The sequence below is a fragment of the Alosa sapidissima genome, chromosome 5 (assembly GCF_018492685.1).
Source record: "Alosa sapidissima isolate fAloSap1 chromosome 5, fAloSap1.pri, whole genome shotgun sequence".
In the NCBI taxonomy this organism is placed as follows: domain Eukaryota; kingdom Metazoa; phylum Chordata; class Actinopteri; order Clupeiformes; family Clupeidae; genus Alosa; species Alosa sapidissima.
The window spans coordinates 38188328-38332506 of NC_055961.1; the positions used below are offsets into that span (position 1 = coordinate 38188328).

The 144179-nt window shown below is 40.1% G+C and overlaps 3 protein-coding genes and 3 long non-coding RNA genes across 10 annotated transcripts; 2 read left to right on the forward strand and 4 right to left on the reverse strand.

Annotated features, from left to right (window-relative positions):
* Positions 1-419: 419 nt before the first annotated feature.
* On the reverse strand, positions 420-964 carry LOC121708646. The gene is made up of 3 exons (XR_006031722.1): positions 900-964; positions 720-788; positions 420-618 (listed from the first exon to the last, which is right to left on the reverse strand). It is a non-coding gene; the product is annotated as an uncharacterized LOC121708646 (long non-coding RNA).
* A 30283-nt stretch (positions 965-31247) lies between these two features.
* Positions 31248-81238, forward strand: igsf5a (immunoglobulin superfamily, member 5a). 2 transcript variants are annotated; one of them, XM_042091366.1, is made up of 11 exons: positions 31248-31507; positions 32267-32295; positions 33689-33750; positions 34376-34684; positions 57939-58265; positions 59727-60017; positions 60190-60315; positions 78607-78702; positions 78809-78843; positions 80659-80742; positions 80866-81238. In XM_042091366.1, the coding sequence occupies exons 4-11, from the start codon at positions 34516-34518 to the stop codon at positions 80956-80958; spliced, it is 1221 nt and encodes a 406-aa protein (XP_041947300.1). In that variant the 5' UTR covers positions 31248-31507; positions 32267-32295; positions 33689-33750; positions 34376-34515; the 3' UTR covers positions 80959-81238. The 2 variants fall into 2 exon arrangements, with proteins under 2 accessions (XP_041947300.1, XP_041947303.1); XM_042091369.1 differs by lacking the exons at positions 31248-31507; positions 32267-32295; positions 33689-33750 and adding an exon at positions 52594-52712 and having other exon boundaries at positions 34608-34684.
* On the reverse strand, positions 31303-35230 carry LOC121708642. Of its 3 annotated transcripts, none has more exons than XR_006031714.1 (11): positions 35055-35230; positions 34729-34773; positions 34535-34645; positions 34401-34438; positions 33647-33837; positions 33229-33388; positions 32988-33081; positions 32432-32892; positions 32171-32270; positions 31689-31748; positions 31303-31390 (listed from the first exon to the last, which is right to left on the reverse strand). It is a non-coding gene; the product is annotated as an uncharacterized LOC121708642 (long non-coding RNA). The 3 variants fall into 3 exon arrangements; XR_006031715.1 differs by lacking the exon at positions 35055-35230 and adding an exon at positions 34864-35014 and having other exon boundaries at positions 32159-32270; XR_006031713.1 differs by having other exon boundaries at positions 31304-31390; positions 32159-32270; positions 35055-35229.
* LOC121708613 lies at positions 67548-72228 on the reverse strand. The gene is made up of 4 exons (XM_042091409.1): positions 71999-72228; positions 71435-71880; positions 71241-71294; positions 67548-68197 (listed from the first exon to the last, which is right to left on the reverse strand). The coding sequence occupies exons 2-4, from the start codon at positions 71838-71840 to the stop codon at positions 67785-67787; spliced, it is 873 nt and encodes a 290-aa protein (XP_041947343.1). The 5' UTR covers positions 71841-71880; positions 71999-72228; the 3' UTR covers positions 67548-67784.
* Positions 81239-87891: 6653 nt separating the features above from the next.
* On the forward strand, positions 87892-89049 carry LOC121708656. Its single transcript, XR_006031732.1, has 3 exons — positions 87892-87994; positions 88093-88380; positions 88473-89049. It is a non-coding gene; the product is annotated as an uncharacterized LOC121708656 (long non-coding RNA).
* Positions 89050-94597: 5548 nt separating this feature from the next.
* On the reverse strand, positions 94598-113178 carry LOC121708581 (ectonucleoside triphosphate diphosphohydrolase 5-like). Of its 2 annotated transcripts, XM_042091340.1 has the most exons (14): positions 112615-113178; positions 112124-112203; positions 111788-111931; positions 111219-111294; positions 110681-110716; positions 110160-110248; positions 108709-108788; positions 108554-108615; positions 107691-107792; positions 97694-97837; positions 96866-96922; positions 96028-96143; positions 95867-95878; positions 94598-95187 (listed from the first exon to the last, which is right to left on the reverse strand). In XM_042091340.1, the coding sequence occupies exons 1-14, from the start codon at positions 112973-112975 to the stop codon at positions 95146-95148; spliced, it is 1401 nt and encodes a 466-aa protein (XP_041947274.1). In that variant the 5' UTR covers positions 112976-113178; the 3' UTR covers positions 94598-95145. The 2 variants fall into 2 exon arrangements, with proteins under 2 accessions (XP_041947274.1, XP_041947273.1); XM_042091339.1 differs by having other exon boundaries at positions 94598-95878.
* Between the last annotated feature and the right edge of the window lie 31001 nt (positions 113179-144179).

Here is a 144179-nt window from a genome sequence, read left to right on the forward strand (position 1 = left end):
GAGGAACCTTCAAGAAAAGGTTCTTCAAAGAACCTTTCCTCAAGGTTACTTGAGGAACCTTTTGAGGTTCTGGAGAACCTTTATGGATTTATTTATTTACTTAGGTTATTTATTTATTTATTTAAAACCTTTATTATTTATTTATTTACTTAGGCTACTTACTTGCTAATTTGTATAATGCTATCATAAATAGGCCATAATGACATTGTTTCAAGAATTTATTACACAGCAAGTTACAGAAAATACAACAACACAAAAAGTAAAGAAAGGAATAGAAAAAACATATACATACATTAATAGATAGATACATTCATACATAAAATACATGACACTGTTCAATATTTACACATGTTTACATTACATATTTTACAGGAGAATGTTGGACATTCTAATTACAGCTAATGAAAGCTTTTGATTTGATTTGATCCCTGCCTTGCACTGCAGAAATGACAGGTATTCCATATTGAAAATTAAATAAACTGCTAGCAATGCTCCAATGCCCATCGACACATCTTCTGGTGTTACGACGTCTTGTCCGTCCATGCATAGTGTAATGGTGCTGTCTTCCTCGAAGGGGTTGCCTCTCATGCATAGGGTAGGTGTGGGTGTCTTGGATATCTGAAAAGTGCAGAATAACAGTATTTAGAATGGTGATTGGTGATATTCAAGCCCATTGGCAGGGGAAGTTTCTAACAGTGTCAAATGATTGGTACTCTTACCTTATCCACAACGTATGAGCTTGTCAGGATTGTCCCCAAACAGATATGGCCGCTCTGCTGCACAGAGCCCTGAATTTGAACAATACACTGGATAAGTCTTATAGCAGTAATAACAGACTTGTAATTCCATACAGTTTTATAGCAGTAATGACATGAAGTGTAAATCAAACTTCTTAATACCTTTGTATTTGTAGGTTGTCTCCTCACAGGCCTGGTACTTAGGTCAATGTTATGCAGGTGCTGAAAAATATTTTGCAGTGAACTAAATGCCAAATGTTAACTCACAGTTCAAATGTGGTGTAAAGCTGGGTATCTGGTAAGGATTTCCTGTGTGGAGTGGCGTTGAATAAATGCCACTCTGTCACTGATTGTTCTCCTCATTCTGTTTTCAATCGTATTTAGATCAGGGTTTACTTTTCAACACTCCTTCATTTTTGTCTTATTGCTCTGTAAATGTTACATGCAATTTAAAGTAAAGGTCAATTTGGTTAAAGAAATGTAATAAGTAGTAATATGCTTAGAGCTGCAGCACAAATGTCATGATACTGGATACCTTTGAAATTAAACATAGAGATGGAGTAGCCTAACGTTATATTTTTAATGACTGGTTGTTGTTTTGCGTGAATGCAAATGAAGAACACTAAGTAAAGCTGTACCTCATGCTATACACTTAACATACATAGAAATTTAATCAAATAGGACCTGTTTGATCTGTGTGCAGCAGTATGAACGTCAGGACTTCCTCCACCTTAACGTTAGCAGCTAGCTTTCATTTCAGGAGAGTTGGAAACAGGGGAAGTTGAAAAGTCTGTGCTGAAAGAGTAAAATAGACAGAATATTTGGCTAACATTCAGTTTAAGCATAGCATACAAGCCAAGGCATAATGCATGTTGTATGCTATAGCCTAGGTTATGGTTAAAACGTCTCGTTTCCATTTAATATGTAGGATATGTATCTTTTTAAGGTATTGTTTCTGACAACCGTCAACAAAAAAAAAAAACTTGAGAGGGGACTTCCGGTGACGACATGCTTTAAGCAGCAACCTAAAAGTTGAGCTCCGTCCAACCAAATACTAAATAACCTAACAAACTTCTTAAAACTCGGCATTTCATCACAAATTGACAATGGCAACATTTTCAAGAAATAGACCTGCGACTAAACAAGATGCTTCGAAAGAGAAGAATGATAATTTGAAATTAAATCAAAATGCAGGTAACGATAGTGCTAGCCCAGTATCCAAAATACTAGCCGAGCTAGAAAAGCTAAGGTCAGAAAACCGGGAAGGACATAATCAGACTAAATTATGCCTTACGAAACTGGAAACATCAATGGAAGAACTGAAAGGTGAAATGACAAAGCTAGAGAAAAGAACCAAGGAGGCGGAAGATCGTATAAGTGCTGCCGAAGAGAAGGTACGAGAGAGCTATACCAGAGAATATCTAATAAGGGGAGAACTGCCACTCTCGGAAAACTTCCGGTTTCTGAACTGGTTGCAGTTCCTTCTGTGGTTCCACATGAGGGCGCTCGTCCACGAGTGCAGAATGCATGGAGGTCTATGGAGCTGTACCCCTCAAAATCCACTTTTCTCGGGATATAATTTTTTTTTAAGTAATTTGTATTCGAAAGGGGAGGCAAAGAAAATACACTTGGTGGAGTATTATATGTTTTAAAGTCAATAACGTGTCAATGACGTCACTCATTAGCACAATGCTAGTGTGTTATGGGCAACAACGACCCAAACTGTAAGAAATCAAAAGGACATAAGTTCATTCAACTTTTGACCTATAACCCATGTTGAAGTTATATAAACTACAATCAAATCTGAGATTTGTCAACGACAATTAGGTGAAAGAGACAAATTTAGCCGTCTAGCTCCATTGACTGTCATTCATTCTGCACTCATGGCGATCGCCCCCAGTGGAAATCTGGTGGAACTGCTACCAAAATTCGGTACAATGGGACTTAAAGTGGAAATGAAGCAGTCAAATAAAACAGGTGTCTATAGCACTAGTTAAATATTTAAATATACCATAAATACAAATAAAGTCAGAAATATGACCCGTTATTCAGAATAAAGCACAAACAAGTTGCATTAATTTCAGCTGTGCGCCGCCATCTTTGTTTTCAGAAAATGATGACATCACAAGAATGGTTGGTACAACATTCTATGCTGTTTACACAGTGGCTGTCGTAGCCTCACAGAAAACCATCGGTGGTGCTTAATGTGGGGGTTGTGTCCCTATGTTCACCGACATGGCACACATGGAGAGTGTTTGCTGCTAGGAAATGAACCTGGGACATCTCATCCAAAATAACAGATATAACACGTCCAATCCTACGTGCCAAATGCTATCATTAAAGCGAGACGTTGGAGGTCGCAATGCGGTCGCTGAGGGACATCCGAGCTGAAACACTGGAACGCCCAAAAAACAGCAGTTAACCAACTAACACACTCTTGATAGGTTGTGCGGAGGGGGTAGGCTAGGGGACTACACGTACTGATCACCTGAGACTACACTAATTTTTACACCCATACTCAGTTGTTCTGCAATGCATTATCATGGTAGAAGCTGCGATACAGTACTAGCATAGCATAACATAACAAGCACATACTGTAACTAGCATAGCATGAACCCTAAAATCTATGGTTGCTACAAGCGGCACATCCGTGCATTTATTTACTTAAAGTGAACAGCTTGTTATTTTATGTCAGCTTACATAAACAAATAAAAACTCAGACGCCTAGCCTACAGTCCATAAACAACATCTACCCACAAAACCATGCCTGTCACAATCACAGACCTAGGCTACTAGAGTAGCCTACACAAGTCAGACGTAGGCTAGCGTACCCACAACAGGTTCTCACCAGGTTCGCAAGTCTCTGCAAATAGTTTCCACAACTACTTGAGCGAAACAAATGCAATCATCGATACTACTCAATCACAAAAAGAAACATCTTACTCACACATGAGAAGTTCGCTCCCCCGAGTTTATTCACCAATTCATCAACGATGCAAATTTTCAGGTCGCGGTAATCAAGTTGTGCGAGAACATCCAAACACATTATTGCAACTGAATTAAGTAATGTCTCTGATAGGCCTACAGGCTACATTACAGCGGCCCTTGTTCTTGTACAAACACAAAAACAAACATCAACATAATTTGCGTAGGCATATTGAAATAAAGTGAACGTCCGCTAATGGATAAAACATCCACGAACAAACGCTAACCATTCTGATGACGTAGCGCCTGCATTTTTAAAACATGGCCGCGCCCTAGTGCCGAAAGTCGTTATTGACATGTCATTTTCCAGTGAAACTACTTGAATATCGGGTTTAATGAAAATCCATGTATCTTCAAAAATGAAAAAGCAACCAAAAAATGGTCACAGTTCTCACTGCTTCATTTCCACTTTAATACGGAGTGGCCAGGCTCTCCGTAGACGGGCTCTGGCTATACGTTATCTGTTACACCGAGAGATGAACCTAACAGCTAGATGTGAAGATTTGCAGAACAGAACAAGACGTAACAATCTGAGAATCTATCGGGTGCCCAAGGGTAGCGAGGGGAAAAATGTGAAGACATTTGTCAAGGAGCTGATTCAGTCTGTTCTTAAATCAATGCCTGACGTGAATGCAAATAGAGAGAGCACACCGCTCTATAGCTTCCAAACCGAAAAACCCCAATGCTACACCTAGGTCGTTAGTAGTCCGATTTGTGGATTACTCAGTCAAAGACAAGATCCTTCGACAAGCATGGAGTCAAAAACTAATATACAAAGACGAGCAAATATACTTCGACCACGACTACTCTCCGGAATTGCAAAGGAAGAGAACACAAGTGTGAGAGGTCATCAAACAACTAAAGGAGAAGACCGTGGTAAAGTTGGTTTTATATTGGACGTTGGATATTCGACACATTCGAAAAATCTATTTAGCACTGACTATGAGGGTCGAGTTTGTGTCAAACCAACTTTAATGTGTTTGAACAAGGCCTGCCTATATTACACAAAGCTTCTTTTGTCCAAAAACCCATGTTTTGATTTAATTTTTTATGCTGATAAAAGATTTCAATCTATTATGCGGCTTCACCTTTTGACTTACCCATACTAAAACACATCTCCTGAACTCGGCTTACTGCCCTTTCTAGTACACAAAGCTCCTTTTTCCCTAAAACCTACTCTTTGATTTTATACAATTTTTAATGTTAAATGTTTGAAATCTATTATGCGGCTTGCCCTTTTGACCTACCCATGTCAAAACTCATCTGGTGAACTCGGATTACTGCTTTATATAGTACACAAAGCTTCTTTTTCCCAAAAACCCATTCTTTGATTTTTATAAATATTTTTAATGTAAAAAAAAAACGCTTTAAATGCTTTAAATCTATTATGCGGCTTGACCTTTTCACCTACCCATGTACAAAACACATCTGTTGCACTCAGCTAACTGCCCTTAATAGTGCACAAAGCTTATTTTTTCAAAAACTCATTCTTTGATTTTATATAAATTTTTTACTATTCAAAAATGCTATAAATCTATTATGCGACTTCCACTTTCGACCTACCCATGTTAAAATGCATCTGTTACACTCAGCTAACTGCCCTTCATAGTACACAAAGCTTCTTTTTTTCAAAAACTCCCTCTTTGATTTTATATAATTTTTTACTGTAAAAAATGCTATAAATGTATTATGTGCCTTCGCCTTTTGACCCACCCATGTCAAAACACATCTGCTGCACTCAGGTAACTGCCCTTCATAGTGCACAAAGCATCTTTTTTCCAAAAACTCACTCTTTGATTTTACATTAATTTTGTACTATTAAAAATGCTATAAATGTATTATGCTACTTCCCCTTTTGACCTACTCATGTCAAAAAACACCTGCTTCACTCAGCTAAATGCCCTACATAATACACAAAGCTTATTTTTTTCAAAAACGTACTCTTTGATTTTATATTAATTTTTTATTATTCAAAAATGTTATAAATCTATTATATGACTTCCCCTTTCGACCTACCCATGTCAAAACACATCTGTTGCACTCAGCTAACTGCCCTTCATAGTACACAAAGCTTATTTTTTCCAAAAACTCACTCTTTGATTTTATATGAATATTTTACTATTCAAAAATGCTATAAATCTATTATGCTGCTTGACCTTTTGACCTACCCATGTCAAAACACATCTATTGCACTCAGGTAACTGCCCTACATATTACACAAAGCTTTTTTTTTTTTTTTTTTAAACTCATTCTTTGATTTTATATTAATTGTTTACTATTCAAAAATGCTATAAATCTACTATGCGGCTTGACCTTTTGACCTACCCATGTCAAAACACATCTGTTGTACTCAGCTAATTTCCCTTCATAGTACACAAAGCTTCTTTCTTCCAAAAACTCACTCTTTGATTTTATATTAATATTTTACTATTCAAAAATGCTATAAATCTATTATGCGGCTTGACCTTTTGACCTACCCATGTCAAAACACATCTATTGCACTCAGGTAACTGCCCTACATATTACACAAAGCTTATTTTTTAAAAAACTCATTCTTTGATTTTATATTAATATTTTACTATTCAAAAATGCTGATATAAAATCAAAGAGGGAGTTTTTGGAAAAAATAAGCTTTGTGCACTGTGTAGGGCAGTTACCTGAGTGCAATAGATGTGTTTTGACAAAAGACACCATTAACCTCTCTGCAAAAGATAGCATTTCCTCAGAAATACCTGGGGAAAGCAGCAAATACATGGCAACGGAAAACAACATAAAGTTGTCATATATGTCACTTGGAACACAGTCCTTCAAAACAATTGGGCCCCAATAAAGCATAAATGAACGGAACTCAGTGGCTTTCCACCGATCCAGTTCAGCTAGTGCCCTTGGTTTTCTATTAAATTCACAGGGCATGTGGGAGCGCAGCTTGAGGAGTTTCTCAGAAATTGTCCCTACAGTGTGTGACGGAAGCCTCGTTGTCTTCTTCCCCTTTAACCACATATTCAAAAGTTTTCGAGTTACCCCGAGACAGCTGAGATGCATGTAGTCTATTGGAAACATCGACACCATATTAACCACCTCAGATAAAGGACTGGTTCCAATGTCGTCTGTCCTTAGCCTCACTTTGGTTTCTGGATATGTAATTTTGTTTCGCCATACTCCCTCTTGAAAACACTTGTCATATCCTGCATATCCATTATGGGACTTAATCTGTTTAACGAAGGCTCTGGCTGGAGCATCACAAATAAAAGAGGAAACCAGAACTTCAAACTGCTTGTCAAGATAGATAATGCCATTACTTAGAACATTCTTAAGATCTCCAACAAATTGTTCAAGGTACTGAGAAAGACTCTTTGGCTTGCCTTCACCACAAAAGATACCAACAAGAAAAGGGGACTTAGTGTAGTCACATTTCAGACACCCAAGTATGGGCCAGAACTGAAGCTTTGAACTTTTGAATAAAGGTAGACCATCCACATTGAATTGTAAAACAAGAGTAGTCAGAGTTGCTGGTAAACTCAAACATTGCAACCGTGAAAGTACTCCCTGTACTATCCCAAAATGATAGTATTCTCCGCCTTCTATTTTAGTGGTAGGCCCACTTGCTTGTGTTCCAAGTAATGTTCTTGCATCTTTGGGAAGGGTGGGGTGAAACACCCTTAAGATGGAGAGCAAAGAGGACAGTGCAACAAGAGACACAGAATAGGATGTGGCCCAATATTTTAAGGTTGTTTTTAAGAAGTCTTCATTAGGCTCATCATCATCACTGCCAGGGCAGGTCACTTTCAGGTTCAATTTCGTCAGCCACTGGTTCACAATCTAAATCTGAATCTATCTGCGCAGTGCACAAGTCGATATGTTCCTGCAGATCACTGTTGACTAGTGGTCTGTTTAGTGAGAAGTCAGAAGTTGTTGGGAAACCATCTAACTGGCACTCAGAAGAGATTGTGATAGGATTTGTGGTTTCAAAACTGGAATTAGCAGCTGATAAATTATATTCAAAGAGAATATCCTGCTCTGTGTCCCTCACTAATTTTTTGACTTTGCGTCTTTTAGCTTTACAAGATGCCCTATAAGAAGACATTATGCAGATGCTGTCACCAGAGTACAAACCTTTGTATTTAATTGGTAGCAATAAATGTGACTCTGCTTGTCTTGGATCCTGAAAAGGAGAAGAGAGAAAATCAATGTGCTGCAAACAACTGTTGCATTAAAGCTGTTTCTGCTAAGTAGGTTAAGTAAAAATGTGAGGCACCGATGAAGCACAAAGCCTTCTAGAAGTATGTGCGGCCATATTGTCATACAGATTTGAATCAAGCAGGCAATACCTATACTTCCAGTACTTATAAGCTCCATTCACTTCGGATATTATTATTGGCCTATTTTTGTCACTCTGGGGAAGACGAGTTGAGTTTGAGGTCTGTGGGAGTGCCTGTTACTCAGCAGCTGATAGCTGTTGTTTACAGCCAATCAAATTTGCTATGTTGAAACTTTGAAGCCTTGTCATGACCCGGAAGAATTTAATTTCCTATCGACCTGCAATCATTTTAGTTTACTGATTATTGTTGGAAAAGACAATAATTTTGCAGTAGCATTAGCCGCTTCTATTTCCGTTTATATATTCATTATAGTATAGGCCTACTATTTGGTATATTTCGTATATTTCGTAAGTTAAATAACCCAAACATCGATTTGACCCGGAAGTACTTGTGGGGCACACCGGTGCGGAACAGAGCATAGCCACAGAGCCCGTCTACGGAGAGCCTTGCCACTCCGTATTAAGTCCCATTGTACCGAATTTTGGATGCAGTTCCACCAGAGTTCCACTGGGGGCGATCGCCATGAGTGCAGAATGAATGGGAGTCAATGGAGCTAGACGGCTAAAATTGTCTCTTTCACCTGATTGTCGTTGACAAATCTCAGATTTGATTGTAGTTGATTGTATAACTTCAACATGGGTTATAGGTCAAAAGTTGAATGAACGAGTACTTATGTCCTTTTGACTTCTTACAGGTTGGGTCGTTGTTGCACATAACACACTAGCATTGTGCTAATGAATGACGTCATTGACACATTTGAAAGGATTTTAAGAACAATTAAGTGACTTTAAAAAATATAATACTCAACCAAGTGTATTTTCTTTGCCTCCCCTTTCGAATACAATACTCAAATTACTTGAAAAAAATTGATATCCCGAATAAAGTGGATTTTGAGGGGTACAGCTCCATAGACCTCCATGCATTCTGCACTCGTGGACGAGCGCCCTCATGTGGAACCACAGAAGGAACTGCAACCAGTTCAGAAACCGGAAGTTTTCCGAGAGTGGCAGTTCTCCCCTTATTAGACATTCTCTGATGGCCACCAGAGTAGATCAACAATTGCTGTCCGCGCATGCGCGACTCATGTTTATAGTTTCCATTCAACTGTCATTTGGTAAACCAGCCTACTTATAAACTAAACTAAACTGTTGGTCATTAAGAAAACATAATGATTGTGTTGTTGTAGCTTTGTGTAACCCAGACATCAGCAACGTTCATTTTATACGACCAATCACTCTCGTGGCTGCCCGCACTTTCCCTGTCGTCACGGCTGCAACTTTCGCACCCGTCTGAGCCTCCATGGACCATGTCAACTATGAATGAAAATTAGCTCATTATCATTAGCTGTATAGTATTAATATTAGATATATAGATAGATGGATAGATATCTAATATTAATAATACTAATACTACGGCTAATGATAATCATCACCATAATAAGATACTAGTATATAAATTGTATGATTATGATAGGCCTACTACTAATAAAATTGATAACATTATTATTAATGATAGTAACTAGTGTATATTATCATTATCATTGTTATTATTATTATTATTGGCCTATTTTTGTCACTCTGGGGAAGACGAGTTGAGTTTGAGGTCTGTGGGAGTGCCTGTTACTCAGCAGCTGATAGCTGTTGTTTACAGCCAATCAAATTTGCTATGTTGAAACTTGTAGCCTTGTCATGACCCGGAAGAATTTAATCGACCTGCAATCATTTTAGTTTACTGATTATTGTTGGAAAAGACAATAATTTTGCAGTAGCATTAGCCGCTTCTATTTCCGTTTATATATTCATTCTAGTATAGGCCTACTATTTGGTATATTTCGTAAGTTAAATAACCCAAACATCAATTTGACCCGGAAGTACTTGTGGGGCACACCGGTGCGGAACAGAGCATAGCCACCAGAGTAGATCAACAATTGTTGTCCGCACATGCACATGTTTATGGTTTCCATTCAACTGTCATTTTGTAAATCAGCCTACTTATAAACTAAACTATTGGTCATTAAGAAAACATAATGATTGTGTTGTTGTAGCTTTGTGTAACCCAGACATCAGCAACGTTCATTTTATACGACCAATCACTCTTGTGGCTGCCCGCACTTTCCCTGTCGTCACAGCTGCAACTTTCGCACTCGTTTGTGCTTTTTAGCGGCGTGTTCATCAGGTCCCGGGACACCCGTCTGAGCCTCCATGGACATTGTCAACAATGAATGAAAATTAGCTTATTATCAATGAGTGTTATCAATTTGAGCGAGTATGCTACACATACATTTTTTTCTAAAGATACAGGACTGCTGCAGACAATGAGCTGCCAACCACCATAATGTAATAGCAACCCAAAATAATGAACTTGCTGTCCTTATATATATATTCTTGGTCCAAGTGACAATAGGCTACTCAAGTGAATAAAGCAATTAGCCTAATAAATAAAATATTTGTCTCAGTACATATATCTCGTAAATTGGTGAGCCATATAATATCCCACCATCAAGATTATTACAGTGCATGAAAATGCACTGTACTGTTCTTCCTAGGCAACTTCTTATTATTATTATTCCGCTTACCACTTTTTCCGTACACTATTTCTCTTGAACAGTTTAACTTAGAAACTTCATTCAAACTTTGTTACGTAGGTCTTCAAACAGATCGGATTGGTATGACTTTTCAACTTTGAAACTTTTATACTTTTTAAACTATTAAAGAAAAACTTTTTAAAAATCCCCATAGACTTAACATTGCCAATTGTGACATCATAATACGGCCGTTAAGCAATTAGAATCCTATGGCAGGTGTTCAGGCCACCTGCAGCCTCAGGCTTTAAGCATACAATCTGGGTCAATTAAGACTACACATCCTATTCAACTGTTTCCTCTGCCCAAAACTGTTTCAAAATAAAAGTCCTCACTACAATAATCCACTGTTAAACAATGTAACCCATTAAACTACTGAACTTTTTACATTCAACTTTTAAACGGTCTACTTTTAAACTATCATTAAACTATCTATCTATTAAACTAGCTGTCTATCAACAACTTTTAAACTATCTACATTCAACTTTTAAACTTTTAAACTATATACATTCACTAGCTGTCTATCAACAACTTTTAACTTGTCATCAACTATGTCAACACTTTTCATCAACTATGACTCCTACCCACTGTAGCTAGTTAGCAAAGTTAGCATGTTAGCATTGCTAACATTGTTAACATTTTTAACAAAACTGCTAAAAATGATTAGCTAGGTTAGCTAAGTCACATGGTTAGCATAGTTAGCATGCTAGCATGTTAGTTAGCATAGTTAGCATAACTGCTAAAAATGATTAGCTAAGTAACATGGTTAACATAGTTAGCATGCTAATTAACATAGTTAGCATAACTACTAAAATGATAAGCTTGGTTAGCTAAGTCACATGGTTAACATAGTTAGTATGTTAGCATTGCTAGCATAGTTAGCATGTTTAGCAAAACTGCTAGAAAATGTTAGTTAAGTTAGCTAAGTAGCATGTTAGCATTGCTAGCACTGCTATAAAACATTAGCTAAGTAGCATGGTTAGCAGAATTAAAAATCTTAGCATAACTGCTAGTAAACATTAGAGCCATTCCAACTTTCAGTTATCACCATTAAACTATTTGAATATCAACATTCATTAAACTGCTAGAAAACGTTAGCTAAGTAACATGGTTAGCAGGTTAGCATTGCTAGCACTGCTATAAAACATTAGCTAAGTAGCATGGTTAGCATAGTTAAAAATCTTAGCATAACTGCTAGCAAACATTAGAGCCATTCCAACTTTCAGTTATCGTCAAATATCTACCTATACACAGCCATTAAACTATTTGAATATCAACATTCATTCAACTTCCAGTCTGTCAACAACTTAAAATATTTACCTTCAACTTTTAAACGGTCTACTTTTAAACTATCATTAAACTATCTATTAAACTAGCTGTCTATCAACAACTTTTAAACTATCTACTGTCTATCAACAACTTTTAAACTATCTACATTCAGCTTTTAAACAGTCTACTTTTAAACTATCAACTTTTATTAAGCTATGCAACCACCATGTCTATCCTAGCATCACCGTAGTAACCATCTCTGTATTATCTGTTTTAACTATACATGATATTTTACATCACAACTTTAGCATTTTCATGCACTGGTAATTCCTTGGAATTGCATTTCTAGTTATATTTCAAGATTCCATCTCAAGATTCCATCTATCCCACCTAAATATGAAAAGTTATTTCTACTGATATGCTTCCTGGTGCCATAAAAACACAAATGGTTTCCCGTTGATATAAAGGCTGACATAAGAGACATAGGCTATGCAAGATGGGTACAAATCCCAGACTGTTCTGAAAAATAAACAAAAACAAGATATAGGATGTATTGATACAATGACAAATTCAAGGTCTCAAAGGGTTAATGCTTCTTTCCAAAAAACTCACCTGAAGTCATTATTTAAGGGGTTATTTAAAAAAAAAAAAAGAAAATTCTGGGGGAGCATGCCCCCAGACCACTCTAACTAAGCTGAGTCAACAACCTTTTGAAGTGGTAAGGGGTATTAATAGTAGGCTAGTATTTGACAATACCCCCTTTAGGAAGCACCAAGGCTTAATAACTTCCTTTCACCTTCATTACTGTATTTGGGTGAAGTATAATTCAGATGTTTGCGTTTTTGTAGTGCAATATTGTATGTTTATGAAGCACATTTGAAAAAATGTATTGACTGTTAGTTACCACATACAGTGGGTCCCATTTAGAAGTGGCCACTTCATTCGCGCTTTCCGTGATTCATGAAGCTGCGTGGAATGTATTACAACTTATCGCCACAAGGTGGCAGTTTAAGTCCACTGTAGCATTTATAAACAGGGCAGCGGATTGCATTCAAAGGCGTTGCAGTGGCAGTGAGATAACGTTACTGTAAGCAGAACGAAACTTAAGATCACCTTGTTGAAGTCATACAGTAGACTAGGCTAAATCAGGGCCTACTTTTATTTTTATCAAGCTGGGGCCAGAGATGATGGCCTTTGGCGAACAGGTTAGGCCTACTCAAAATGAGTAAAACCAAATTTACCATGCGAGCCACCAATTATAGCTTGACGAGCCGCCCAATGAGTAACACTGGTCTATATTCATACATATCTAGTATACTATTTGGTATATTTCGTACAATTAAATAACCCAAACATCGATTTGACCCGGAAGTACTTGTGGGATACACTGGAACAAAGCCACCATGGTAGATCAACAATTGTCCGCGCATGAGCGACTCATGTTTATGGTAGACTCAAATCGGACAGCGACATTAACGATGCATTAACTTGACATAGCGGGTTTTTTTTATTGCAAAATGGTATAAAACACAGTTAATTAAATGTGTACAGTAAAGTAACAATGCATGAACATAAACAAACATTGCAAACGAATTGCGTGGTCATCGTAGCGAAGTAGTCGAGGAAACTCTCCCGTGATTCGCCAGCGACGGCAGTGGGCGAGGCAAGTGGCGTCATAGCGTCACAGGCTGCAGCCAGATCTCATTTCACTGCCGTGCTTGCTTGGAATGGATGTGCTCATCGAACAGCAGTTAGCAGCTAACGCTAGGTACAATTTGAACGGTTGCTGTTGTTTATGGACGCATACATTTTACAAGTTTTCTGTGAACTTTGAAACGTTACGGATCTGATCCCCTCCTCGCTAGTGACACACTCTGCTCGCACTTTTGCAACAATATCGTTGATTTGTTGTCACTACAGCAACTGTTTAAATTGTAGCTAGCGTTACCTGCTAGCTAACTAGCTCTAGCACTATTCACATAAATCAATCATGAATGAATAAATCATTCCCTTATTGAGTCATGGTCATTCCCTTATTGAGTGATAACGTTTCCATTTAACGACAAAGTGCCAAAACAAACAACATGTTTATTTTATTATTTTTTTTTAAAAACATAAGTCAGTTAAAACTTACCACAAGCAGGAGTGGGTATAGAGTGTCCCAGTGACGCCACTTCCATTTGCCTCCATGGGACCTATCTTTCAAAAAAATTTGAACGCCAGTCTATGGCGAAAAATACATTATTTTCTGGTCCCGGTTGACTTGTGCCTTGAATCACCCATATGATGTTTGTCAATTTTAAAGAAAATTTTTCATGTAAAGACATTTGCAGTTTGTTTCGTAACTATTGAATTACAACATTGTGAAAGATCGTAATTCCAACGACTACAAACCCATCAGTCGCGCTAGTGACGTTAGCTCATTCACAGCCACACTAGATTGTAAGCATACGAGCAACAGGTCTTAATTGGGCTTTCCCTGCCGATGAAAATACCATGAGTCAGAGGATTAAACACACCAGGTAAGTTGTATTCGTCCATAGACTGTACACTGATAAGTGACATAGCAGGCAGCAAGATGCAACCGTTAACTAGCATAACAGCTAATCTTATCGTTAATTACGTTGGTGACGTACATCGTTCGAGACGAGAGATGTAGTCCACTGAGCGGATTTGCACAAAACCAACATAACTTTTGAAGTCTATCAAACAACAGTACTTTCTTGACGTGAAAAATTATCTTTTAAATTCACACACATCATATGTGAAATTCGTGGCACAATTCAAACTGGACCAAAAAATAATTGTTATCTCTCCATTAACTCCCGTTCATATTTTTTTGAAAGATAGGTCCCTTGTAGCGGAAGTAAAACGGAAGTCACTGGGACACTCTATGAGAAATGGCGCCAGCTAACTGCAGGTCTAACGGTAGCAGCTAGAAACTGATATGGACCGTTCCAAACAAATATATTTTTTGTTTCTTACTTGTTTTTTATTTGTTCTCTTACAGGTTACACACATAACCTAAGATACATGTTAAAAAAAAACATCACAATCAATCGTCCAAGCATTGTGTTTAATTAAAAATATAATAATTACAAATATATAAACCCCCTCATCTTAATGGTCTCACCTAGCAGTAACCGCCACTCCTCGTGCGTCCCGCCTAATCTGTTTAACTTTGACAACACTGATTAAACATTGATCTAATGTTTGCAATTCAACCATTAAATTCAACCATAATTCAACGTTGATTCAATGACATTTTTTCAACTTTCAATTCTTCAGTGGTTGATTCACCAACACATTTTCAACCATAAATCAACCATTTCAACCAAAATTCCATGTTGAAATAACATCTTCTGCTATCTGGGCACGGTAAGGAGAAGAACATTAAAGCCAAGTGCCTCTATACAGCGCAACTGAAATTGACCATGGAAACAGGGGAACAGACCTACCCTATGCTCACAGAGGCTCTTCCAGTCTTGGCGGAGTATGACATCCAAAAGTAGACGAAAGAGCTAAGATGGAGGGCGAGATGTCCCGCTACAGGTGGAATGTTGTGGGTGAGAGACGTGGGGAAGATGCAGCGGGAGTGTTGCCTTCTGCGGATCTTGCGGCCCTCTTTGACTAAGAGTGAGGTCAACGCCGAGACTTTTCTTTGAATATTTCTTCCTTCTTTTCTTTAATGGACGGAACTCAGCTGAACTGTGAGTGAATACGCACGAGAACAGATGAGCAGCAACCACTCCACGAACTGGACGACAGCAGCCAAGACACTTTGTGTTAATCCCACGGAGGAACTGTCACCATCCTCTGCCCAGGCTACATCGGGATATGGTTTGCATAGTTTAGAGGCCAATGTTCTTTTCTTTCTCTGTAGGCATACAGCAAACCATTTGGGTATGTGGAAGTGTATTGTTCTTATAGTTAGACGTTTTATTTTATGTTTGATTTGTTACTGTCACCTTGAGATTATTAGTCTAGTTACTGGTGGAGCAGGTAGTTTAAATGTTAAGAATGAGTGATATATGTAGGCTTAAGGATAGGCTCCAAACATGTACATATAACTGGTATGAATAGTCTTAACTGCATTAGCTATAATGTTAAGGGCTTAGGCAATCCAATCAAGAGGAAAAAAATATTTAGCCAACTTAAAAAATTACATTGTTCTATAGCAATGATCCAAGAAACCCATCTGTCAGAAAAAGAGCATCTAAAGCTTAAAAGAGAATGGGTAGATCAGGTGTTCAGCTCCTCTTTTGAAAGGGGGGGAAAACGGGGCGTGGTCATTGTCTTTAATAAATCTGTATACTTCAATCAAATAGACAGAACATCAGCAATCTAAGAAACAAGAAGTATTGCATGCATTGAAAGAGAAAAGGAAAACATTGGATGACCTACTAACTTACAAAACAGAGGGGGCTTTAAGATTTGTAAATAGAAAATATTATGAAATGGGAAACAAAGCAAGTCGCCTGTTGTCTTTCCAATTGCGGAAAGCGCAAAATAGCAGGACAGTTCACAAAATAAAAAGTCCAGACAGTGACGAAATCTTAACACAACCTACTGATGTTACAGAGGCTTTTGCCACATACTATAGAAAGTTATATGAAGAGCAGCTGGACCCACACAAAAAAGACAAGATTGAGTCTTTTTTTAGATCCATCAAACTGGCAAAACTAACATCAGAAGAGGCTGACATGCTGTCATTGCCAATTACAGAAAAAGAAATCAGAGACAATATCTTAAAACTTAAAAATAACAAATCCCCAGGAACAGATGGTTTCCCAGCAGAATACTACAAAACATTTATAGATTATCTGACCCCAATCTTGTGTAAGGTCTATAACCATGCATTAAATAAGGGAGATCCGCCTGGATCCTGGTCAGAAGCGATAATTAGTGTTATCCACAAAGAAAACAAGGACCCAATCCAGTGTACCTCCTATCGTCCAATCAGCCTCCTGTGTGTTGATCTTAAAATTCTTACTTCAATTATAGCGAAAAGAGTACAAAAATTCATACACAAACTGGTAAAACCGGATCAGACAGGTTTTTATTAATAATCGACAAGGAGTAGACAACGTCAGGAGGGCTTTAAACCTGCAATGTATTGCAGCCAAAAGGAATACCCCTTCAATGCTTCTCAGCTTAGATGCTGAGAAGGCATTTGATAGGGTTGACTGGTCTTTCCTCTATCAGACTCTCAGATATATGGGTTTCAATGACACATTTATTAATTGGATATAGGCATATTTTATAAAAAACCCTAAATCTGCTCCAACTTCTTCCCACTGGGACGTGGCACCCGCCAGGGAGACTCTTTGTCCTTCTTTATTTGCCTTAAGCATAGAACCATTGGCTGAATTAATAAGGACAAACCCCCTCATACTGGGTATTCCTGATGAGGAATTCAACACAAACTAGCTCTATTTGCTGATGACATATTGTTATTCTTAGGGCGTCCCATGGTTTCTATCCCTGCACTTCTAAATATCTTAAATAAATACAGTGCAGTGTCAGGATATAAGATAAATACTAACAAATCGGAAGCAATGATGATAACGCCCCCTGTTGCACGTCACAATTTAATTTACTATAGCCAGAGACTTTCTAATGTGGAGACAGCACTAAAAAAATACTCCATAGAAATGCATGGGGCTAGTTTGTCACGCCAATATGGCCGTTGTCTACGCATATCCCACCCCTTCCTCGGCAAAACGTCGACATGTGAATACATTGAGCCAATCATGTGGTGTGATGTGAATACATTGAGCCAATTATATGGTGTGTTGTGAAGACATCGTGCCAATCATGTGTTGTGATCTCGCCGCTGGAGCAAGATTGGTGTTGTGAAGCCTTGCGCATGCGCATTTCTGCCGAAATGGATGCCCGACGAGTGCCCAAAAAGCGTTGTCAAATGGCCGCCGAGTGGAGGGACTTGCCTAAAAGGACTTTGCTATAGCTGATCCTGCCTCCTGGCTCCCCAAAATGCCGCATCATGTGAACAGATCAGCAGGCCGGCAAATTTTCACCTCGCTTTCAGACACAAAAAGACGGCAAAAAGACGTCTCCTCTTCCCGCAAATTTAGCGAGATCTCTGTGTGAAAAGGCCTAATATGATTGACAGAAAATGAGAGTGAGTAGGAATTAGTATGAATAAGAACGAATGAGTAGGCTATTAAACATTTATTTCTCAGAAAGTCATTGAGGACTTGATTGATGCCAAGATTACAATCACAATGAAATAGTTCACAATAGTTGAAGTGAAATGTACAAATATACTAAAACACAATAAACAATAGAAATTAAATTCCAAGGAATTACCAATGCATTAAAATGCAAAAATTGTGATAAGTTTTGAGTTTACTGGAGGGATCACTGGTTTGATGGATGGATGGATGGAGAGAAAGTTGGATGGAAGGTGCCTTGTATCAATATTACTAGGAAAATAAAGTGATTGCTATGCTGGTAGCAAGGGTTATCATGTAAGTTGCTATGATGGTTGCTAGGTTGACATTATACTGGTTTCTAACATTGGTTGGTTGCTATGGCAGTTGCTAGGTTGACATTATGGTAGCTGCAATGGTGTTGATTAGGTGATCATGGTTGTTGCTATGCTAAATAAAGTGTTTGCTGTAGAGCTGAACAGTCCCGCCCACTGCCGATTCCGGAAGTAAGAATTTAATACAATGCCTCCATTGACATCTGGGGCCAAATTCACAAAGCCTTTTATCTTACCAGGAGTACTCCTAAATCGCACTAAAAGATTTTAGCTAGGAGTTTTCTCTTAAAAGTTATTCACAAAGCCTTTCAGACCTACTCTTAGTAAGGGAAAATGACAACTCCTAAACTAAGAGTGAGTCTTCGTTGCTATAGATGATGTCATTACTCATTCACGAGCTTGACTGAAGTGATCACCTTGATTGGCTGATGATTGTAAAGCGGGAATGATTCCAAACACCTCCCTTACGATGATGAGTGACAGGTGACAGGTCTGAGAATGTTTGTGCTACACAATGATGTATAGATCACAGATGATGAATAACTGAATAAAAAGGCCTAGCCTAAATGAATCAAGTGTAAGGCAAAACAAACAGCCTAGTAGCCTAATGAAACATACGGATTGATGCAGTATCTTTGTAACATTATTAAATTAATCTGTCACCATAGCATATGCCTATGCCTAGGGCTACGTTTGCAAAGAGGAGAACATTTTAATTTAATTCACAATGAAACGTTACATTTAATTTACATGTTGACAATGAGTAGACTAGTTTTGGTTGTTGTTGGTGACGTTATTGCTATAATTGTTTCCTCGCGATTTGAAGCTCCTGTAGCCGCATAGGATTTCAAAACGTTGCGACGTGAAATGACACAAAAAGCGGTTTGTGAATAAGTCTTAGTAAGTTAGGAGTCCTCTCGACTTCTTTTAAGCTGTCCCAGACTTAGGTGCTACTTTTAGGTCTAAAATGCTTCGTGAATTACTTTTAGTGAAAAAAATTAGGAGTCCTAAAGTTAGGAGTGACACGGCCATTATTTTTAGTAGTTGCTCCTAAATTCGCCAGTTAGGAGCTACTTTTAGCCTTAAAATTCTTTGTGAATACGGCCTAGAGTATAAGCCATAAAATCGTAACCGTCCATGGTAGACTTAAAACCAGTTATGACATGACTAAGCAATTGTATATGCTCATATATACGCTAAAAGTTCATGAGGCATCAACCTTGTTTTGAGAAAAAAAATGTTTTATTCGCAATTTAACAGAAAAGTACTACACTACCCAAAATCCTAACTTGTAAAAGCTGGTAAAAGCAGAGCCTTTGATTGGTAGAGATCACCTTTGACAAGAAAATGTTTATGCCACTGTTCCCGCAATTGTCGGTTTTGCACCTATAAGTCAAGTCAAGTCAGGTTTTATTGATATAGCCCATTTCATACACAGAATGGTAGCCCAATGTGCTTCACATAATCATAACAATCACATATTAAATAAAATAGATTAAAATATTCTATAGTCTATTCTATTTTAAAATGTCATGTCAATCTATTAAAATAGTTAAAATAATTTGAATAAAATGAAAGCAAGGGACTTCACAGGGAACATAGTATACAGAAATGAAAAAAGCAAAATAAATAATTACAAGACAAATAAATAAAAACAAAACACAGCACATATAAAAACATGAAAGCTAACAGACGACAGGTACAAGGGTGGGTTAGTGGAAGGCATCGTAAACAAGTTTGGTTTTTAGTCTGGATTTAAAAATGGAGATGGTGGGAGAGGTCTTGATGTCTATAGGAAGACTGTTCCAGAGACGGACCGCATAGCAGCTAAATGCTGCCTCTCCCTGCTTGGTGCGGGAGCTGGGTTGTACCAGTTGGAGTTTTTCCGCTGATCTGAGTGATCTTGAGGGGCTAACATCTCTGCTATATAGAGAGGTCCTTGGCCATTTGGTGATTTTAAAAGCAAGTAAAAGCACTTTAAAATCAATTCTGTAGGTCACTGGTAGCCAGTGTAGAGCTTTTAAAATTGGTTCTGGTCAATAGCCTTGCTGCTGTATTTTGGATCATTTGAAGAGGTTTTATTGTTTTTTTTATGGAGACCAGTGAACCCGAGGTTCTTTAAATAATGACCCCGAGGTTCTTTACGGTTTCCGCTACCTCAAAACCTTTCATTCCCAATAGTGTGGCAGTCTTTAGTCTCTGATCCTTTTTCCCAAAGATAATTACTTCAGTTTTGTCTGTGTTTAGTTTGAGAAAGTTTTTAGACATCCAGTCTTGAACTTCATTGAGGCAATGGTAAAGGGATTCAAGGGGAGCAAACTCATTGGGAGCATTTACAGATTAAACAAAAGAGGGCCAAGGATTGAACCCTGAGGGACACCACATGTTAGGGCGTAGGAGCTGATGCATGATGACCAATAGACACATAAAAACTATTTTGCTCTAAATAGCACCTTAACCAGCAGATGGCCGAGCCAGAGAGACCCACAGAGCATTCAAGTCTTTCTGTATGCTGTGGTCAACAGTGTCGAACTGAGGTCCAACTGCATAAGAACAGTGTTTTTTCCAGCATCATTATTTAGCCGAATATCATTGACTACCTTTACCAGGGCTGTTTCAGTGCTATGGTATTCTATAAAGCCTGACTGGTAGAGATCAAGACAAGAAGCTGAAGTCAGGAAGGCAGACACTTGATTAAAAACAATTTTTTCAATTGTTTTGCCGATGAAAGGTAGATTTGATATGGGTCTGTAGTTGTTGAGGACAGACCCATCCAGGTTGTTCTTTTTAAGTAAAGGCTTTACAACGGCCATTTTAAGGGACTTGGAAAAAGTGCCAGTCAGTAGAGAAGAATTAATTATTAAAAGCACATCAGTTGCTATCAGATGAAGCACAGATTTGAAAAAGCTAGTGGGCAAAATGTCCAGCTCAGATGTAGAGGAACTTAGACTTTGTACAGTCTTTTCAAGAGTGTCAAAGTTAACAGGGCTGAAATTTGACAGAGTGCTGAGCTCATCTCAGAATAGTTGGTGGTTCAAAGTGAGAGATGCTATGCGACGTAGATGAGATATAATGTCTTATGTTCTCTACTTTGCTTTTAAAGAAAGAGGCAAATTCATTGCACTTGTCGACTGAGAGTAGCTCAGGTGCCAGATGAGGGGAGGGATTTGTTAGCTTCTCAATAGTGGAGAATAGCGCACAAGTGTTATTTGGTTTACTATTAATAAGATTGTATTTTAGCTATTCCTCCCCCACGTCTATTTTCAGGGTTGACACTTATAAAGTAGTCAATTGGGGTAGTGTTATAATTTACTGAGCAGGTTTCAGTTAAAAGTAAGAAATCAAGTTTATTTGTAGAGATAAGATCGTTGATTAAAAAATACTTTTTTACGAGTGACCTGATGTTTAGCAGAGCAAGTTTTACTATAAGAGAAATGTTTTTTCCACTGGGACAGGTGGTTTCTTAAAACAGGAAGTATATGGATTAGCTCTGCGAGCCAGGGACTATTTAGGTCTATTCCACTTTGCTGCTGTAGAACCAATTTGCACAGTGATAGGAGCCTGTAAGGACGTGGTAGGAGTATGCAGGTATGCAGGGGTCATGCATAGGTCTGTGCAGGGGGACAGTTCAGCAGGACCCTTATAATTGCTATGCTGGGTGGAGCAGGTGCAGACTGGAGGAGGGTCAGGCTGAGGATTATGTCAGTCAATACCAAAGGCTATATAGTTCACTAGGTTGGAGGTGAGCAGCTTGGTTCCTTCCCTGTTCAGGTGAAATTTGTTGGCATTAAAAAGGTCATGCCGAGTCCAAAAGGAGTCAAAGTTAGGAATAAAATTAAAACCAGCAGCCAGACAGAAGTGGCATAACCATTGGTGCAGTCCATAGAGACGACTAAAATATTCAGAGCCCATGGAAGGAGAGGGGAGGGTACCAGATAGAATACAGCGCTTTCCCAAGGATTCAATTTGAAAACATAGTTCCTCAATGTCTGAAGTGGCTGATTGCCTGTCCATTATCTCATTAGTCCCGGTATGTATAATGACTAATTTGACAGATGTATGTGAGTGAAGAAGTTTAGGCAAAAGCTTGTTGAAATCACCAATCTTACCATTAAACAGACAGTAGGTGATACAAGCTGGAAGTTTAACTCCCTTGATGGAAGAGTCACCAAGCAGGAGGGCTTGTGGCAGTGAGGTGTCATTATACATGTAGGGAGAGAGATTCTGGTGAATTATGTGTGTGGCAGAGGACTGAGGCTCCCTGGAGCCAGGGGGCGTTGCTGGCTGAGGGCCAGCAGTTGTCGCAGGGTCAGATAATCTAGAAAAGGACCCCAGGTGTATGACGTCATCACTCGTTGTGGAGGAGCCTGGTCTACAGTAGCATCTGTTGCAGGTGGAAACGCCGGTGGAGCACGGCCGATGTCGCCACTACCTTCCGAGGTAGAGAGGCAGCGACGGCGCTTTTCACATCTTTCTGCAGACAGGGGAGAGGTGGACCGCTTTTTTGACTTGTGGATGGAAGTTTTGCCCGGCTTCGCAGGGTTAGCAGGCGCCCAGCATTTGGCTGCACGGCCGGGGCTGTGGATGTGATGGTTACGGCAGGCTGTTTTCCGTTACACGGGGAGTTCGTTGTCCAGGTGTTCAGTGGGTCGGTCAAGGTAATAATAATAATAATAATAATAAAGCTTTATTTGTATAGCACCTTTCATACACAGAATGCAGCTCAAAGTGCTTTACATTTGAAGCATGTAACACAATAGTAGTCAGTCAGTCATTATCAATCACTTTTCTTTGCTGTTTATGATATGCTCAGCAACATATCAAAAATATAGAAAATGACGTCATAAGACTGGCAGCCTTAACCCTCTTACCCCCCACAAGCACGCCATATGGCAACTGTGGCAAGGAAAAACTCCCATATTCCAGGAAGAAACCTTGAGCAGAACCTGACTTAATAGGGGGAGTCCATCTGCTTCTGGCTGGCTGCGCCCTCCAATAGTAGCAGATGTAGAATAATCTGAAAATGTAGTCTACAGGATAAGATGAGTTAACTAAAAGCTTTCCTGTACAGGTATGTTTTCAGATCTTTTTTAAAAATATTTACTGAACTCGCCTGCTTGATGTACAGAGGCAGGGTGTTCCATAGTTTGGGGGCATAATGGATAAACGCAGCTTCTCCACTTTGTTTGTGGAGCACTTTGGGTACGATTAAAAGATTAGAATTGGATGATCTAAGTTTCCTTTGTGGTTGATAAGATATTAAAAGCTCAGAGATATATGAAGGTGCTATGCCATTCAGAGCTTTGTAAGTAATTAACATAACCTTAAAATCAATTCTATAGGAAATAGGGAGCCAGTGCAGTTCAGCCAACACAGGGGTGATGTGTTCTCTCTTCTTAGTCTTAGTTAAAAGTCTAGCCGCAGAGTTCTGTATGAGTGCCAATTTCTTTAGATGTTTTTTGGGAAGACCAGTGAAAAGTGCATTGCAGTAGTCTAACCTGCTAGTGATAAAGGCGTGAATTAGTTTTTCTGCATCTTGTTGAGTTAAAAAGGGCCGCACTTTGGCAATGTTTCTCAAGTGGAAATAGGCTGTCTGAGTAACTTTACTGATATGGGGCTTAAAACTTAACTCTGCATCTAAGATGACACCGAGGCTTGTTACTTTTGGTTTGACCTGGTGTGCCAAGTTCCCCAGATTACTAAGAATAATATCTCGCTTTAGTTTTGGTCCAACCAGAAGTACCTCTGTTTTGTCATCATTTAGTTTCAAAAAGTTTTTGCTCATCCACTGATTAATGGAGGTTAGGCATGCAGTGAGGGAGCAAAGGCCATCTGGGTTAGTTGGCTCAACAGAAAGATACAATTGGGTATCATCTGCGTAGCTGTGGAAGTTTACATTATGTTGACTTATGACGTTTCCCAATGGAAGCATATATAGAGAAAATAGCAGGGGACCAAGGCAGCTCCCCTGGGCCACACCAAAAGGCAAGTCATGTTTTTCAGATACATGATCTCCTAGACTGATATAAAAATCTCTGCCAGTAATGTAGGTTTGAAACCAGTTTAGAGCATTATCAGAGAGACCCACCCACTTCGCAAGGCGGTGAATTAGGATGCTATGATCAATGGTGTCAAATGCCGCACTCAAATCCAGAAGAATAAGGATTGAGACTTTGTTTGAGTCGGTAGCTAGTCTGAGATCATTGACTATTTTTACTAGAGCCGTTTCTGTGCTGTGATTTGATCTAAAACCTGATTGGAATTTTTCAAGGATACTGTTTTCGTTGAGGAAGGTATTTAACTGATTACAAACAACTTTTTCAAGTACTTTGCTCAAAAACGATAGATTTGATATAGGCCTGTAGTTGCTCAGATTGGTATGGTCAAGATTTGACTTTTTAAGTAAAGGTTTCACAACAGCGGTTTTAAAAGCAGTTGGAAATATACCTGTTTCTAATGAGGTATTTATTACCTTGAGAAAAAAGGGAGCTAAGCCATCATATACTTTTTTGAGGAATGTAGTAGGGATTGGATCTAAAACACATGTTGAGGAGCCGGTTTGAGTTATAATTTTACCAAGCTCAGATTGAGTAATAGTGCTAAAGGACCTTAATTTTGGGGGGCTGTTTTTGGGTGTACTATCAAACATATTACTTGTGTTACCAATAGCCTCCCTTATAGAAATGACTTTGTTTTTGAAGAAGTCTGCAAATTCTTCGCATCTTAGAGAGGATGCCTGACTGAGTGTATCAAAAGGTGTTTGATGCAATAGCCTATCAATGGTAGAGAACAACACCCTAGAGTTTCCACTGTTTTCAGCAATTACCTTAGAGAAGTGGTTCCTCCTCTCATTCCGAATAGCTCTATTATAATTTGCAATTTTTTCTTTTAGAATGGCACGGTGAACCTGTAACTTAGTTTTTCTCCATGTTCTCTCAGCTTTCCTACATGATCTTTTTAGATCATGGATATTTTCGTTCATCCAAGGTGTCAGTTTGCTACAGGGCCTTTTTTTAGTCTTTAAGGGTGCCACTCTGTCAAGCAGAGCGCCTAATTCACGATTGAGAGCCTCTACCATTTGATCAATGGGATGATGTAAAATATCTAAATTTATGGAGTCTATAAGAGCTATGAACTGCTGTTCTGCTCTAATGTCCAAGAGTCGCGATTTGATTGCAATTTCGGGATGAATTTTTGGAGTATGTAGTACAATATTAAAAGATACACAATGATGATCAGACATATTTATATCATTTACTGATAAGTCTGTGACTTCTATCCCTCTGGAAATGACTAGATCGAGGGTGTTGCCAAGGTTGTGGGTGGGTCCTGTAACATGCTGCTTTAGCTCTAAACTGTCCAACACATTAAGGAACTTACTGGCTTTAGCATCAGTTGTCTTATTGACATGAATATTGAAGTCGCCATTTACAATTATCCGATCATAGCTAGTGATGATGAGCGACATAAGTTCAGAAAACTGGTCGAGAAAGCCAGTCCATAGTTTAGGAGGGCGGTATAAGGTTAATAGAAGTACAGCTGGGTCAGCCTTCAGAGTGAGGGCAATATACTCAAAGGAAGCGAATTCGCCAAAGTTGACTCGTGTGCAACTATATTTGTTTGAGAGAATGGAGGCAATTCCACCACCTCGTTTGCCTTGTCTAATTGAGTGGAAGAAATTATAATTAAAAGTCTCAACAAGAACAGCTTCGCTGTCTGAAGTCAGCCAGGTTTCAACAAGAAACAGAAAATCCAATTTTTTTTCACTAATAAAATCATTGATTGCAAAGGTTTTGGTAGTAAGTGCAGTAAGTGCAATGGCAAGCTAATGGCGGAGACCTTGGCGGCATCATCCATGACGCCGGGTTTAGAAGCTGGAGGTAGTTAATCCACCCGCGAGTAAAGACTGTCGCCGGAGAACATCATCCAGGAGGGCCTCTATGGAGCGGAGTTCAGACCTCAGGTTGGCTGCCTCGGCGTTCGCGGAGGAGGCACCAGGTATGCAATCCTTGGTTGTCATAGTCCAGGGTAAGCACTTAAAAGTTATTCAGGCCCTCAAGATCTCCAAATCTCACTTAGAATATTGCAAACTTTGGCCGACAATCCACTTGACTTGACTTTATTTTGATATAGTGGCCATGTGTTGAGTGAAGACTGAGCATGTGAGAGAGGCCTATTCCACCGAGGGTAATAGTTGTGGAGATGGAATGTAAATAAATTCACATTGATTTTCTCGCGAACCATCTATCACAGCAACTAGTATCTAATACCATCGGAAAGCTCAGATTGTGATCTGTCAGGTGGCATGTGATATCAGTGAGATTAGGACTTTGTGAGCAATCCAACAGAGAAGAATGGGTGTGCATTTTGCATTTTTCACCCCTCGCAGATAATTTCTCAGGGAGGGCAGGGTTTATCTCAGGGGAGGCACTGCCTCCCCCTAGACACACCCCTGATTATAATATAATATTTAATGTTCATTATTGGAATGATGCTTTTCCATATCCTTTTATTTTTAAAGCATGCCTACCTACAGGCATGCAATTGGGCTATGGGTTTTCTACGGGAATAGCATGTTGTGGTTGTGGTGATCACAGAAAAAATACCTATTTTATTCTTATTCTTTCTATTTTATACACTATTTTATTTCTTAAGTAAATTACTATATATCAAGAGCCTTTCATTAGGAATCTAGATAGTTAGGCCTATTCAAATACATACTGCATACATAACTTGATTAGAACCTTGTTATGGGCGAACATAGATGTTAAATTTTTTATTAAAAATGACTATCGGCCGATATACCGGTTATCAGTTTTTGAATAACTCAAATATCGAAATCGGTAGGTTATTAGCCTTTAAAATCCCATATTGGTCAGGCTCTATAAAAGATGGAGACAAATTGACATACACACACCAAATGCACACACACGCGCACGTGCAAGCACACTGGCACACACACACACACACACACATTCAAGCATACACAAAAATTGCAAGAGTAGGGGGTGGAGTAGAAGATGGAGACAAATTGACAAGCATGACAAGCGGGAGAGGATGAACAGGACTGAGCGGCGGTCATATTTTGTAGCAATGAGGAGGTCATTGTAAACCTTAACTAAGGCTGATTCAGTACTGTGGTGAGCTCTAAAGCCAGCCTGGTATAATTCCTGGATTTTCTTCATATGTAAGAAGGCACCAATTTGTTTGGACACTATTTTTTCGAGTATTTGACATGAAAGGTAGATTAGATATGCCTGTAGTTAGCCAGGCTGTTAGGGCCCAGGCTAGGTTTTTTGAGGGATGGCTTAATAACAGACATCTTAAAAGATTGCGGTACATGCCCTAGCATTGAATTATTTATAATCTGGAGCAAGGCATTATCCTGGAAGGGGAGAGCAGTCTTAAGAGTAGGAATAGTAGTCTAGTAGTCTAGTAGACTAGTTACAGATTTTGATGAGGAAATTGTGGAGGTGAGTTCTAATATGTCGATAGGTGTAAATTAATTAAATGTTGTTCCAGGTCTCATCTGTGATTCTGTTCTTATTCTGCATTAGTTTTGCAGCCGCGACTGTAGTAGACAGCTGAATTAGGTACTGCATAATGTAGTGTCATTTTAAAAGTAATTAGATGGTGGTCAGTTAAGGTGGAGTGTTGTGGTCAGATTGTTAACTGCTCTATGCTTATGCTACTGTATATGACAAGACTAGAATAATAGTATGGTTATCTAGGTGTGTGGGTATTAGGTATATCGTATTGGGGCGTAGCACTGCTACTTGGGTGCATACATATCACGCAACACATGAGTACCTTGTCTCACTAACCACAGCACAGAAAATCTCTGCGCCCAAGTAGCAGTGCTTTGCCTGTGCTTCGCCCCAATATAAGTAAATTCCAAGTCAATACCTGCTTAGGAAATCACCTCGTCTTAATCTGCATTGCCATTTGTACTCGTTGTGAATATGCAGGCCACAAGAAGTAATTAGGGATTTTTCTTTTGGTTGACTCACTTTTACTCACAACATGCTATCTGACAACGAGAGTATCTCATAAATTACCCCACTAATAATGCCCGGAATAGTACCAAACTTCTACAGTAGTACAAAAAGGGTCTGTACTGATAATACGAAGCATTGGAAAGTTTGTAAGTAGCCTACACCAGCAGTTTATTTAAATAACTCTTGCCTAATGGCTTCTACTCAGCAGCAGAAGCGGTAGCATCTGTTGCCATCAGGCAAGAGGTACACACTTGATTTTTTTTTAATTAGTCGTTTAGATTTGTCGATTAATCGAAAAATTAGTCGAAAAGATTAGTCGTTAGGAAATTAGTCGTTAGTGGCAGCACTAAGAAAAACCATATTGTTTAAATTCAAAACAATAATAAACGTGGCAACTGACTTTCAATGCATGCTGGGAAGCATATAGGCCAAAGGATAAAAAATGTATCCTTAATATAACCATCAGGGAACGTTCCCAAATGGTTCCCTGACAGTTGCACAAAATTATACCTTTAGGGAATGTTCTGGGGATGTTCCTTAATGGATAAAAAATGTGTCCTTAATATAACCATCAGGGAACGTTCCCAAAAGGTTCCCTGACACAAAAACAACTGTAAGGGGACGTTCTGAGAACGTTCTCTGAAGGCTGCACAACACAATACCTTCAGAGGACATTCCCAGAATACCTTTAGAGGACATTCCCAGTTTGTGTGACCTTCAGGGAACTTTTAGGGAATGTTCCCGGAATGTTGCGTGTTTGATGGGGTGTTTGTGTGTGTATGTGTGCATGCATGTATTTGAGAATGTGTGTGTGTGTGTGTGTGTGTGTGTGTACAGTATGTTAATGTAAATTTGTAAAGTTAGCTAATGTTACATTTAAAACCACATTGCGCAATCACACACATTACAGCAAGCAACCCACTCCTCTTGACATACGCTGTAGGACAAAGTAAATCTTGTATAGCCCAATGCCCAAATATTGGCTTTGACCGATGGCATGGCACAGCATTTTAGCAACAGGCATGAGCCAGCACAACCAAAATTACATTTGGTTTGCTATTGGCACAACAATAAAGTAATACAGCAAAACATACTGCATATCTTTATGTGGTAAGTCCATCCAGTAATGAATAGGTAATGTTTGTATGCTAGACATGATAGCTTGAAACTAGTTAACATTCTTTGGCCAGAATTGCTAGTGTCATCAAACAGACTTTTCCGAAGTCGTAACAACAACTTGGCTAACAGAGCCATTGCGATTATGTGAAAGCCTATTAGAAACTCTGGGCATTTGAAAAACACATAAGGATGTTTCTGATATTAAAAATGCATGCATTTGACAACTAAATGCACTGGAAGAAAGTAATATCGTAGCAGGGTCACCACAGTGCTAGTAGCCTAATGCATTTTCTCGTTGTCTTCTCATGTATTGCCTTTGCATTGCTCTGTTCACTGATGTGGTGCATTCACATGTATATTGATATAAAATTATTCATTCTTCACACATCATGTTTTGGTAGTGGAGATATCCGTCAATATCGGGGGGCGAGTTGCTGGCAGGCTACCAATTAGACATTCCAATCAGTAATTTTTTCTGCCTTTGGGTTAAAATTCTAGCCTGGCCTTGTTCTCAATTGGAATTGAGAGTGGGTCTGGACAAGGTTCATATGACTTATGACTTCCAGGACGGGCGTAACTAGCAGTGAATTTAAACTTAAATTGGTGCTTGAAACTCTTACCAAATCGTTTCAGAAGTGCAGCAATCTTGTAAACGAAGGTTTTAGATGCAGTTGTCTACTGAATTCCAAAGACATATACATCCATGCCGGATTAGCGATTGTATTTGCATGTCCGTGTTTTAGTGACATTGGAATTGGCTTCAATGGCTTCTTGGCCAGACGGGCCTGCAGAGGGATCCTATGGATCGTAAGGATCGTATGGGTATTCCTAGGCTATTCAAGTTCTATTTTTGCAACGGAACTGCCACAGCTTTGCTCTCTCACAGCATGGGCATACACTGGATGGCTTATGTTACATTATGCATTTTTCTCACCAAGTATGGGGGAAAAACAGTTTTTTAATATTGTAATGGTGTATAAAAAGATTATATTTTCATTGACATTGGACTACTCTCACTCCGACACCCCCAATAACTTTGTAGCAGAAAATACAAGTATATTAGGGGATATCTGGATCTTAAAATTTGTGCAGTAGCCTATGTAACTTCTCCGTATCGCATTCTCCTCAAAAGTTTCATTTGCCAACCACTATTATTTTGATTGAAATAACGTAGCCTGAATAAAGATTGGCGGAACCAGTCGTTTAGAATGCAATGCTGCCCCAGGTCCGAACACCCCACATAACAATTTTTGGTTCGCTAAAGGTTCCGGGAACGTTCGCTGCAGGTTCGCGGAAGGTTCTCTCCGAAGGTTCGCTCACGGTAGCGCAGGAAAGTTTTCTGAATGTTCGCCGAACCTTCCCTAAAAGTTCCGCGAACGTTCAGCGAACCGTCAGTGCAGGTTTGCAGTTCCTTCAGCGAACCTTCCGAGAACCTTTAGCGAACCAAATATTGGGCACTACTAGGCTACTATGTATAAAATGTGGATACAGTGTGATGGAAGATGTTTTATTTTGATATAATTTGCATTTAGCCTAGGTATTCTCTATTGGGTTGTAATCAAAATTAAGTTTTAAATAAAGTTAACACGTTTCCTGAAAAATTTGTTCCATATGCCCTTTTTTTAAATTTGAGCCCCTGCCCCTTCAAAGGTCTCTGCACGCCCCTGCCACCTTATAAGACAGGCTATGTTCACAACACTATATTTATAATGGTCAATGCGCAGACGGCATGTTAAACATGAAATGTTTTATTAAGTATTCGCTGGAATTGCAGACGAGAATGACGCACAATTTATTCAGGCGACACTTGGTTTCAATTCGAGAGAATCCGGGAGTCCTTCTGCCTTTGGATGATGGGTCTTTCAATGCAGCTCCTGCGAACGAGAGAAGACATGACAATAAATCTACGTGTTCTTTTCAAATGCACATCTGGGTTACCTGTTTTCCTTGGATCAAAAAGCACACTGGATTACTGGACGAGAGATTGGCAGGTATGTTAATTGTCCAATGCTTTTGAAAACATGTCCCGCACCAAAAGGCTATATCGTTATGCAGGCATGTTGTTTTAACCACGTGTGTGTGAAACATAGCATTTTCCAAGGCATGGTTTTGGCCTAGTATTTGATTCCATGTTTACAATGTAACGTTATGTGTGCAGTAGCCTAGCAGTACCTGAGCTGATATGGTCTCTAGAATCCAGTGACACGTCTGGCCTCCACTCCATGTGTTGGTCTAAAAGACACAAAAAAGCCAGTTGTCAAACAATTCGTGATATGCATAGACACAGGTAGTATAACTAACTCTTTCAGAAAATGTAATTTAACAGCGAATGGCAATAGCCCATATTATATTTTGAGCCTGTAAAACCAGCATGATCTGAAACTGACTACATGCTATGACTAGTTACGGGGCAGCCGTGGCCTACTGGTTAGCACTTCGGACTTGTAACCGGAGGATTGCCGGCTCGAATCCCGACCAGTAAGCACGGCTGAAGTGCCCTTGAGCAAGGCACCTAACCCCTCACTGCTGTTTCACTAATTCACGGATTGGGATAAATGCAGAGACCAAATTTCCCTCACAGGATCAAAAGAGTATATATACTATACTATAGTAAATGCATAATGCTCAAGACATAGTCGTACCGTTTTCTTTACCAAAGCAGGCCTCTGTTGTGTGGTCACAAGTGGGTTTAGACATGGGCCATGGGTGACAGCTGACCAAAGTGCTAATTTTCATGTCCTTTCCAATAGCATCCTTGGGAGGACAGCGAAAATCAAATGTGAGTATTGAATCACAAGTGCACACTGAAAAGACACACGTTTTTGTATTTGTTTAAAAGGACACAATTTTTATAGACTGATATTGATTCATTTTCCTTTGCAAGATTTGTTTAAAAGCAGTAATAGTGCGTACACAACTTACATTAGAGGTTGAAAGTGCACATCGCAGGGATCCATGTAAAGGTCTTGAACACTGAAACAAATAAATGATAGTTTTAATTTTCCACACAGGAAATGGCAGATATTTATAAGTACGTTCTCAATTAATTTGACCCATCATGAGTTGTCAATACTTATCAGCATTTCCCTGGAGCTTCATTCATATTTGCAGAGTTGTTTTCTCCAATTCACCTTACCACTTGTCCACCTATCTGTACCACTGATCTGCAGTTATTGCTCTATAGATATACATATATAGCACTAGGCCACTACTATTAGTAGAACACAGACATTACTTGAATTTGTACACAGATATCACTGGAATTTGTACTAATTATCATACACCTTATCCACTATATCAAGTAAATGACATGACATGAGATCCATAAAACAGATTTTATTTTACATTACGTTTCCTTTCCTCTTTCCTCTTCCATCTTAAACAAAGAAAAACATTGCAAGATTGTTAGTAATGTTTGATTAAAATAATTTTAAGAGGGCTGTTATGGTGCAATCATTATGACTCATTTACCACTTTAATTTCCTGTGTGGTGCCAACTTAAGCGCCTGGCCAATGGCATCTTCTGCTTCGTCCGCCTTTATTTTAAATAATTTCTGGCATGCTCCTAAAACACATAGTAAAGATTTAGTTGTCAAACAGATCCGTGTTTTAACACCATCGTACATATGGTGTGACACCGAAAATCCAAACAATACCCAACTTTACTTGTAATAAGTAAATAAAGTATTTATTGCAATAAGCAACAGCTTACCAATCATTGCTTCGCATAGCCTTAGCTTACTGAAAGGGCGCTTGCCAAGCCTTCCCTTGAAGCTGAAAGTTGACCAGAGGTCATTGTTGCCCACTCGGCGGAGCATTCGCCTAACGGCAGCATTCAGGTTTGCTCCGCCGAGTGAGCGCAGGTACATAGTCTGAAAGACACGGAGAGATCATTGTTAGCTGCCACTGCCCTGTTATACATCATCAGCTCAGTTGTGGGCACAATGATGAAGATGACTATATTGCGCTATGCGTCATCAAAATGCATACCTTTTGAGAAATGTATACCTTTTATACAATATACCTTTTATATTTTCCAGCCCCTATAGCCCTGTGTGTGTGTGTGTGTGTGTGTGTGTGTGTGTCTGTGTGTGTGTGTGTGTGTGCGCGCATGAAATGGAATTGGTCACCATTCTTTGTTTTTTTGCCCTGTCTTCTATCTCCTTTTCCAGTCTCTCCAGGTCCTCCAGGGTCTCGCAGGGATGGTCGAGGACGTTGTCTGTGTCGTTCACAGGTGGCATGTTTTGCTTGGTCAAATTTAAAATTTGTTGTTGCTGTTCAATTATTATATCTAATTTCATCAGCACTTTCCTCTGAAAATCTAAAAGATAAAAAAGGAATGTATCACAATTTTGTAAAGAAATAAAGAACTGGATATTTTATGTAGATACTATCTTATTAAAGACTTTGCAATTAAAGTAACACTCCACTTTTTTGGGGAAATTGGCTAGGAGGTATTCCAGACATTTTAATAACTCTAGGGCACACTGCAAATTCTTTGATGTTACAAATGTTGAGACATTAATACATTATATGATGTATTAGTAAAGGATAATGTATATTATTATTGGGAAAATAAGTACTTCAGGGCAAAGCAAGATGAAAATAATGACCGGTAGAACTTGAAATCCCATTCAAGTCAATGGAGCGTTCTATTTGCATTGTGAAGAGCTGTATAATAAGTAATACTAATAATACACTGTTTTGTGACACCAATACAATAGTTAGGACAGGAAGGTGATAAAAGGAACAGTGATAGAACAGTTTGTATAATTGCCTGTTGTAAAACAGAAATATTAGTGATTTTCAATGTTACTGAATTTTGGAATATTTGTTTGTTTGTTTGTTTGTATTTACAGGATTATTTCACAACGCTGTGCTTACCATTTGAAGGACCCGCCAGTGGAGATATAGACCAGTAACTGGAATTTCAAGAAATGAATGATTGTGAAATGCAGTTTTAACACTTAAACACTTAATATTTTTATTTGTAATTTCGATGTGTGTATTTCACTTACCCTGCACAAGTGTATTTGTCAGTGACGCTAGACTCCCTGGAGACCCTGGAGACTCCAGGCTTCCCGGCCCACATTGTTTTCCCCCGGAAAACATGTCTTCAGATAGCTTGTCTAGTGATCCAAAAGAAAAAGGAGACGCCATCAGTGAAGGTATGAGTACAGCAGAACATTTAAGGGTTTTGTTTACGCTTTACCGGGAGTCTCCGAGTCATCACTCTCGTTTGTGTTTCCGTTGTTGTCTATCAAGTAGAATGTTTTTTTTTTAGTTAATAGAAGTCGTTAATAGCTGAATATAGACCTAGAACCTTGAAACCTAGAATTGTACTTACATTCTGGAGGAAGTGGGAGGGCTTTTTTGGGGGGGAGGGGGATTTCATCTGCAAAGTTAAGAAAAATTAGCTTGTTAACACCAACAACAGCAGATCTGATAAAGTGGGTCTTCAAGGGTGATTTTGAGGTGGTTAGGTTGGAGCGGTCACGGTTTGAGAGGGAAGTGGCAGCAATGAAGACTTGTACTTACATTCTGGAGGAGGTGGGAGGGCTGGGCATCGATTTCCTCAATGACAACAACCTCTCGCTTACCTGATTTACTTGACCAGCAGACATGCGTGTCCTCTGCGGCCCCTTTATCCATACTTGTAGGAGTTTTTTCATGACTCCTAAGCACACTTGGTGCATGTAATCAATGGGAAACTGCTCAACCATGTCTACTGGGAGCCTCATCAGTGGTGTTGGCGGAATGTCCTCGTTGCGTTGGCGGTCCTCCATCCGGCGGCGGAACTTGTCATCTGTTCTTAGGCTGAGATCATACACTTCTGGGAATGTCATCCTTCCTTCCCATACACCTCTCTGATCACACTTGTCACAGCCATGATAACCTGTGTATTGTTTGATGCGTTTGACAAAAGCTCGAGCAGGTGCATCACAGACAATACAGCGAATTTTCACTCTGATGGCTCCATTTATGAGACCATCTCTCAGTAGGTCCTGAAGATCATCTACCATTTCCTCCAGGAACTGAAGTGAGTTTGGTTTAGAGGAGCCTAGTGTTAGGACCACAGGAAACACCGTTTGTGGTTGTAGGTGAATACAGCAAAGGACAGGCCACATTGTTGTCTTGCTGCTCTTGAAAAGTGGTAAGCCATCCACATTCAAAGAGATTTCTATTTCTCCTACCACTTCAATAACTTCTCTGGGGTAACCTCCAAGTCAGAATCATTATTGTCTTGTTCCTGCTCCATTGTTTTGTTCCTCCTCTTCAATCTCTTCACTTTGCTGTTGGTTGACAGTCATCAGAGTCCTTTGAGCAAGCTTCCATCGACGAGTATACTGCTGTCTTTGCAACCTGTCCATTCTTGAATGGTCCAAGCAAGCAAGGAAGAGCTAATACTAACCTGACACTTTACTTACCTGACACTTGATACTTACCATGCAAAATTATTCTCCTGTATATAACCCAAAAAAACAGCCTTAGATTACTATTTTGTTTTCACAAAAAGAAATAGAGAGAAACAAAACCATATTGACAAAAAGTGTTGGGACATTTATAAGTACACTTATTCAAAGTTTACCGTCTTGTTCAACAGCAATGCACATCCAAATTCTAAAATTGTGTGCTGGACGGAAATGGGCAATACAGAGAAGTGAAGAAATTCTGCTACACCAATAGCTCAAATATAATTTAATGTAATGAGTAAGAGTGGGGTTAATAGATTTACCTGTGGATGTTGTTCGGCTCTGGCCCAATCCGAAATAATTAAATAATTGGATAGAACCCAATTGTTATGGAAATGTTTGTCCATCTTTTTCTCATGGAATAGGTCGTAGTATACAATGAGAACCAGTGGTGGACATTACTTGAGTACATTTACTCAATTACTGTACATAAGTCACTTTTTCATGGAACTGTACTTTACTTGAGTATTTCAATGTGTATGTTCTATTAAGTGAGCTAGGCTTTAACTAATGGTCTTGCCTAAGCTAGGTTATTGCTATATCCACTATTTGCTGTACCTTGTTGACCCCTTTTCACAACATTGATGTTACCATAACTAGCCATATGACGGTATTGAGCAAATGATGATAGACAATGACAGATAGATATATAATGATATACGATGACAGACAATCTGACACTATCAAACACAAAAGGGAACGTCTTGCTTTGGTCCGAAAGTGTAAAGCATTCAACAAAGCAAAAAGTGGTTACTAAGAATCTAAGATAAGATATGAAAAAATGAATGCCTATGTCTGTGCTGAATAATTTCAACAATAGTAAATGCAACTGTGTTAGTCGTAATACATTTTAGATACTAGTACATTTGAATGCAAGTACTTTTGTACTTCCACTCAAGTAGAAATGTAAAAGGAGGTCTTCTACTTTTACTGGAGTAACATTAAACCATGGCATGTGTATTTCTACTTTCACTCAAGCACAGAATTTGTGTACTTTGTCCACCACTGATGACAACCTAGTTTAAGAGCTTGACATTCCCCCACGAAACAGTCTAAATGGTGTGCATCCGGATGTTGATGTTCATGATTTCCTGTTTATCTGCGTTACCAGAGCCCGTCGTTACATTGTGTGGTGTGCTAGAGAGACACGTTAAAACTGTACTGATTGTGATCACTGCCACTGGAGCTCTCACAGTAGGTATAAATGCACATAGGGCTGGGCGATATGGACCAAAACTGATATCCCAATATTTTGGGGCTGATTGGCGATATACGATATTGATATTTGAAACAGAAAGAGCGAAGTGCTTCATATATTCACTCAACACAGCCGGTTTTAATTATATTCATTTCAGACTGCTCTAACAGAGCTGTGCAAAAAGGTGTAAACAATAACATATACCAATAGGCATACAGTTGCTCTTAGGGCTGTGCAAATAACAATATTCGGTCGACCCTGATTGGCAACACAGGCCTACAGCTTTACAATAAAGGTAACACAAAACATAGGCTACCGTTAAAAGCCAATATAATAAACCAATTGGCATACAGATAGACCTGTGCAAATAAGAAAAAAGTAGGCTACACAGCACATACCTGTTTGTAAATATTTAACTGCACAAGGAGTAGGGCTGGGCGATATGGACCAAAACTGATATCCCAATATATTTTGGAGCTTATTGGCGATATACGATATATATCGATATTTTAAACAGAAAGAGGTAAGTGTTTCGTATTCACTCAACCAGCTTTAATTAGAATGATTTCAGACTGCTCTAACACAGTTGCAAAAAAGTGTAAACAATAACATAGGCCTACACTAAGCATAGGCTACAGTTGCGCTGATAAAGCTGTGCAAATAACAAAAGACCAAAAGTTGACCCTGACTGACAACGCAAGCCTACTGTACATTGTACTGCACAATGCAATATTTTGGGCACAAAAATATTGAAAAACCTGCAGTTTTGTCACACAATGCAGTTTTTTTTACCCGTAAGGTAAAGGGTTTGAAGGTCCTAGATCAGTGGTTTTCAAAGTGGGGGGCCGCGAGGGGGTGCCAGGGGGGCCTCAGCAAGTTGGAAGGAAAAATAAAAGCAACAAATAAATACATTTGAAAATGTTAACATAATACCTATTATTATGAGGGTTGTTATACAATGCCATTATAATAATGTGTCGCATATCTGAACATTATATTTTCCATGACTTGGCATTATAGTAGAGCGATAGCTCTCATATAGCAGAAAGCCCCAAATACAATTTTTACACACTGTATGCTCCATCACGAAGTGTTTGTGGCTAAAATAATTATTAGGATTAGCTTAATGTATTTTTACATTTGCCGTAGTATTCTCGATGGGTTTAATAACACATCACGGGGGTCCTTGGTTAGAACCTAGTGGTATTTGGGGGCCTTGTCGTGGAAAAGTTTGGTAACCCCTGGCCTAGATGACAAGCAAATGTAGCCTATGATGGCCTAGACACGTTGCTATCAACAACAAAAATTGTTTTAAACAATTAGGCTACTTAAACAACGTAACTGAGTCACTCATCAAGAGTGTGATAGACGCTACCGTCGTTTTGTATGCGTTCATTTTTGCATGTTCCGGTTCGTAAGAAAAATCCCTATGCACGATTGAATGGGGTTTCATCCCATTAAAAATAATAATAAATAAAAATAATCATAAAAAATGATGCCCCTAACTGCTCGCGAGTCCCCGCGTGCATATCCTCTTAATAAAATCAGCGTGTATGTTGTCTCCCTGAGGACTTTAGATCTGCTACTGTATATCACTAAACGCAAGCATTAATCAGTGTATTTAAATTAGCTAGGCTATGTACCAAAAATTACATTTTACCGTGAGTCAAAGAGCTGTAAACAGTGTTGTAATTTAAATCTGCGTGTACAAAACCGCTTGGAGCTCCAGTGGAATTTTGAATTCTCGGTCTAGCCGTTGATGTGCCGACGGAATAGGCATTAGCACCAACCTCTGATCAAGGTAAACAAAATCTGACTCAGTGTCCGTCATGTTTGAAAGTTTGTAGTGCTGCGAGAGAGAACGTGCACACACAGGGGTGCAGTTGAGCAGAGCTGCGGCTATCTGAATGGTCTGAACACAGAAGAGCAAGTGGCTTTGATAAAATGGCCCATTATTTGACATAATACCGGTATTACGATATTGTCTCAACTACACATCGTTTTCAAAAATATATCAGTCATAGTCGTAATACCGATATATCGCCCAGCCCTAAATGCACACATATAATCTTGACTTGACTGGTACTTTTATCCCAAAATTCAGTATTGTGTTATACGACTGTGTGGATTTCTTGCCTTCACTGTTTTGGGAGAATGAAGCGTGCATAACGTTAACGTTGTACTTTGGAGTGGGTAAGACTGTCTTTAGTGGCAGGCTAGCACATACCGTTGACTTGCGCTAGCCTAGCACCTGCGAACTCTGCAATTAGAAGTACTGGATGAAACGTGCTGAAAACGGTCTCCACTGATAAATATCACACTTCCTTACTTGGAAATAAGGTCTTATGTCCAAAATCCTGAACCACCCCTTTAACTTTACTTCAAAATAACATTTGAAGAATGAACCGTATATGTTTCGATACTACTACACGTAAGAGGTTTGGAAATACAGGACGGTTGATTATAGGTGACATTCCTATGTTTAAGTTACGATTGCGGTCTTCGCTTCAAACTATTTCATTAACGTTATGGGGGAAATTGTTGGCTTACACGATTCGGTCATTGAAAAAGCGGTGCTACTAGATTGTTTAACTACTTAATATAAGGTGACCAGATTTCTGAGACAAAATCCGGGGACATTTTCAGTTGAGAAGCGTAAAACATAATGTCTTAATCTTTGCAAACTTAATTGCCAAGTGTGCTCTGGAAATTCACAATTTCGTCGCCGTTTAAAAAAACATAGTCCAGTATTTCTTTTGAAATTGAAATGAAGTTGTATGGACTGGACTATGTTTTTTTTTTTTTTTTTTTTAGAAGGCGATGAAATTGTAAATTTCCAGAGCACACTTGGCAATCGACTCCTACGGACTTTCCCCTAAAGCTGGCAGCAAAGATGGCAACATTTCCGGAAAGGTACTGGCTTGATGAAATTCATTCTGGACTCTCTATCCGACCACATAAAGACCTCGGGATACTTCGGTTTGGCTTTAGGGACCCTCTACTCACTACCACGTAAGTGTAATGTTGTTTGGAACTGTAGAAGAGGTATAAAAATAGCGTTTTGTAGCAGCGAAATAATATGCCCTTCTCACTTCCACGCTAACGAGTTGTTCAGATAGTTAATCTGGCTAGTTATCTTGGTTATTGTAATGCATATCATCTTTTTTCAGGACAGTCTGTGCTTTACCCATCTGAGAATGTATGATGTGATAATATTTGTCTTATGTAGCCTAATAGGGCCTATGTGTTGTCAGTCTTATCAAGAAAAAATAACTCACGTCTCATGATTTTTTTTTCTTTATATTTTTGTCTTAATGTCACTAGGAAGCATGCCAGTAGAAATATAGGCTATATTCATATTTGTAGGTGATTGTCTGGAAACTGGCAATATGAGAACCATTATGGTGGGATAGGCCTAATCCAGGGTTGCCAACTTTGGGTGTTTGGCTGGAGTGAGATTTTGTGAGATCATAGTGCGTGTGCGTTACATTTTTCCCTAAACCTAATTTAAAAAATGTCTGTCCCCTGACTCTTTTGTTATGTATAATCCATGATTTAGGCCTATGTAAAAAAAAACTAATAGAATGGAAAAGTTACTTCAAAATGTACAATTAATTTATTGATTGCACTTGGAAACAACCAGTGTTTTTACCCTGTGGCATGGGAGGATTATGAGCCTCTGCGCCCCTGGGCACGACATGAAAAGGGCCGCCCTGCCCATCTGAAAAAGGTAGTAGCTTAGCAATTCTAGGGGGGTCCGGGGGCATGCCCCCCGGTAGATTTTTTTTTTTAAATAACCCCTTAAATGATGACCTCTGGCGAGTTTTGTGGACAGAAATGGACAGATTGAGACTTACAAATATGAATGTGTGTATGAGTGTACGTATGTATCAGGGATGGAAATAAAATATTTTTTTCCACCTACCATTGTGGCTGGTGGATTCCAAAATCTACCAGCCACTCAACTTTTTTACCAGCCACTAGAGATGTATGAACATTTGATGAAAAAACGTGACCAAAATGATCACGGTTATTGGTATTATTGCGATATGATTAAAATGTGCTGACTTTTTATAAACCTACCATCAATGTTGGACAGAACTCATAATTTGCCTGTCCTTCATGCACAGTAGCAACAAAACTAAAGGTCAACAGAACAGCACTAGTGTCATAAAAGTGGTGTGGTCCCTTTAAGACATAATCCACTGAGTTCTGGAGCCATCCAACTTTATCGAACTCTATACTCCTATATCATCTAATTTTAATATTATATCTAGGCTATATTTGGGGGCCAAGCAGCGAAGCTGCGAGGACCTCATTGTGTTTCTACGTTTTCCTATTATTATTATTATATGCAATGGAAGTCAATGGCAGCCCACTAATTGACCGATCCCAAGCCCCTCCTCCCATTGTCAGTCCCATAGTTACTGTTGCTAAGTCGGACAAGTTTGCAGGAAAGTGTGCGAGAACGCGTGTTCAACATGGGTACGCAGCACCATTTAGCAGAGTGTAACAGTGTATGCTAGATTTCTGGGCGTCAAGTAATATTGATATATTCAAAAAACAGAGGCCAGAAAGGCCTTCAGTATTCGGAAGGACACATTCACAATGTCTGCTGTTATCAACGAGGTGGAACACCACAAATTGAGGACAAACCAATCTGGTGTTACGAATCTTAATGGGATGCATGTTAACTGGGGATAAACAATTAGCACGTTATCACAAGCAGGTAGTTTACCTTATTTGCTGCAGATGTGACTGATTCAATAAACAGGTCTGTGCAAACATATGGTGTTGACGTGTCCATAACAAAATCTAACCATATTTCGAGGATTAATTAAAGACGGGTCCAAGTGCTGCAGATCCAAGTTCCCACGCAACTTCGGAGAGTGGCTACTGGCTAGCCTGTTAAGCAGCTCATGTTGGGGAGGTAGAGAGATCGCTTCGCTTCGGTAGGCCGATAGCCTACTTATTATTTTGAATGGCTGCTTTAGAAGGAAGAGTTCAAATAAACATGATACAAATGTAGGCTATTGAAAAGAAACCACTAGATCTACCCGAGTTTACCCATACAACGCACGACATATCTGCAGTTTGCAGACGTGATTTGTCTTGCACAAGACTTCATCAGTGCCCGCTTATGCTATACTTAATTTAAATGTGGGCAATGTAGTAGGCCTAATATTGGCGATTTTGAGACTGCATAGCCTATACAGCAAGGTTTTCAATCGGCACATGATTTGATCTTTAGAAGACTTTGGCTATCTCTCGTTCAGCCATCAATGATGCATCGCAGTAGTCTATTCCGTTTGTTGAAAAAATGGTCATTAGCTTATTTCTGTGAACAGTCTTCTATCCCAAGTTAAACATGGCAAGGTAGCCTATGCCTAAAAGCTGAAAGTATTCTTATTGTGTGTAAGGCGATACGCGATTGAAGGTGTAGCCTATTTGCGCGTACTTCCAATTGTATGAGTGTGAGTTCAGTTCCTGCAGGTATAATTTTTTGCGTAGGCTTATGTTGTCGTTTCAACAGTGGAAACCAGGTTTAGTTATGTTTTTGTATGTAGTTATGAACACAAAAAAGGGAACATTTTCGTACACACTTAGATTTCTTTACTGAAAAGTAGCAGCCTATCCAAAGTTATGCAAAGTTAGGCCTATGTCTGTCAACGTTTCACACGGTCAGGATATCGGATGTCACTTCTACAAGTATCCCAGGCATTGAACCTTTTTGAGCTCTTTAGTTATTTAGTTACTTAGGCTACTCGCAAAAGAAGCATTAGCATTCACATAACCAGCATATTGTAGGCTACAGAATGGACACTATAAAATTCAAAATTGACCGAGGTTGACCGAGGTCCTCCGACGTCCTCATTGTGACATAGTAAAAGGGGGCGGGGCTTGGGATCGGTCAATTGGGGACGGTCCCATGATTCATGTCACCAAGTTTCATGTCGGCAACTCGAACCCTCTAGCGCCACCAACAGGCCAAAGTTGGAAGTGTGTTCACTCACGTAACTTTTGACCCGTAGGTCCGATTTTCAAAAGTCAGGTATCGATTGGAATCCTTGGACCAAGCCGAGTTCAACGCACCCCATGACGTCATTTTCCGCCAGGATGGATTTTCCGCCATTTTGGATTTCATCAAAAACACTTAAAATGTATCAGGGGTCACATACTTTCTCTGATTCCCACCAAATTTTACACAGATCATCTTCAGACCAAGCCTCACAAAAGTTATCACTTTTCGTCTTCAGAAGTATTACCGTTCACCCGTTACAGCCAATCAAAATTTGCGGCAAAGCCGCCAAACAGGAATTGAGCTCATATCTCAGCAACCCTTGCATTTATCAAAGCCAAAATTGGTGCATGGACTCAGGACCCAATCAGGGGGACGCTCAATAAATCTGGTGACCTTTGACCTCTAGGGGGCGCTGTAATTAAGAATCATGCCTTTTGGCCTGTAGCAGCAGTTTTGCTTAGAATTAAAATGCACTAGTGGTGTCTGGTAGTACTGTTGAATGTCCTTAGGCCGACCCAAGCCAATTTGTGATGTCATCGTAATTGATTCGGCCGCCATATTGGATTTAATCAAAAACACATACAAGTTTTCGCAGGTCACAAATTTCAGCGGATCCTCACCAAAATTGGCAGAGACCATCTTCAGACCATGCCTTATCAGTGCATTGCTTTTTGGAACATTTGACAGTAGCATTCGGCTGTAACAGCCAATCGAAACTTGCTGCGAAGCCGGCAAACAGGAAGTGAGCTCATATCTCAGCAACCCTTGCATTTATCAAAGCCAAACTTGGTGCATGGACTCAGGACCCAATCAGGGGGACGCTCAAGAAATTTGGTGACCTTTGACCTCTAGGGGGCTCTGTAATTGGCAAAAATGTATTTTGGCCTGTAGTTGCTGCATTATTCTGCAATGGAGGTCAATGGCAGCCCATAGAACCGTCTGGTTCATCCTGATGATGCACAAATAATTTGGTGACCTTTGACCTCTATGGGGGCATTGAAATCACAGCAAGCATGATCATATCTCAATCGATCTTTTATTTTTGATGTGAAACTGATACAGCGAGTTCCATTCAATTAATTTTAATGCGTGCGTGCAAGGTTGGGGCAGGGTGGGGACGGGCAGGGGCGATTGCGGCGGTGAGTTGGCTGGTTGAGGGGGCGGCGACACTCAGCCCTGGTTCAGCCACACAAAATCAGTTATGTTTTGATGTGAAACTTGACCTTGTAACTCAGCCAATCTTGGGTTGTTTTGCATGGAACTTGCTGTGACTGCTTAATTCTATATGCCTGATGCCACAGCATTGAGTTGCATGGCAAATCTGGCCTGCTGAACTGCCTGCTTGGCCCCCACATTGCTGCTTGCAGCTATATTTAACATTTATTTTCTATTTGGCCTGTTATGAAATCATGCATTGCCCAATTTAAGCAAATTTTTTTTAAGACACTTAAATACATGCATGATTAGCATTTTGTGAAAATAAAAATTATGGCTACATAGACAAACTCTTAGCTATGAGCTGTATATCCTCTGATTTCAATATTTACAGATCGGTATTGAAGCACAGCTCAGTTTTAGGACACTTAAAGCTCAAAGTTGGAGACAATATGAAATTTGCTATTTCAAAACCGGATTAGGCCTACTCTGGAACAGGGGATTGCATTACACCTTTGTGTTCGGTAAACTCTGCTGTTTATTCTGGTTTACAGTTTGTAGTTGAACGAAAAGTGTGTGAGATATTCCACCTATATGAATTGAGATCAGCACCGAGTTGTAGAGTAATATGATTATTTCTTGAAAGTTAATTTTCTCGCGAACCGTTTATCACAACAAATAGCGGCTATAGCACCGTATAAAAGTCGAGAAAAGGTTATTTAATGTGATATCTGTGTGATGACTAGGCTAGCCTACTTTCAACAGAGAAGAATGGGCGGCCACACTTCGCGTCCGTCTGCCTCATACATGTAGGTCTAAATAGCAACGTGTTCTGTGAAGGTGTCACGATTAAAAAAGTAGGCGAATCAACAGAAAACTTCGCTGTAAACGTTACAGGCAGATATTAGACCTAGCCTAATACCTGCTGTTGGTGTAAAGACATATACGTATGTCTTAAACTCTCCTGTTATTTAGAAACAATTCTGTGGTCTATAATCTAGTCATCAACAAAAAATGAACAGATTGCAAAAAAATAAAAATAAGAATGGATTTGGCGTGATATTTCTTGCGTGTGCGTGATAGCGTGAGAGTTGGCAACCCTGTAACTCTGGCTAAAGAACTTACAAAAATGTTTTACTGGCATAAATCGTAATAGGCCTACATTATAATTTTGGCCCAAAGTTGGAGTTGTAGAAATGTGTTGCAATTTCAAAACCGGACTACTCAGGAACCGCTTGTTGTAGGCCTACGCTAGAGTTATTACATAAGTTCATAGTTAATTTTCTCGCAAACCATTTATCACAGCAACTTGACGCTAATATCATTGAAAAGCTTAGATTCCGGTCGTTCACGTGATATTTGCGTATGATATGTATGCTATCTGTGTGACGAGTACTCCGCAATTTTAAGCAGCTTTTTGAGCAGCTGGCATGTTCGTGATGAATTGTTGAACATGCGCGGATATACGGGGTGGCAAAGGGTGGCAACTGCCACCCCTGGCACACAGTCTTGCCACCCCTGTTGCCACCCTATTTATAAATCAGATAATATTTTTTATTATATTTAGTATATTTTATGTTCATACATGTTGGACTGTGAGAAGGTGTGAAACCCGCACCAAACTTCTCTCAAACAGAAATCGCCGATTTAGAATCCCCCGCCCCCTCACAATGGTTTCACCCATCACCATCAGCCCACTGAGCACAGTGACCCCCGCGAAATTTCACCATTAGCAGCAGATTGCACAGTGCATGCAACTATGTGCCAACTGTCTGTAGGCCTACAACGAAGTGGTAAGTTTCACCACCAAGTCCATAATCAGACCCATAGTCAGTCCATAAATCAGTTAACCCGGCAACAACCTCACTGTTAGTCTACGTCATTTACCTCCGCAAGACTTTGTCTAATCGAATTTTTCGATGATGGTCAGGTCAGATAATAAGGGCATGCTCATGCGTAGCTTAAAGTTTAACGTTTAAAGTCTATTTGTGTGTGTCGCTAGTTTATAACCTTTGATTGTAAATACTGCTGTCAATGTCAACCCATTAATACACGTGATAATTCAACACGGGTTCTCAAAATTGTCATGCATCCACTTTCCCAGCATCTATGACTATCCAAATTTGGTCGACATGTCAAATCAAACTAGAATCGGCGTCAAGCTGGTGGCGGTTGCGTTTTTCTTTTTCCTTTCTTTTCATATATGGTGTAAATCAATCTACACAAGTAAAGTAGGCCTACAGTTACATGACTGAAATTCTACTCAATCACAATAAGTAAAAGTAGCCTACTATTTTCAAACAAACCCTACTCAGAGTAGGCTATAGACTAGACGTTTGATGATGTCAAAGCACATCACATATGAAGCTTTGTGCATGAGATGTAATTGTCTAGATTCCAGTTAAATAGGGTGATAGATTTCAATCATTTGCTGGTAGATGAACCAACAAGCTGAGGCCAGCACAGGAGTTTGTGTCCTCAAGAAATTAACATGTTACTTGTTCACTCGTGTTTGAGGTTGTTTCTTAATAGGATATTTATAAAGGTACTTTAATACAGTATACATGTACTTCATTATTCACCACTTTGTGAGTGAGTAGCCTAAATTGTGAATGGCAAAACATAACATTTGGCACTAAAGATCAGGGACTGAGGGGGACCGATTTCCATTTAGGTTCGTTCTGAGCAAAAACATTATTTGATATCATAATATTATAATACCTATATAATATTAGGCCTTAATAGCCTAACTTAAAGGCACAGAAAATGTCTTTGCTTTAAGCCTTGCAATAGCCTAACCTATGTATGGTGCTACCAACTGCAAGACAGGCCTATAAATATTTGCCTAGTGTCTCTGGTATCTTATTTCACAAATTGTTTCAGTAATTTAGACTACATACTTGGAAAAGGCAGTTAGATAGTGTTGGATATTAATATTCTTTTTACACATCAACTAGTAGTTCTAGCCAATTATGCAGGGGAGATACCGATTCATAACATCGGACTAAATTCATCTTATAAGGGGTCTGGGGAACACTGTGTGGGCAGGTGACTTTCCAAGCCTATGGAGTTTTGAATAATATTCAAACAAAGGTTAATCGGAATGATAAATACCGTTATTAACCGGTTATCTAAAATTGAAAATGACGTTTTCACTCCGGAACAATTGGTTTTGCTCCTGTTTTCAGTTACGTCCTTCCAAAAACTGTGTTCGTTTCCGGTTTTCATTTTCATTCTTTGAATCGTTTCTAATCCCTGCTAAAGATATTTGGCCTTTAATTGTAGTGGGGGTTGAAGTAAAAACCTTCCAAAGAATTAAATAATTGAATTAGATACCCAGTACTTAGTTATTGTCCACCAGTGTGTGTGTTTGCATGTTTATTAGTGAGGTGGTAGATAATTACATTCTTGAACATACCTCCAAACCCCCCTAGAATTGCTTTTTGACACTGTATAATTTAAGTACAGACTACACAGACTGTGATTACACAGAGAAAGAAATTCACATATTAAGACCCACATCATCCAAAAAGCCAGCTACATCTCCGATTTGCCTCCCACCTCGTGTAATGTAATGTAGACAAAACATATTCAATGAAATCCGTAGAATGTTAAGTTTTGAATAATGTCCATGGCCCCCCTCCTGGAACCTCATGCCACCCCTTCGCCACCCCAGGAAAAAATCTCTAGATCCGCCCCTGTTGTTGAATAAGTCCCCAGCACAAGTGGTTTCACTTTAAAGATTCTACCGAGCTGCTATTTCACCAATCGAAATAGCCTACTAGAAATATGGGCATTCTAAAATATCTTGGAGGTCTGAGCTGAGCGCTTGCTTTGACTGGCTTGAGCCTGTGCGTGAAGGGTGCGCAACTGTACGTTTGATCACTGTTTTCTTTCTTTCTTTTATTCCAATTTCGGGTCTGTCAGTCACAGTGAAAACCGGGGACTTTTCCGGGGACAGTTCCAGCCGGGGACAGGTCACCGAAATCGGGGACTGTCCCCGGAAACCGGGGACGTCTGGTCACCCTAACTTAATATAATAAGGAAATGGATGGTAAATAATGTTATCTACCGAGCTAACTGTTCAGACATTAGCTAGCTAGCATAGTCTAGCTCCCATAGGATTAGTGGTAACGTTAACTAGCTTAGCTCTCTCTGCTAATGTAACGTAACGTAACGTAACTTACCGGTGGTGGTGACCGTGGTCTCTAGCGGTGATTTGATATTATGATAAATATTTAAAAATAGCAGATCTTCGACAAGGACTTTTTGTGAAAGCAGACAGTCGTCAGCAGAGAAGTCACTTCAGTAAGTGGCAGTTTAGTGAAGTAACGTTATTGTCGCGAGCTTCTAGAATTTAGAATGCTTTTCTAAATCAGAGTGCGGGAAACATAGTGTTCGATCTGTTTTGGTGGGTGCCTCGGCGGGCCTGTTGGCCTACTGCAGCGTTTCTCAAACTGTGGGTTGCGACCCACTACTGGAGACATGCCAGGTGGGGCGCGAGTTTTTTTATTTATTTTTTATCTGTAGCCAGGGCCCAGGTAGCACCCGATGCGCAATGGACGCACTGTGTTATTCACAGGGAAGCGCTCGTGTCAAGGCAGCTTAGTTAGTCCCGACCTACATGAGATTTTGAAAGTTGTTGTGAGAGTGGTGAATTTCATCAAAACCCGGCCCTTAAAAGCGCATCTATTCTCTGCACTTTGCGAAGAGATGGTAGCTGACCAAAAGGCTGTACTGTTTCACAGCTAGGCAAGGTGGCTTTCGCGAGGTAAAGTGCTGTCACACGTGTTTGAGCTCCGAGTCGCCACTTCTTGGAGGAAGAGCGCATGTTTGAATCTGCAAGCACGTTCATGAACATTTCTTGACGAAGCTGGCCTATCTTAGCGATATATTTGATATATCTTAGCGATACATTTGAGTTAAATGTCCAGTTACAAGGCAAAGACAAGCACCTACCTCACCTAGCAAATAAGATTACTGCATTCACCAAAAAAACTTGAGTATGGGACAGGCGCCTCGACCGCGACAGTATTATGCCTTTGAGATTTCTGAGCGAAATCGCTGAAACGTCTGATTGGGAGGCACTCTTGTGATCCCATGTATTAAACAGTAGGCCTACATCACATCCCTGCAAAGTTTATTATGACCGCCGCTAGCGAAGCGGTCATATAGGGATTGTCAAAGTTTTTTTTTTTTTTCCGTCATCTACTTCCTGAATTTTTGGTCAACGATACCCGGGACACCGAACCACCGGGGCACATGAAATTTGGTGGGTATGTAGCAGTTTTTCCTAAATAACTACCTGAACCGTGGCACCGAGGATGAAGAATCTTTTATGGTATGTTGGTCTCAAGGGCCCACATCAACCTGGCCCATAATCACTCATTTGTGATTTGTGATATTATTCTGCTTTAATCGCCCCTATCTTCAGTTAAGATGTTCAGAACTGCACCAAAGTTTATGTGTATGATTGACCTGGCATTCTCTGGGGGTATGCCAAGTTTCGTAGAATTTCATCCATGGGGGGGTCTAAAAAAAATTAGGTTATGTGTACATTTAGTGACTGTACACTCATTGGCCTGTAGATGGCGGTGCACACATATACACATGCACACACACACAGGCACCCACATACTATCGGTATTAGAACGGCCGATACATAATTACAAATTCAGTAGGATTAAAAGAAAGCCAAATTAAATATTCATCATCATCATCATGGCTGCATTTCCAGTATTGGCGATAAGTAGTCGTTTGTCCACTAGATGGCGCATCGTTGCAGTGAGACGTAATTTTGTTGGAAGTTAAAAGTGGGTTGGAAAAACAATGGACGCTTCCTACAGGACTGTAGTTTACCGCAGAGAACGTCTAATAAGGATAGGACGATGTTCACATGAAATGTAATTCCCATTTCTTCTTGAAGCCGAAATAAATCTGAGTATGTTTATCGGACATGCTTGGTTTTTACTGCAGGTCCGTTAATCTTATAATATCAATAAGGACCTAGGTAATGTTACCGTTAGCGTTGGTTGAGTGATGGAGGCCAATTTGATTGATTGCATTTGTAGAAAACTATAAATGCGGTTATACCAAGCAAATTGATAGCAGCACTGTAATTGTATCTTTCGACTGTCATTTGTTGCACGTGCTACAAAAATCATTCTGTACAATGGAAGATTTACCAACGTTACACCGGTCTGATACAGTTTTGCCTATACATGCGTGAGACTGAGACGCCTGTTTATTTTGTTTTAAGTGCGTGCAGGGTGTGAGAGGGGAATCGATGTGCTTTGATTCCAGCTTGGTAGTTGTAGTCTGTGAAATTAAAAAGCATGTGTGTGTGAAGTATCCAAACAATGACACCTTAATTTCATTATGGCTGCTTTAGCAACACACCTTAAGCTACTGTGTAGTGGGTCCCATTTAGAAGTGGCTACTTCATTTGTGCTTTCCTTGACTCATGGAGCTGCGTGAATTTTATTACAACTTTTCGCCACGATATGGCAGTTTAAGTCCTTTAAGTAGAAGAATAAACATTCACAAAAAATCCATCCATCCAAAAATGACCTTTGTTTTTGATAAAAGGCATGGAACTGACAAAGATGTTTTTGTTTATAAATAAATAAATAAATAAATAAATAACATTATGCTGATACCTTTTGCTTTTCCCAAATACAATGTAGCCTACAGGTGTAAGTGACCTTTCATCAATCCAGTTGCAATGGATGAACTGTGATGAACTGCCCTACTTGTGATTGTTTAGAGATTTTAAAGGTTTTATAACAATGCTACATATTCTTTGGCTATTCTACAATCTATTCACCTTTTCAGCACCAGTAGGCTACTTTCTGTGCAGCCGCACACACACACTCAGGCATGCCAAACAAGCATACACAAAAGTTTCAAGAGTGGGGGATGGAGTAAAATATGGAGACAAATTGAAGTGTGATTTATTTTCGCGGAACGGATGTACAGGACTGAGCGGCGGTCATATTTTGTACCGCTATGCGGTACATCTAGTTTCAAAAATATTTCCCAGCCAGCAGTGCTCTCAGTATGACTGGATTATGGATCCATTTAATGCAGCATGTTGGTATTTCATTGAATATATTGTACAATGCTGTAAAATGGCCTGCTTCCTAATATGTTGCTGGAAAACAGAAATATGTGTGTTATGTATTTATTTATTATTATATCTGCAGCACCAGCTGATTTTAACTCTGTTGAAAAGGATATATTTAGACCTTGTCATTATTTCAATAAATTTGACAATTTTAAGCTTGACCTACCACTTTTTAGAGCGATGAGGGACAGGTGGGGCTCGAGAATGCCCCCTTGATCAAAGTGGGGAATGAAAGAAAAAGTTTGAGAACCACTGGCCTACTGTGTGATAGTTAAGGTAATCGGAATTTTATTTAGGCCTACTTAGGTACAAAAGGAATTTAATTTTGGTATGTGTTAACTCTATGTACAGTCAACAAATAGACATGCACTAGTATACACTAGGGCTATCAATCGATTAAACAAATAATCTAATTAAATATATACTCTTGTAGATTTTTATTCACATAATTACTGGGCTGTTGCCTTTTCTATCCAGTAGGTGGCAGTACAGGATAAGAAATAGAGCAGTTCAAGAAAATATTTAACTAAACAGTAGGAAAACAAGACAAAGAAAAAGGATTGTTATTGGAATGGAAATAAATGTAACCACCTTCAACAAACTTTTGAAGACATTTAGTTTCTGTAATTAATAAATTGAAATGAACGTGATATTTTGACAGCATCAGTATACACATAAACAAAGAGTAATATAGATCGGCTACATACTGTAGGCTACAATAGAGACAACAATTAATAATAACAAATAATAATGTAGGCACATATCAACATAATATACAAAAATGCAAACAAGACATAGGATTGGGATGTAAAGTACACATGGATAACAATTAACCGGCAATGAGTTCTTGCTATTATTTTGTATTATTATTATTATGCACATGTGCCAGCTCAACTTAAATGAATACAGTGTTAGTTAACATTAGAAATTAAAATGAAATGTTTGTCAATAAGTCAACAACAGTAAGAATGAGTAGCCTCGGACATAGAAGAGAAAAAATAAAGTGGTGTTTGGCCCATATCTGTGAAACAAATTGAGTGGAAGTGAGTGTGTGTGGGGTGGGGTAACCAGTTAAATGTGTGTATGATCTGTTTTCTTCACAGGTCTTCATGAAGAGGAAGGTCCTGTGGGGTAAGTTCTGTCAAGGACTCCTGGAAGATGCGCGGATGGGATCCCATACCATGTTTACCTAGAATATCAGCCACAGCATTAAAACAATTAGGTAAACCATTTATAGTTAACATTAGTCAGCTTAGATACAGTTGTAATGGAACGCACACACCACAGATCTGGTATCAATATGGTTGTAAAATGCATTGAATGTCTTGTATAGTTTAATTGTGTTTGCGTGTGTGTGTATACTAATTGTGTGTGTGCATATGTATGTATGTGTGTGTGTGTGTGTATATGTATATGTATGTATGTGTGTGTGTGTATTTAATTGAAGTTTTGTTAACCATGTTAAGACAGTTCTAAATAGAACATACAAATAAAGTCGTTTTATAAACCTAACACTTGTGTCAGTGTCTCTTTATTGTAGGAGTGCCATCTAAACTAGGCCAAGATGGTTTTTAGCATTGTGTTGGCATGCGTTTGTGTTGGACTGCCATCTAAACTGGATAAACAGGGGTGTTAGTATGTGTTGGTGTAGGACTGCCATCTAAACTGGACCAACATGGTTGTTAAGTTAAGTTAGACTGTAGGAGATTCCGACGCACACACACTCAGAGCAACAAGCTCACTAGAAGCACACAGAAAAGCAGACATCATCAGCTTGTCTGTATTACATGTATAGCTTTTCTCTTCCCTCCCCACAATCGATTTTGCTTATTCAGAGTCTTCTAATTAAGACATGCCATATTTACCTATGCATCCTCAAGAGAACCTTTAGGGAACGTTCACAGAAGGTTAGCTGAAGGTTAACAAAAATAACCTTAAGAGAACCTTTAGGGAACGTTCCCTAAAGGTTAGGGAACCTTAAGGGAACGTTCCCTAAAGGTTCTTTAAAGGTTCAAAATATTTTACCGGTTATGTGTTTGCTGGGACGTCACTTTGCTACAGCACTACAACACAGACACACAAGCAACAAGCCAAGCAGAAGCGCGAAAAATCAAAGAAAATCTAAGCAGAACACAAGAAAGTTTGTATATAACGCCGTTATATATTTTTTAAAGTTTGTTTACGTTACCTAGCTAATCATTTCATGCTGCGGTGGGGAAATGTAGGCTAAATGTAACGAAGCGTGGTGAGATAAACAAGCATTTTGTCACTTTTGCACAGTATGTCTCATGCCAACTCGTCCAAGCACATCAATTCTATCCAAGGGAAGGATCAAACTCATTCCATCGCTGGAGTGTTTCTGTTAGCCAGCTAGCTGTCAATGTGCCTGAAGCAGAAGCAGATAACGTTAACCAGCCAGCTGCTAGTAGCCTACTACAGCCCCTCCAGTTACGACCGCAACTAGAGTGGATCTGCGCACAGCTTTTGGGTCCACACCAACGATGAAAGCAGAGGTGTAGTCCAGGCAAAGTAAGGTCTGACCCAAAACTAATTGCAACAGAATTTATTTTCACATTTTTATATTTCAATTGGTGATGTAAACAACATAAAAGTCCATTAAAATCCAGTTGGTGGAAATATGTTAAAATGAGAGTTTTTTATGCATTATCCAATACTGACAAAACTGTAATTAGAATGTTGTAGTATAAGCATTCTAAAGAATATCAGACCCCATCTAACTTAACATGGAATTTTAGAATATTGCATTGTTGAGGAACATTCTTTTATTTTCAGAGTAAGTAAATTTCTCAGGTTTATGTCAGACTGGGCCCAGTTCCCCGAAAGCATCTTAAGCCTAAGAGCGTCGTAAAGTCCCTCTTACGAACGTCTTAAGATTTGCCGACTGTTTCCCGAAACCATCGTAGCTTAAGAGCTTCGTGAAAACACTCGTAGATCTACGAGTGCTCCAGAGTACTCGTTACCGGCTAAGAGCGTCTTAACAGTACTTCTCACTGAGGTCACCAACAGGACATACAGAGGAATTACAATTTAGAATACATAATCCAACTTACGTTCCCATTCTTTATTGTGTTTACCTGTGATGAATCAGATTTTAGCGTGCAAAATAGCCTAGGCCTACATTTAATGGTCATAATAATGTGATGAAAAGCGGACAAAAATGCAATCAAGTTATTAAACGAGACGTTGCCAGAATAGTTTGACATTATCTTTGCTAAGTGAATATTTTATTAGGCCTATGAGGTAAAAAGCCGAGAAAGCAACATGTGGTGTAGTCTGTAGCCTACTGCATCAAAATCTAAGGCTACACATTTCCTCTCTTTCTTACTCGACTTCTTTCTTATCTTCAAACGTGTTCTTAAGTGACACCGCGAAAAAATATTGCATGGTGCAACAATCTAATCTTAAAATAATTACAATTATTTATGTCTCTGTGTGGTATATAACCTACTTGGGATACTTACATGCAGATGTCAAAGTGTTTCTATTTTCGTATAGATGTGAATTAATGTGTAGATCCGAAGTTTAAATGGTAGACCTATAGCTGTGACGTGCAGTCACCTGACATCACCGTCAAATCAGAGGATATTTCAGAACTATTAACGTGGACAGCTCCCCTTAAGAGCATCTTAAGAGCAGTGCACGCGCGTTCACGCTACGAGCATGTTCGGGAAACAGTCGGAAAAACCAAACGAACGATCGTAAGATGAATCGTAGAAAACCGTCTTAAGAGCGTGTCTCCGTCGTTATCGGGAAACTGGGCCCTGGTTTGTTGCAAAATTGATGTCTATTTTTACATTTGAATCAATAGAAAAATGGTTGTTGAGTCTTTAAATAGAGCCAGTGTGTTTTTGCATGTAAGTGTTCCACAATGTTAAAGCTGTACAAACACATAGTTATTAAGTATTATTCAGCCTAGGAAAGTGTTTTTGGTCTTTAATCTGATTTAGAGGTCACTGAATCATATATAGTAGGCTATATCACACTAAAGTATCATCAGTAATTGACCTCTTGCCCGGGGGTGACTGATAGATAAAACAGTAATCAGACAGCACCTTATGTTTATGTAAGTGAATGAAGGAAAATTGTAAAGGCAAAGTTGAAGATGGACATGATAATGTCCAAATTTGACAGAAGGGTACATATAACTGCAGCTAGCCTCCAAAGAGGTGACTATTGTTGTGACATCTGGCAAAAAGGTGCATACTATATGAATAAATATAGTTTGAGATTAATAATTAACAATGCATGGGTCATGGTTTTACCAAAGTCATAGAATAGCCAAAACTATACATATTCTAAAAGCATTTGCCCTGTACATGAAATAGCATCGATCAACTTATGTCCCATCTTCCTCCACACCATACTCCTCTATTCTGTATCGGCGAATCAAGTGAACAGCGGATACATTTAGATAGATAGATAGATAGATACTTTATTGATCCTCAAGGGGAAATTCAAGGGTCTCAGTAGCATACTGACATAACACACAACATGCACTTACAGCAGAAATGGTAAACATAAGTATAAGTATAAACATATAACTAAACTCCACTGTACAATAAGACAGTAGAAGATAAGACAGATAAGAAAACTAACAAAACTAAATACTAAATACACTATATAAGTTAAATTAAGAAAGTCCAATGTGCTTGAGGGTGATCAAGCATAAGACGCTTGTAGTGACAGGGCCAGGACTGGTGAGGTGCTAAAAGGAGTGAGTGTCATGGTGAAGGTGCAAACAATAGTCCAACCGTAGTCCTTAGTTATGTGTGCCTGGCAAGGTGCTCAAGAGAGTGAGTGTCATGGTGAAGGTGCAAAAAGTAGTCCAACATTAGTCCAACAGTGCAAGAGTAAGGTCTAGAGACCAGCATAAATAATATAGACAAATAGGAGAGTAAAGTGTAATGTAGACAAGGTAAAATAAAAAACTATTTCAGTGCAAGAACAGGTTGAGGTAATAGGGTTATAGCCATTCATTCATTCAGTATTGTATCAGAAGCCTGACCGCAGCCATTGATCATTGATCATTGATCGTGTGTGCTAATATAGCATGAAAAACAGTGTAGCAGTAAAACAGTAATGAAAACATTAGGCTGTGTAATTTTGGCCTGCATTATTAAGGGAAACAAATTAAACACCATATACTATATATTTTCTAAAAGCATACGTATAACCTCTAGATGTGATATAACACCAATTAGGACATTTCCCATCTTCCTCTATGCCATGCACAATACATTGCCCTCTATTCTGTATAGGCGAATCTAGTGTAAAGCGGATACATTTTGACATACTGTCTAGGGAAAACAGATTAAACACCCTAAACTATATATTTTCTTAAAGCATATCACTTGTAGATGATATATGAGATATTTGTGGTCTGCTGAAATTTTCTTTGATTTTTCACACCTCTGTTTGGCTTGTTGTCTGTGGTCTGTGCCTGTGCTGTGGTGTTGTAGCGTAAGTACTCACTACTATGCTACAATGTCACATCATTCTTCCATAATGCTTTACAAAGTTTAGTTTTTCTTTGTCGGTAGGTCTGTGAAATAGGCCATGAAATAGGTATTGAGTTTTAATATAAATTATCTTAAAAAGGTCTTAAAAAGACTTGAATTTGACTTGAAGTAACCTGTAGGAACCCTGAACACTTAATGGAGAAAAAGAACTGTGAGCCATATTGCAATAACTATGTGCTGTAAACAATTTGGAATTGGACTCAAATATGATACTGTAATACATGAATTATAAACAACATAAAGCCATTGTTAATGTTAATTGCATTGCAGTATTATTATATTATCCATATACATAGATTGCCTATAAAAAGTATTCACCCTTCTTGGATATTTTTCCTTGTATTGCTGAAATAAATGGAGTCTTTGTCAATTTAATTTGCCCTTTTTTACAATAATTGGTTACACTTTACAAGAGTGACATGACACTGTCACGAACAAGTCATAAATGTTTATGACAACGCTTCTTTTATTCGGTTAACATTGACATTCGGTTAACAAGTTAGGGTTAGGATTAGAGATTAAGATTAGGGTTAGGGTTCATGTGTCATGACAGTGTCATGACAGTGTCATGCGTTCATGACTGTCATGTTACTCTTATGTCGATACTGTCAAGTAAAGTGTTACCCAATAATTAAAAAAAATCCCCTCTTTAATGTCAAAGTGAAAGCACATTTCTACAAAGTAATGCTAATTAATTACAAATATATAGGCCTAATGCGAAATAAGTGATTGCATAAATATTCACCCCCTTCAAGTCAGCATTTGAAGATGCAACTTTAGCCGCAATTAAAGTATGGAGCCTGCATGGATAGGTCTCAGTTAGGCTTGCACATATACTGCAATTTTACTCCATTTTTCTTTGCAAAACTCACGCTCTGTTAGCTGACACTGTCTTTTGTCTAATTCAGATTTTTTCCTGCCAACAAAAGTGGTAGCTGAAGTGCAGCTGGAGCCAAGGGATAGTGCTGTACTGCTTGGATCAGAAGCCAGTTTTAACTGTAGCCTAAAGGATCCCTGGTCGGTTATGACATGGCTGTTCAATGGCAGAGTGGCGCTTACAATTTCCAAGGACTATGGTGTTCTTCAAAACACTACACGTTTCACAGCAGCTAATTACACCACAAATGAAGTTTACAAATGGGAATTTACCATCATGAATGTGACAAGGAATGACTCAGGAGTAATCACATGTGATGTTCAAAATATACAGAGAAGAGCACACTTGTCTATTCAAGGTTGGTGTACTGATCTCAATTAACACTCACTTTCATTCACAAGAAATTCTGGTAATTTGTTGCAATTTGTTGAGTCTACTCAAATTAAACTAAAAGTCAACTAAAGATTCTTCATAAATGCAATATTATCTTTAATCAATGTGAACCTAAATTATGTTTTTGTTGCTATATCAATGTGTATTTTTAGTGTGTCTGAACTTGGAGCTTACCTGGATTTACAAAGTATTTGTATTAACATTTCATGAAATTTACCTGGTTGTCTTAAAAATCTTTGTTCTCTCTGAAAAACATTGACATTACCATGACCAAAAACTTACTCAATGGGTCCTATGTTCAGTTCTATGTTCTATCAGATATTCTGACAAAACTGTATTATTTAACATGCATACGTAGAAAACAACATGATATGCCAGATAACATGACATTTTTTTTTAATTTCAGGTATTCCCCTGAAAGGGTCACGTTGGTAAATATTTTTAGACCGCACTATTGCGTTCCCTCGCAATAGTTTGCGTTCCCACGAAATACTTTTGCGTTCCCTCGCAATAACTTTTGAGTTCCCTCACAATACTTTTTGTGTTCTCTCCCCGAAATATTGTGCTTGACGTCATTAACATGTGAATGCGTGGAATGCGTAGAATGCGCTACCATGTTTAACAACAACTGAGCTAACATTTGGAGAAACACTCAGTCACTAGTCAATAGTCAGAGCACGCTCTCCCTGGATGCTGCTGCTCCCTCAGTGAGCCGCGCCACATGCACTGAGTTAGCCTACCCTCTCCCCAGCTCTCCCCCCACTAGATCCCACTCACTCACTGTGCGCTCTGATATGACACTGACCATGAACTAAATTAAGATATTAGGTATTCTACAGTTATAAATTATGAATTCAGGTAACGCGCTGACAGCGCTGCGTGAATGGGGACTGAAATGTACGGAGCCCAAGTTGAAACTGCAAAGCAACAACAACAAAAATTGATCCTGAGGAACACAAAAAGGTATTGCGAGGGAACGCAGAAAGTACTGCGAGGGAACGCAAAGGTATTGCGAGGGAACGCAAAAGTATTGCGAGGGGAACGCAAAAGTTGTTGCGAGGGAACGCAAAAGTATTGCGAGGGAACGCAATAGTGCGGTCTAAAAATATTTACCAACGTGACCCTTCCCGGGCTCCGTACGTGTGTTTGTGTGTGTGTGAGATAGAGAATAAGACTGACAGAACTTTCTAACATTAGGCTAGGCCTCATTTCATAATTTAATGCATGTACTTGTTTGTGTTTCTGGAATTTTTGCATTGTATTTTGCAGTCTTTGCCAAATCTATTATTGTATCTATTATTAACTGACAAATAGGATTTATGTGACAAATGATTAAAGGTTTTCATAGAACATTACTATAGTGGAGTTTCTTTCTTTTATTGGTTTTGTCTTATAAGTCTTACTATATGCTTTCATTTCATTTCAGAAAGTGGGACTGTTAGCATTAAAGGTGGCAACATAACTGTGAGACCTGATGAGCAAGTGTTTTTTGTCTGTGTTGCATCTGGATGGTTCCCTGAACCACAAGTATCTTGGAATATAAATGGCAAAATGGCAGATACTGAAAACTATAACACCACTGTTGAGACTGCAGGAACCCTACTAAACTCCAACAGCACTCTGTCAATTTCAGCAGTTGAAAGTGCTGAAGTTCAGTGTCTGGCCAAAGTGCCTGCTTTGTTCACACCACAAACCACCAGTGTTTTCCTGATAGTTGGTAAGAATACAATTTTGTCTCATAAAATGTTCAACATAATAAACAGCAATTAATAAACAGAACTATGTAAATACAAGCCTTAAAGCACCTTTTAAGTTCTGTATAAATAAAGATTAATATATTATATATCAGTTATATGAAGATTATCTTGTGCATTTTACATCTTTTCCAGATAAGACCAATCTACAACCTGACAGAACGTGGCTGATTGCCATAATTGTGACCTTTAGTTTGGTTGCACTGGTAGTGTTGGTCATCATTGGTATTATCTTATTTTGTAAAAGGAAAAATGCAAATAGTAAGTAAATTATAATGTGTGATATCTGCAATAGCAGTATAGAATCAGTTTGCTTACTACGTCCTAATATCATTGAGTATACAGATAGCCAGGGGCTCTGCTAGGGTTAGTAGGGTTTTGCCAAAAACTCAAGGTAAACAGAAACCTGTTCGTAAACGTTTGCATATGTTTGCGAAATTGAACACACCGCTGTTCTTCACTGGTTTACTGTGATCTTTTGATTAGCTTGAGTTATTAACAACTTCACTTCACTTTCAATTTTTCCACCTGACAATCACCACTCCATTAACACACTTTAGTTTAGCGTTACCCATTTAGCCTGTGAATAATCAGAATCAGAATCAGCTTTTTTGGCCAGGTTTGTGTAAACAAACAAAGAATTTGACTTCGGTTAATCTTTGCTCTCAAAGTACAACACACTTTACAGTAACAATAGAATGAAGGGCAGTAGAATATGGCTATGTATAAGAATACAGTATGTACATTTGCAAATAAATCATTAGACACTATGGGTAGTATAGGGTAATGCAATGTCCCTGTCAAGGCTGCCAAGTCGTGGACACCTCAACAGACACAGGCAAGATGCAATATACAATTGAAAAGAGGGTGTGAATAGTGCAATATCAGTATAGACTGAGGTTTAAGATTAAATATAAATATAGTGCAAGGCAGTTCAGTGCAATGGTAATGTATTAATAACAATACTGTAACTGTAAGGTTGCAGTACACATGAGGTAGATGAGCAGAACAGAGTTGATTGACTTTGTTCAGTGTAAGTATCAAGTCAATTGATCACAAGAAATGTACAGTTAAAATGTACATTGAATACAACACTGTAGCCTATACAATAAACAAGGAACAGCCAGTAACAGAACCGCCAGTAATACCGCGGCCATCCACCAGCAGCGCCAGATGCCCCACAGCAGTTCCCACAGTCCCAGCAGTAAACAAGCAAGTAAGCAGGCGAGCAAGTTGCTTCCGTGTTCGCCCAGCCTAGCCTAGCCAAACAGTCGTCCGCAAGGCAACCCACAAGTGGTCCAATAGCACAATACCATCCCGTAAGTCCTCCACAGATCGTAGGCTACTCAGCTCTCCACCCCGATCACGAGCAGCGATGTAATTGCTCCGCTGAAACAAAACGAGACTTTGGGCAGTACGGAGTATACCAAGATGCTAATACACGTTACGTCACTTGAGGCAAAAAGGAGCTACTCACATTGCCGGGTGCAGACCAAATCTGCCACCCGGAATATAGCTTGTATTTTGCGCGTTGTGATGCCAAAATTGTGGAACTGCTCTAATGTGTGTCCGGCTGTGTAGGCCACCTCTGGCTCGGCCGCTGTGTCTTGTGCAGTTCTTTGCCTGACTCGATACACACTTCCATGCCTATAGGGAGACCAACATTCCCACACACCTGTTCCCCCTCAGTAAATTAAGCAGCCCCCTTCCTATAGGTTCGATTGTTGAGTCTTTGAGTTTGTTAATTGTCAGTTCATGATTTGGATAAGCCGTGACGGGATGATACACACATGCACACAAAACAACCCAAAATTATAACACAGCACACAAACATCCAAAAATCAAAAGTTCATTAAGACACAACAAATGTGAAGACATGACATTTTGCACTCTGTGACATAAGGGTGGGGGCTGTTTCTGAGTGTTCAACAGAGAGATTACTTGGGGGAAGAAGCTGTCTTTGTGTCGGCTGGTTTTGGCAAACAGTGCCCTGTATCATCTACCAGAGGGAAGGAGGTTGAACAGTTTGTGACCAGGATGTGAGGGACCTGTAGAGATTTTTGCTGCCTTTTTCTTGACCCTGGACCAGTGCAGGTCCTGGATGGAGGGAAGGTCAGCTCCAGTGATCCTCTCTGCAGCCCTAATTGTCCTTTGCAGTCTGGCCCTGTCCTGTTTGGTGGCTAACCCAAACCAGACAGTGATGGAGGTGCAGATGACAGACTGAATGATGGCTCCTTAGGATGGCTCCTTAGCTGTCAGGAAGTATAACCTCTGCTGGGCCTTTTTCTGGATAGTGTCAATGTGGAGAGACCATTTTAGGTCCTGTGAAATGGTTGATTCCAGGAACCTAAAGGTATCCACCTTCTGAATGGTGAGTCCACTGTCAAAGTCCACAGTCTTCTTCACAGACAAAGTCATCTTCACAGTCTTCTTGGGGTTAAGCTCCAGGTGGTTCTGACTGCACCACTGGACCAGCTGTTCTACCTCCTGCCTGTACGCAGACTCATCACCATCCTGGATCAAACCAATGATTGTGGTGTCATCTGCAAACTTCAGGAGTTTTACAGATGGGCTCTTTGAGATGCAGCCATTAGTGTAGAGTGAGAAGAGGACACACCCCTGTGGGGTGCCTGTACTGATGGACTGGGTTTTTTGATGAGATGCTCCCCAGTCTGACATGCTGCTGCCTGTCAGTCAGAAAGCTGATGATCCACTGACAGGTCGAGGCAGGCACTGAGAACTGGGTGAGCTTCTGATGTCTGTGTGAGTTCAGGCATGATGGTATCACACTCTTGAATTCTCCTTGGGGATCAATAAAGTATCTATCTATCTGGTGTTGAACCCTGAGCTGAAGTCCACAAACAGGATCCTGGCATACGTCCCTGGGGTGGTGCAGTCAAGGTGGTGCAGAATGAATTGCAGTCCCATATTGACGGCATCATCTGCCGATCTGTTTGCCCTGTAGGCAAACTGCAGGGGGTCCAGCAGGGGTCCTGTTATGTCCTTCAGATGGCTCAACACCAGCCTTTCAAAGGATTTCATGACCAGAGACATCAGACCAACGGGCCTGTAGTCATTTAATCCTGTGATGGAGGATTTTTTGGGGACTGGGATGATGGTGGAGCATTTGAAACTTGCCACTTCACACAGCTCCAGGGGCCGGTTAAAGATCTGCGTGAAGATTGGTGCCAGCTGTTCAGCACAGACACGCAGACAAGAGGGGGACACACCATCAGGTCCTGGAGCCTTCTTGATCTTCTGCTTCTGAAAGAGCCGGCACACATCCTTCTCGCAGATTGTTAATGCAGGTGGGGGAGGGGGTTGGGTGTTGAGGGGAAATCTATTGTGCGTGAGGGGTGTGATAATGGGCGCTTTTCAAACCTGCAATAAAAGTCATTCAGGTCATCAGCCAGTCTGGGATTTTCTGCAGGATGGGGGGTGGCTCTTGTAATTCGTGACCTGTTGCAGGCCTTTCCAAACTGCTGCAGGATCGTGGTCTGAGTGTAGCTTATTTTGGCTACCCTGATCTCCTTTGTCAGCTTGTTCCTGGCCTGCTTATATACTAGGTCCCGGTCCCCACTCCTGTAGGCCTCCTCTTTGGCTTGGCGTAGCTTCCTAAGATTAGGAGTGAACCAAGGTTTGCTGTTATTGTATGTGTAGAAGGTCTTGGTTTGCACACAGATGTCCTCGCAAAAACTGATATAAGACGTTACAGCAGTGGCGGACCGTCAGGGCCTTCAAGGCCTTCTCTGAAGGCCTAACTATTATTAAACGAATGAAAAATAATAGTGTCTTTAATATCATTTTACTTTACCATTTATTATTCGCTTCTTCTTCTCCTTCCCGATCGTTCTTGACTAGGCTAAACATATCCTACCGCTGTCCGCTATATTTGATTGACAGATTGTGTGAACAAATAGTGAGGGCGTGCGATACATTTTTATCCAATCGCGTGTCTTCCCTTGTTAAGGCCATAAGGCCCGCATCAGGCCTTCACAAGGAATCACTGCGTTTTCGGTACCTAAGCAACCATTAGAAATCATATGTTTGGATTCTGGTTGATTGATGGCTACATCTGACTGATTAGCCAATCAAATCGACCTATTATGGCGAGGAAGGCAGGACTGACTGCAGCTGGGCCTGCAATGTTCCAAAAGAATACCCGGAACCGTTCATCACGAATTTTGACGCTATTTATTTGACTCGAGGAACTTCGTGAGCATCTTCTGTCAGTCAGACTGACATTTACTGGAAAAGTACATGTCACACTGGTATGGCTTTGGTTATAGTTATGGACAGTATATTGACCATTTTTGTTTAAAAAATATATATTGATAAGCCTTCATTAAGCAAAATTATATCATGTAAAGTTACAGTGTCAACTAGGACTACATGTTAGCAAGATACACATAATGGCAGCTAGCTCTGCACGTAGCTGGTCAATAGCCTATGCAGGAATTGGTACGTTTTGTTTCATGTTTATTTGATAACATAGACTTGTAATACAGTACATGCTTGTAATCTGGCCCTTTTCTTTATAAAAAGTGTTTTTGTGCTGCTTGCAAACCGCAGTGCTTGGTTACTATACTAGATTGTATGCTAGCTTGAAGTTGTGTGTATGTTGATGTGGCTTTGGTGAAGCTGTCTGGATCGGCATCTATGTGAAAATTGTCATTTGCCTTGGGTTTCTTGCCCTGCTATAGTCTGACTATTTATATATCTGTGTTTTGTGGACATTATTGGTGAAATCAATGGCGTGGCCATCAGACATTATGAAATAGGCAACAAGCAGTAGTAGCAGCATAGGGAAATACATGTTCTGACTTTTATGTTTGATATCATGGTGGTGTGCTGAGAAATTTTCTTAGCATTTTCTGTTGAGACACTTTCTCATAAATACGTTTGGCAAACACTGATAGCCTTCTGTAGTTCCACATTAGCTTTTGAGTAATCAGAGCAGCAGCACAACCTAAAACAGTTGCACTGTAACGTTAACGTTAAAGCTACAGCCAGAGAGGGTTAAAGCGGAGCGAGAGGCACAAACGTTCGACAATTTCCGCGTTCGATTATTGCAAGGGGGAGGGGGGAAAATCCCCCTTTATGCAGACCAGAGTACACCCTCGCTGCACTAATGTCAATGGAGGCTTGTGGAATTTTACCAATAAATTGGTCATTATGTCTTTCTGGATTTGTTGAGGGTTTTTTGGAACATTTTGTCATAATCTGTAAGTGATTGGGATCATTTCAAGCCTAAAAGTGTAATTTTTAGTGTTCGGATTTGTAATAAAATAACTTAATATCAGACCATGCTGCTGCCAGTTACTGTCCAGTTGTTAGCATGCTAGCTAGCCTCTTAGCTAAGGTAACATTTTAAACGGAGAAGTGTAATTTCTTTGAAATGACAACTAGCTGAATAACATTACTGACTAGTTAAAGTGGATAGTTTATACTCAAGCGAATTTGGAACAGTATATTAAGTTTAAGCGAAGTCCTTCAACTACTAGTCACTTGTTAGCGCATATCTGTATTGCCATAGCTACTCCCATCCACTTGTATGGCGTTTTAAGCTAGCGTTAGCTAGCTAGCTAGCTCAGTACACATGACTAATTCAATTATTTATATCATGTCCTAAAGAATGATTCATTGGTATCATACATGATTATAGACAATGATATTGTGAACACAATTATGTTTATCTGTTCTTATTGCTTATTAAGAGAGAAAGTTTATTTAGTGACGTAAGGTGACACTCCCACTTATGCAGACCGGAACTGTCCCATTTTGCTCCCATAGTAACGAATTACGTTGCTCTATCTTGCTAGTAATCAAGGATCTTTGCTACAGCTAAGTAGGAGAGCCCTACAAACAGTCTGAAGCAAGTTTGCTGATGTCAGATTAAACTATTAAATGAACACATCATTGCAGACCTGTGGCAGTGCCATATGTGCGTGCAAGTCATGAACATAAGTTAGGCAACCGATAGCCTATTTAAAAATAGTCTGCACAAACCCATACTTGAGCGCACTTGGTGTTCACTTTCAATATGACATGGACTAAATTGCACGTCTTCACCAGACAGTAGCAGGCAGCAGATTAATGAATATGGGTGATAAATAAGTAGCCTAGCCTAGCAGGCTATTCACTTTGCTACTGATAAGGATGATGGTCGGGTACTATTCGCCTAATAAAGATCTAAGCAATGCGGAATTCAGCTCGGAACATTAATTGTTTGTCTAACGAAGATTCTAGTGATAGGCCTACATAGATTTGCGTGAGAGAGAAAACTTTCCCCCCCACCCTGAAATGCTGGGAAATTGCACATTTTAACGCTGAAATGCAAAAAAAAAAAATCTTCGGGGGGTATCCCCCCCCGGAACGCCCCCCTATTATTATTTTTTGTCAAAAAAAGTGTCATCATTGAAGGCCTAACCACTGAACGCACGGTCCGCCACTGCGTTACAGCATCAGTGAGGTCATTGAGGTCTGTAGCTGCAGCTTCAAAAACGCTCCAGTTGGTGCTTTCAAAGCAAGCCTGCAGCTCCAGCTTCTATTCCCTTGTCCATTTCTTTACAGTCTTTTCCATAGGTTTAGAAGTTTTTAGTTTCTGCCTGTAGGTTAGGATGAGGTGAAGATAACCCCATTGAATAGCCTAGGCTACTACTGTATGTTCCGGATCAACATCAAGTGAACGTCAGTTTGATGAATAGGCTTAGGCCTAATATCTCTATGTTTTGACTATATAACTATGATAATAATGTAATAGTAATAATAATAATAATAATAATAATAATAAGGCAATTGCTCTGCCATGAGCTTAGCCACTTTTTAGAGTTTAACACGGTTTTAAACTCGCCGGTGATGCAAGAAAGTCACGTAACGTCTTAAGCTCCATTGCTGTGTCATATGTACCTGTGGTTTAACCTGTTGCTGCGTTTTACCTTGATCTCAATTGCTGTGTCTTCAAGGAAATTCACATCACACACTAGAGGGCGTATTTATCGCGTGTTAGTCTAATCTTGAAACAGGCGTGGTTTAAGGAGAGACTAAACCATAGTTTGGAGGATGAGACCTATATTATTATTATTATTATTATATAGGCTCCATTATATCCAAGACATAGGCTATACACACTGTTGGCTAGAATTATTTGTATTATTAATAATAACGTCTACTACATTTGGACTTGGACCAGATAAAGTAGCCTACAATAAAGGCTACAAAATAGGAGTTGCTTAAATAGGCAAATGCCTAACTAAAATCGACAAAAAAAAAAAAAAAAACAGATTATTTGTCAGTGAAATAAATGAACGCACAGTAGATCGTACTATACAAAACATAAAAGGTAAATTCCCTTGTATGCAGTCAACCGAAATGGTTAGCAATAATGGCTTGGTGAAATGCACTCCCTGCCTGCTAGATCAGCAGCATCAGGCTAGAAGTAGCCTATTAAAATCCTCCAAGGCCTTGTGGCTGAGGGAAACGGTCTCACGGCATGGTGATGGAGATTTATTGAATGGTAAACAGAAAAGTACTTGCAGGTCCAGAATTCAAACCAAAGCAAACACACAAGAGATCAGACTAAGGCAACTAAAGATAGAGGGCAACGTCCAACAAAGTTCATAAGTCCATAACTTAACTGAATCCAACGAATACTGAAGAGCAGGCGAGCGAGCGAGTCTTTGGCTGGGTCCTTCATACAGCATTGATTGATCAGCTGCAGGTGTAAGGCTTCAGTAGGCAGGGGAGAGAGAATGAGTGACAGGAGTGTGAGTCTGATGAGTGGGCGTGGCTGGGGAAGTGGCTGGTGCAGAGTGAGGTGCTGCTGAAGAACCTGGCAAAGCTGTGACAGTACCCCCCTCTCCAGGGGGCGCTTCTGAGGACGAGGGTGCCCGGCGACATGGACGGCCTCGACGGCGAGGGGCTGGTCGACTGGGGTGGGTTTGATGGAACTCAGCGAGCATCGTGGGATCCAAGATGTAATCACGGCTGACCCAGGAGTGACCCTTTGGGCCGTAACCCTCCCAGTCGACTAGGTATTCCAGACGGCCCCTGCGACGGCGAGAGTCAAGGATCTCGTTGATGGCATAGACCGAACCCTCGTCCAGCAGAAGCGGTACTGGGGGATCAGCAGCATCACCAGGTTCTGTGGAGGAAGGAGAATGGGGTGAGTGGTAGGGTTTCAGGAGAGATACATGAAATGTGGGGTGGATCTTGGAGGCGGTAAGTGACTGGATTCATCTGGTGTGTTATGGTGAAGGGGCCAATGTATTTAGGACTTAACTTTCTGGAAGGAAGTCGCATCCGGATATCCCGGGTGGAGAGCCAGACCTTTTGGCCTGCTTCATACTGTGGTGTGGCTGATCTCCTAGTGTATGCATGCTCCTTTTGCCGACGGATGGCTTGCTGCAGGTGGTGATTGGCCTCACTCCAGACCTGCTCGCTCTCCCGGAACCAGGAGTCAACAGCTGGGACCTCGGAAGAGTCTCCAGACCAGGGGAAAAGTGGAGGCTGGTGACCGAGTATGCATTGGAACGGCGTTAAACCTGTGGTTGGTTGCCGTAGGGAGTTTTGTGCATACTCGGCCCAGGGCAGGAAGCAACTCCAGGAGCTTTGGTGGCGGTGGCAGTAGGTGCGGAGGAAGCAGCCAATCTCCTGAATCTTTCGTTCCGTTTGCCGGTTCGTTTGAGGATGAGATCCTGAAGTTACTCACTGTTACTCCCATTAGCTGCAGGAAAGCTCTCCAGAAACGAGAGATGAACTGTGGCCCCCTATCCGATACCACATCTTCTGGGATTCCAAAGTTGCGGAACACATGTGTGAACAGGGCTTGGGCGGTGATTGCAGCTGTTGGAAGGCCTTTCAACTGTATTAGTTTGCATGCTTTGGAAAAGCGGTCGACAATTACCAGGATGCACGTGTGGCCCTCTGAAGGGGGAAGGTCTGTGACGTAGTCCACACCCAGGTGTGACCATGGTCTTTTGGGAACTGGCAAGGGGGTTAGCTTCCCTGCTGGGCGGTGTCGCGGGGTCTTTGCCATGGCACAGTCTGCACACCCGGCTACAAACCCTCGGACATCCTTGGCCATACCCGGCCACCAGTAACGATCTTGCAGAAGAGAGAGTGTGGCATTGATCCCTGGGTGTCCTGTGCCAGGGGAGGAGTGTGCTATGGTTAGTAGTCGAGTTCAGAGACTGAGTGGAACATAAGTGCAGTTAGCAGGAGTGTTGGCAGGATCGTTAGTAGTGGCCTCACGGATCTGCTCATCTAGGGTCCACTGGATGGGGCTCACGACCATATCAGTGGGGAGTGGTTTCAGGCTGCTCCTCACTTTCCTGCGGGTGGTGCAGACGGGAGAGTGCATCAGCTCTGCCATTGCGAGATCCAGGGCGGTAGCTAATAGACAAGTTGAAGCGGGTGAAGAACAAGGCCCATCTTGCCAAACGGGGATTGAGGCACCTGGCTTCCCTGAGGTACTGGAGGTTTTTGTGGTCCGTAAGAACCAGGAAAGGATGTTTAGCTCCTTCAAGCCAATGGTGCCACTCCTCCAGGGCTAGTTTAATGGCTAACAATTCTCGGTTGCCGATGTCATAGTTGCACTCCGCTGCACTAATCTTTCGGGAGAAGTAAGCACAGGGATGGAGGCGCGGAGGGTCTCCATGGCGTTGCGAAAGAATAGCTCCAACTCCAGAGGTGGCGGCATCAACCTCCACAATGAACTCCCAGTCTGGATCTGGATGACAGAGGACCGGCACTTTGGTGAAGGATTCCTTCAGCAGGTGGAAGGCTTGGGAGGCTTCATCACTCCAGGAGAGGGCTTAGGTTTCTTGCGGAGCAAAGAGGTTAATGGAGAAGCGAGTTGACTAAAGTTGCAAATGAATCTTCAATAAAAGTTTGCAAAGCCCAAGAAACACTGGAGGTCCTTGACGGACTGTGGAGTGGGCCAAGACAAAACCGCTGTCACCTTTCCCTGTTACACCTGTTGTAGCCTAGAAACTGGGTGGAAGTCTGGTGAAAGGTGCACTCTTCGGCTTTCAAAAAGAGTTGGAACTCACGCAGCCTAGCAAGGACCAGGCGTACATGCTGGATGTGTGTCTGGAGATCGGGGGAGTAAATGAGGAGATCAATAAAGACTGACAAATTGGTTGATGTAATCTCTGAAAACCTCATTCATGAACCCATGGAAGACAGAGGGAGCATTGGATAATCCATAGGGCATCACAAGGTATTCATAGTGGCCAGTAGGTGTGATAAAGGCGGTCTTCCACTCATCCCCTGGACGAATGCGCATAAGGTTATAGGCACTCCGTAGGTTAAGCTTGGAAAACAGATGCACCTCGTAGTTGTTCTAAGGCAGCAGGGACAAGTGGCAATGGGTAGCGGAACTTCACTGTGATTTTGTTGAGGGCACGGTAATCAATGCAGGGCCTAAGACCATCTTTTTTGGCCACAAAAAAGGAGGAAGAGGCAGCTGGGGATTTTGAGGGATGTATATATCCCAGCTCTAGGGCTTCTGTAATATATTCTTTCATAGCCTCTTGCTCAGGGAAAGAGTGGGTAGACCCTTCCATGGGGTAATGGCTGATCTGCCACTAGATCAAATCGCACAGTCCCATGGTCTATGAGGTAACTGAGCTGCATGTTTTGGGCAAAAAACATCACGGTAGGTAGCATATTCGGGTGGAACAGTAACGGGTTGATTAAGCTCTGGGCTTTCTATCGATGTAGCATTAAGGGGAACAACCAGTTGGGGGTTGCGTAGAAGTGGGAGTTCAGGGAAGCAAGTGACCTGACATTGATCACCCCAACAAAGAACTTCACTATTAGACCAACAGATTGTAGGGGAGTGTTGCACTAACCATGGACTCCCCAAGATCAAATCAGTAGTAGACTCATAGAATAGAATAAGGCTAATGTCCACCAAGGTGGAAATTTTTCTTTGGCTCACCAGACATAAAAGACAGATAGACATACAGCCACAATATCATCTCAGACATACGAGTTGAAATATCATGATAAAATACATAGAAAAGAATAAGAGTAAAAAAATACATAAAAATAAAAGTAAAAGAAATAGAAGGAACTCAACGAGTACAAAAAATGATAGCGTCAGCATGGAGTCTCCTAACTTGCATTTCAAGAACAGGTGTTTGGTATTGGACCCGCTTGCGGGCTAGAGGCCTACCTACTATGGAGTGGATGTTGAAGGGGGTCGCACAGCGGGTCTTCGGGAGCTGGAGGCGCTGGCAGAGGGAGCCGGAGATGAAGTTCCCATTTGAACCGGAATCGGAGAGGAGGCCGTACGGGAGGACACAGAATCCATTAGAATTACAGGCATGAGGGAAAGTTTCAGATGAACATTAGGGTTACATACAGTACTCACCACCGGTGACTGATCGTTTTCCTTGCCTCAAAGCATTCAACTGGGCCTGGGCCGATGAATCACCCTCTGGCAAACACTTCCGCGAAACGCTCCACAAAGTCGTCGCAGGGCCATCGAGGCTCCATACACTTTCTGCCCATTGCAAGGCACGCCCAGAGAGCAAAGAGATGATGTAGGCAATTCGAGATCGCCCTGTTGGAAACCGGTGTGCTTGCATCTCCAGGGCCAGGGAGCATTGCAGGAGGAAGCCCTTACATCCCTCGGGTGCACCAGAATAGGGCGTGGGGTTGACTACTGGGCTGGAGGGGACTGCTGGTGGAGGAGCAGGGTGGGCTAGTGCAGCTGTGAGGGCCTGGCGAAACTCATTCACAAGCTCCCGGAAGGGGTCTGCATTTGGAGGCTGCATTACCTAGTCTGGCCTTCGGTCACGGTACACAGAAGGAGGACTAGGAGATACTGAACACAGTGATGGAGATTTATTGAATGGTAAACAGAAAAGTACTTGCAGGTCCAGAATTCAAGACAAAGCAACGTCCAACAAAGTTCATAAGTCCATAACTTAACTGAATCCAACAAATACTGAAGAGCAGGCGAGGGCGCGAGTCTTTGGCTGGGTCCTTCATACAGCATTGACGAGGCCAGACAAAGTGTGTGTGTGGAGGGAGGCCTGATATAGTGCAGCTGATCAGCTGATTGATCAGCTGCAGGTGTAAGGCTTCAGTAGGCAGGGGAGAGAGAATGAGTGACAGGAGTGTGAGTCTGATGAGTGGGCGTGGCTGGTGCAGAGTGAGGTGCTGCTGAAGAACCTGGCAAAGCTGTGACAAACGGGGCTCATCCCAGTCGATTGCCAAATTGTGGAGGACTGCACAGGTGACTATTATGTTCCTTGCCCTTTGTGGTGTGGTTCATATAGGCAGCTGTTGAAAATGTGTGCACACTGCCGGGCCATCTCGCTAGGTTATATTGCGAATGTGCATGTTGTTATCCAAAACCATTTGACAGTTTATAGAGCTGTAATAGAAACGGTAATATTATAAAAAAAATACTGTTATTACTTACTAATATTATTGCAAAACGTCTGCTCCACTATTTGACACATCAAAGTGTTTCACAGGCGTTAAACTCAGTTGTGACATTAATTATGTACACCGCACAAATGCATTTTGCCTATATTTGTTATGTTTAGGCAGACCAAATATCAGGGGATGTAGCCTTACGTTGATTCGTAAAGGCTGGATTACGCACGGTGCCATGGAAAATGAGTGGAATGTGGGTGCAGTCCACTATTCCAAGCACCCCAGGCATACATAAATGTAAAACGGCGTGGAGATGTCTCTCTGCTCTTCCTCGTTTGCCATAGCTATAGTTGGGGTGAAGTGCAGCGATCAATATAATTTTTGCTTCTTGTTGTTATGTTCTATTCGCGACAATTGATTGACTGATTTAATTTCATTAACACAGTGGATGAGTTGATGGAAGAATCAGATTCCAGATTTCCACAAGACTAGTTCACAATATATTGCAACATTATTTGCGTTTTATCACTTTTAAAATTGACTTTACATTTCCAAAGTTTTTTGGTGGTAATTATGGTCTGAGACCGAAACGTTGTGTTCTGTAGTGTTCTAATGAATAATTGCATGCGGGACGGACGTGGTTTAAGGAGAGTCTAATCTTGAAACAGACGTGGTTTAAGGAGAGACTAAACCATAGTTTGCAAGATCTCTTTTAAACTATTGGGGCCGTATTCACAAAGAATTTTAAGGCTAAAAGTAGCTCCTAAGTGGCGAATTTAGGAGTAACTCCTAAAAATAATTGGTGTCACTCCTAACTTTAGGACTCCTTATTTTTTTCACTAAAAGTAATTCACAAAGCATTTTAGACCTAAAAGTAGCACCTAAGTCTGGGACAGCTTAAAAGAAGTCGAGAGGACTCCTAACTCACTAAGACCTATTCACAAACAGCTTTTTGTGGCATTTCACGTTGCGATGTTTTGAAATGCGTAGCCTATGCGGCAACAGGAGCTTCCAATCGCGAGGGAACAATTTTGCATTCATAAAAGGGATGCAATAACGCCACCAACAACAACCAAAACTACTCATTGTTGACATGTAAGTTAAATGTAACGTTTCATTGTGAATCAAATTAAAATGTTCTCTTTGCAAACGTAGGCATATGGTGACAGATTAATTTAATAATGTTGCAAAGATACTGCATCAATCCATAGGCCTATGTTTCATTAGGCTACTAGGCTATTTGTTTTGCCTTACTCTTTATTCATTTAGGCTAGGCCTTTTTATTCAGTTATTCATCATCTTCCGTCCTTCACACTATTTTTGAAGCGCACGCATTCTCAGACCTGTCACCTATCACTCATCATCGTAAGCAGGGGCGGAGCTCGGGTATTGTGTGAGGGGGGGCGGGAGATGTTTGCCCCCCCCCCCCCCTCACTGATTGTTGCAGTAACCCGCACTGTCGCGTTGGCTTGCACTAGCGTAATTTCACCAACCTTTCCATTCACACATGTAATATGCAGTAGCCAACCAACCAAAATATTTAATATATGTTTATTCCAGGAAAAATAAAAAATAAAGCCTTTGATCATAGCTCCCTATTCCGGTCAAACAAACAACAACTTTGCTCAACAACTTCAACTCATTTAGCATGTTAAAGGGACAACAACTATCCCATCCTTTTTAAAGAAAAGAAACGTAAATGAAAACAATATCCCATAGCCCTTGCCTAACAGAAAATGAGCGACTGTGAACTCAAGAACGTTAAAAGTTGGCCCACTTTTAAGAATTTCTCAACAAAGGAAAAAACAGACACGTAGCTTTACAGGCCTAAAAGGACATGCACACTGCAAAAAACATTTAATCTATTTTGAGTTTCAGCATTCTCTCCTTCATGTTTGCAAATCTGTCAATAACTTTATCCTTATTGACCTCAATGTCTCTCTCAATACAGAGGAGCGCTAAGTCTGACAGCCGCGACTCATGGTGGAGCGCAAGAAGCTCTTAATGAGTTTCAGTCGGCTAAAACTTCTCTCTTCGCACTGCTAATTGGAATCGTCAAGTAAATACGATAAAGAATGGCAAGATTAGGAAAAGCCCGATCCATGTCGTTTGCAATGAGAAATGGGAGGATTCTGTGGGTGTTTAAATGCATGCACAGCTCACTGTACATTGCACAAAATGTAACAAATTCATTAACCACTTCGTCGGCATTGGATAGATCCTGTGAATAAAAGTCCGCAAGCGCTCTAACTTTTTCAGGCGCATCAGGTAGAGTAAAATGTTTCGGGTTCAGAGCAGCAAATTTTCCAGCCATTCTTTTGAAATCTGCAAATCGATGTTCAAATTGAGAAACAAAGACGTCAAGTATGTAGTAAAACACATCGACTCTGAATCTGTCCCTGCTGTCTTCTAAAATCTCATCTGCGTGTTCATCTGAACACAAACGCTTTTTCTTACGAACTCTTCCCCTATCAAAATCGGTAGTTCCCTCACACAGTATAGCCAGCTCTCTGGCTGTGTTAAACAGACAAAAACTATGCCTACATATATTTTTATTGAACATTTAAGTAGTAAACAATTCCGAATGGATATGTGGTCAATAAACTGTATTTAAAAAAAAAAAAAAAAATCCTACCAGTGGGGGGCCCCCCTTAGCGGCGAGGCCCCGGGTTGTTCGCGCCGCAGCCCCCCCCCAAATCTCCGCTACTGATCGTAAGGGAGGTGTTCGTAATCATTCCCGCGTTTCAATCATCAGCCAATCAAGGTGGTCACTTCAGTCAAGCTTGTGCATGAGTAATGACGTCATCCATAGCAACGAAGACTCACTCTTAGTTTAGGAGTTGTCATTTTTCCTTATTAAGAGTAGGTCTGAAAAGCTTTGTGAATAACTTTTAAGAGAAAACTCCTAGCTAAAATCTTTTAGTGCGATTTAGGAGTACTCCTAGTGGTAAGATAAAAGGCTTTGTGAATACGGCCCCTGGTAATTATAACACAAAAAAATTATTTAGCTGCAACAATCATAAAAACATATCCCCCCCAAGATCCTGAAATGCATCTGCATCTGCTGGGTTAAAATTTGAAATCAGAGAAGTTCTGGTTTAACCCGAGTTTAACTTGTAATCAGCTAATCCTGTGTGAGTCATTACACAGCAATCACATTTAACTTAGTGCTCAGCTGCATGTTAAACTCTCGGTTTAACTCCTTAAACTCATTTAAACTCCTTAAACCTCAGTTTTAAAGAGTAGGCTGTGGTTTTAAGTCGCAGCGCAGCTAGCGCCATGCTAACTGACAGAGCAATTGGCCCAATGGTCAAGGTCGCTTTACATAGTAGAAGGAAAACACAACAACAGACAAACAATAACAATACAACAAAGACAAGCTATGTGTTAAGAGCTATGTGTTGGGTGTGGAGGAGAAGTGATCATTACACAAAAAGGTCTTGAGATGTCCTTTGAGGAAAGGAAGAGACGTGTGCCCACTGGTTAGCACTCTGGACTTGTAACCGGAGGGTTGCCGGTTCGAGTCCCGACCAGTGGGCCGCGGCTGAAGTGCCCTTGAGCAAGGCACCTAACCTCTCACTGCTCCCCGAGCGCCGCCATTGTAGCAGGCAGCTCACTGCGCCGGGATTAGTGTGTGCTTCACCTCACTGTGTGCTGTTTGTGTTTCACTAATTCACTGATTGGGTTAAATGCAGAGACCAAATTTCCCTCACGGGATCAAAAAAGTATATATACTTATACTTATACTTAGAAGGACAGTCACAAAGAGTTTGGGGGAGGGTGTTCCAGAGATTGGGGGCCAAGGCACTGAAGGATCTGCCACCCAGGGTGGAGAGTCTGGTGCGGGAGATAGCTAAGAGATTTTGGTCAGAGGATCTGAGTGAGCGGGAGGGAGTTTAAGGGGCCAAGAGGTTGCAGATGTGGGGGTTGTGGAGGGCTTTAAAGGTGAGTTTTTAGACTAAATTATTTTTCAAACGTACCGTTCCGAACGGTTCAGGTAGGCCTATGTTTAACGTTTTCGTTCTTGCATGCGTTCCGGCACCAACATATCGTTCGTTCTTAAAGTTCCGGCAGTGTTTGGCGGGCCTATCAAGTCTATTTTTGTGAACTTTACCTTAGAATAGACGTACTCCTTATTTCCCCTTGATTTAGCCTATACCGTACTATGCCCAAAAATAATAAATCACAGGCGGCATCCAAAAACATTCAGATGGGCTATCCATCCCATAGCCTACAGACTTACTGTAGGCCTAACCTATGCCTATAAATAAGTTCTTATCAAAAATATTTCTGGATACGTGCTAAACTCCTTACCTGGTTGTAGCCTAAGTTTTATCCATATGGAGATCTTCAAAGGCTTGCGCTATAATTCCAACCCTGTTCATAAACAAACCTGTCTGTTGCTGACAAGGCCTATCTCAAATTTCCCGTTTAACTCTTCTACATAGAATAGGCTATAATTGCGCAAACATTTCAAATCCCGACTTTAAAACAACAAGGCGTGGACAGGCAAAATAGGCTATTACGCATAGGCTACAAACAATTTCCAAATCAGTTTCAGTAGCCTACGCTACGAGCTGGCCTAAGATCCGAAGTGGCAGACGGATAGGTAGTTGTTAGCTCACATTAACAGTGTAGATGCGGGCTTGTTTTTCGCACAACCGGAAATAGTCTCCCTGACATAGAATATGCTTTTGTGAAATTGTATAAAATATATAGAGAACGAAAAAAAAAAACGTTATTAACCGGTTTTGTGGATTTCAGAATAACGTTTCTGTTCCGGAACAGTTGAAGACCATTTTCTTTTTGTTTCCGCTCCTCGTAAAATTCCGTTCATTTTCGGTTTTCGTTTTCGTTCCTTGAACCGGTTCGGAGCCCTGAGTAGTAGTACTTTGTATTTGATCCTGCACGGAACTGGTAGCCAGTGGAGTTGATGGAGAGCGGGGGTGATGTGTGCAGATCATTTGGTATGGGTGAGGAGCCTGGCTGCAGAGTTTTGAATGTATTACAGTCTCTAGTGGGGAGACCAAGGAAAAGTGAGTTACAGTAATCTAGACGGGACATAATGAAGGAGTGGACCACAGTCTGTGCATCACTAACAGAGAGGAAGGGTCGGAGGCAGGCAATGTGGCCTACTGGTTAGGGCTTCGGACTTGTAACTGGAGGGTTGCCGGTTCGAACCCCAACCAGTAGGAATGGCTGAAGTGCCCTTGACCAAGGCACCTAACCTCTCACTGCTCCCCGAGCGCCGAGGCAGCTCACTGTGTCGGGATTAGTGCGTGCTTCACCTCACTGTGTGCTGAGTGTGTTTCACTAATTCACAGATTGGGATAAATGCAGAGACTAAATTTCCCTTACAGGGAAGGGTAAATATACTATACTATATACCATGTTGCGTCCATGTTGCGGAGGTGAAAGAAGGCAGTCTTGGTGAGAGATTTGATATGAGGATCAAACCTAAGGGTGGAGTCAAGTTGAATGGCAAGGTTCTTGACAACAGGGGTAGAGTGGACAGGTGAACCATCAATGTTGAGAGTGAGACTGTGAGATTGGAGAGCATGCTTTTTGGGCCAATCAGCAGAACGTCAACCACAAATACAAAATAAGAAATAAATACAATAATGTAGGCTACATCTTGCGGCCCACCACGTTGTGTTTTTAAGCAGCAGAATCATTTATTATGTCATGACAATATTTACACCAATCATCAGCCTTATGTTGATGATCAGGGAAAGTCCACTCTCTTTGCCCCAAACATAGGGCTATCATTTGTGACGTGTAAGCAAGGGTTCTCTTGAGGGGGAAATATCAGCCAAATATCAGTGTTCCACTATTAATACAAAAACTACTCCACAAGACAAACAAACAGACAATTGAAATTTAATAGAAATCTTTCAAATGAATCCTGTGATCATGTTGCTGGGCAGATAGTGTGTGATATACAACTACTTGAGTATAGAATCACACAGCCATTATAGACATAGTAAAATTACCTACAATTGTGTAAAATAATCTGCATTCAATTATTATGTCTCACACCCTACATTATTATGTGTACATGTCAAACACAGGGGTACTAATGATTAATGGAATATTATGTTCAAAAAAGTACATTTATGACGATGTTCAATACAGTTTCACTCTATTGTTCTCAAGAGTCCAGCTCTAAAGGGAATGTCATGAATCCGAGCCAGAATGCAGAAGAAACCCATGGAAAAGATAACCCTGGATACATTACAAATGGGGACAGAAGTAAGGCTACGAAAAACACTCCAAAACATATATCCATCCACACACAAACAGGAAGACCAAATAGACATTTTTACATTCCTTTTAAATACAGCTTTCTCTTCAACAGGTCATAGCAATTTCATCACAGTAAATAATTACCAGGTAAGTCATTACTTCCATGAACATAAGACCATTCTGTCACACTTTACCTGACAAGGTGACATGACACTTTCATGACACATGAACCCTAACCCTAACCCTAACTTGTTATGACAAAAACCGAATAACCGACACTTAAAAAAACTTAACAGAAGCGTTATGTCATGACTGTTTATGACTTGTTTATGACACGTTCATGACAGTGTCATGTCACTATTATGTCGACACTGTCAAGTAAAGTGTAACCAACCATTCTTACTTGGGAAGCGCAAACCAATTCTTTTTTGTACCGACCTATCTTTCGACAGCATTACAAACACTCTGTGTACAATTTGTAGGCAGTTGTGTTAGCTTCTGCCAGCTTTTCAGTTGCAACCCTCAGCATGTTCAAACAAATTGTGACTCTGAAATCGTGTACTCATTATGACACTACCAAATCTTTTTTTTTATTAATACAAACATATGGTTGACATTGTTGGGGAAAAATCGCAATATTTGTACACATGTGGCACTTCTAAGATTCTACATTATTGAAAAAATTATGACTACATGATGGTGAAAGAAAACTCTTTGCCTCTGCCATTAATTGCATCAGGACACCATGGCGGCATACCATGGGGCATACCCTTAGGGGCAGCCTTGGCCTACTGGTTAGCACTTCAGACTTGTAACCAGAGGGTTGCCGGTTCGAACCCCGACCAGTAGGCGTGGCTGAAGTGCCCTTGAGCAAGGCACCTAACCCCTCACTGCTCCCCGAGCGCCGCTGTAGCAGGCAGCTCACTGTGCCAGGATTAGTGTGTGCTTCACCTCACTGTGTGTTCACTGTGTGCTGTGTGTGTTTCACTAATTCACAGATTGGGATAAATGCAGAGACCAAATTTCCCTCACGGGATCAAAAGAGTATACTTATACTTATACATACAGGAGTTACGTCTGGCATGACCAGATATTTTAAAAATAATTTAAATAACACAAAACAACAATATAAGGAATGGGCTGCGGTTGATGATGGGAGCAGTCAGGTTTTCTTCTCTTGCGATCCTTCATATCGTTATCAAAAAACGAAAATGACTGTTGCACTAGTCCGGACATCTTGCCATGCCAACGTTGCAATAAAGGTTGCCTAAATGCCATGTACATAAATGTCCTGTCCACTTTGTTTAAACAGCAAAGTGGCGAAGCCTCGTTCACCTGTTTGGAACTGGCTGGTGAATGTGACGCGTGTAGGCCTGGCTAGATATACCATGATCCTTTTTGTGCATCTAGGCCTACTGATCGCTGTGGATTACTTTTTTTTCGTGTCATTGGATTACAGCAAAATATGAATATTTTTTGCTTAACATGTCTTAACGTAATGGCGTGATTGTGCTTCATTTCTGCGTTTGGAGAGGCATCAGAATGTAGGAGAACACTTCTTTTGATTCCTGGAGTTCTCGCTATGATTTAGGTCTGCCCTGCACTCAATAGCCTACAGTTTGGAGTTTACTTACATTGCCTTTGTAGAATCGAATTTGAGTTTTTAATGACTCGTTCTCCTTAAGATAAGCATAACATGAACCGATGCATCTTGTTATTTAAAACTCCATTCTGCTAGTTGGCTATAGTCTATATAGTTCGTTTTTAATAGCAAACAGAAATGTCAAGACGGCAACAGGTCATTACATTCTTTAATTGACAAAATATGATTGTACAAAATATTCAATTTGACTGACTGACTGTACCATTATACATTACAAACAAATTTCTTATATTTTCTCTCATGAATTGATACAATGTATCATGAAAATATGAAACAAATCTTATTTTTCTGATTTCTAGATTCCAGACATGAACCAGACAAGCAGTGGTCAGCAAAATGTTTCCAAGATACATGAAGGAATGACCACAACAACATTCAGACATGTGACCATTGTTTAAAAACATATTGCCAATTCTTAGATTTTTTTCTCAATCTTTTTATGCACCAGCATGGAACTCCATATGAACTCAATGATTAACCTAAAATTCAACCTCTCGTCTCCTAAGGTTAGAGGGAAGAAACCTCTCTTCCTCTGTGAGACGCTGACAGGAGGAGGGCCCCCTCTTGTCCTTCCTCCCTGCAAAGAGCGCCAACTTTAGTGTTGTCAATCCCCTCATATCATTGAACTGCTTTCTACATACAATTGCGGTTCTCAGTGGACCAGACTATGGTTGTTCAGGGTGGCAGCTAACTCCTCCCATGCTGCATGGACCTCAGTGAGCCTTCGAGGTTTATGGTTATTTCTTCCTTGGAGAAGCACTCCTGGTGAACACACTGTCAGAGCTCTCTAACAGACTTCATTTAAAGTTATACAACAATTGGGTTCTATGGAACTATTTATTTGTTTCTGATTGGCCGAGAGACGTTCCATGAGTTGGAATATCCCTGGACATTTCAACTCAGACTCAGCACAGCTAATAATAAATCACTCCGCGACACAATGCGAAGATTTGACACCCAGCTCTCCACTATTTCAAGCAATGGGTTACTCCTTAACAAACCATAACAAAACAGTGCTTCACCACATCTGTGGATTAAGCCACACAGTCAACTCAATGTAAGTAAGATAAACGAGGATGCTAATTGTTCTCAGCATTGCCAGCATTGTGTATAATATGATTGTCACTTGGAGGAGACTTGTAGATAACTAACGTTAGCATAATTGACCGATCCCAAGCCCCTCCTCCCATTGTCAGTCCCATAGTTACTGTTGCTAAGTCGGACAAGTTTGCAGGAAAGTGTGCGAGAACGCGTGTTCAACATGGGGACGCAGCACCCCCATTTAGCCGAGTGCAACAGTGTATGCTGGATTTCTGGGCGTCAAGTAATCTTGATATATTCAAAAAACAGAGGCCAGAAAGGCCTTCAGTATGCAGATGGACACATTCACAATGTCTGCTGTTATCAACGAGGTGGAACACCACAAATTGAGGACAAACAAATCCGGTGTCGTGGATCTTAATGGGATGCATGTTAACTGGGCATAAACAATTAGCACGTTATCACGAGCAGGTAGTTTACCTTATTTGCTGCAGATGTGACTGATTTAATAAACAGGTCTGTGCAAAAATATGGTGTTGACGTGTCCATAACAAAATCTAACCATATTTTGAGGATTAATACAAGACGGGACCAAGTGCTGCAGATCCAAGTTCCCACGCAACTTGGGAGAGTGACTAGCCAAGCAGCTCATGTTGGGGAGGTGGAGAGATAGCTTCTCTTCGGTAGGCCGATAGCCTACTTATTATTTTGAATGGCTGCTTTAGAAGGAAGAGTTCAAATAAACATGATACAAGTGTATTGAAAAGAAACCACTCCGAGTTCAAACCCATGCCTATCACGTTTGACATATCTGCAGTTTGCAGACGTGATTTGTCTTGCACTAGACTTGCCCGCTTATGCTATAATTAATTTAAACGTGGGCAATGTAGTAGCCTAGGTCTAATATGGGCGATTTCGAGACTGCATAGTTTTGAATCTGCACATGATTCGATCTTTAGAAGACATTGGCTATCTCTCGTTCAGCCATCAATAATGCATCGCAGTATAGGCTATTATTGCGTTTGTTGAAAAAATGATCATTAGCTTATTTCTGTGAACAGTCTTCTATCCCAAGTTAAACATGGCAAGGTAGCAAAGCTGAAAGTATTCTTGTTGTGTGTAAGGCGATACGTGATTGAAGGTGTATTCTTTTGCGCGTCTTCCAATCGTATGAATATGCAAGTTCAGTTCCTGCAAGGTAGGTATAATTTTTTGCGTAGGCTTATGTTGTCGTTTCATCAGTGGAAACCAGATTTAGTTATGTTTTTGTGTGTAGCCTAGTTATGAACACAAATAAAGGGAACATTTTCGTACACACTCAGATTTCTTTACTGAAAAGTAGCAGCCTATCTAAAGTTATGCAAAGTTAGGCCTATGTGTGTTAACGTTTCACACGGTCAGGATATCGGATGTCACTTCTACAAGTATCCCAGGCTTATCTTTGAACCTTTTTGAGCTCTTTAGTTATTTAGTTACTTAAGCTACTCGCAAAAGAAGCATTATAGCATTCGCATAACTGGCGTATTGTCATACCGAATGGCCACTAGAAAATTAAAAATTGACCGAGGTTGACAGAGGTCCTCCGAAGTCCTCATTGTGACATAGCAAAAGGGGGCGGGGCTTGGGATCGGTCAATTAGCCAACCGCTGCTAACGTGCTAGCATCGTCACATCAGGCTGTGCACAGTAGTGTAACATTTATTCACTATACATTAATAGAGTTGAGTGGTTCTGCAATGTAGACTGTTTCCGTTTTTTTGCAGTACCATGACCCTTACATGACATGGCCCAGTGTCCTTGTAACATGCATGCAACAAACCTAGATATGAATGTGATTTCCACATTTCTTTCAAGAAGACATGTAAACCACAAAGACCCGTAACGAGGGGTCTGGAATGTTGGTTACCTAGCAACCAAGACGCTGTCTATTGAAAAGGGAACTATTTTTTGATGCGTAAGAACGATGTCGAAATTAACATTTTTAAACAATAATGGGGTGTTTTCAGATTATTTAGTTTGTGGGAGAATTGTTGTATAAAATCAATATAGCACTCGTGATCGTGGGATTGGTCATGGATATTCCCACTGCTGTTGTTGCCTGCGCCACTTGGCCTCCGGCCTCGTGGCTACGGCCGAACAACACCCGTGGGAATATCCATGACCAACCCCACTCTCACTCGTGCTATATTGCTTAAGTATACTATGCAGGTTCAGGTATTTTTGGTATTTTGATGTAGAGTTCCCCCTAGAGTTATATTATAGAGAATATATTTATATTTTACTCTGCCATTGTAAATAGCCTAATTATTGTGGCTTGTTCCCCCTGTACACAATGAAAATACTTTTGTTGTGGAGGTGAAGGATTAACAGAATTAAGATTAAGGCAGAAACTATATCAATTAAGGTAAACTTTCACGATTCTCGCGAGATGTCCTCGGGACGCTATTTTTGAAGTTGCATGGCTGATTCTCTCATAGCGACTCACTATGGCTGTGCTGTATGGCTATGCTAAGTGAACAACTGCCCCGTTTACCATCAAATTGGCTTCGAATTAGTGAAATTCTTGCATTTAAATGGCGTTTCTGTAACAGTAATTTCTTCGCCAATTCACATTTTTCTCCACAGCACTCCACCTACAGTTTTGGGGTGCACATTTCACAACCGTCTCTTTTGTCTTTTCCCTGGCTCTGCCATGATGAACATCTAAAAAATGAAGCCATCTTATAGCTAGCTGGCATGGCTAAGCTGAATTTTATAACATGAGATATGTCTCCATGTAGAGTAGTGTCAAATAGTGAAGTGATAGCAGGTAGATCATGTAGGCCTACATGTCACATGAGCCACACAGATGAGGGGTGCTGCTTGTTCTGTCCCTCCCAAACTGCATTAAAATGGTGTGTTTAGCAATCAGAATAACAAAAAAATTTCGGGGGAGAAACTCCCGGACACCCACCAATATAGTCCGCACCCCTCTCAGAAGATACTTACAACGTCCCTGTAGGGAGTTATTTATAATTTAGCCGGATTGTTTCACTTTCCTATCCCACAACCCTCACACTTTTAAAAAGCTTGATACGCCTCTGGTTACTGATCTGCTGACACCATACTCCACATCGCTCAGGTCATCTTCTCAACACTTCATGTCTCACTTCACTTTACTGCTATGTGTTTTACCCCTTTAGCCTTACTGTTTATTATTTAAGCAATATAGCACTCGTGGGATTGGTCATGGATATTCCCACGGGTGTTGTTCGGCCGTAGCCACAAGGCCAGAGGCAGAGTGGCGCAGAGAACCACTCAACTTTATTAATTTATGGTGAATAAATGTTACACTACTGTGCACAGCCCCATGCTTTTCTGACGTGACGATGCTAGCACGTTAGCAGCGGTTATCTAACTATGCTAACGTTAGTTATCTACAATTCTCCTCCAAGTGACAATCATATTATACACAATGCTGGCAATGCTGAGAACAATTAACATCCTCGTTTATCTTACTTACATTGAGTTGACTGTGTACCTTAATCCACAGATGTGGTATGAGAACATTGTGTCAAAGCGTTGTCCAAATCAATATCCAGGGATATTCCAACTCATGGAACGTCTCTCGGCCAATTAGAAACAAATAAATAGTTCCATAGAACCTAATTGTTGTATAATCTATTTTGTTTTGTGTTTTTACCCCTTAGCCTAACTATGTATTATTTTAGTATTTGATTGCATTGCTAGTCCCCCTTTTTATTTATTGACTTATTTTAACTGTGAGGCACTTGAGTCTTTGTATCTTTGTACTCTGCCATAATTGTGTTACTGGGAAGCACTTTGGGTCAACTGCTGTTGCTTGTTAAGTGTACTATAGAATAAAAGTGGCTTGACTTGACTTCTGATTTTACATTTTTTTGGTATTTGACCCAGCTGTCCCTTAAGGATATTTGCAGCTTATCTTTTTCCACTTACGTTCAGCCCTCCAGCATACTAGTCAATAATGCCAGTCAGCCAGGGTCTGGTTTTAGTTTCAGAATAAAGTGTTTTAAAAGGAGCAACAGTGTCGAGGATACCATTACAGGTTGAGTAGAATGTGGAGGTTAGCGCCACAATATTCTGGCCAACTGGTGGTTGAGTCCCAGCAGCACTTTTAAATGCAACAGAGAAACGTTCTGCAGTGGTAGGGTTAATAATATGGTGGTAACGCGCAGATTATTAGATAAGAGAGAGAGATTTCAGGCACGTGATCTGAGAAAACAGCATCATAGATTTCTATATTAAACACAGGTAGAAGTAGTCTATATCATGAACAAACTGTCAAAAATAAGCCCCGCCCCCTGGAATGTCATAAATCACGCCGTAACCACGCCTCTTTATGCAAATTAGCCATGTGGTTGTCACCACGTGTTGTTTGTTATTGTTATTGTTTTGTGAGTCATGTGACAGTCATGTGACTGGTGTCAAACCCCTGGGCAGCCATATTGGATGTAGAGTCATGTGACAGTCATGTGTCTGGTGTCAAACAATGCCACGCCCCCCTTGGCAGCCATATTGGATGTAGAGTCATGTGACAGACATGTGACTGGTGTCAAACCCCTGGGCGGCTAGGCGCTTTGGTTAAAAAGGTGTCAACCAAATCCCATGCACTGTAATTTTTATAACTAGGATCATGGAGGTGTGTGTGTGTGTGTAACCAAATGGGTCTGGAGGAGGTGTTGGGTCCGGGCATGTCTCTGAGTGTGTTGTTTGAGACCCCTTTCATGTGGCTTATCATATAGTTGGCTAGCCGGAGTCGTACTGTTTAACTGATTACAAACACAATGGTTAATTATGTATGTATGTATGTATTGGGGGTCTATGAACCCCCTCACTTTGTAGAGGAGGTGTTGGGTCCGGACATGTGTCTGAGTGTGTTGTTTGAGACCCCTTTCATGTGGCTCATCAAACAACAGGCTAGACTCAGTCGTACTGTTTAACTGATTACAAACACAATGGTCTCTGTGAGAACTGTATATGGCTAGTGACGACTGTATGCATGCACATAGGGTCATTGTAATGATGTGTTTTGGGTGTGCTAGGTAACCACGTGTCTGACCTGAGGTCACTAACTACTCTATATATTGTAATGTAAGTAGTGTGTGTATTGGTCTTTGGATCAAACAATTAACTGCGTGATGGTTAGAGCCTCATACTTGTCGTCTGGTGTCACTAACTACTCTGCATATTGTAATGTAAGTAGTGTGTGTATTGGGCGTATGTTCAAACAATTAAAAGCGTGTTGGCTGGGGGGTGGCGACTGTCTGGATCTACAATTGTAATAAGGACTAGGGCATACAGTAGGCGGGCTGACGAGGGTCGTTGTCAATGATCTGTTGACCAATTGTAGGCCTGACCTGACCTACAAAGTAATGTAATGTCATATTACCAGCCTACATTTTGAATGGTCAGCCCCTAATGTTCAAAATGCTGTCAACTAGTTGGACCCAGCTGCGCAGCCCATGATGCGTGGGCCAAGGATTCTGCACACTGTTCACGTGCTAACTTAGTGGCCAGACAGTGCTCAGCTCGAGAACCAATCAGAACTGTCAATTACCTCGCACCGGCGGCAGATGGATCTACGACTGCACAGAGTGGAGGAGGAACTTTTCCTGTCGTTGGAGTTCGGTGGATATTACTAGGACATTTCTCTGTTATCATTGCTACCGTGCGTCCATGAGACTAAACCACGGTCTTATGTCAAGTATGTCAAGAGATCTACTAAATGAGTGGCATGTTTCTGAAATGTGTGAATAAACCAAGAGTTTGGAAAGTGACATCTTCCTGTTCTTATCGGACAACCTGAGACGATTGCTGCCTAACCAAATCAGCACTAGTACACATCAGTCTTGTGTCGGGTTCATCTCCCAGCACCCTCTTTTACACCTAAGGTTTTAAAGCCCTGTTAGAACAGTCTGCCGGGGGATTCATCAGTCTTCATCATTGACTTGGCTGTTGTCAGAAGAAAGTTGTGCAGCATGGACCTCAGTATTATTATATTACATTACATTTAGCAGACACTTCTTGACCAAAGTGACTTACATATTATGTCAGCTATATTACAAGGGATCACATTGTCCCCGGAGCAACTTGGGGTTAAGTGCCTTGCTCAAGGGCACAACGGTGGAAGCCGGGAATTGAACCGACAACTTTCAGGCTACTGCACGCTAGCCCAGCTCCTTAACCACTACACTACCACCAGTACATGTGAGTATGTATATGCATTAAGAGCTATTTACCTTTACTGTCAATGGTGGTCTATAACCTACATGAAATACTTTAATTGGCATTAACACATTTTTTGTTTTTGTTTTTAACAGGTTGTCAATCCTTGATGGTTCATTGAATACATCTGATAGTCCTTTAGCATCTAATGATAGACCCAGATATCTGAGCCTACTTTGTAAGTATCCCCAAGCTAAATATTATCTAGTGTGGAGATTTGTATTTGTTTATGGCTGTTTCCTTTTCTTTTTATTAGTAGGCTATTTGTTAACTTTGTATTCTGATTGTTTCTACATTTCAGTGCATGGTGATATACTTAACAGGGCTGAGAGTGATCGTGCTTCTGAAGGTATGGTTTCCCCCCTGAGTTTTCTGCTTGATTTCATGTCGGAATCTAAAAGTGTTTCTTTTCATATTTACACATTCAATATCCATTCTATTTCGTAGCCACACCACCGGTTCTATCTGATGATAATCAGGTCATCAGAGACTCCGACACAACAGAGTCCATTCTGCTTGGCGAACACGAATTGGATATACCGATCGGGGTGGCTGAAGTGGAGGTCACAACAAGTAGCCCCGCTGCATCTACAGACGCTACAGCGGGGGTATCATCCGACGTCCGTATCCATCACAAAGCAGCTGAGAAGTGTCGTCATTGCGATGTTGAAGAAGATCTAACCGAAACTGGGGGGTCTGCTAAGCGGCTATATGTGGGTGTTCAAGAAACGATTGGTAAGTTGAAATTCACCAATATCTATTTATGATCAAATAAAACAAATAAAACGCTAAGCGCGGCATAGTAATGTGTTTGCAATCATTTACAGACCTGACTACAACGGATGACGCGATAGGCCTTGGAGACGCATCTATCAACAACGGGGTTACTTATTCAAAGGACTATCGACCTATTGTCAAGACTCAATCTGAGGATATTAACCGCACGGATTTATGGACTGATACACAACTTGAAGCATGGGATATTAATGGAACAGATTTTGATGATATATCTGACGGGGATATACTAAACGCTGTGGAAGCCATCGAATCCTGTTAAGTTCATAAAAGGTCAGTTTTAACGGTTGTTGATGACTTGGGGTCGGCTGGGCCCTCTGTAAGTAATGCAGTGTGTGATGTAAACTCAGGTCACTATAAGTACACAGATACAGAATTAGCCTTGGATACTGTTGTGTTGATGCTAAATGATGTTAAGGCAAAATGTGGTGAGCGTTTAATACACACATGACTCCTAGTGCTACCGGGATAGTAGATCCATGCGGCAATGCGTTAGATCTGGTTGTTGGTGCTATGAAAATTCTGCAGGAGATCTGCAGGGATAATTACGTCGCTACAAGAAATCATGCGAAGAATTTCGCGGTTGTTATGGATGGTATACAGAGCAGGGATGACCCTTTACTGATCACCCTTTACCGTATGCTTCTTCTTCTTCTTCTTCTTCTTCTTCTAACGCACTTAATGCAGCTTCAACCGTTTAACGTAGAAACTTCATTCAAACTATGTTACGTAGGTCTTACTTAGGACATGGGTGCTATGTATTTTTCAGCTTTGTAACTTTTATACTTTTTAAACTATTAATTAAAAACTAATCAAAATTTCCCCATTGACTTAACATTATGATTATGACATCACAATACGGCTGTTAAGCAATTAGAATCCTATGGCAGGTGTTTGGGCCACCTGGATCAACTGCCAGTCTCAGGCTTTAAGCATACAAACTGGCCCTATTAAGACTACACATCCTGTTCAACTGCTTCCTCTGCCAAAACTGTTTCAAAATAAAAGTCCTCACTACAATATTTCACTGTTAAACAATTTAACCCTTTAAACTACTGAACATTTTAACTGTTCAGCCATTGAAACTGTTACTTGTCAACAACTATGACTCCTACCCAGTGTAGCTAGTTAGCTAAGTAACATGGTTAGCATAGTTAGCATGTTAGCATGCTAGTTAGCGTTTTTAGCATAACTACTAAAAATGATTAACTAAGTTAGCTAAGTAACATGGTTAGCATAGTTAACATGCTAGTTAGCATAGTTAGCATAACTGCTAAAAATGATTAGCTAAGTCACATGGTTAGCATACTTAGCATTTTAACATTGTTAGCATGCTAGTTAGCATAGTAACTTGGTTAACATTATTATCTTTGTTAACATAGTTAGCATAACTGCTAAAAATGATTAGCTAGGTTAGCTAAGCCACATGGTTAGCATAGTTAACATTGTTAGCATGCTTGTTAGCATAGTTATCATTATAGTTTTGACTAAACTATTAGAAAACATTAGCTAAGTTAACTAAGTAATATGGTTAGCATAGTTAACATTGTTAATATAACTACTAAAAATGAATAGCTAAGTCACATGGTTAGCATAGTTAGCATTGTTAGTATAACTGCTAAAAATGAATAGCTATGTCATATGGTTAGCATGTTAGCATTCTTAATATTTTAGCATAACTGTTATAAATTATTAGCTAAGTTAGCTAAGTTACATAGTTAGCATTGTTAACATAGTTAACAGCATTAGCATTATTAACATTTAAAAAAAACTGCTAGAAAACATTAGCTAAATTAACTAAGTTAAGTAACTTGGTTAGCATTATTATCTTTGTTAACATAGTTAGCATAACTGCTAGAAAACATTAGAGCCATTCCAACTGTCAGTTATCGTCAACTATCTACCTAAATAATTTAACCTTACACTATCTACCTATCTATTTAACTGTTCAGTCATTCCAACTATATTAAACCTCATCTACCTAGCAACCAATATAGTTTGTTTTTACTCTGTATGATGTTTTACATCACAACTTTAGCATTTTCCTGCACTGGTAATTCCTTGGAATTGCATTTCTAGTTAAACTTCGCACTCTTAGACCGACTTATACACGGCGGTGAAATGGCGTATTCAGCTGTCTAAATTCGAATCATATGCTGGGGGAGAAATCGTCGGACATCCATGATTATTTTGTTATTCAGCACCCCTGGTCAAAAATATGTTCCCGCGCGCCTGGAAGTAGGCTATGATTTGAATGTAGACTGATGTCAAATTTGGCAAATACAAAACGGGAAAAATAATATGGTTCATGCTCTCTCATGCTGTTTCATTCGTGCCGAAAAGGAGGGAGAATGAAACATTAAGCACATTCCACTTTTGCATAAATAATTCCTGAACGGTTTTGGTCAGGGCTGATAATGCAACTGTATTTGACAAAGGACCGATATAGGCTATTTGCTAGTGACAAAATATGAGCTTTCAGTGTAATACGATCTCTTTGTAGATTACTTTAATTAAAACGTGTTTCATCTGTACTGGCTATCCCCGCTATTACTCAATGAACAACATCTCAACACTAAATGAATGATGATCCGTAGGCCTAATTGTCATCAGATAGCCTAGTCATATAGGTAGACATTCAGTGTGTTTGAAATAATTAATTCGATAATATTTTCCATCTTTGCAGAGGAAAAGTTTTGTGTAGGCCTAAAGGGAATTAAAGGCCTGTCTCATATAGATGCCTGTCTCTAATACTAGCCGGTGCAGTTTGGCGATTTGGGAAAAATAAAAGCCCGGGCTATTATTTGGAGTTTTACGGGTACATTACTTTTTTGAGTAACGCCCCCAACACTGGTGATTAGTAATTAGCCAACATTGGTACCGACATTGGTTCAAATATTTCTTGTCATTATGAATCTTGTCAGGCGGTGCAACCAGGTAAAAATTTTTGCTATGAACATATTTTTAAAACAATTTTGGCAGATGAGTGAATCAATGAAGAGCCAAACCAACATTATAGACTTTCATTGTGTGGTATACCCCCATGATTTGTCCTTTTTTGGCCATTCAAGCATGTTGTAGATTTTTATTCACATATTGCTATGTTGCCTTTTCTATCCAGTAGGTGGCAGTCCAGGATAAGAAATAGAGCAGTTCAAGTGCGAACGGAAATGTAATGTGTGAAGTTATTGGAATGGAAATAAATGTAATCACCTTCAACATACTTATGAAGACATTTTGTTTCAAGTGTGCAACAAATGTCAATTTAGTAAGATAGTTTGTCGGGTTGTTAGTTAGTCGGTCATAGGGTAGCCTAGGCTAAGTAAACAATACGTTTGCAAAGATAACTTTGACAAGGCTGGCGGTAGGGCTGGGCGATATATCGGTATTACGACTATGACTGATATATTTTTGAAAACGATATGTAGTTGAGACAATATCGTAATACCGGTATTATGTCAAATAATGGGCCATTTTATCAAAGCCACTTGCTCTTCTGTGTTCAGACCATTCAGATAGCCACAGCTCTGCTCAACTGCGCCCCTGTGTGTGCACGTTCTCTCTCGCAGCACTACAAACTTTCAAACATGACAGACACTGAGTCAGATTTTGTTTACCTTGATCAGAGGTTGGTGCTGATGCCTATTCCGTCGGCACATCAACGGCTAGACCGAGAATTCTCGTTGTGAAATCAAAATTCCACTGGAGCTCCAAGTGGTTTTGTACACGCAGATTTAAGTTACAACACTGTTTACAGCTCTTTGACTCACGGTAAAATGTCATTTTTGGTACATACATAAAGCTAATTTAAATACACTGATGAATGCTTGCGTTTAGCGATATACAGTAGCAGATCTAAAGTCCTCAGGGAGACAACTTACACGCTGATTTTATTAAGAGGATATGCACGCGGGGACTCGCGAGCAGTTAGGGGCATCATGAAACCCCATTCAATCGTGCATAGGGATTTTTCTTACGAACCGGAACATGCAAAAATGAACGCATACAAAACGACGGTAGCGTCTATCACACTCTTGATGGGTGACTCAGTTACGTTGTTTAAGTAGCCTAATTGTTTAAAACTATTTTTGTTGTTGATAGCAACATGTCTAGGCCATCATAGGCTACATTTGCCCGTCATCTAGGCCAGTGGTTCCCAAACTTTTCCACGACAAGGCCCCCAAATACCACTAGGTTCTAGCCAAGGACCCCCTTGATGTGTTATTAAACCCATCGAGAATACTACGGCAAATGTAAAACTACATTAAGCTAATCCTAATAATTATTTTAGCCACAAACACTTCGTGATGGAGCATACAGTGTGTAAAAATTGTATTTGGGGCTTCCAACTTGCTGAGGCCCCCCTGGCACCCCCTCGCGGCCCCCCAGGGGGCCCCGGCCCCCACTTTGAAAACCACTGATCTAGGCCCTATCAAACCCTTACGGGTAAAAAAACTGCATTGTGTGACAAAACTGCAGGTTTTTCAATATTTTTGTGCCCAAAATATTGCATTGTGCAGTTCAATGTAGGCTTGCGTTGTCAGTCAGGGTCAACTTTTGGTCTTGTTATTTGCACAGCTTTATCAGAGCAACTGTAGCCTATGCCTAGTGTAGGCCTATGTTATTGTTTACACTTTTTTGCACAGCTGTGTTAGAGCAGTCTGAAATCATTCTAATTAAAGCTGGTTGAGTGAATACGAAACACTTAGCTCTTTCTTTTTAAAATATCGATATATATCGTATATCGCCAATCAGCTCCAAAATATATTGGGATATCAGTTTTGGTCCATATCGCCCAGCCCTACTCCTTGTGCAGTTAAATATTTACAAACAGGTATGTGCTGTGTAGCCTACTTTTTTCTTATTTGCACAGCTCTATCTGTATGCCAATTGGTTTATTATATTGGCTTTTAACGGTAGCCTATGTTTTGTGTTCCCTTTATTGTAAAGCTGTAGGCCTGTGTTGCCAATCAGGGTCTACCGAATATTGTTATTTGCACAGCCCTCAGAGCAACTGTATGCCTATTGGTATATGTTATTGTTTACACCTTTTTGCACAGCTCTGTTAGAGCAGTCTGAAATGAATATAATTAAAACCGGCTGTGTTGAGTGAATATATGAAGCACTTCGCTCTTTCTGTTTCAAATATCAATATCGTATATGGCCAATTAGCCCCAAAATATCGGGATATCAGTTTTGGTCCATATCGCCCAGCCCTAGCTGGAGGCTAGCATTATTATCATCAAGAGGTGTGCTAACTCGTACCTCCGGATTGCTTTGCATTGAGGTGATACTTCAGACTTGACGAACTCCTATGGTAGGCAACGGATTTTCCTTACTGCAGAAATAGTAGACAATGATGCTCCTGTCAACGTGAGTGTTCTGGCCTTTTTTAAATGTAGTCTAAATGTTTCATTCACAGGACCAACCAGTGCTTTCTCATCTGCCTCCTTCAGTCACTGTAGCCAGACTGCACTGGGTCAAATGTCACTAAATGCGATTAATCAACGTTAATTTTTTTAACATGTTATTCTTTCTGTGTAATTAATTAATCAAAATTAACACATTATTTTGACAGTCCTAGTTTAAACACTTAAAGTCTTCCAACTTCAAAGATTATTTTAAAAACACATTTTTAAAAGCCTTATTTGTCAATGACCCAAAAACGCTCCCTAGCAGGTCTCTGTTCAAATTACATTTTAGCTTTTATTTACCAATATCGCTTGGGAATGTCGCAAAAACGTTAGTTTATTTCCTGGTTTCGGAACAGATAGCAATCTAACTGCACTGGAGTTCTAGCCAACTGTACCCCAGACCACTATTTTCTGGTGGTCCCAGGTCCGCAACCAGATTTGGTAGACTCCTTTCACATTAGCAAAAATAACCGAACCATTGATCCAAACGAACTAGGGTCCAGACCAAAGGGTCTAGTGTAAATGCACCCTGGGGCAACAATCTTAGTTTTTTAAGGCTCCAGGTCAAGCAAGTTTAAGTAAGATAAAAATGTGGTAGTTCAAATGTGCCTCATGTTTTTAAGATGGATCTGAGATGTTTTGATGAAGGATACCCCCATTTTAGTATATGTTAGTGAAGTGGATACTGTAGTCCCAAGGAGGCAAACAGTCTAGTTATCATATAAGTCATTTGATCATTTTATGTGATATATTTTATTCATGTCACATTGTACTCAATAAAAGCAGCACAAGCTTTAAGTTAGCCAAATAAACATTAAAATAGGTGTTTTGTAGCAACAGCTATGATAAAATAAAGCAAGTCGAGCACATTCACACAACACCGAACAATGGTGAATGTTTTCTTTTTCATTATATACATTGTGAATTAATGTGCACGAAAGCATACCAGAAATGTTGCATGATCATGTTTAAATTGAAGAAATAAAATTATACCTGCAATTTAGGACAGTAATAATCATTGTGACAGCTTGGAAGGAGAAAAAAGTAGTAGCATTACAAAACATTAGTATTCACAAAGATCAACAGTGCTTTGAACAAACAGCCACATCCCTGTCTAGATTTTATTGAGGTTTAATGTTATTGTACACCATCATTATATGTGTCATCATTATGGATAATATGGAGAAAACTGGGATTGATACCTGAGTCTTCAAACATTGGAAACATTGTCCTATCAATGTCCAAGCTGGAAGTTGTGGAGTCCTTACAATTGTATAAAACTGTACATTTATCATAAACCCAGAAAATGCCTTCTTTCTGCAACGTTTTCTTTCTGTGTCAAAAAGAAAAACTCAGCCTCCACAGTAAAGGTGGATCCTATATGCAGGATCCAAATGCATTTGATTGTAGCGCAATACAATTATGTTAATATTAAAATCATTTAAATATATATGTTGGTTATCCAGATGTAGTAATCAATATCTTTCTCATGGAACTTTACAAGAGTTACATTTGTCTGATGAGAAACTATAAGGAGCTGACTCCCTCTCTGTCTGCTACTATAATGTAGCATATATGTGTAGCTCCTCAGAAGGAAATGGCTCCTAAAATAGCCTGACTATATCCACATACACTGTAGCATAAATACTATCCTTCCTGATGGAAAGAAAACCATAGCAACACATACAAAAAACAGACAGAGCTCAAATTACGCTAGTTACAATGTACAGTAGACAAGTCAACACAGAACAGAGGTTGGCTGAATGGTTGTTGATGACAGGAGGATATGGTGACCGTAGGGCAGGGCCAGGTGGGGAAAACAGCTTAGGAGATGAAGATGAAGCGATCTCTGGTGAAGCATGGATGTTCCTTAGCTGTCCAACACTTAGAATCCCAAATCCATCAACTCCATGCCACTAGTTTCCTTATATCCAATGGTCTTAGTGAATATTAAAGTTGTTAAAGTGATCAAAAGTGGCACCCAGTGCCCAGCTTGTCTCCACATTGTTTACCTTCTTGGCGAGCTGTGAAAGAGGAAATATAATGTGACATTTGAGGATTCTTTCTTAATACACTGGACCAGGTACATACAAATTAGAGGAAAACATAAGCTTTACAGGATTTCATAAGCTCTGCTTTATGTATTTTACTGTTTACTGTTAATCTGCCTTACCTGCAGCACTGTGCTGTCCTTGAATCCAAACCCCTCTTTCAGAAGGCAGGTGATGTAGGTCATGTCCATGCACAAGAAAGGGCTTATAGGGCGATATTTTGTCATCTTATTACAGACTGCAAGAAAAGCACAAGCACAAATATGACAACACAAATGAGCACAATTTGTCTTTTCTGAGGTTTAGCTGACTGGACAGGAGAGTTGTGTTAGGAGTACTTTGCTGTGCCAGAGGGTCTGCATATGATTGATGTCCTTGCCAACCCACAGGGGGCAAACTGCCAAATGTAGACACAAGGTGTGCCCTGTGTGTCTTCACCCTCTTTTTATTGGCTGGAAGTATTTGTGTGCATGTGACTGCAATGCATGTTTAGGTTTGCACATCTTCTGCCAGGTTCCCCCTTTTGGTCAAACATATTTCCTCAATTGGCACAGAAAAATCTTACATAATGGAGCTCATGGAGCACTAAATCTGGTGCAGTACCTACACAGCTATTTTTTTCACACTCTACTATGTCAACTATATACATTGACTGCAAGGTGTGCACATGTAAGAAATTGTTATGAGTCTGTAAAGTACAGAAAGAACCAAATAAGCTGGTTAGTGAGATTTTAGCTGCTTGAGAATCTCACACTGGGCCCATGTGTTTGTGAGAGTACAGAGTGTATTTTGCAAGAAGACCTTGTGCTGGTGGGGCTGTCGTTTTGGGAAGCCTGTGTGATTGTTAGTGGTCTCTCAAATGCAAATAAGCACAGAGAGTTTATGTTTGCACGAAGTGTACAGTCTGAATGGAATTGAGGGGAAGAGCAGAGAAAGTCACAGGAGGGCCTCATCTCTCACCTTCTTTGGCTTTTTTTTTGAAGTCCCTGACCTCCACTACACCACCACGAGAGCCATCTGAATGCAAACAAGGAAAAATCAGCTGCATCAATCCTGTTATCCAGTTACATACTTATACACTTATAAACATCCTTTTGTATCCCTTACAGGTTTGGATGATTCCAAGAACCCTGAAATGATTGGGGTCCACAGTCTTACATTTATTAGTAAGTTCATACATTTGCCCTGAACTGAAAAACACTCAACTGGAAATTAAGGGGACTTAATGCAGTGTTACCAGGTATTCAAGAATAGATCAACATTTCCAGTGGCATATGCCAAAATTTGGACACTCTACTAGTCAGAACTTTTGCATTTATGTTTTCTGAGAGATTTTTAGACCGAGTAAATTAAACTAAAGCTCTATGAAATGGCTGCATTCAGAATTTGTTAGTTGCTTAGAGGAACCCATGTTTGTTGACTGAATAGGCAGAGCATACCAATTTCTAAAACTTTCATGAGCTGACCTTTCAAATGACTATTTTTAGCATGCCTTGCAAGCCCTAACCAGTAAAATAAGGCCTAACAAGTCAATATTCTGTTCTTAGACTTGGTGAACTTCTGTACTGTGTCATTTTCATGAATAAATCAGTCAAGAAATTAATTATTTTGTTGTACAAAAGATCAATAATGGTTTGCTTATTTGTGATGTATCCCAGATGTACCACATGGAAATGCTCAGAATGCGATTTTACATAGAATTACACTGCTGCACTACTCTCAATGTGTTGTGTTAATTATAAACTATGAGTTTAGGAAAATAATCCAGCAATGAGGTTGGTCACTTACCAATGAGTCCGGACTCAACTGCTCTGTCATAGTAGTAAGAGAAGGCATAAAAGATGCTGCTTCCCTTCACTTCATACGGCTGATGGACAATACCCTTCACCACACGCATCACTTCATAGTAGCATAGCTTGTATCCAGCGTAACCTAAGCAAAGGAATACAAAACAATCAATCATTTATATTTTACTTACAGTGAATTTTATTTCCAAAAAGCTTCCACACCATAACACACTAGATCTGTCACACAGTGTGTCTGACCAAAAAATTGGCAGATTCGAATGAACCATAACTGCAGCAAATTTCATTTATAAAGACACAAACCCAGAACATGACAATAATATAATCAATAACACCTGAAAAAGATTATCAGGCAAAATACAATCAAACCCCCACCCATAATACTTGTACTTATATACATAATAGTATAGTATTATGTCCCTCTTGTGATGTGACCATGTTCATGTATGATTTATGACGACATTTAGATTTCGCTATAACATCTGTTGTACAAGATATTGACAGTGCAGTAGAAAAAATTATCAGAAAACAGGGTTAAGGTATTTGTCAAGAAGGATGTTTTGGCTGTTTTCCCAACAGGATTTCCTTACAGGACGGTAGGCTATTTCGTTGCTCTGATTGGTTAGGTCTATCCAGTCGAGTGCAGAGCCAACCCCCCACCCCGTCTATCGATTGAAACACACCCTATAATCACATCCCAATAATGCCGTATCAGACTCGAATTCTTAATAGAATTCAGTATGGCTACGTCAGGCTAGTATTTCACACAACGTTTCAGTAATTTATTCGGAAAAGACTGTCAGATAGTGTTGGATAGGGAATCCATCTTACCTGCTCATAGTAGGCCTAGCCTAGCCTAAATTTTGCCTGTAAGGGATCTGGGAAACCTTGTGTGGGTACCCTATTTCCATTTAAATGACTAATGACTTTGCATTTAAAATATAATGTAGTTCTAACAGTAAACCAAAAATACATGACTTTCATTTTTCCCAATCTCAAAGGTATCTTGTGTCCACCACTTCATTTTGAAGTTCATCCATGCTTTGCTGTCCTCTTTCATTGACTACACTTTTCTATACCACATTCAAGAATTGCTGTTGTAATGTAATTTACAGCCAGGTAAATGTTTATGTGCCATCCATGAGCTATTTCCCTTGTCACTTTTAAAGTATTTTTGGACTAAAATGGTTTTGAGAACAAAAACTTGAAACCCATGAAAACTAACTGAAACATTAACACATTCTGTTTACAAGTGGTGCCCAATTTGTGTAACATTGTTTACTAGAATGGCTTAGAATTGTTGGTTGGTTCTTAAACAACAACATATTGTACAAATATGAATGAACTAGGTAAATGAAAGCTGATAAACTGTTCCACAGACTGTAAGACTTTTAGGGCTCTATTTCACACCCGGCAGAAAACACAACGTAAGGCTCATTCTTATCTTACACTTAATAAAGGGAACAATTTTTTGCCATGCGCTTCAGATTTATTTAACCTTGCGCCCAGGGGTGTGGCAATTAACAACATAAGGTGTTGTCTGGCGCATGATCTAAAAATCGCTATCTTACACCCTCATGTCTATCCAACACACCAAAAATCATTACGCAACTGACCAAGAAAAACCTGGTATCGTAACACCCCCAATTATCACCACTTTTGTTCAGAAATTCTAAAACAACGATGTTTTTTAACACTTCAAAATAACATTTGCTAAATTAACCTGACATTTTTCAGTAGCCATAGGTGTGTAGATTTGAACAAAATCTGGTTTGTTTGTTAACGGGAGCATTTACTGCCTGAAATATCCGTTTTTGTTTACCACACTCGGAGTTATAGTGCTGGCCTGATGGGTCGCCTATTTACACCGTTTCAACGGCACATGAACGGTTAGACCGAGAATTCTCGTCGTGAAATTAAAATTCCACTGGAGCTCCAAGCAGTTGTGTACACGCAGCCTTACAACACTGTCTACAGCTCTTTGAGTCACGGTAAAATGTCATTTTTGGTACATAGCTAATTTAGATACACCTATGGTGTGGGTGGTTGCGTTTCTTTAGGAGTCTGCTGTCTTGGTTTGTATAGAAATTGATATTAAGTGACACATACACGCAAGACGGTGGAAATACGGGACCGACGGTAATAGGGGGAGTTACGATATATAGCAAAAGGCGCATCTAAAGCACAGCTGAAGACGCACTGTCATGAGGTGTAAGCAGCCCTTAGCAACCAGTCTCAAACAACACCTCAGCAGGATAAATATCCTTAGGATTTTTGTTCAGTCATTTTAACATTATGGGGTAAGTGTTGTTTTTTTTAGGCTATGTTTTTGATGGTGATAGTGAAACTAAATAACTGTGTAGAACTGTTTTGTCGTTGACTATGAGTCCACGGTGAAGTTAGTTTCACTTTGCCTATAAGCTCAAATAATAGGTGAGTGCAGATGCATGTAGGCTATAGGCATGTAGACCTGCTAGTAAACAGGTTTTAGTAAAGCAAGGTTTAGTGGAATCCCTCTGTTTCATACACGGACACCTCGCGTGCAAGCAGATTCCTTCAAATGCGCCGTTGACTGTCAAAATACTGATGCGGTGTTTGAAGTTGCGCTGTTTGCTGTTAAAGGGAATGGCAGATGCCACTCTCAACTTTTAGAACAGCACTGGACTTGTCAATATAACTTCTTTCTTGCTAGCCAATTAAAATCATGGAAGGGGCGGGACTTACACTGTCAACAACTACACTGTCAGTGTCCTCTGCCTACACTGTTGGAGAGGAAAGCTCAATCACCTTTTGTCTGTCGAAATCATTTTTTAGTGAGCTGAGTCCTGAACGATTTTTGCCATTTCAGTTAGCTAGTTAGACGTGCTGGCACTGAAAATGAGGTTGAGGGCACTGTCAGCACAAAAAAACGTGATTGGTGGACACAGCTTAAACGCAACAATAGAAAAGAGAGATTTAGTATTTTGGTAATTCTGTGGGAAAGGAGCAACATTAAGACTTGACTGCTACACTGTGAGCTGTAAATGCAGTCCAGAGGCAGTAACTGTTTCATTGAAGTCTATGGCCATAGCTCAGAATTTCACCACATATGCCAAGGTCTTGGTTCTATAGAGTTGGGAATGTGAATTTTGGGCACATTTTCATGATCGTCAAACCCTTTTGACCATTTCAGGTACATTTTTAGCATTTTGAGCATTCCAGTCTGGTGAAAATTGACCTTATATCAGGTGTGCGCCTGTTATTTATTCTGCTGCTGTTGGCCGGTTGCTACATACGCTCATCAATACGTCAACGACACGCCTCTTTATGTAGAACTCGAGACCAGAATGGATTTGGCTTGATGGCCTTTTGGGCCCCTCCATCGACCTAACCCTCCGTAATACCTAACCCTTGCCTTGAAGCCTTGAAGTCGACGGTGGGGGCCCAAAAGACCTATCGTAGATTTCACTGATTAGAACTTTCTACCAAGTGATTGAGGCTGAGGCTGCTGACTTTTAGAGGTCAGGGGCCGGATTCACAAAGCCTTCTTAAGACAAAAATACTTCTTAAGTGGTGCTTTCTTCTTATCTTTTGTCTTAAGAACAAATTGATATTCATGAATAAAGTTCTTATGATTTTTCTTAACTTTCTTCTTAAGACGTTTCCTAAGAAAACACTTAAGAACAAATGAGATTCTTGAAAACAAAGTTCTTCCATTTCTTCTCAATTTTCCTTGTAACTTTAAGACAACCCTGCACCTGTCTTAAAAATGTTAGTGTAAAGTTGAGCGTCTTAAAGTCATTCATATAAACACATTTAACAGTTTTAGACAGCGCATTTGAAATATCAGCCTTTATTATGTGTACTTACAATATATAAGCTTACCATTTATTGCTAACTTTAGCTTGCTGCTATTGTTTTCGGTAAGCACTCTGTCTACTGAAAACTGGCATAACTGAAGGGTTTTTGGCAGCATGTGACACACATTGACGTCAGCGTTTAGAACATGTTTCATTTCTTAAACACAAAGTCCATGGAAATTACCATATTTTCTAGTAAAAACTGCACATTTCAACCTAGAAATACCTAGATCTAGATAATAGAAATACCTAGCCTACCGTTTCAAACATAAGCTAACGCGAGTGCTGTTGAAGGCATGGCCTTTCCCCCTTAGCAACGGTTGCCACTTGTAAACAAAACTAACATTAAGTTTGTAGCAGATAATTCGCTAGTCAGATTCAAGTGGCACTTTATACAGTCTATGATTGGCACTGAATACATGGATTTCTATGCAACGTCACGAAAACATGTGTGCGCAACCAAGAGGCAGAAAGCACCATAGAACAGCATAGAGCAATGCAAAAGAGCAAAAGAATAAAATGAGTTTTTGTGCTGAAAACTGCACCAATTCGAAATCACAATGGTTAGAGAATGTTAAATATGTTCAATATCCCTAATGGAATGCATGTCTTCGCCAAAAATGTCAAAATACGATGTTATATTAATAATGCAAATTAACGTCAAACTTTGAAATATAGTCTGAAATGAGATGTTATTATCATTGAGACAACAGAGGTATACACAAAAATCCGATTGTAGCTTACAGCAGCTGACTATTTAGGTTTAGTTTATAACGTTGTGGACGGCCACCAAGCGTCATCTGCCTCACGGCTGCGTGCGCATCTAGTTTTGTTGGTAAACGCAAAACACGTGTATGGTGTGTGTCTACTCTGTCATTGAAACGGGGTTTCATCGTTTAAAAGTATATGTAACGTTAACACTGTTGATAAATGATGCAGGCCTTTCTTATCTAAGAAGTTCTTAAGTGAGAAAATAAAGAAGTTCCTAAGAAATACGACAGTTCTTAAGAAAATATTGGTGAATAGCATTTAAGAACATTCTTAAGGACTTAAGGATTCTTCTTAAGGATTTTTTTTCTTAGAAATCTACTTAAGATTTATCTTAAGATTTTTTTCTGCGGAATAATAGCCTGGCTAGCGCCACCACTTCTCAATGAGACGTGGTCTGGGAACCAAACGTTCATTTTCTCGTATTAGAAAAAAATGCCCAGATCCGTTTATTGGGTGCCACGGATGTCTATCAAATGCGTCTGTGCATAGCTCATCATCATCTTGCTTTCCCCCCTGTTCTGTGATTGGTTCCCTATCTCAGGCGAAAATTTGCTCCATGGTCTCCAGGCTGCCTTAGCAGCGTGAATCAAATCGCGCGCAAGGCAGCATGGGAACACCCAGGCTAGCGGAATAAATAAATTGCAGTACATTTAGCAGAAGTCTAACAAAACTTTCATGAATGTGAATGTAGACATACTGTACTGTAAGCCCATGGGATTAACGACAGTCCAGTTGAGTGCCGTATTCAAGAAAAAAATCTTTTTGTTTTGAAACGGTAGGCTAAGTATTTCTATTATCTAGATCTAGGTATTTCTAGGTTGAAATGTGCAGTTTTTACTAGAAAATACGGTAATTTCCATGGACTTTGTGTTTAAGAAATGAAACATGTTCTAAACGCTGACGTCAATGTGTGTCACATGCTGCCAAGAACCCTTCGGTTATGCCAGTTTTTAGTAGACAGAGGGCTTACTGAAAACAATAGCAGCAAGCTAAAGTTAGCAATAAATGGTAAGCTTATATATTGTAAGTACACATAATAAAGGCTGATATTTCAAATGCGCTGTCTAAAACTGTTAAATGTGTTTATATGAATGACTTTAAGACGCTCAACTTTACACTAACATTTTTAAGACAGGTGCAGGGTTGTCTTAAAGTTATGAGGAAAACTGAGAAGAAATGTAAGAACTTTGTTTTCAAGAATCTCATTTGTTCTTAAGTGTTTTCTTAGGAAACATCTTAAGAAGAAAGTTAAGAAAAATCATAAGAACTTTATTCATGAATATCAAATCATCTTAAATTTGTTCTTAAGACAAAAGATAAGAAGAAAGCACCACTTAAGAAGTATTTTTGTCTTAAGAAGGCTTTGTGAATCCGGCCCCTGCTCTCCAAAAAAGAGAGAAACTGTCTTTGTTTCTGGAATTAGCCATATTGTATTATGTGGACTACGGAATAAATAAATTGCAGTACATTTAGCAGAAGTCTAACAAAACTTTCATGAATGTGAATGTAGACATACTGTAAACCCATGGGATTAACGACAGTGATGGGCTTGATAGTGGTAGTAACAGAACAAAAATGTCAATATATTGTAACGTCCTGGGTGTGTTTTGATGTGCAGTTCGGGTCTATGTTAATGTTTTGTGTGCATTGTGTTGTCTCTGTGCCTTGCTGTGTTTTATGTTAACTGCCTGTAGAGGCGCTGCAGGGGGGGCGGGCACGCCTGAGCAGCAGAAAAGTTACAGTGTTGTTTATCTGTTGTGTGGAGTTCGTGGAAGTTCTAGGAAAAAACAAGGACTGATATCGGCAAGTCGCAGCCCGTAATGGCGACCAAGTGTTGTACCTAATAAATGCTGGTTTATGAAAGTGGTTTCCTGTCCGAGTAACTGAGAATGTTACAACTGGTGTCAGAAGTTAAGCAATTACGCTCGGAAGGGAAGTGTTCATGGACTGATTTATATGCTAGTAGTTACCTATCAGTTTAGCTAAATTGGCAGACCAGTCGCGCTACTGTGTGAGACGTAACGTAGCGGCATGGAGAAGTATTTTTCGAACGCAAATGTGAAGGAGGAGAGACCAAGTGGCGAATGGTCAGAGAGGATGGAGCAGGCAAGAGCCCGCATTAGGGATTCGGCTGCGAGGATGGCTGCTGATGCTGGCATGGCTGCAAGTGCCCGTGCGGAGCCTCGAGACTATAACAACAGGCATGGCGGCGCCCATAACACCGCATCCCCATTGAAAACACCCAAGTACGGGGGTAAGTCAGATTGGGAGGCATTCCATGCACAGTTTGAGTTGCTCGCTCACGCGGGTAAATGGACAGAGGAAGAGAAAGCACTACAGCTTGCTATGTGCCTCACAGACGATGCATTAAAATGCCTTTTGCTGCTTAGCCCAGAGGACAGGCATGATTATGAGGCTTTAGTGGGGGCACTGAAGACGCGCTTTGGACAGTGTGTACAGCCTGACTTACTGAAAAATGAACTCAGCAGTCGATGTAGGCTCCCAGGGGAGCACCTGCGGGTCTTGGCCAATGATATAGAGAGCCTTACTAGGTGAGCATATGCACACATGCCACCTGATGTGCAAAGTGAGTTGGCAAGAGACCAGTTCATCAGAGCTCTGTCACCCACTGAGCTGCGTGTGCATGTGCAGCTGGAGCATCCACGATCGTTGCAGACTGCTTTGGAGTTGGCGGTGGAGAGAGAGATTGTGTGGGGCGTGTCAGCTGGAAGTAGCCGCAGTGAGGGCATGCCTACAACTAGAGTGGCGATGGGCACCAGCCCAGGCCTGGAGAAGCCAGCGTGGGCAACTGAGATAACTGAACTGATACGGGCTATGCCTCTCCAAACAACCCGTGCCCCGCGCACATCACCCAGATGTTGGGGGTGTGGACAACCAGGACACCTCCTCAGGCAGTGCCCAAAAGCTTCCACGGGCCCGGGAAACGGTGCGCGGTCCGCATAGGGGAGGCTGTGCGGACCCCAACCTCCTCCTCCTCCTCTTCGTCGTCTACAGGAGGGGCCCAACAGCACAGCCGGGGAAGTCAGGCCCTACTTTCCCCAGAAGCAGACGACAACATTTCCCCGGGGTCAGTGGTAGTGGTGGGACGGACATGTGTTGGGGACTTTTGCCACGTCCCAGTGACTGTAGCAGTCCCCTGCTCTGCCCTCGTGAATACGGGATCCACAGTAACACTCATAAGACCTGATGTGGTGCCAGGCTGGACTCAGTTAGAGCCCACCACTGTGCAGCTGCGCACAGTCACGGGCGGACTGGCACCGATGCAAGGCAAAGGCATGATGACTGTGACTGTGGGGGGCAGGGCTGTCCGCCATCCAGTATGGGTGGCAGGTGTGCAAGACCCTGTTATGGATGCTTTTATTTGAATTTAGGGACAGCTTTGCACTGAATGAGGATGAGGTCGGCTGAACACAGCTGGTGGAGCATGAGATTGACACTGGCGACGCCTACCCCATAAAGTGTCGGCCTCGCAGGCTTCCACTGGCGCGTCAAGAGGCATGTGACAAAGCTGTCTGGAACATGCTTCAGGCCGGCATCATCGAACCATCAGACAGCCCCTGGGCGGCGGCGGTGGTCATGGTGCCCAAAAAGAACGGTGAGTGGCGCCTCTGCTCTGACTACAGACCACTGAACGGGGTAACAAAGAAAGACTCGTATCCACTGCCCCGCGTGGACGAGTCACTGGACCTAGTCTCAGGCTCGGCCTGGTTTTCCTCACTGGACCTCCGATCCGGCTATTACCAGGTTCCCCTCTCCTCGTCCGCCAGACCAAAGACTGCTTTTTGCACTGGGCGTGGGCTTTGGCAATTTAAGGTCCTCAGTTTTGGCTTGTGCAATGCGCCAGCAACATTCGCCAGACTAATGGACCGGGTGCTGACAGGCATACCACGCCAGGAGTGTCTGGTCTATTTGGACGACATCCTGGCACATGGACCATCGTTTGACACCGCGTGCTGGGAAGAATCAGGGATGCGGGGCTGAAGCTCCACCCAGATAAGTGTCATTTTATGCAGCGCCAGGAGGGAATTAGCACTGTGCAGGACAAACTGCAGGCAGTGGTTGAATGGCCTGTCCCGTCCACTCAAAAGGAGGTGAAAAGTTTTTTGGGCCTTGCCTCATACTATAGAAGATTTGTACGGGGTTTCTCATGCATAGCTGCTCCTCTGTTCCAGCAGTTGCAGCTGTTGGTACGGCAGGCTGAGGTGTTTGTCTGTCGGGAGCTGCAGACGGTGAGTGCCGGGGAATGGAGGCAGCAGCAAGAGGTCGACCCCGACTTACAGCCGGTGCGTCAGTGGGTGGAGTCACAGCAGAGACCTTCGTGGGAAGAGGTGGCAAGACTCTCACAGGCCACTAAGGGGCTGTGGTCCAAGTTCAACGCGCTGCGCCTGAGTGATGGCATGCTGCAGAGGGCGTGGAAAGAGCCGGCTACAGGGGAAGAGCGTTGGCAGCTGGTGGTCCCCAGGGGCCTGAGGACAGCTGTGCTGCAGGCTTTGCATGGAGCTCCGGGGTCAGGCCACTTTGGTGTGACCAAGACGCTCCGCCGGCTCCGCCAGCTCCGCCAGAGCTGCTATTGGGGACGTCTTCGGAGGGACGTGGAAGACTTTTGCCGGCGTTGTGACCTGTGCACAGCGCGGAAAGGCCCACATGGAGAGAGTGGCTGTCGATATTGTGGGCCCACTTCCACAAACAGATAAGGGCAACGTCTACATTCTCTCTGCCATTGACTATTTTACGAAGTGGCCTGAGGCCTACGCCCTCCCAGATCAGGAGGCAGAGACAGTTGCTGGTGCCCTGCTGGGAGGCATATTCAGCCGGTTTGGGCTGCCTGACACGCTGCACAGTGACCAGGGGAGAAATTTTGAGTCCGCTGTGTTTGCTGCCATGTGCACTCGTCTGGGCATAAAAAAGACGCGCACCACCCCATTACGGCCTCAAAGTGATGGTTTGGTAGAGAGACTCCACCGCACACTGGGTCAGCAGCTGGCTATATTGACATCGAAGCATCAGCGAGACTGGGATGAGCATCTTCCGCTGGTGCTCATGGCGTGCCGGCCAGCGGTCCAGGAGTCAACGGCGTGCACCCCGGCTCTCCTTATGCTGGGGAGAGAACTCCGCACGCCGGCAGTATGCAAGAAGGCTCCAGGATCGGCTTGAGTCTGCTCATGAATTTGCCCGAGCGCAACAGGAAAGCGCAGAATTTGTTTTTTCGGTTTCGAACCGCACTTGCTACCTTGCTCCCCAGTTAGATATCTTAAAAGGCAGCAACTTTACCCGTTTCGAACACACCCTTTGTAATAAAAATATTATACTATGTATTGAATGGGCACTGTCAAGTTATTTTACTCTTACCATCTGGGATCCCACTGACTTTGTATGTGATACCACCAAAGGTCCAGTCCTCTCTGAATTTCTTGGGTAGACAAGAGCTTGTGAAGACTTTCCAATCAAGACCTGTGAGGAATGCACCAAATCAAATTGTCATATCATTATGTCTTTATACTGGTTTATTCCACTGCTTGGTTGAATTTCCCATTGTCCTACGTAATTTAGAACGACCATTGACCGTATGTTATCTGCACACCTATGAAGTAGATCCATTTTTTGGCCGTATCACACTTGTAGCCTATATTAATTCGCCAAACTCGTTGTGAAGTTTAAATGAACTTTGTCACGTTGCATCCAAGCTGTAAAATGCAGACGTTCAGAAAATTGCAACATTGTAGCATATGACAGAGGTGGCTTTAAGCTAGATGGATGACAGCAGGCTAAGTAAAATAGCGATGTTTCAAAGCTAAAGTTCATCAGAATCTTGGGATACGCCCGCTTGACAACGGGAGAGAGAGAACTAACGACTGGCCTTTGGCCGTAGCAACCATCCATTTAGAACTAGTAACGGCAGTTTGTCCTGTGAGTTGAGAAATTAGTTGATATGTGTCGGAAGAAATTAGTTCTACAAACAAGACAGTTTTAGCGATTAAAACGTTTAAATTGTAACAGGAAATGAACATAACACAAGTGGCAACAGTGAAATAAGCGGGATAATGGACTCTACGGTGGTCTGTTCACAGTTAATGCACTACGAGGTAGTGCTCCGCTTCGCGTCAGGGCCGTTTTACAACCTCGACCGTGCATTAACTTCTGTGAACAGACCACCGTGCCGTCCATTATCCCTTACATATTTGTGCAGGTATGTTTCAGAACAGGTCATTTACCATCAGCTCCAAGTGCCCCAAGTGTAGCCAATCGTGCAGCAACGAGTCCATTGCCCAGATAACTAATCAGAAAGAATAGATTCAATTCATATTCCATATTATACTTTATATATAATATAAAATTAATAATGGTTCTCTGCTGCCAAACAGCTTACCTGTGGGTGTACAATTCATATGTGCTGTTAAATAAGTTGAATCTGGCAATGTAGCTGGGAGGGGCAGTCAGTACAGTTTTCTGTGTAAAGATATATTTAGAAATCAAAATGTGTTCATATGCACAATATATTAATGTGTAGATAGAAAACAAAATGACACAGGCATGACCACCATATATGTTAATATAAAAACATATCTTTTTCATTCTTAATCATAACACTGGGTCTGTTCAAAACAGATGGCAGCTGCCTTCAACTGTTCATCTATGTTTTGTTTTGATGGCCTAGCAAGATAGCAACACAGAACACTGTTACTAGAATCCTGACAGCTAACTTTGATCAGTGAGAGTTGACGTTCTAAAGAATGTTTGGTTGAAAGCAGCATGAAGGACTTATGCGTTGCCTTAAAAACCTGGCAATCTTAGAAGGCATAAATATTTTATTTGGACATGCCTTGATGCCACCAAATGTTGTTTTAGAGGGCAAGATTTTTTCTGTTTCGGACACAGCCAATCTGAATATTCTGAACAGGCTATAAGACATTTCATTGCTAATGTTGCTTAAAACTCTTCCGATTAACCTTTTTTTGTTTGTTTGTTCCCAAACGAAAGTTTGAACTCGTTATCATCCTAGGTTGTGAGTACACTGGACCATTGCTTTGATATCTCTCCCAGTTAGCAATTATGCTATTAGGCTATTTCTGTACTGTCCATGGCTTTATGTCGACGCGGGAGAGCTGCGCGGTGATCTGCACTTGATTGCTCTTCCTCTGTCAACAGCTGTTGCGTCTCACTAGATTGAAATTGCAGTTTCTTCCAGTAGCAGCAACTGGAATCCATGCATTTCCACTGAATTATTTTTGGAATCTGATCCCTTATCATACCTGTTCATTCTTACTCGTTGCTCGACTTATCGTGACTAAATTCAAGATGGCTGCAAACGCTAAACTTCGTGAAGATACTGATACTGTCTGTATAAATTGTCTTGTAAGTAAACTACCAGTGCTTTATCAAAGTTCTCAATGTCTCGTTTTAAATGTCAGGGCCCTCGGAAGTCTACCAATGAAGTGTGGAGATACATTGAGCCTCGTAAATGGGTGTAAAACAGTGATTTATTTGCATGGCTAGCCCGATGCCGAAGCACCACTATTGAAAAAGCTGTTGGTAGCATCGGCTAACTAGCGCCAGATTTTGGAGTGCAGGGGACAAGCCGAGATGGGCTATGAGACATACGTTCACACTCGGTATCATGTTTCAATACACTTTAGGTCAATATCACACCGGAATTCTCCTTTAATTCAATTTCAAAATAGTACATTCAGTTTCAAGTTTATGGGATTCAGTTATAACCTTCAATTTCAAAATAGCCTTTACCATTCAAATTTAAATGCAAATATTTAGATTCGGTTTGAAGTGACACAAGTTTTACTTCATAGCTGTTCTTTGACCAACCTTTGACTTAGGGAGGAATGTGATCTGGGTAGACCCTCCACCTAAGTCCAAGATGCCAACTGTCTTCCTCGTCTTGGCATACAAGTGACCTGGAGTGTCAAAAAGGTGGGTAAGTACAAAATTGTTGTTTAGAAGGAGGTGCCATATAATAATAACAGGATTGGATGTTATAAAAATTAAGTAAATCTCCACTCCAACACTCAAACCACTATGGACTGTTTTTACATCTCACAAACTTGGCTTTCCTGAAACAGTGATGTTTCATGGAAATACACTAGTCTTGGAATCTCTCAGCTGTTGTGTGTGATACTGTGAAGTACACTCTGAAGTAGACTTTGGACAAAAGTGAAGAAACAATTCAATGAGACCAGTATCATGCAAGAAATATGTGACCAGGTGCTCAACCAGTTGTAGGGCACTGTAAAACCAAGTAAAGGGATTTGAATGTTGGAGGAGAGGGAAACATTCAAACTCACTACCCACCCCTTCCTCTGACACACTTTACAATATAAACGTCTTACCTGTTAAGAAGTTCACTGTCACCCAAGCCAACACTCCTATGAGTGAGAGGTAAATAAAGGTAAATCATTCATGTAGCCTCAGTGAATAAGAAGGTTCCTGCTGTTGTCTAATAAGTGAGGCATCTGAGAACAGACTAACATTTATAAAAGGAGCCTTTTACACTGCATTTTGTTTGATTACTGTAAGTATCAAATAATACAGCCTTTATAATTTAACCTTTATTGTAGTTGTCAGCCATGTTGCATCATTTATATGAATATGTCAAAGAATTTTACTCATTACTTGGTAGGTTATTGGTTTGGTTATATGTTTGTAATTTGTCAGAGAAGCTAATTATTGTTTTATAAATGATGAAAATAAAGTTGTTTGTAAAACATAGTGTGTGCATGTCTATGGCAAAGCACTTGCTGCACTGTGTTGAAGACCAACAAAACATTCACATCCATAGTGTATAGATATCTGCTGCTCACAGACCATAAGTGGTCTAGAATGTTATTCAAAATGATCTCATCGAAAAAGAAAATATGTATTATATACCTTCATTAGTACCATTCATAATTGACACACTGTTGTTTGGAATAAAAAAAGGTGACTCATCAAAAACTTCTTTAACCTGCAAGGATATAAAAGAAACATAAGCCATATGTTCAGACTCAAAAACATTACTTACTTTTTCAGAAATGTTTTATTTATAAAAATATATGGCAAATGTCCAACAGTACTAGGAATGAGTATCATGTTTTGTTCTCATTTCATTGGTGTCTATATTGTATTTGTTTCAGTATTATCTCAATAGCATAGCTATGAGGCTTTTCTCTTCCCTGCATGACAGGGATCTGAATTAATCTTGGTCTGAGGGTATACAAAGCTCAGCTTCTATGATAATATACAACAAAAGACTGCCTACTTATATGCCCCAGACAGCCTCTGGAGAACAGTTTTAGAACCGTCACCTATTCACTTTTACACATCCACTATTTATGTCTGTTCTCTATATTCATTTCATGAATCACAAACTGTCATTGGTGTGATTTGTTTTCTTTTCTGGTAAACTGACAGAAATATGAGAGGAAAATAAAAGAACAGCATGGACTCCAAAGTCTCACCTCATCCAGAAGGGCTTTGGCCTTCTCTTCTGGTAGCAGGCGGAGGCCTGCTGTGGCTTTCAGTATTACAGGGGTCTGTTTCCACTCACTCTTGGGCACAGTCTTCTTGGCCACCTTCAAAAGCTGCCTTATAGTGTCCCCACCCTTGTAAAAAAAATCATTACAAAAACTTTAAAGGATTGCACTCTTATAGTATGACTACCAAGCCACGTTGTGATATCTTTACATACAAATATTTACATTACTTTACCGGTTGACATATCTTGGCTGCCAGTAACTTTAAATTAATTAATAAAAAAATAAAAAAACGGTTAAAAATATTCATTATGAACCTACCACGTCAGGCTTATCTGCATATGCAGAGAGTCCAGGCTTCACAGCATGATACATTTCATTGTCCAAAACCGGTAACTCAACTGAAACCAGCATTAAGAAAACAGGTGATGATGTCAAAGATTGTGCGAGAAATATCACTTTTTCAGCCTGAGCATAGTCAGAGAAGCATATGTCAGAACATGTGCAATACTGAAACATTTTAATCATGAAATGCTACATTACAATCTTAAAATACAATAACCTAATTTGAAGATGGATTATTTAACATATTCTTTCAATGATATTGCTGACATTATATCTAGATTGAGTTTATAAAACATTGTAAAAGTGCTAATGTTGTCTTCAAATAACTACCTTCAATTAGCTACCTGAAGTTGCACAATAAACCTGGTGAAAGCAACATACACTATATGTAATTAAAACTCCCTTTGTTGTTGCTATATTTATCTTGATTATACAGCTGAGTAAAACATTACAGCAACATTACTCACCTGGATCCTTTTGGATGAACTTGTAGATGTGGATTCGTGTGCCTGTGCTGCCTGCATCAAACATTATCCCATAGTACACACGGCTCACATTGACTGGCTGCTGCATGTCAGGAGATCCAGACACCTCTGGAAGCCCAGAAATGTCAGTACCCCCGGAGACCTCTGGAGCATGAGGCTCAGGCTCAGATGGAAGCTGGTTGTCCATGCTGCCATACTGTCTAGGGGCAGGATGACTGGGCATACGATGGCTGATGATATGTGAGTTGTAGATGTGGCCATAGTATGTTCCCTCCACCAGGAAAAGCCCCCACATGAAAGCCCATATGGAGCCCATACGTGTGAAACACCTCTGCTGAGCCATGTTATCACACTGACAGCAATAAAGAAAAAACAGAACAGAAAGGAAGTATAGGCACAGTAGCTGTTTTGCTATGAGAAAGTTTTCTCTGGCTTAGTTTACTGGCGTTGACAGTGAGAAGTGGCTGAATGGGCAGCCTGAGCATGCAGAGGAGATGGCAAGAGAATGAAGAGTGGAAAAGTTAGAGGGACAGAGACAGAGGCAGAGACAGAAAACACAGGCAAACTCAGGACTGGCTAGCCATCTGTTTACAGTATTTAAAGACATACGGGCTTGGCCAGATGCCCATCCTGAGCAAAACGATCCACCAATCATGTGGCGTTACATCACAATTCATCAAGAAGGACCCCTCCTTTTAGAAAAAAACTACCTGCTCAGCAGCAAGTTTTTTTTCCAAGAGAGAGAGGATTTAGCTAGTCCTCCTTCCCCACCATTACCACTTTTGAATGGTTTAACCACAGCTGGAAAAGCTCCTAAAACAATGACCAAGACTAGGCTACACTTACACATCAAAACAGGTTCACTCTGCATAAAGTAAAAGGCATGGTCTTAAAATACATTTTATATGTCTGCTTAATTAAATTGCAGACACTCCACACTAACAAGGATCTCAAATTTCTGATGAATGTTTAGTTACTGCGTTGGACCTCTGGTGAAATGAGTATGATGTCATATATAGTATTAAAAGTATAAGTAACAACTTCTTTGAACATTTTCTTCTTAAATGATAGTGTGCAGAAGTATGCACCAGTCTATACACACTCTTGTCTAAATGTGTAGTTATTTATGTCATTATTTCCTGTGTTCTCGCTCTTAAACCGTGTAGTTAAAAATTGTGTGTTAAAAAAGATATGTAGACATTATCTAATTTATTGTGGGACTTTGTGGTAAGGTTATAAACATCATTACTGTTAGAGAGTCCTAAAGCACTTCTGCAGAATGCCCTTAGGCTGAGACTGTGAGTCACTGCAGGGCAGGGGTTGTGAACCATGTTTCTGCACTTTACCACCTGACCTGACGCTCCACAAGAAGCCTGTGAAAGTTGCACTTGTTGGTGAGAGCCTCAACCCACGTGCAGCCAGGCAGACTAACAAAATCTGCACACAAGACCATTTACTGCTCCAATATCAGTGTCAGAATTTTATGTGTGCGTGAAAATCCATGGTATGTTTTGCACAGACAAATCGCACACTCTCTGTCACATGAGCTGGCATACTCTCTGAACTTAAGAACATATGCTTTTGCCTTCTACCACTGACCACTGGGACAGCCACAAGATTTTCTACAAGTCAAAGTAAGTGTTTGTAACAGAAAAGCCTTGACATTATATTGTATATTTCTTATTTTTGTTTTCTTAGTGAAACTTTTTAAAAAAAAATATGTTTTAAAGGTAATGAAGAAGAGCAAGAACAGCAAATGAAATGAAACATGAACATACATACACACACTTAGAAATGCTTGAGACCTTATCTGAACTACAGTGTGAGTGTGGGTTTTCCTCTCTTCGGTGAAACTGAAATTCCACTATCCCAAACACAGCCACATGTACATCGTGTTACTTCTGAAAAACTCTGGCTCACCGAGAACACTGTGTGACCTCAGTAAGTCCCCTAGCTTCTATCTTTTACAACAGTACACAAAGGATATTGGTTAAAAAAAAGGTCTCTCCCTGACGCCATGGGCTGAGAGAGCTGAACTTGGATGTGAAATCTGCAAAGGTTTTTTAAGAGAGTGGAAAACAGGTCCATGCAGAGGGCAGAGGGGAGGAGTAGAGTTTGGCATACCAGTCCCAGCTATTCCACCAAGCTGCACAACTGTTCCAACGCTGTAATTTTAGCCTAAAAATATTACACTTTCTTTCCTCCTCCCTCTTCTTTTTTCCTAAATACTGTGGTTTTCTTTCTCTTTTTTTCTATTTTGTGGTTCTCTGTTAAGGTCTTTTCCTCTTTGCCAAGCATGTATGTGTTGCATCCCTCACTAACATCTGATGATTTGGGGAGCACTCCCTGCCATGGCAACTACATATTACGCCAGCTATGAGCTAATTCAGTAGGTGGCTGGCCCTGATTGAAGTATCATAAAATCTGACTCACTTTGTAAAGGGCCATAATATCCGGTCTACTGTCTTCTCACATGGAATCCCAGCAGATATCCTTTGTTGTCATGTTTTGTTTTGGTTCTTTCTTTTTTCTCAAAAGCTTGCCAAGACATACTTAGTAATTATGTTCACATATAACAGACAATTACTGAAAGGACTGCCTCTATATCTCAGGGATCCAAACATGAACTGCTAGAGACAACACAATTACTGCACCTGGTGCAGAAGGAATAGATGTTAAGCAGCAGCAGAAGCCATTAGGCTTGCAGGAGACAATAACATGAGACATCCTGAAACAATTATTATTTTGTTGTCTCTGCTGTCAAACTACAAGATGTTGCTATTCAAGTTAGTATTAATTTAGGGTGTGTAATGCTGTCATTTTAATCAGTACATTATTAAATGTTTTTGAGAAAGCTCACATTAAGGATCAAGATACACTCTAGAATCAAACAAATTTTGAAAAATGAATGATTATAATTGAGACAATAACTACAATAATAACAAGTTTGGATCTGAGGTGTCTTGAATGCAGCCACACAAGACTTTTCCATTGACTTACATTGTATTTAATACAGAGCCACATGTGGCACAAAGTGATATTACAAGAGAGCCGGCCTGGTGCTAGATGGTTTGCATTCTTGCTTCAGTGGATATCTGAATAAATGTTTGGTGCTCAGCACACATCATTTTCGTTATCATCGAGTGGCAAAAATATGAATAGAGTGGCAGCATTTCATTTTTTTTTGGCAATTTGATTTACAAATACGACGGAGTATTAGGGCCACACATGAAGAAAAAAATATTTTTGCCATGGCGAGATTAAACTCGACATGTTGACTTTAAAGTCGCCATGTCGACATTATACTCGACAGTTCGAGAATAAAGTTGAGATGTCATGTCGACTTTAATCTCGACGTGTCGACTTTAAAGTCGACATGCTGACATTAAACTCGCAATACAGTTTAAACATAGCATACACAGTTTAAGCTAGCCTACACTAACACACAATATGTTACATGAATAATGGGCTTAAAATCAAATAGGTGTTATTTCAGATAGATTGCTAGATTGCAGATATTCAGCTAGATTGTGTCTTGTCTGTTAACTACTCATTGCCGTCATCGTGAAGTGCTGTATCTTGCAGTTGGAAATACCATGCACTATGCCGTTTAGGCTATATAGCTAGAATAATACATGTATCCAATTATATAATGTTTATATACAAAATGCTATTTCACTCTGTTTTACGTGGGTAAGGCCACCGCACATTCAAATAACTGCCCTTCACGAACCACAGGTCGTCACTCTCCATAGGTTAACTAATTTCTCTAAAACTGCTTTTCCATGTCTCACCTGCAATAAACATAGGAGGCTATAAACACAGGTATAGCCTAAGCATTCTATTTTGATCCCGTGAGGGAATATGTGTGCATGTATACTTTATTTATGCACTATGTGTGCATGTAGGCTACTAGTACATGGGGTGGTTGGGAGGAGGACATCTTCATTCGTCCCTAGATTCAGCAATGGCTGTTTTGCATCCATTACAAACAAGCAATGTGAAATTCTAGGATTGGGGAGAGCGCCTAATATGCCTAGTCTAGTGCATAAGCATGAAGTTGAACCTTTAGATGAAAAACACTCTTTAATAATAGGCCTACAATAAATAAATAAACCGCTAATGACGTTTAGGCTACTTTTGACCATCGCATTTATCGCCTGTAACTCCGTGATAAGGACCTACAGTAAAGTATTTGGCTGAGCAACGGAGGTTATAATGTTTTATGTTTTGTTCACATGATATAGGCCTATGTCTAATCATTGTTGCAGTCAAAGAAAACTGGAATGGTTAATTCGTCCTCCCTTTCAATCGTCCCGAGCGGTCGTTCTCTCTCCAAACTAACTTTATTCTCAAAATGTTGAGTTTAATGTCGACACGTCGAGATTAAAGTCGATATGATATTTCAACTTTATTCTTGAAATGTCGAGTTTAATGTCGACATGGCGACTTTAAAGTCGGTACATTGAGATTAAAGTCGACATTAGATTTCAACTTTATTCTCGAAATGTCGAGTTTAATGTCGACATGGCGAGTTTAATCTCGTCATGGCAAAAATATTTTTTCCTTCATGTGTGGCCCTAATACTCCATCGTACCCAATGCAGCCAATCAATATTGACTCCAAAGCTGCCAAACAGGAAGTGAGGTCATATCTCAGAAAATCGTTGGCAAATTGTAATGAATCTTGCTGTGAGTGCTTATTACCAAAGACAGTTGATAAAGCAAGACAATTCGGACTAATCCCTTAGCCCCACATTCAGAAATGTAAGTAATGAACCCATTTTCCCAAGACATGTTCTTCCTAACATTCTGACATTGAAATGTTACTTTCCAACAAAATAAAGACAGAAAAATATAACTTTGTTTTAACTTTTGTTTGATCTGCCACTGGCTCAGCAAATCTCTTGTGCACAGCCACCTGCTGTCAAAGACTACACCCAGAGATGGTTGATAAACTAACCTGACATATTTTTGCTAGAACTAATAGACTACTAGCCTGACCCACATCAAGATGTAGGGTCTGGGAACTTACCATTGGCACTGCTCAATCCGAAGGCCGGGATAAACGGTTGTCTTTCCTCTGAACGCAATAGGATAGCGCTACAACTCATGAGTCCCATGCATTTTTCCACCAGCGGAGCTAGTTGGCTAGTTGATCAAACTTTTGCCAATTTAAAAAAAGCTTAACTCGAATCGCGAACTCGAATTCAAAGACCTCTGTTCGTCAACAGCAGCATCCATCTTCATTGTTTTCAAGTAGCAGGGAATTCATGCGGAACCGTCGCCGACTCTATACACGATGTGATTGGCCTGATTGAAGTTTTATTTTTCCAGCTTGCAAGCCAACAGAGAGTTGCTAGACTACCCTGGCTGCAAATTACATTTTCTGCCGCTAGGGTGCATCTAGATTTCTAGGCTAGTAGACTACCATAAAGTTGCTGAACGTATGTTATTTCAGGTTAGTTTGCAACAATATACAGTACAACTTTAACCAAAGTCCTTAGCTGCAACGTAGCTAGCGAACATCACCAGCTGTTCCCCTTCAGTTTCTGTTTACTGTTCTAACGTAAGCTAGCTTGCTAGCTAGCTTGGTTAACGGGCAAAATTAAATTATTTATTGCATAATTATATTTATATTCTCTTATTGCTTTAAAAGTTAATGTTTTGACACCTACTTAGGAGTCCGGAACTAGTGGCATTTTGTTCCATTGGCGAATCCTTTTATGATTCATCTTGGTAACCACACAATCTTTGTTATTACCTTACCCTTGAAATGACTCCATGATGTTTCCATGGCAAAGCCATCCTGCTAAACTGCTATCCAGATAGCAAGCACACATTGGCCCCACGGCATAGCAGTCGTTGTCATTACATTGTTCACCTGACTTTTTGGTCGGTGGGGTGATGTTGGCATTTCAATAGAAAACTAGAAATGTAATGCCGGAGGAATTACAGTAGTGGATGGAAAGCTGCTGGCTTAATGTTGGTGGGAGATTCCTGAAAAAAAAAAACATTGAATCACTTAATCTTTGGGTTCATACAAACCCTCGTACCAAACACTCAAGGTGTTTTTGACCTTGACATTTGACCTTTGACCTCCAACAAATGACGTAACAATAGCGCCGAAAATGGCAGCTTTGTTTTTCGCTCCTCATCTTTCCTATCTATTTTTGATAACATTACTATGTATATACTTCATTTTTCTACAAAAAGCAAGCGGTTTTATTCAGTATGACAGAGACATTACTGAACATAAACAACTCACTGTCAGCTCATGTGGAGCCGGAGTTTCTAAACTGGGACCCCGCACTCACTCGGGACGCACCTTCTCTACTGTTGCCATGGACGAGACGCCGCCGCCGCCGAAGAGGTAGGAGAGCCGGTGTATTAGTGAGACTGAGACGACGTGCAAATCGACCACCGCTCCCAAGCATCCTTTTGGCCAATGTTCAGTCTTTGGACAATAAGATGTGCGAGTTGCGTGCAAGGATCTCCTTTCAGAGAGAAATTAGGGACTGTAATATCATCTGTCTCACGGAAACTTGGTTATCGGAAGATGCGCCAAACCATGCTATTTCTCCCACTGGTTTCTCTGTGTTTCGGACCGACAGGTCAAAAGAACTATCGGGTAAAGTCAGGGGTGGAGGGGTGTGTTTCATGGTTAACTGTGCTTGGTGTGACAGTAAGAATATCCACTCGATCAAGTCCTTTTGTTCTCCAGACATAGAATATCTCACCATTCTCTGCCGTCCATTCTGGTTGCCAAGAGAATTCACGGCTGTTGTAGCAACCACAGTATACATTCAACCGCAAGCGGATGCAGAGCTTGCGCTAAAAGAACTGTACGCGATTATCAGCAAAACGGAGAGCTTACATCCAGACGCTGCTTTTATCATTGCAGGCGACTTCAACCACGCATCTCTGAGAAAGATACTGCCCAAATACTTCCAGCACATAGAGGTAAACACACGTGGAAATCGCACACTAGACCACTGCTATACTCCCTTCCGCGATGGGTACAAGCCCCTCCTCCGCCCACCGTTTGGCAAATCGGATCACTCTTCTATCCTGCTCCTTCCAGCTTACAAGCAGAAACTGAAACAGAGCCCACCCACTGTCAAAACCATTTGCTGTTGGTCTGAGGAATAAGACAGTGCACTGCAAGGCTGCTTTGAATGCACTGATTGGGACATGTTCCGTGATGCATCAAATGGGGATATAGATGAATACACAGAGACAGTCACAGGATTCATACAGAAGTGTGTAGAAGATATTGTTCCAACAAAAACAGTCAAAATGTATCCAAATCAGGGTTTCCCGCAGGAAATGTGTTAGTCAAGGTGGTAGGTCGTAGGTCCCGGGGGTGTAGGGGGTTGTATCGTTTGCCATCGGTGGGGGGGTGTGGGTGGTGGGTGTTGGCGTCTTGTTTGTGCGATACACTACAGACTCTGTATATTTAACAATTATTTATTGTTATTAACACTACATTATAAATAAATAAACAGCTTCTCAAAATAACAGTTAACAATTGTGCAATTTTAACAAAGACTATTAGATAAATAGATAGATAGATAGATACTTTATTGATCCCCAGGGGAAATTCAAGGTCTCAGCAGCATACAGACAACACAAACACATTCTTTAACAGCAGAAAGAGTCATTAAAGTATATAATATAAAAACACAACTAAGCAATAAGGACAGTAGAAGATAAAGAATATGCTAAATATACTAAAATACAAATTATACTAACTAACACTTAATATAAATCAATTCTAAAAACAGTATCCACATAGTGGTGATTAATAAATCAGAGGCACTTGCAATGACTGAGGCAGGGACTGAGCCTGTGATTCTCTGTGCATAGTAAGGTAAGGTAAGGTAAGGTGCTCTGTGTGAATGAGTGCAATGGTGATAGTGGTCATGGTGATAGTGCAAATGAGTAAGTCCAACAGTGCAACAATGCAGAAATAAAGTAAAGTAAAGTCTATATATCTATATATTTAACTATTTTAAGAAAAGGTATAAGTGTGGCCACAGTTCGGCTGTGGCATGGAGGGAGGGGTTATGCATATGTGCTAATGTGCTAATATAGCACGCAAACAGTGGTAAAAGTGGCTAGTGGACAGACAGTATCCAAACATGGAGGGGGTGAAGAGGCAGACAGACTATGTCTATGACTATACAGAAGTCTATCTCTCCTCTTCTTATTACAAACTATAGGACAAGTGCAAAAGAAAGTGCAAAACAACAAAATGTGCAAATGTGATCAGTCACTACTTATGGCAGAGCTGACGACTAGCATTGTTTCAAGCCATCCTCCTTGGCTTTAAAAAGATAATTTCAAGGGCCCTTTGGTAATTGCACTGTTTTACTATTGGACCATTAATGCTTATCTTCATGGAGGCTGTCAGACTGTTGACCTGCAGCCTGTTCCGCAAGTCTGTCCTGATCTATACACCGAGAGTGAACGAAGTTTAGATTTATAGTTTTGTGTAATATGGATGGAATTTGAGCGTGGAGCGCTTTTTAATTTAGAGGCCGGAATGGCCACTCTGTTCCGCTCCCATACTGCTCACACCACGAGTCTGAGGCATGCCCACTAATAAAACTAAGACCGTTAAATTTCAAAGATATTGGCCATATAGCCTAAGTCCGTTGATGGGGATGGAGTTAGCTAAATAATTTATAAAGCATACGCGTAGGCACGGATGGGCCTGGACGGGCCTAGGGCCCTATTCGCGTCAGGTCAATTTAGCTCCCCGGTACCAAAGAACTAAGAGCAACGGCAATATATTTCACTCAGAACATTTATTTTAAAAGACTGCAACACTGATACTGCAACAACAAACAAGCTTGGCAACGTTAACTAAAGGGATCAGTCGGGATTAATTGCCAAAAGAACGAAAATGACAAATCACGCAGTCGGCTAAATATTTTTAACTGATGAACCCAGCATCGGTGCGTCGCATAAATTAAAACACAAATTGAAGCAACAACTTGATCGTTGGACAACCCTACCACTAAACCTTTCCATAGGCCTGCAACGTTTATGACATAAGTGGAATATGAACGCATTTCATCACACCTGACAATTAAACGGAGCTGTGGCTGTTCGCGATTTGACTGATTCTTGAGAATGAGGAGCGAGGAGAGGTATTTGCACCGCTCAGCTCCGCTCACTAGCTCTGATTCGGAGTCATTTCACATATGTAAAGATTATAAAATATGATTATTTTTCGATTCATGACACGTTTCTTCTTATTTTTTAATGCGTTCTGCGGAGAAGGGAGATTGGCGTTGGTCACGGTTTGGAATGAAAGGGAGAAAACAGGACAAAGTAACACGTTTTCTTTTTTTTTGACGACGTAGTTAAGGCGGCAGGCTTGTTTTGCCAAGGCAGCCGCCTTGACTGCAAAGTGCTGCGGGAAACCCTGCAAATCAAAAACCATGGATAAATAGCAAGTAAAATCTGCTCTCAGAGCTCGGAATTGTGCGTTTGCCTCTGGAAACAAAGAGCTGGAGAAAAAAGCCAGATATGACCTGCGGAAAACAATCAAAGCAGCAAAAAGAGAATATAGGCACAAGATTGATGAACAGCTGGAAGGAAATGATTCAAGGAATATGTGGCAGGGACTGCACATGATTCTCACTTGCAGACGAGCTGAACCAGTTCTATACACGTTTTGAGGTTAACATCAAACCTCCAGTAAGAGCCCCCTCCATTTCTCACCTCTCTGACCCAGGCCTAATGCTCACAGTGGCTGATGTGCAGAAATCTTTCAAGCAAGTCAACATTCGGAAAGCAGCAGGACCTGATGGGATTCCAGGCCGTGTAATCAAAGTGTGTTCAGAGCAACTGGCTGGTGTGTTTACAGACATCTTCAACTTCTCCCTGTCCACGTGTGTTGTACCAAGCAGCTTTAAGTCATCTGTTATTGTCCCCAATATACTTGACGGCAAGCTCAGGAGTCTAAGAATGCACAGCGGCCTATGTAGCTGGATACTGGACCAGGGGCGTCACTAGACCTCATTCACTGGGGCACGTGCCTTAGTAAAAGTCTCCAGTGCCCCAGTACAATTCTAGCGCTGCTCTCGCTGGAAATGGCATTCATGAGCGCATCTCCGTGCCTGCTTTAGTCATGACTCGAGCCTGTCACTTACCAGCCAATAAAAAAACAAGGAAAAAAGAAAGGGGCCATAATAGCCAATCAGGATATAGCACCTCTGTAGCTTAAGATTGATCCGCTGGAGCTCGTCATATCACTTTGAGCACAGAGTAAGTCGTCCCCTGTTTTAATGTTACAACAAATTCACAACAACTGTTAGAGAATGTTGCCCACATAATTAGCATCTGTTTTTCAATGCTTAGTGTCGTAGCCTAAATTTAGCAACAGTTTACCAGCTTGCCGCTCACACACACACTCACACCATGTGTAGGCTGCATGCACATGCGGACAATTTATAATGATTTATACGTATACTGGAGAGAGAGTCCTGTAAAAGTAGCCTATACTGTTTGTGAAGCTGTCCTACTGTAAAACTAAACATAGCCTTCTGATAAACTATTCAGAGATGGACATCAGACAATTCTTCCCAGGGCTCTACAGTGCGCCCATTTCACTCGCACATGCGAGTAAAAGTGATGCCGTGCGAGTGCAAAAAAATATTTAGGCGCACTGGTGCGAATGACTTTTAACCATGTCAATGTTTGTCTACAAAATACACCGCAACATCGAGAAACATTACTGGTGCAAACCATAGAATTACGTTGTGAATGCAGCATAAAAACTAGACCTCCCATCAACGTTAGCAGTTTTGCGTTGTGACTCGCTAGTAGTCGCTTCTATCAAATCCAAGAGCGCGCAGAAAAAGCGGAAAGTTAGACTAGCCAGCCAAGATGCAAAGATTGAAGAAATTAGTTCTTCTATCCACCGAATTCATTTGATATAGGAGGAACAGGATGAGATTCTGAGAATGCAGTGAGAGAAGGAAACGTAACCTAACATGCCTTTCAGCCCAGTTGACGTATTGGCTGCAATATGCAAAATATAGCTGTAGCGAACAGGCACAAAAGTAGCTTCCCGTAATACTCCCATTTTATTCAAAGGTAGAACGCTACTGACAACTCCAGGCTTCCACGCATGCTTGTTTGTTTACACCGAATACAAGCTGAAGTGCAATACGAAAGTAGGCCTAACGTTTGCCTACTGCCCCTATCAATGCTGATATTTCAAATAAAAACTAAAAGTATAAAACATATATCCTTGATTAGCCTATGTTGGGTTTTGTGGAAGAGAAAATGGACTGTTTTAGTAGTAGTATTAGGCAGTATGCAGTCAGATAGGTCACCATGGGCATATTTGGTTTAGCTATAGATGGATTCACAAATAAATAAATTAGCCTACATTTGGCAGGATACTTGATATACAGGCTAAATGCAAATATGGCAATGTATTATATTATTCTACATTAACAAAATGTAGGAAAATAGAACAGGCCTGCTTCCTGAACAGAGGCAGAGGGAAAGGAACAGTGAGGAGAGATGAGGAGGACGAGGGAGGTATGATAATTGCCCACATTAAAGGTAACATTTATGCTGGTAATAGCCAGTGCTGTGATTTGATCAATGGTTTAATGGCAAACTTAAATAAGTTTGCTGCATTTGTAAATGTAGCCTATAATAATCTACACAAAATCAGACTTCTGTGTAGATTATTAGGCTATATTTGCAAATTATCACCAAAAGTCAGTATGAAGGCTTTAGTAGGCTATTTAAGCTACAAAGAACTGCAGTATTGCCAGGATGACTACAGGACCCTTGCCTGGGAGGGAAGTATATCTTAATTTTGACTAAAAATAAGCTTCCCTTGTGTAGGAAAGCCTATTAAATTCATACAGTGAGTATACAGTAGGCCAACTTATGCCTATGTGTTTGGATGTTGCTGCAGTGGCTGCTACAACAATTGAGGGAGAGAGTGCTGGAGGAGGAGGAGAAGAAGGTCAAAAAGAAGAAGAGAGGGGAGAAAGAGCACAGGCTGGGCAGTCCAGTACCAGGCAGGAGGAGGAGGAGGAGAGAGACAGGCAAGAAATGGATGAGGACATGATGGGGGCTAGACGTAAAAGCCATTTATTTCATATTGCGCGCACATTTAAATGTTTTTTTTTTATGTATTGGGTGTTGGGGGCCTGTGCCCCAGCAAAGCTCTAGGTCTAGAATCGCCCCTGTACTGGACTTCCTCTCTGGACGAAAACTGGTGGTGAGAATGGGCTCCATCACATCCTCCTCCTTGACCATCAGCACGGGAGCTCCGCAAGGTGGTGTTCTGAGCCCTCTCCTCTACTCCTTGTATATGCATGACTGTGTGGCTATACACAACACCAACATCATCATCAAGTTTGCAGATGACACCACTGTAATCGGTTTAATCACAAGCAATGACGAAACAGCCTACAGAAACGAAATCAACAACCTTATGAATTGGTGTTAAAGGAAACAACTTGTCTCTGAATGTGTCCAAGACGAAGGAATTGATAGTTAACTTCAGGCGGAAAGAACAACAGTTTGAAGCCATTAACATCAACGGTGAGACAGTGGAGAGGGTGACTTTAAGTTTAAGTTCCTGGGCGTTACCATCTCAGAAGACCTCACCTGGGACAGTCACACTCAGAACAATGTAAAAAAAGGCCAACAATGTCTGTACCACCTCAGACGATTGAGAAAGTTTGGTATGCGACCCAAGATCCTAAGGTCTTTTTACAGAGGCACCATTGAGAGCATCTTGAATTTTACTCTATTATAAGCCTATAATAAGATGTAATAAAAGAAATCTTGAATCTTGAACATCAATTCACTTCATCTTTGAGTCCATACAAACACTCATACCAAATTTCAGGCATGTATGTCAAGGCATTCTTGAGATATTGCGCTCAGAGTATTCATGGACTTGACCTTTGACCTCCAACATCAACTCACTTCATCTTTGAGTCCATACAAACACTTGTACCAAATTTGAAGCATATGCATCAAGCCATTCTGGAGATATAATGCGCAAAGCATGAGATATGGGTGTGACTTTTATTTTGACACACGGGATACACTTAAACATGATGTGTAGTTTTAAAGAGCGCCAGATTGTATGCATTAGAAGCTGAGACAGTTGGATTCACAGGTGACACCTGTGCCAGTGTTCTGATTAGCCCGGGAACTACTCTGGGAGCTTAACGAGCGCAGCTGGCTTTAGGCCATTATGACATCACAGCCATTCAAGTCTATTGGGGGAAAATGAGCTTTTTAACATTTTTAATCCCCTATTTCTCAAAAATTATAAACTTTTAAAAACATCTGAAATAACAACTCTCTTGTCCAACTCCAGACCTACACAACGGTTATTTCAACATGTCTGTATGTTAAGCAGTTAGAGTCGCATTTATTTTTGAAAAGGTAAAAAGAAAAGGTTATAATAACTAGAAAAGCATTTCCTGAAGGAAATACAGTGCATGAAAATGCAAAAATATGATGTAAAATATCATACAGAGTAAAAACAAACTATATTGGTTGCTAAGTAGATGAGGTTTAATATAGTTGGAATGACTGAACAGTTAAATAGGTGGATAGTTTAAATGGTTAAATTATTTAGGTAGATAGTTGACGATAACTGACAGTTGGAATGGCTCTAATGTTTGCTAGCAGTTATGCTAACTATGTTAACAAAGATAATAATGTTAACAAAGTTACTATGCTAACTAGCATGCTAACATTCTAGCATGCTAACTATGCTAACCATGTTACTTAGCTGACTTAGCTAATCGTTTTTAGCGGTTTTGCTAAAAATGCTAACTAGCATGCTAACATGCTAGTGCTAGCATGCTAACTATGCTAACCACGTTACTTAGCTGACTTAGCTAATCGTTTTTAGCGGTTTTGCTAACTATGCTAACCACGTTACTTAGCTGACTTAGCTAATCGTTTTTAGCAGTTTTGCTAAAAATGCTAACTAGCATGCTAACTATGCTAACCATGTGACTTAGCTAACTTAGCTAATCATTTTAAGCAGTTTTGTTAAAAATGCTAACTAGCATGCTAACATGCTAGCATGCTGACTATGCTAACCATGTGACTTAGCTAACTTAGCTAATCATTTTAAGCAGTTTTGCTAAAAATGCTAACTAGCATGCTAGCATGCTAACTATGCTAACCATGTTACTTAGCTAACTTAGCTAACTAGCTACAGTGGGTAGGAGTCATAGTTGATGACAAGTAACAGTTACAATGGCTGAACAGTTAAAAAGTTCAGTAGTTTAAAGGGTTGAATTGTTTAACAGTGAAATATTGTAGTGAGGACTTTTATTTTGAAACAGTTTTTGGCAGAGGAAGCAGTTGAACAGGATGTGTAGTCTTAATAGGGCCAGTTTGTATGCTTAAAGCCTGAGACTGGCAGTTGGTCCAGGTGGCCCGAACACCTGCCATAGGATTCTAATTGCTTAACGGCCGTATTGTGATGTCATAATCATAATGTTAAGTCAATGGGGAAATTTTGATAGTTTTTAATTAATAGTTTAAAAAGTATAAAAGTTACAAAGCTGAAAAATACATAGCACCCATGTCCTAAGTAAGACCTACGTAACATAGTTTGAATGAAGTTTCTACGTTAAACGGTTGAAGCTGCATTAAATGCGTTAGAAGAAGAATAAGAACTAGAAAAGCATTTCCTGAAGGAAATACAGTGCATGAAAATGCAAAAAATATGATGTCAAATATCATACAGAGTAAAAACAAACTATATTGGTTGCTAGGTAGATGAGGTTTAATATAGTTGGCATGACTGAACAGTTAAATAGGTGTATAGTTTAAATGGTTAAATTATTTAGGTAGATAGTTGACGATAACTGACAGTTGGAATGGCTCTAATGTTTGCTAGCAGTTATGTTAACTATGTTAACAAAGATAATAATGTTAACCAAGTTACTATGCTAACTAACATGCTAACAATGTTAAAATGTTAAGTATGCTAACCATGTGACTTAGCTAACTTAGCTAATCATTTTTAGCAGTTATGCTAACTAGCATGCTAACTATGCTAATCATGTTACTTAGCTAACTTAGTTAATCATTTTTAGCAGTTATGCTAACTATGCTAACTAGCATGCTAACATGCTAAATATGCTAACCATGTTACTTAGCTGACTTAGCTAATCATTTTAAGCAGTTTTGCTAAAAATGCTAACTAGCATGCTAACATGCTAGCATGCTAACTATGCTAACCATATGACTTAGCTAATCATTTTAAGCAGTTTTGCTAAAAACGCTAACTAACATGCTAGCATGCTAACTATGCTAACCATATGACTTAGCTAACATAGCTAATCATTTAAAACAGTTTTGCTAAAAATGCTAACTAGCATGCTAACATGCTAACTATGCTAACCATGTGACTTAGCTAACTTAGCTAATCATTTTTTGCAGTTTTGCTAAAAATGCTAACTAGCATGCTAACATGCTAGGATGCTAACTATGCTAACCATGTCACTTAGCTAACTTAGCTAACTAGCTACAGTGGGTAGGAATCATAGTTGATGACAAGTAACAGTTACAATGGCTGAACAGTTAAAAAGTTCAGTAGTTTAAAGGGTTGAATTGTTTAACAGAAATATTGTAGTGAGGACTTTTATTTTGAAACAGTTTTTGGCAGAGGAAGCAGTTGAACAGGATGTGTAGTCTTCATAGGGCCAGTTTGTATGCTTAAAGCCTGAGACTGGCAGTTGGTCCAGGTGGCCCGAACACCTGCCATAGGATTCTAATTGCTTAACGGCTCTATTGTGATGTCATCAGCCCATGTTAAGTCTATGGGGAAATTTTGACTAGTTTTTAATTAATAGTTTAAAAGGTATAAAAGTTACAAAGCTGAAAAATACATAGCACCCATGTCCTAAGTAAGACCTACGTAACATAGTTTGAATGAAGTTTCTACGTTAAACGGTTGAAGCTGCATTAAATGCGTTAGAAGAAGAATAAGAACTAGAAAAGCATTTCCTGAAGGAAATACAGTGCATGAAAATGCAAAAAATATGATGTCAAATATCATACAGAGTAAAAACAAACTATATTGGTTGCTAGGTAGATGAGGTTTAATATAGTTGGCATGACTGAACAGTTAAATAGGTGTATAGTTTAAATGGTTAAATTATTTAGGTAGATAGTTGACGATAACTGACAGTTGGAATGGCTCTAATGTTTGCTAGCAGTTATGTTAACTATGTTAACAAAGATAATAATGTTAACCAAGTTACTATGCTAACTAACATGCTAACAATGTTAAAATGTTAAGTATGCTAACCATGTGACTTAGCTAACTTAGCTAATCATTTTTAGCAGTTATGCTAACTAGCATGCTAACTATGCTAATCATGTTACTTAGCTAACTTAGTTAATCATTTTTAGCAGTTATGCTAACTATGCTAACTAGCATGCTAACATGCTAAATATGCTAACCATGTTACTTAGCTGACTTAGCTAATCATTTTAAGCAGTTTTGCTAAAAATGCTAACTAGCATGCTAACATGCTAGCATGCTAACTATGCTAACCATATGACTTAGCTAATCATTTTAAGCAGTTTTGCTAAAAACGTTAACTAGCATGCTAACATGCTAGCATGCTAACATGCTAGCATGCTAACATGCTAGCATGCTAACTATGCTAACCATATGACTTAGCTAACATAGCTAATCATTTAAAACAGTTTTGCTAAAAATGCTAACTAGCATGCTAACATGCTAACTATGCTAACCATGTGACTTAGCTAACTTAGCTAATCATTTTTTGCAGTTTTGCTAAAAATGCTAACTAGCATGCTAACATGCTAGGATGCTAACTATGCTAACCATGTCACTTAGCTAACTTAGCTAACTAGCTACAGTGGGTAGGAATCATAGTTGATGACAAGTAACAGTTACAATGGCTGAACAGTTAAAAAGTTCAGTAGTTTAAAGGGTTGAATTGTTTAACAGAAATATTGTAGTGAGGACTTTTATTTTGAAACAGTTTTTGGCAGAGGAAGCAGTTGAACAGGATGTGTAGTCTTCATAGGGCCAGTTTGTATGCTTAAAGCCTGAGACTGGCAGTTGGTCCAGGTGGCCCGAACACCTGCCATAGGATTCTAATTGCTTAACGGCTCTATTGTGATGTCATCAGCCCATGTTAAGTCTATGGGGAAATTTTGACTAGTTTTTAATTAATAGTTTAAAAGGTATAAAAGTTACAAAGCTGAAAAATACATAGCACCCATGTCCTAAGTAAGACCTACGTAACATAGTTTGAATGAAGTTTCTACGTTAAACGGTTGAAGCTGCATTAAATGCGTTAGAAGAAGAATAAGAACTAGAAAAGCATTTCCTGAAGGAAATACAGTGCATGAAAATGCAAAAAATATGATGTCAAATATCATACAGAGTAAAAACAAACTATATTGGTTGCTAGGTAGATGAGGTTTAATATAGTTGGCATGACTGAACAGTTAAATAGGTGTATAGTTTAAATGGTTAAATTATTTAGGTAGATAGTTGACGATAACTGACAGTTGGAATGGCTCTAATGTTTGCTAGCAGTTATGTTAACTATGTTAACAAAGATAATAATGTTAACCAAGTTACTATGCTAACTAACATGCTAACAATGTTAAAATGTTAAGTATGCTAACCATGTGACTTAGCTAACTTAGCTAATCATTTTTAGCAGTTATGCTAACTAGCATGCTAACTATGCTAATCATGTTACTTAGCTAACTTAGTTAATCATTTTTAGCAGTTATGCTAACTATGCTAACTAGCATGCTAACATGCTAAATATGCTAACCATGTTACTTAGCTGACTTAGCTAATCATTTTAAGCAGTTTTGCTAAAAATGCTAACTAGCATGCTAACATGCTAGCATGCTAACTATGCTAACCATATGACTTAGCTAATCATTTTAAGCAGTTTTGCTAAAAACGTTAACTAGCATGCTAACATGCTAGCATGCTAACTATGCTAACCATATGACTTAGCTAACATAGCTAATCATTTAAAACAGTTTTGCTAAAAATGCTAACTAGCATGCTAACATGCTAACTATGCTAACCATGTGACTTAGCTAACTTAGCTAATCATTTTTTGCAGTTTTGCTAAAAATGCTAACTAGCATGCTAACATGCTAGGATGCTAACTATGCTAACCATGTTACTTAGCTAACTTAGCTAACTAGCTACAGTGGGTAGGAATCATAGTTGATGACAAGTAACAGTTACAATGGCTGAACAGTTAAAAAGTTCAGTAGTTTAAAGGGTTGAATTGTTTAACAGAAATATTGTAGTGAGGACTTTTATTTTGAAACAGTTTTTGGCAGAGGAAGCAGTTGAACAGGATGTGTAGTCTTAATAGGGCCAGTTTGTATGCTTAAAGCCTGAGACTGGCAGTTGGTCCAGGTGGCCCGAACACCTGCCATAGGATTCTAATTGCTTAACGGCCGTATTGTGATGTCATAATCATAATGTTAAGTCAATGGGGAAATTTTGATAGTTTTTAATTAATAGTTTAAAAAGTATAAAAGTTACAAAGCTGAAAAATACATAGCACCCATGTCCTAAGTAAGACCTACGTAACATAGTTTGAATGAAGTTTCTACGTTAAACGGTTGAAGCTGCATTAAATGCGTTAGAAGAAGAATAAGAACTAGAAAAGCATTTCCTGAAGGAAATACAGTGCATGAAAATGCAAAAAATATGATGTCAAATATCATACAGAGTAAAAACAAACTATATTGGTTGCTAGGTAGATGAGGTTTAATATAGTTGGCATGACTGAACAGTTAAATAGGTGTATAGTTTAAATGGTTAAATTATTTAGGTAGATAGTTGACGATAACTGACAGTTGGAATGGCTCTAATGTTTGCTAGCAGTTATGTTAACTATGTTAACAAAGATAATAATGTTAACCAAGTTACTATGCTAACTAACATGCTAACAATGTTAAAATGTTAAGTATGCTAACCATGTGACTTAGCTAACTTAGCTAATCATTTTTAGCAGTTATGCTAACTAGCATGCTAACTATGCTAATCATGTTACTTAGCTAACTTAGTTAATCATTTTTAGCAGTTATGCTAACTATGCTAACTAGCATGCTAACATGCTAAATATGCTAACCATGTTACTTAGCTGACTTAGCTAATCATTTTAAGCAGTTTTGCTAAAAATGCTAACTAGCATGCTAACATGCTAGCATGCTAACTATGCTAACCATATGACTTAGCTAATCATTTTAAGCAGTTTTGCTAAAAACGTTAACTAGCATGCTAACATGCTAGCATGCTAACATGCTAGCATGCTAACATGCTAGCATGCTAACTATGCTAACCATATGACTTAGCTAACATAGCTAATCATTTAAAACAGTTTTGCTAAAAATGCTAACTAGCATGCTAACATGCTAACTATGCTAACCATGTGACTTAGCTAACTTAGCTAATCATTTTTTGCAGTTTTGCTAAAAATGCTAACTAGCATGCTAACATGCTAGGATGCTAACTATGCTAACCATGTCACTTAGCTAACTTAGCTAACTAGCTACAGTGGGTAGGAATCATAGTTGATGACAAGTAACAGTTACAATGGCTGAACAGTTAAAAAGTTCAGTAGTTTAAAGGGTTGAATTGTTTAACAGAAATATTGTAGTGAGGACTTTTATTTTGAAACAGTTTTTGGCAGAGGAAGCAGTTGAACAGGATGTGTAGTCTTCATAGGGCCAGTTTGTATGCTTAAAGCCTGAGACTGGCAGTTGGTCCAGGTGGCCCGAACACCTGCCATAGGATTCTAATTGCTTAACGGCTCTATTGTGATGTCATCAGCCCATGTTAAGTCTATGGGGAAATTTTGACTAGTTTTTAATTAATAGTTTAAAAGGTATAAAAGTTACAAAGCTGAAAAATACATAGCACCCATGTCCTAAGTAAGACCTACGTAACATAGTTTGAATGAAGTTTCTACGTTAAACGGTTGAAGCTGCATTAAATGCGTTAGAAGAAGAATAAGAACTAGAAAAGCATTTCCTGAAGGAAATACAGTGCATGAAAATGCAAAAAATATGATGTCAAATATCATACAGAGTAAAAACAAACTATATTGGTTGCTAGGTAGATGAGGTTTAATATAGTTGGCATGACTGAACAGTTAAATAGGTGTATAGTTTAAATGGTTAAATTATTTAGGTAGATAGTTGACGATAACTGACAGTTGGAATGGCTCTAATGTTTGCTAGCAGTTATGTTAACTATGTTAACAAAGATAATAATGTTAACCAAGTTACTATGCTAACTAACATGCTAACAATGTTAAAATGTTAAGTATGCTAACCATGTGACTTAGCTAACTTAGCTAATCATTTTTAGCAGTTATGCTAACTAGCATGCTAACTATGCTAATCATGTTACTTAGCTAACTTAGTTAATCATTTTTAGCAGTTATGCTAACTATGCTAACTAGCATGCTAACATGCTAAATATGCTAACCATGTTACTTAGCTGACTTAGCTAATCATTTTAAGCAGTTTTGCTAAAAATGCTAACTAGCATGCTAACATGCTAGCATGCTAACTATGCTAACCATATGACTTAGCTAATCATTTTAAGCAGTTTTGCTAAAAACGTTAACTAGCATGCTAACATGCTAGCATGCTAACTATGCTAACCATATGACTTAGCTAACATAGCTAATCATTTAAAACAGTTTTGCTAAAAATGCTAACTAGCATGCTAACATGCTAACTATGCTAACCATGTGACTTAGCTAACTTAGCTAATCATTTTTTGCAGTTTTGCTAAAAATGCTAACTAGCATGCTAACATGCTAGGATGCTAACTATGCTAACCATGTTACTTAGCTAACTTAGCTAACTAGCTACAGTGGGTAGGAATCATAGTTGATGACAAGTAACAGTTACAATGGCTGAACAGTTAAAAAGTTCAGTAGTTTAAAGGGTTGAATTGTTTAACAGAAATATTGTAGTGAGGACTTTTATTTTGAAACAGTTTTTGGCAGAGGAAGCAGTTGAACAGGATGTGTAGTCTTCATAGGGCCAGTTTGTATGCTTAAAGCCTGAGACTGGCAGTTGGTCCAGGTGGCCCGAACACCTGCCATAGGATTCTAATTGCTTAACGGCTCTATTGTGATGTCATCAGCCCATGTTAAGTCTATGGGGAAATTTTGACTAGTTTTTAATTAATAGTTTAAAAGGTATAAAAGTTACAAAGCTGAAAAATACATAGCACCCATGTCCTAAGTAAGACCTACGTAACATAGTTTGAATGAAGTTTCTACGTTAAACGGTTGAAGCTGCATTTAAACGCGTTAGAAGAAGAAGAAGAACTAGAAAACGCAATTCCAGGGAATTACCAGTGCATGAAAATGCAAAACATATGGTGTGAAATATATTGTTAAAACAGATGATGTGCTAATTGGCAACCAACATGATGAGGTTTAATATAGTTCAAATGACTGAACTAGGTAGATGAGGTTTAATATAGTTGGAATGACTGAACAGTTAAATAGGTGGATAGTTTAAAAGGTTAAATTATTTGCTAGGTAGACAAAGTTTAATATAGTTGGAATGACTGGACAGTTAAATAAGTGGATAGTTTAAATGGTTAAATTATTTGCTAGGTAGATGAGGTTTAATATAGTTGGAATGACTGAACTAGGTAGATGAGGTTTAATATAGTTGAAATGATTGAACGGTTAAATAGGTGGATCATTTAAATAGTTAAATTATTTAGGTAGATAATTGACGATAACTAACAGTTGGAATGGCCCTAATGTTTGCTAGTAGTTATGCTACTATGTTATCAAAGATAATAATGTTAACCAAGTTTTTTTGCTAAAAATGCTAATTAGCATGTTAACTGCTAGCATGCTAACTATGTTACTTAGCTAACTTAGCTAATCATTTTTAACAGTTTTGCTAACTATGCTAACTAGCATGCTAACATGCTAGCATGCTAACTATGTTAACCATGTTACTTAGCTAACTTTGCTAATCATTTTTAGCAGTTTTGCTAAAAATGCTAACTAGCATGCTAACACGTTAGCATGCTAACTATGCTAACCACGTTACTTAGCTAACTTAGCTAATCATTTTTAGCAGTTTTGTTAAAAATGCTAACTAGCATGCTAACATGCTAGCAATGCTAACCACGTTACTTAGCTAACTTAGCTAATCATTTTTAGCAGTTTTGCTAAAAATGCTAACTAGCATGCTAACATGCTAGCATGCTAACTATGCTAACCACGTGACTTAGCTAACTAGCTACAGTGGGTAGGAGTCATAGTTGATGACAAGTAACAGTTACAATGGCCGAACAGTTAGTAGTTTAAAGGGTTAAATTGTTTAACAGTAAAATATTATAGAGAGGACTTTTATATTGAAACAGTTTTTGGCAGAGGAAGCAGTTGAACAGGATGTGTAGTCTTAATAGGGCCAGTTTGTATGCTTAAAGCCTGAGACTGGCAGTTGGTCCCATAGACATAATATACATAGACGCCGCATTGGCTGCTGGAAACGAGAAATGCGGCCGCCATCTTGGACCGGTCATACTCCTCGTTGCGTTGCAGCAGAAGACACAAGATGCCAGTACTGTGCAGCATGTTCCTGCTCACATCGACGAACCATCGCAAACAGGGCTCGGGGGATTTACTTTTCTCAAGTAAGATTTAACATTACCGTACTAATGGTTGTATTTTGTGAATAGAATATTACCAGAGAGTTGAGAAGGAGCAAGGATCTTTGATATTACTGTATGAGAATCGTAGCCAGCTAGCTAGGCTGTTTACTCGGTGTTCACCTGGCTATGAACTGAGACTTAATAAGTCATATTCCATAACACTGACTTAGATTACAACTGACACAAAAAGGCTATTGTAGAAATAAATCATACTAGATTTGGCTGGCGAATTTTACACAAGTGGCACAGACTGTAGCCTATATTATTGGGCAATCGCTAGCTGCTACTTGTAGCCTAAGCGTGTTGGTAGCTTCACTATTTTCTGAATAAAGTAACTTTTCAATAGCTTAACTTCTTTATTTATCAAGTGGCTTAGCCACACAAGCTACACTTTTCTTGTCATGTGTAATTGGCACAATTTAAAGTAGCTTCCTATGTAGAGAACTAGCCTACTGCTGTGTTTGTGTTAATAATACATTTGACTGGGTGGTAGTATTGTGTAGTGTTTTATTCATAGCAGAGTAACTGATAGTTTAGCTCACTACAATGTCTAAGTAGCTTGCCCAACACTGTATTATTCACATGTCATTTACCCTAACAAGAATAAGATGCCTCTCAAATTCCTTTATTCATTTTATTAATTTAATTATTTTATATCTCCCCAGAACAACTGCCTTGCTCAAGGAGACTGTGAATGAACTGAATAGTCTCCTCACATCCCTGGAACTGAGGAAGGTGCAGCTCTTCATTGCAGTATTGGAGGGCATCTGCTACACTGTGACTGAATATTTGATTTATGAGCTCCACCTTCATCACCTGCATTCACCACTCTGTGTCCCATTTTCCCATCGTCTGGTTGACTCAGTCCTCTTTTAGGGAGTTTACCCAGTTTCACTATGTACTGCTATCTTATTTGCCCACCTGCTGTCTGAAGCACTTTTTTCTTAGCCAAAGTGTACCCAAGCAATTTTAGCAAGGTGGGAACATACAAAATTACATGCACCAGTTATCGAAATCATAGAACCAACTGCATGACAGTAACCTCTGTCTCACTGAGCCTGTGAAGACACTCCCCGATTCTTTACTGATTGCAATGAACGGGGCTGATCTTAGCAGTTTCTAAAATGTTTCTTAATTCTTATTTATTTAATCTCTTCATTGGGGCTGAAAGCTTTCTGTGAACTGTAAATAACAGATGCTGTTGATGAACCCATTGACACTGTACAAGTGACAAGTCACCTTTTTGTCTTGAATTGATGAAGTTACACTTACTATGCCAAACCAATGTCTGTTTTTTAAGGATCAGAAACAAACCTACAAACTTGCACTTTACAATATTTATGGAACTTGTCTAACAAATGCTGTTGATATTGAACCCAGTTACTCCATTTCCTTTACTTATGCCACACCAATGTCTGTTCATCAAACTTTATTTTTGATGGCACTGAACTGAAAATGTTAATGGATTTTTTCTGTCAATTTAACCCATTAAAACTTGTATCAAACCAGTTTCTGTCTATGCTGTCAAACATGGATTAGTTATGTTCCCAGTGTTTATATTGGATGTCATCACTTTATAATATATCATATATGAGAATATTCTATTACTATTAAGCCCACTATGAATATTAAAATACACACAACCATGTTTCCTGTATACAGCTTTTCTACTGGAAGGTTTACAACTTATTCTGTCAATTTACCCAAGTTTGTCACTAAACCACATAGGCCTACTTGGAATACCCCTCAGATGTCTGAATGGCACTGATCTCACTTAAATGTTTATAGAACCTTTCTGTGAATAATGCTGTTGATGGAACTTTTCTGTCAACTGTGAACTATATTTAACTCATTAAACTTGTATCAAACTAGTTTTGTCTATGCTGTCAAAGATGGATTATGTTCCCAGTTTTGATATTGGACGTCAGGTCACTTTATATCATATATCAGAATATTCTATTACTGTTAAACCCACTACGAATATTAAAATACGCTAAATCATGTGTCCTGTATCATAGCTACATGTATGACCTTTGCAGCAAAAAAAACCGAGTGAGAATCTGTTCGGTATTCAGTGAGATATGATTAATTAAGTGCGCTGACAGCTCATCTCACAGGCCAAACAGATTACACTGAGTGGAGTGGATGACCGGTCCAAGATGGCGGCTCCAAATCTCGTCAGCGCTAGTAAGGAGTAGCGGTCGATGCGGCGTCTATGTATATTATGTCTATGGTTGGTCCAGGTGGCCCGAACACCTGCCATAGGATTCTAATTGCTTAACGGCCGTATTGTGATGTCATAATCATAATGTTAAGTCAATGGGGAAATTTTGATTAGTTTTTAATTAATAGTTTAAAAAGTATAAAAGTTACAAAGTTGAAAAATACATAGCACCCATGTCCTAAGTAAGACCTACGTAACATAGTTTGAATGAAGTTTCTACGTTAAACGGTTGAAGCTGCATTAAATGCGTTAGAAGAAGAAGAAGAATAAGAAGAAGCCTAGGAAGAACAGTACAGTGCATTTTCATGCACTGTAATAAGAATAAGAAGAAGCCTAGGAAGAACAGTACAGTGCATTTTCATGCACTGTAATAAGAAGAAGCCTAGGAAGAACAGTACAGTGCATTTTCATGCACTGTAATAAGAATAAGAAGAAGCCTAGGAAGAACAGTACAGTGCATTTTCATGCACTGTAATAATAAGAAGAAGCCTAGGAAGAACAGTACAGTGCATTTTCATGCACTGTAATAAGCAGAAGAATAAGAAGCCTAGGAAGAACAGTACAGTGCATTTTCATGCACTGTAATAACTAGAAATGTAATGCCAGAGGAATTACAGTAGTGGATGGAAAGATGCTGGGTTAATGTTGGTGGGAGATTCCTGAAAAAAAAAAATATTGAATCACTTAATCTTTGGGTTCATACAAACCCTCGTACCAAAAAACCTTGTGTGTCAAGGCGTTCTTGAGATATAACACTCAAGGTGTTTTAGAACTTGACATTTGACCTTTGACCTCCAACATCAATTCACTTCATCTTTGAGTCCATACAAACACTCATACCAAATTTCAGGCATGTATGTCAAGACATTCTTGAGATATCGTGCTCAGAGTATTCATGGACTTGACCTTTAACCTCCAACATCAACTCACTTCATCTTTGAGTCCATACAAATACTTGTACCAAATTTTAAGCATATGCGTCAAGCTGTTCTGGAGATATAATGCGCAAAGCATGAGATATGGCTGTGACTTTTATTTTGACACACGGGAAACACTTAAACAGGATGTGTAGTTTTAGGGAGCGCCAGATTGTATGCATTAGAAGCTGAGACAGTTGGATTCACAGGTGACACCTGTGCCAGTGTTCTGATTAGCCCGGGAACTACTCTGGGAGCTTAACGAGCGCAGCTGGCTTTAGGCCATTATGACATTACAGCCATTCAAGTCTATGGGGGAAAAATTAGCTTTTTAAAATTTTTAATCCCCTATTTCTCAAAAAGTATAAACTTTTAAAAAAATCTGAAACAATAACTCTCTTGCCCCACTCCAGACCTTCAGAACGGTTATTTCAACATGTCTGTACTAGTGTTAATTTCGTCAGACGAGACGAGAGGAAATATGTTCGTCAACGACCTTTTTTTTCATGACTAAGACGAGACGATGACGAGACGGCAGTAATGTCCTGAAACACTGACTAAGACTATCTTAAGATGCATTATTGTTGACGAAAAAAGACGAGACTAAAATGTTTTGCATGAAATAAAAACTAAGATAAAATCTCCCTTCATGTTCGTCTACAAAATGAGAAGACAGAATATCTAGATGTTATGTTTTCAAAATATTCCGAATGAGTTTATACGCAACAGCTTTCCTGGAGGCTAGTCTACGTGCTGTTGCTGCAACCCTGTGGCTGCAACACGAAACTACATGGAAGAAGAACACTGGAGATTTCTGCCAGAGTTAGCAAGCTAACTACCTAAGCTTTATGCCACAATGCTACATACCCAGAAGTTGAAGCTTCTCTCATACAAATTAACATCCCCCAGAATGTCCATACGAAAATGTTCAGCATGTAATGTCAACTATTCATCTAGTTAGACTGATGATGCAAAGTTTGCTAGCAAGTAAGCTAATATGGCAAGTTAGCTATGGCTAAGATGGAGGGTCTGTTTGGGGAATGTGTTGTGTTTGGGCGCATATCGCCATCTAGCGAGGCGGAGTAAAACATTAATAGTTTGGCCTACAACAGTGTTTCTCAAACTTTTTCAGTTTCAGGACCACTTAACTAACCCTAGCTAAAAAAAAAATAAAAAAAAGATTAGACCTACTTCAACAGTAGCCTATAATTAATCTACACAATAGGCCTACTCACTGAACCACCTTGCTTATTGTCTTTGCACTTTGTCAGAGGATTCATACTGTATGATTTAAATTGACATATCTCTATAACTGTTTGGATTTACATACAAGTTATATTGCAAACAATTCATCTATATTATATTTTACCACGTCTGCTCGCGGACCACTTGGGATAGCTTGCAGACCACTAGTGATCCCCGGACCACACTTTGAGAAACACTGGTCTACGAATATGACAGTGATCCAGTCAAATCTTTTACTGTCTATGGTCAAATCCCAGCCGAGCTATAACTGTAGCTCGACTTACCTGTGCATGTAAACATACTGACTGACAAAAAATCAGAATGAGTAATTATAACAGACGAGTAGCCCTGTGGACACACAATGTTGTTGGAAAATTGAGATGTGTGAAACACTATTTGACTCAAATGGTAATCAGAAATAATTTGTTATAAAAAAAGACTAAAATGTGTTGACTAAAACTGACTAAGACTAAGATACCTTTAGTTTTCTTTTGACTAAAACTAGACTAAAATGACGAGACTTTTAGTCGACTAAAACTTGACTAACAAAAATGATATTTGAATGACTAAATATGACAAAGACTAAAAAGGACATTTCGTCACAAGACTAAGACTAAGACTAAATTAAAAATAGGTGATAAAATTAACACTAGTCTGTACGTTAAGCGGTTAGAGTCGCATTCACTCTTGAAAAGGTAAAAAGAAAAGGTTATAAGAAGAAGAAGCCAGGAGATTTCAAGATAGTGGATTCCATCCACTATAACCATCAAACAATCTGCAAAGCACCAGCGTAGGCTACATATCGGACGCATAACGGTCATGGTGACCCTATATATTTTTGTAGTGTGCTTTCATTCTCGTTAGATGTTCCCAAATGAAATGTTATTCAGAAATAATAATAAGCTGATAAAAATACACAACTTAACTTATTTGTTGTTTATATGTATTTTCTAAAATTAGGAGGAACAAGGAACAAGGCCTGCCGGGAAATGTAGCTATATAGAATAGAATAGCATAGCATAGAATGCTATCTATTTGTTGATCTTGAGGGACGATGTCTTTCATAACATGTGCTGTAATGTTTAGAAGACTGTACGTTTAGACGACTATACATTAATGACACAAACATTAGTACCTTAAGCTAAGTGTCTCAAATGACTTACTTCTGCATTATGTTTGTGTCATTAATGTATAGTCGTCTAAACGTACAGTCTTCTAAACATTACAGCACACTAACTCTGTGCACTTAGCGGAAATGGCGATCATATAACTAATTTGAGTGTGTGAGGGTGTTCAAACTGACCATTCCAACGACACAAAGTGCACTGCTAGTCCCCAGATGGTGCACACATAATGGTCAAAAAGCTGAGTGTGGAACGCCAGACACTTTTCGCCCTCAACGGATGCCATCTTGGCTATATAGCGGAAGGGAGGGAACGTTTTCAAACTCGTGGTAATCATGGTTGAGAAAGCTGAAGCAGCAGCAGTGGAAAACACACTTTACAGAGGTACAAGCAAGTTATAACATAAACTGTTCATGTTTTGACACAGTATGACTATGTTACTGTCGAATAGAGGACACAAATAAAATTATATTTAAATGTTATGATCGTCATTTCCGCTAAGTGCACGGAGTTAGTGTTTGATGTCTATTCTGTTAGCGTGATGAGCCAGACCCACATTAAAATGTAGGGTCTGGGGACTCACCATTCGCAGTGCTCAGTCCGAGGGGTGGGATAATCGGTTGTCTTCCCAATTCCCTCTGCACGCAATAGGATAGCAATACAACTCATGAGTCCCATGTGTTTTCCCACCAGCGGAGCTAGTTGACTAGTTCAAACTTTTGTCAACTTAAAAAAAGCTTATCTCGTATCACGCTTAACATCCTGACTGTATGTCCCCTAAGGGACACCGTAGCCCCAGGGCACTCTCATGGTACTCACGCGAAATTCGTGTGTGATCTGAATGGCGGAATAAACTACCAGTCACCAGTGCCGTATGCGTCTCAGTTATTGCTATTTAATAGCGTTAAAGTATTTAGCCGGTGTGCAAATATTACATGGTGTCAGAGTAGAGGCTCGAATAAGTACCCTTCATTCAAGATGGACAGTTTCGGCGTTCCAGCACCTAAGATGGACTGGGATTCACCGAACTTGCCTGAAGCGTGGCGACATTTCAAAAACCACGCGGAGCTGATGTTCTCCGGACCCCTGCGTGAGAAACGCGAACAAGACAAGTAGTGCAGCTACCTTCTCTTATGAATTGGAGAGAAAGGATGGGACATTTATAACACATGGACACTGGACACTGAGGACGCCAAAAAACTCAAAACATATTACGCTAAGTACAATGAATATCTCACACCAAAGTCAAATCCGATATATGCAAGGTATGGTTTTCATGAGAAAATGCCAGGGACCGGGGAAACGTTCGAACAGTTCGTCACCGACTTAAAGTTGTTAGTCAAAGACTGTGGGTATCCCAATAGTGAGGAGATGGTGCGAGTCCGCATCGTTTTCGCAACAAACTCACCGCGAGTGAGGGAAAAACTACTTCCATGGCACGGAGCTAACAATGGATAAGGCAATTGACATTGCGCACTCTCACGAGCTAGCGCAAACGCAGCTCAAGGAGATGATCGGAGGCAAGGACCTCAATAACGACGCGATACAGTACATGCCATAGGCAGAAGACGGGAACCCAGATGAACACACACAGACCAACGTAATACTCGTACACACGTTTGATAGACTGTTCAGCAATACTGCTTTGAAACCAGCTACTCAAAAACTCACCAGTTACGGAGGAGAGTTCCTCAAAGTGAAGGGCATCTGTCGTTTAAAATGCAAGCACAAGAACACCTCCATCACGCTTGACTTCTACGTGGTCGACACCAAAGCACCTCCGATCCTGGGAATGAGAGCGAGTGTGGACCTAAAGCTCATCAAGCTGATACTGGCCGTGGGTGAAAATGGACTGGAACCGGCGAGCACACACACAGACAGCCTTCTCCAGGAATACGCTGACGTCTTCCAAGGCAGGGCTGTACGTTAACTTCTTTTGCAAGTAGCACTGGTGCTACAGGGGTTAAAAGTTTTGTAGCACCAGCCACAAATTCTGTAGCATCGATATAAAACCTCTAAAATCTCTAAAAACAATCACAAATAGGGCAGTTCATCACAGTTCATCAATTGTGGTTGGGATCTAGGCCTACTGCAACTGGATTGATAAAAGCTCATAATAATAATAATAATAATAATAATAATAATAAAGCTTTATTTGTATAGCACCTTTCATACACAGAATGCAGCTCAAAGTGCTTTACATTTGAAGCATGTAACACAATAGTAGTCAGTCAGTCATTATCAATCACTTTTCTTTGCTGTTTATGATATGCTCAGCAACATATCAAAAATATAGAAAATGACGTCATAAGACTGGCAGCCTTAACCCTCTTACCCCCCACAAGCACGCCATATGGCAACTGTGGCAAGGAAAAACTCCCATATTCCAGGAAGAAACCTTGAGCAGAACCTGACTTAATAGGGGGAGCCCATCTGCTTCTGGCTGGCTGCGCCCTCCAATAGTAGCAGATGTAGAATAATCTGAAAATGTAGTCTACAGGATAAGATGAGTTAACTAAAAGCTTTCCTGTACAGGTATGTTTTCAGATCTTTTTTAAAAATATTTACTGAACTCGCCTGCTTGATGTACAGAGGCAGGGTGTTCCATAGTTTGGGGGCATAATGGATAAACGCAGCTTCTCCACTTTGTTTGTGGAGCACTTTGGGTACGATTAAAAGATTAGAATTGGATGATCTAAGTTTCCTTTGTGGTTGATAAGATATTAAAAGCTCAGAGATATATGAAGGTGCTATGCCATTCAGAGCTTTGTAAGTAATTAACATAACCTTAAAATCAATTCTATAGGAAATAGGGAGCCAGTGCAGTTCAGCCAACACAGGGGTGATGTGTTCTCTCTTCTTAGTCTTAGTTAAAAGTCTAGCCGCAGAGTTCTGTATGAGTGCCAATTTCTTTAGATGTTTTTTGGGAAGACCAGTGAAAAGTGCATTGCAGTAGTCTAACCTGCTAGTGATAAAGGCGTGAATTAGTTTTTCTGCATCTTGTTGAGTTAAAAAGGGCCGCACTTTGGCAATGTTTCTCAAGTGGAAATAGGCTGTCTGAGTAACTTTACTGATATGGGGCTTAAAACTTAACTCTGCATCTAAGATGACACCGAGGCTTGTTACTTTTGGTTTGACCTGGTGTGCCAAGTTCCCCAGATTACTAAGAATAATATCTCGCTTTAGTTTTGGTCCAACCAGAAGTACCTCTGTTTTGTCATCATTTAGTTTCAAAAAGTTTTTGCTCATCCACTGATTAATGGAGGTTAGGCATGCAGTGAGGGA

Coding starts and splice junctions, on each gene's coding strand:
- LOC121708613 (XM_042091409.1), bottom strand. CDS start 71,840: ATGCAGCCTCCAAATGCAGACCCCTTCCGGGAGCTTGTGAATGAGTTT. Junction 71,295..71,434: donor AAAACGATCAGTCACCGGTG/GTGAGTACTGTA, acceptor TCCCTCTGCCAG/CGCCTCCAGCTCCCGAAGAC. Junction 68,198..71,240: donor CCTTCAACATCCACTCCATA/GTAGGTAGGCCT, acceptor CTTCCTCCACAG/AACCTGGTGATGCTGCTGAT.
- LOC121708581 (XM_042091339.1), bottom strand. CDS start 112,975: ATGGCTCAGCAGAGGTGTTTCACACGTATGGGCTCCATATGGGCTTTC. Junction 108,789..110,159: donor CATTCCTCCCTAAGTCAAAG/GTTGGTCAAAGA, acceptor ATCTTTACACAG/AAAACTGTACTGACTGCCCC. Junction 108,616..108,708: donor TATGAATTGTACACCCACAG/GTAAGCTGTTTG, acceptor CTTTCTGATTAG/TTATCTGGGCAATGGACTCG.
- igsf5a (XM_042091366.1), top strand. CDS start 34,516: ATGTGTGTATTTCACTTACCCTGCACAAGTGTATTTGTCAGTGACGCT. Junction 60,316..78,606: donor TAAAAGGAAAAATGCAAATA/GTAAGTAAATTA, acceptor ATTGTTCTCAAG/AGTCCAGCTCTAAAGGGAAT. Junction 78,844..80,658: donor TCACAGTAAATAATTACCAG/GTAAGTCATTAC, acceptor TCTGATTTCTAG/ATTCCAGACATGAACCAGAC.